Consider the following 113,941-nt stretch of genomic DNA (forward strand, 5'->3'; position numbering starts at 1 on the left):
CATTAGTGTGTAAATATTGTTAATTTATTAGTGGTATTAGCGCTAAGGTGTCAGAGGTTAAATGCCTCTTAAATGCCCAAATTAGATTCATTTTCTGTGCTACAGTGGATACTGAGGTTACCACATGGACAAAAACAGCTTTTCCAGTGTTTTTTGAATTACATGTAATTCAGGGATTGAAATATGACGAGGAGAAGCGATCAGTCGCTATAGGACATGTTCTTAGTTTGGAAAAAGGAAAAGTTATTTTGAGTGGAATTTAAAAAAAAAGGGTCTTTATGTTCAGTGTTTCTCACCGAATGTCGGGAGAGATTGGATTCTATCTTGTGGGAAGATTACATAATTCTGCTTTTCTGTATCGCCACAATGTGTAGTTTATGAATGGTCCTATTGACAGGCGCCCACAATCTACTACTAAAGGTCGCCATCTAATATCCAGACTGTGACTGGAGCACATCTACACTCCCAGGGCCCTGCGCTCCATCAGTGTAGCCTATTTTATGTTATTTATTTATTATCTCCACCAGGAGGAACACCATGGGCAGAGATATTGTTTTCACCTCTGTGTATGTGCATGTGTGTGTGTGTGGGTGTGGGTGTGTGTCTGTCCATGGCTGTTCTTGAAAACTGCAGGGCCTATGAGCCTAAAATCTTTTATGCCTGTACCATGAAGAACCCCTTGCGGTTACTTGAGTCAAACCTTTGCAAAATGTTTGGTGTTCACTGAAAGGCTGCTTCCAAAGATATTCTTATTCAAACACACACTCAAACACGTTTCAGGTATTATTTAATGAAAATGCACTGTCATTATGTATTTTTGTTGCCAGAGGTATGGATATTATTCTTATTTTCATGTTGAGGGAACAAAGGATAGGGGGATATGGGACTGTTTTCCGATACAGGCTCTGTTTTCTTCTGCATAATTCGTAGTAGATCTAGTGTTGTTATTTCTATATATATTCTTTATAATAGCCTCATCATTTATGGCAAGAGTATTTGGACTTATCTTAGCTTAAAACCATTTGTCTTCCCCTACAGACCAGTCTCCAAACTTCTGTGTTAGAGCGTAGGCTGATGCGACGCTGTATTTTCTCTCCAAACGAGACTCATTGTGAGGACACGGGGTCGGCCAGAGGAGCACCTGCTGAACGCTGGAGCCAAACCAGCTCTTTTATCAGCCGGGGCCCAGACTCTGTGTGTGATGTCTGGAAACTAAGTGTATCGCAGCAGCACCCTCCTGTTTTGTGAACAAGGTGGAAAAGGAAATAAGCAACTGCACCTAAAAAAAAAAAAAAAAGGAGGCACTTTGGGACTCGAAAGATGATAAAAAGTTTATGTCAGTGTCTGAAACTGAAGTGAGACTAAATTGTGTGCAGAAGTCCTGTCCTCAGCCACGTCTATTTTTTTTTTTTTTTTATCAGGGTATCAAAAACTTTCTGCTTTTGCCCTAGCTGGTTATTTAACAGTTTTCCACAAAGTCCAAGAACTCTTATAAAATACCTGAGCAGGTTATGAAGATGGATATATTCTATGTTATTTTCATTAGGGAAGTATCGCTGTGAAACAGACATCAAGTCTTAAGAGAGCAGGAGCCACATCTTCACCTCTCTGGATGCACTGATGGAGGTCATTATTCCTGTTTTATAGTATGAATGAAAAAAAAAAATCATAATGCCCATTTACCTTGTTTCCAAACCTGGTTCTACCCGGATTTGATGGATGTGTTTTGAAATGACTGTATGCAGATCTGATGTATAGCTAATGAGGTAAGGAAGGCAAATTTATTTCTATATCACATAATCATACAAATGAAGGTAGTTCAAAGTGCTTTACACACAAAAAAGAATAAAATAGAGATAAAATAGAGTAAATAAAATACAGTTACTACATTAAAGGCAGAATAAACATATATAAAAACATATATAAAATAAAATAAAATCAGGAGACCATGATGATTCGTAAACCTGCTAAAGTGGACCTGTATGTCTGAACTGTATGTCATAGATATGGATATGATTCTCAAGCAGTGACCTCTGACCCCAGTGAGGTGACACTGACCAGGTCAGTCTCTTGGGCAAAGGGAGGTTGGTTGAGGTTGGTGACTGGTCAGATTGATCAGTCTGTTGGAGTTTTGTGCAGCAGCAGATTGAAACTTCAGTTCATCCCAACAAGAACTCAGAGCAGACCAGCCGGAGGTGAAGGCAGAAGTTAGTGTGTTTATTCTTAGAGAAATTTGGGTAGTTTTTGTTTAAAGTCAGTATACTCAGACATGGTATGTTGGCAGTTATTTTATAATCTAACCCAGAGGCTCGATCTCATGTTAGTTGGACACAAAAAATGTGATTAACCTGCCAAATGGGGACGCTACAGTAACAACAATCCTCATAGCTCAGCTCTCTTGTGGCTCCCACTTAAAGTGGACTTTGGTACTGATCTGGATATGATTCCCAGCATTGCCTCCAGGATCAGTCATGCTTGCCAACAACAATTTCCAGTTGTTTTGAATTTCTTGAAAAATGTTTTTAAAAAAATCTACTTATGACCATTAAGATCAAATGACTCTGAAACTGGCGTGCAGTCACTCAGCTTGCCGTAAGGAATGTGACTTGTTAAGGGAGGGGTCAAAACATTACAGTTGCTGATTTGGAAAATTTTCAAGTTGAATCCATGAGGTTCAATTCAAAGTGAACATGAAATTCATCGATGGTGTCAGAAAACATATTTTGAAGACATGCAAAAAAAAATCACGTGATCACACATTTCAAATGTTGTGGTAATAAAATACCTAAAAATTTGACTGGCTAAGATTGATTCCAGTTTAATTACACAAGTGGAGTTCTTGATTTGGGGCTATGTACAGTGTGTTATCATCATTAAATATAACTAATGTGGAAAATTATGCTTGCATTGTCTGCTTGAAAAATATTCTAATTCTCCAGCTGGTAAAAATACATTAAATATCACTATTTCATTGCATCTTTTATCTAGAGTGAATATTATCACAACATATTATCACTACTTCATCAATCTTAGGTCTGACTGTTTGCTTGGTATTTGCACTAAATCAGCTGTGTCTATTGTGAAACTGACTCGCATTTAATTTAATATGAATATTTAGATGTGCACAAACACTCACAGATGATATTTACAGCATGAAGTCAGAAGTTGTACAAAAAGTTCCCTGCAGCGTCACGGGGCAGTGCGCTCTCATCACCAGCAGGGGGAGCCATGCCCCTGTATGACCTCAGTCACGTCACAGTTTTGAGTCTGTTTACACTGCGGTCAGCTCAGTCTGCATGATCACATAAAAGGAACTTCATGAACAAACTGTACCACTCCAGCAGCTGCTTTGATGCTTTTCAAAAAGTTGAAAATGGAGGTTACGGTTTCCAAAATAAAACAACCCAATGGGATTCAAATATGTCATCAGGACATTGTGAGAAACATCCAGATGATATTATACTGTCCTGACTAAACTCCCAACTTATTCGCTCGGGTACAACAGATCATTCAAACAAATGGTCATTTAAACGGTGTTCTGTGTGTTTCTCATGGACAGGAAAAGGCTATCGGGTAGGAAGTGGAAGCAGGAGCGTCCCCCTCCCTCTTTCACACACACACACACACACACACACACTCCTCCCACAGCCGTCCAGTTGCCTGCCCATCCTGTGGCTGTGAGCAGTGCAAGCCAGGAACACCCCCTCTCTCCAGGGCTATGGCTGCCTGCTAGTATTTTGGTAATCGTCATCCTCCCTGACCTGCTGGCCCGATCCTGGCGCCAGGAGTCTCCTCGCCTCCCCTCGGCCTCCCCCAGCCGCCCCCTCCAACTACCCCCGACCCCACGGATAATTCAGACCAGCTGTTGCAAGGTGCCTTGCCTACTCCCACCCACTACACTCACACTTGCCTTTGCTATAGCCTTGGGTTCGTCACGGAAAAAGCCGGCTGTGGGCTTTTTGGAAGGCCTCTTAAGCTTTGCATGGGGTCTCACTGGTGCATAAAATAAATCCAAGTCAATCACAGGCCTAGTTCCTCCTCTGTAACAAATCAGCCCTGTGTCTGGATTTGATGTTGCAGTATGGAAACACACATTCTGTGGGTCTCGTGGTGGCAGGCAGTCAAATGCTATATTTGCCAATTGCTTTCCTGGTATTACCCTCCGCGAGTGTCAGTGACCTGAATTGCACTCATTCCACTGGCTGTTTAGACCTAAATGATATGGAATGTGTGCCACTATGAAATGAGAGTCCCGGACATAATCGAGTCTTTCTCCTATATGCCTCTTTAGAGCCATCTCTTCATTGGAGTCACATGGAGAGCATGTGCACCCTCGATGATCAAGTGATACTGTGAGGGCATTGAGAATTACTGCCAAGGAATGCTCGACAAGGAGGATAAGACTGCGAGAGAGAAAGGCTTCAATGTGCCACAGATAGATTTCCTCCTGCAACGAATTTGTGCAGCAGGACAGGAAGTTTGTGCGTCTCTGTGTGTGTATGTGTGTGTGTAAATGCGTGTGGGTGCTTTTACTGTACTTTTCTCTCTTAAACTAGAGTGTTTTTGGCATCTCGGGCCTTTGTGTAAAAGAGGTGCCTCTCTGTCTATGGGCCTAACCACACTGGGACTTTCGACTGAGATGTAGGGGAACCCTGAGTGTTTGATCCATCAGCCCACCCTCCCCTTCCCCCTGCACCCCCTCCCCATCACTGCTGAGTAACGTCCCATGAGTGAACTGCTGGGGTTTAGTGTGGTGTGTGTGTGTGTGTGTGAGAGACAGGGAGAGAAAAGAGAGAAAGGTTTTGATTGTGTTTTTTCTCGGCGGTGGTGGTGGTGGTGGTGGTAGTGGTGTGGTTGCTTCACAGAAGTGCAGTGTATGGTCGTTGGAGACAGGAGCAGGATGGAGGGGGCGGGGGGACTGGTACAAAGAGCTGCTCTGGTGGAACTATGGAGGGAAAAAAGTTCATGCTGCACTGGGATTTCCTGCCTTTGCCCTGGCCCACCTCCCTCCCTCTCCTATCTCCCCTCTCCGCTCTTGACGCCCTTCGCAGTATATGGAAGCGGCTCGGACACTGTCTCAGCTAATTTTGATGAAGCAGACGACTCCGCACATTACGAACACTGGCGCAGTGGGGAAACTCGTTGTGGATCCAGACTTTTGCAATCAACTTTCCATAATTCCATTTCCTCTCATGACCTATCCACCCAGGGGCTTAAGGGCAGATGAATAAAGTTTTGACTGTGCCGGCGCTGATGCATATCTCGTTCACGTCTTGTGCCTCTCACACTGACATGCGACCGAGCCGGACGGTGCTATCTGATCTCTTATCGGCCACAGCTGGAATACACATCAGTTTGCCCCCGCTCTGTCCCTGTGAACAGAAGCGCCCACAGCGACACCCCTTCGTATTGCTGCTCACATAAAGTGTAGCCAGAGGACAGGTGCTTCCCCATTTGGCCGCCCCTTAAACGTATCGTGTGGGTGTCAAAGAGGAGGTGGATGAGAGGAGGAAAGGGTGGGGGTAGTGGGAGCGAGGGGTCCGGGTTTAAATCAGTCCCCTTCGCTTCCAGAGCTTTGATCTTAGGTGTCAGTGGCGGAGCTAGGGGACATGTGTCACTCATTAGCAGTGTGGTGAGAGTGGTGTACTCGGCGGCGGCTCGCAGGTCTCTCCCAGTGTGGAGCGGAGCAGAGAGGATGCTGTGAAAATGCCTTCTTATAGTGTTCCTGCTAATAAACCCCTTGCTCAGTCCAGGGGAAGGAAGGGGGAGTTTGGGCCGTCTGGGGGCGGTGGGATGGCAAAAACGTTGGGAAAAGGCGTCGCGGCCCCGCTCGATGTTATTTAAGACGGGCTCTTTTTAATAAGTCTAGATGTGTTGAGCACAGCTTTCATTATCCTTTTCTGGTGCTGACACTTATGCTAAACTGATAGCGCAGGAAGTCGAAGAGACGATTTCATTGAAAAGACCCGCTGCCAGCACGCACGGTCTTGGGAGAAGAGGGAAATGGAAACCAGATGTCTGAGATCCACCATGAATATGTCAAAGCTCTCGGACTATGTCAGTTTCTCCATGTCCCATTGGTGGACTGGAGTTATTCTGCACTGTCATCAGTAATGTCTATAATACACCCTCCCGGTGGACATCTCACACAGCCCTGGCTGCAGTTACAACCCGGGAGACTTGGGGAAATAGGTTTCAGTGTTCCAGAAGATGACTTTTTTCTCTGTTCCTTAGGTTTCAGGCCTCACCACATTCCTCAAATTTCAGGGTAACTTCCCATATCCCAAGGCCCAGTCGGGTGGCAAATCTCTCAGCACTCCTTTGTGGATAGATTGCTTTCTCTTGCTTGAGAAAATAACAAGCTACAGAGTAATGACTTAACAAGCAACAGGATAATGGCTTCAACATGTGCAAGATTGTGTGTGTGTGTGTGTATGTGTCTGTGTGCGTGTGTGCATACATCTGTGAATGTGCGAGTGCTTGCTTACTTGCTTGTGCCTGTGTGTGTGTGTGTGTGTGTGTGTGTGTGTGTGTCTATTGTTTGGGATCCAACTGTGCAGAATCAACCGTCCCTCTGTTTGGTTGGAGTTTGTTTGAAAGCCGAACCGCTGATGAATAGATGGTTCTCCTCCAGGTCTGTAGGCTTCAAGTCTTTGGGGAATCGGCGGTGATGGGTGCGTCACAGTGACAGGGACAGCCTGTGGGGTGTCAGTGGGGGTGCCGGGTGTTTTCCATCATAACCAGCTGCCGCGTAGGCCTCCCACACCGAGGAACACTCCTTAGTCTATGTGTACGTGTTCATGGGCGTCCCTGTGTTTGTATCTGGGGACGTGAGAGAAAGCGTGTCAGCGTGTGTGGCAATTAATGACACAATATGACAGCTGTATGCACGGCACTGTGTGAGTGTCTGTGTACGAGAAGGGTTGTTAGTGTTTTCGCTCGTTTGACTATCTCGAGGAGTGTTTTGATACCGTGCATCTGTTCCGGAGGCGCGGTGCCTCAGCTGTTTCCTGGGTCTTAACGTTCTTTGATCTCCATTGGAGCAAATGGAGGAGGTAGTCGACACCTCAGCCATAACTGTGACAAACTGATCTCCTATCAGTGCAAACAAACATGTCAGCATCTCGAATTTGTTTTTTGTTTTTTTTTTTGGATCCACACAAAAAACTTTCCATGCACTTGTGATGTTCTTCATGGGAGTAAGAAACTGCCAGCATATGGGCACTTTGCACGAGCCAATTAGCTCCCCATGCGAGTGTTGTTTCTCAGTGTGACACATTTTGCCACGACATGATGCAGCTTGCCCTTGTGGGTGTTTCTTCCCTGCAACCAGCATTCTAAAGTTCAACAAATCAAAACCTGGAAAACTAGCCAAATAGGTGCGAGAAGGTGAGAGGGATCCAAAACAGTCTGATGCTGTTTAGACAATCCAGCTGCATGTCCCGACACGCGGGCAAAAAAATTTACATTACCTCTTTCATAACACTCTTGTCATGGCCGCGGGCAATAGCTCAACGTCCCCTTACACCTTGTCTGGGAAAATATGCAAGGTGCACTGCTGTGGCATGACAAACAGGTGATCTTCCCTCTGCTGTCAGGTGGAGAAGAGTCTGTATACTCAGCCCGCTGTTCTCTGCTCTCTGATGTTTGTTTGAACTGAGCCACAATATTATAATTTTGATAATCCTATGTTTTTTTTTTTATTTTGTTGTTGTGTCTCATGTGATGTTTTCATTCTGCTGCGGGACGGTCCGTGTTTTGGTTGCTTTGCATGTGGCATACATCCTGTTCCCCCCTTCTAGCTGAGATGCCACACAAGAATTTGGGAGTAATGATAGTTAAGAAGGCTGGGTCAAGATACTCTCTGAGAATCTCTTGTTTCCTGTCTCAGGGTAGAAGCTGGGTTTATTTTCTCCCTCCTCCTCCACCTCCTCCTCCTCCTCCTCCTCCCCAAGTCCTCTCCAATCCCATCAGCCTTAGTGTGAGGCAATGCCCAGAAGGAGAGAGCGAGAGGAAAAGCATGGAGTTGAGGCGCCATCCATCCTCCTAGTTCTCCCCCTCTCCCTCTCTCTCTCTCCCTCTCTCCCTATGCTTCTCACTGGCATCGAGTCCGCAGCAACACATGTCTCTGATCAAGTCCAGCCTGCGTCATCAGTTAGTAAACTCCAGGCTCCAGGAAAACCAACAGAGAGCACATTCATAGCCGGCGACCCTGTGACTGAGTGTGTGATTCATTACTCTTTAATATGTAACCCCCCCCCTCCCCCCAGCCCCTCCAACCCCACACCCGCTCGACCACCTCTCCAATCCAGCCCCGGGGCGGCTCCACAGCCTGATCGAATCCATCATTAAGCATACTTGTGGTGTTACCGCTGCTGGCCTCTTTATTTACCAGATGCAGCGGTTGTGTCCCTGGCCTGTTTGCTGCTCAGGGGAGTAGAATTAGTGCTGGATTTTCACATTTAGATTAGCTCAGCGCTCTCGGCTTCCACTTGACAATGGTGAGAGAAAGAGGACGACTCTGGGAACGATCGTTCCGAGGTTCCCAGCAATGTTAGGAACACATTGGAGAGCCACGAAGGGGCTGTTTAGAAATGTGATAGACATTCGGAGGTAATTTGAAATTGTTTGAGCCGGTGCTGTAATCTTAGCAGGGGAGGCTGCGGGAGTAATGCATGAGGTGAGAGGTGCTTGGGGAGTAGATCTCAGGATTGGATGATGGTTTTAATGCTATCAAAACCCTGTCCAGCCTTTCTTTCCTTAGCTTAAAACATGAGGATGGCTCTCTTTCCATTCCCCCAGACAACTGCCACTATTTGTTTTCACATCAGTCCCACTGTTGAGGTCATATATTGCGCATTGCAACACTGGAAAAATAACTCAAGGTTTCACTGTAGATATAAGAAGTTGTATTTTTTCTTGACGGACAACCGATAAGTCACTGATAAGCACCTGAAGGAAGCGCAGTCTGAAACACATCTGGAGTTGAGGTAGGTGTCTGAAGCCTTTGCAGAGGGCTGTTCCTGGGAGAGTCCAGGTCCCGTATGTCATGGGTGCAGGATGAGTTGTGTTTATGGGATGCTGTCAGCTCCTTCCTGTCTCCCAGGCCATGAGTGCTCCCTGAGCCCTGACTGCTGCTTCACTGTAGGCCACTCTTCAGTTGCTCGCCACCCCACCCTAACCCTGAAAAGTTGGCCTGAGCGCAGCCGTGGGTGGGACAGCTGATGGGGGATGGGATATGGTGTTGGCAGTGGAGGTGCAGAGAGAAAGTTAGCAGTAAGTGCAGCAGCAACAGCAGAAACAGCACTTGAGCTCTGCAGCTCCCCGGCCTAGGCTGCTTTTTTGGGTAAAGTAGGCCAATGTAAACTCCCACTTCCTGTCGGCCTTGTCTCAGAGGGGGAGAGACAATCCTTCTGTGAAGAGGGAAAGGGCTGCTGCTCTGTAGGGACCGTTTCCACTCACTACACACACACACACACACACACACACACACACACACACATACATAAATAGAAATACAGCCGTAGAGGCAGGCCGAGAGTGAGTGGGAGAGAGAGCGAGTGAGAGAGCGAGGAATACACAAACACAGTGGGGTTCAGGAATGTTAAACACATGCTTTATGGCATAAATAGCAGCCACTTTTGGTAAATTACAGTGAGTGCTCTGGCACTGTAAAGCGCACAGCAGGAAAAGGCTCTCAGATTTCAGATCCAGGCCCTCTACTCTCCCCAAGGAACAAGAAGGGGAGCATGTTGTGTTTTCATTTCTCTATAAAAAGGCATAAAAACATACAGTAATTTGTGATGCAGCAAAGAATGTACAGTTGAAACGCATGTGAAGTGTAGGTTTACTGTTGAAATGAAAATGCGGGGCTTCTCTGGAAAATCATGAGCTGGTAAGACAATGATGTGAAATGTCACTAGAAAACGTATTAGTCATATGGTGAGGAAACAGCTTTCTGACAAATTAGAGATCATGAACAGTGATTGGGTGTCAGTTCTCAGGTAGCGGCTTCTTTACCCACACAGCCAACACCCTCACCTCAAGACACGTTACAAGTCAGCATCATCTGTAGCTACAGCCTTGACTTAACTTCCGCCAGCTGAGATTTAATAATAGGCCTTTTACCCAAGAACATTCCAGGTTAAAAGTGTATGACTAAGTGAACCACAGTCAAGACTTCTTATACTAATGCTATAGTTGACTTGGTTGGTGTTCATACACAGATGTGTGATAAAAGCACCAAAGGGCGACCTTGTGCAGTGAATCACTGCTGCATGCTACAACAGTCGCCCCAGTTAGTGCCTGTGTGCACATTTTCCTGACTCAGAAGGAAATGTGGAGCTGCTCCGTGGAACAGCTTACCTCACTCTGCGCTGGCCTGGCTGGGCCTCAGCCCACGCACAACCACTGCTGACTGACTGACTGACTTACCGAGTGGCTGCTTGACTTACTGACTGGGAGCTGTGTTGCACAGTCAAGCAGCCATGGGAACCGAGAGCTCCAGTCTGGGTAGAGTCTGACTCACCGTCTAGGAGAAGGAAGACGAGAACGTTATACTCTCCCTGAGGAGGAAAAAGCACACACACACACACACACACACTGGAGCCATGTTGGACTGGATGGATGTCAGGTTATTCGAATCCCACTGTAAGATTACTTCAAGACCTGTGGCAGGCACGTATGAATTTATGCTACATCTTGGAACTGATTGGAAACAGAAATGGAGGCACTGCATAAGTCACTGCTTGAGTCGAGTTCTTTTTAATGTACACACATGCACACACACACACACCCACTGGTGTTTGCACAGTGACGGTGAGGAGTAGATGGCAGGTGGAAACTAGAAGCAGGTGCACTCAGTTGTCCCCGTCCATCATGCACCTGCACATCTGTAACTCACCTTTACACAATGGTCAATTCACTCCCCAGATTCCATATCTTGACTTATTACATCAGTTAAACAGAAGTTTCCCACTTAATGATTAAGCGGGACATTTATCACCAACGGCTCCACTACACTCATTCCAACTCATGTATAAAAAAAGTCAAGTAAAAGATTTTCCCTCATCCATAATATTTTCTATAACAAGACAGATCTTTCAGTTGTATTGTTTTTTTAGTGACTGGTTTCCACAAGAGATACTGCCCTTCAAGCATGTTTTTTCCTCTGTTAAAACAAATGACCACCAAGTTTTTAATAAACATAAATTACTTTATTGAATGCAAATTTATCAGTTATGAAATACGAGAAAGAAGTGAACACACAAGCATGGTACAAAATTGAAATAAGACATATCTGAACATTGCACTATAAAACACCACCATAAAATGTTTAGGGAAGTTCAAAAATTAATCTTCGTACAGTCCATTTACACGGATCTGATCACATATTAGGCAACCATGTCTCCATGGTGTAAACGTTGAAATAAAACATGTCCTTTGGTCCCAGCCTTTTTCCACTTCCAACTGTTTGGTGCTAATTTCTACTAATACTGCAAATTACATTTTTTTTTAAAACCACATCTACCGACTGAGGTAAAAAAAAAAAAAAAAAAAAGCATCTTTTTGGTTTCAAAAGTAATACAGTTTCAAGACGCAAATTCATATATAACTTAATAAAAAAAATGGCTTTGGCTGGCATTATTAACACTGTGTTAACCTTGAGTGCAGAGCTTGCATTGTCATCCACATTGCAGGAGTGCAGTCTCCTTGGAAATAACAGAGACAGACCGGCTTTTCCTATCTCTGAAACCCATCAGATTAGAAAGAAGGTTTGAATGTGGTCAAAATAGAGGCTTAACGTCATCCCCACGGGTGAAAAAAAAAAAAAAAAACAACAACAAAACAAAACACAAAGCGACTAACTGATGCCATTCTTGCATGATGACATACTTCCTCTATTTTCCAAAGCGAACCAAGGGCAGTGGAAGTCACCTGCTATCAACCGGCGAAGGTCATGGCTGTAGCACCTGTTAGCACCTCGTCTATCTACACCACAGTACCAGGGACAGCTGTGTGTGCATATGTATTTGTGTGTGTGTGTGTGTGTGTGTTTGAGGCATGCTGAGAGATTTATCCCACCCACACACCCCTACCTCTCAGCAGCTGTGTCTAGGCCATGATCCTGAGCTGGTCGGCACCAGGACAGAGACAGAGACAGGACAGAAAGCCGGCACCTCTAACCCCCATGAGTCCACTACAGATTTGGTCTTTGGAATGGGAAAAATTAGTTATAAGGGGGTTGATATATTGGGTGAATGTCATTATTGCTCAGTTCAGTTTCAGTCCAACCCAGAGACATCAAATCAAGGTTTGCCTGAAATGGAAGGAAGCAAAAAAAAAAAAAAAAAAAAATTCTGGCTCTTCCCTCTGATTTTTCATGAAAGCAGAGACGCAAAGAGCTTGTGAAATTCACATCCGTAATGAGGCTCGATTCCCCTCCAGGTCTCTTGAAGCAGGCCATTTCATGCTCTGTGTAGTGTTGCAGGTCGTCAACAGGCCGGCCGGGCTTGTATAGACCCCCATCCACCCCCACCCCCTGCAACCACTAGCCCTCCACTGCCCTGAGGTCTGAGCGGCTTCCTCTCTCACGCTGGCTCTCACACTGCTGTGGAGCAGCACCCTGAGGAGCTGTGTTTCTGCAGCAGGGACATGCGGCTGAAGGTGCGAGAGCAGACGCTACATTGGTACTTCTTCACTTCGGCGTGGGTTTGCAGGTGAGCCCGCAGGTTAGAGCGGTCGGCGAAGGCCCGATTGCAGTGGGGGCAGGAGAACGGGCGCTCACCTGGGTTGGTTGGAGAGGGAGGGAGGGAGGGAGAGAGAGAGAGAGAGAGAGAGAGAGACAAAAGGTCAGACACACGTCATATGACTTCAAGATGTGGCTGTAGCCTTTGGCAGGTGGTGCTAACGATAGTCCTCACACAATGACAACAGTCAGGCGTCTCCGAATTCACAAGAGCCTTCCATTAACACCTCACAGACCCCCACTCCACCACACACACACACACACACACACACACACACACACGCATCACATCACATTCTGAAGATAATGAAAAGCCACATGGCAGGCTGGTGGGATCAGGGCTTGACTGAATTAGCATGATTCAATCAAAGCCAAATGAGATTAGTACACTAACAAGTTGCTGCAGGTAGTAAGTGTTTGGTGATAGCAGAAGCATTTTGCAGGCGTTCTTTGTACTCTTTGTGTCCCCGTTCTGTTGTCTTCCCCAGCAGCCATGATAAGATGATAAGTACCCAGCGAGTCATTGTTGTATGGACATTAAACACAATGAGAGATCAGTGAGCAAAGGGTCTATGGAAGGTTTCCCTATGTGATCACATCTACTGCTTCAAGTGTTGAGCTCATCAAACTGACTGAAATGAATATCCACCGCCCCCACCCCCACTTTGGTGATCACTGAGGGAGTGACCTGTTGACTCACAATGACAGCAACTGAAATGCAGAGATTTGCAGTTTTGAGCAGAGCCGTGGATGGTAATGATTTCTTAATCACTTACAACTCATCCGTCGACTGTTGGCTTGCAGGGGAAGGATGTGTAATGATCGTTTCATGGTTTAGGAATCGTTTACTGGTAAAAGTGGAGCTTACCTGTGTGTGTGCGGATGTGGCCGCGCAGCAGCCAGGGCCTGGAGAAGGCCTTTCCGCAAGTGGTGCACACACAGGGCAGGGTGTGTGAGCGGATGTGCATCTTCAGAGCCCCCAGGCTGGTGTATTCTTTAGGACAGTGTTTGCAGAGGAAGGCTGGCCTGGCTGCCGTAACTGGGGCCTCTCTCTCCTCCTCCTCCTCCTCTCTGGGAATAGCGTGGGCCTTGGAGCCAGTGCACTTCATTCGCTGACGAGGGGCGTACGTGTGTGTGGGTTCGGGGCTGGGAGGGTCTGAGGTGCGCCCTTCGTCCTCCTCTCCACTACTGCTGGCATTGCTGCTGAGGCTGGACGGGGAGCTGAGGTCCAGGGGTCCCGGGGTGGCAGAGGGCTCTGAGGGGGAGGTGGACAGGTAGAGGGCTGGCAGGACACTCAGGTCCCACACGAGGCCTGTTGTGAAGCAGGTGGCAGGTGAGTTGTCCCCTGACGGTAGCTCAGCAAGAGGATACCTCTCCAGTGAAGTGTCTGAGGGAGAAATTAGAGAAGTTTGGTTCAAACTTATAGCCGGTATTAGTCATACAATCAATGAGCAAGCAAAGTAAATAAATTCAGATAAGGGTTAACAGAGTACAAAACAAATCCCATCATCTGGAATATGCTATAAAGACTTTTCCCAACTATATCATATCCTGTCTAAAGAGATTTTGGTGGTAACTTCTTGTTTTTGTCTCCATCTATTTAGCAGGAAGGCTGGAGCCATGCACAAGTTTCATGGGCCGTTTCCTCCCACGTATTCACAAGGGCTTGTAACATGAATGGAGCTCTGTCTAGTTGCAGAAAGGGGGGAAAGTGCATCTAACGGGCCCCAACTTGATCGAGGAGCTCCTGGCTTTGTGGTTAAAGCAGTTACAGACAGTATAAATTCAATAATCTAAAACCCAGCCGTGACACATGATCAGAAAGCAGCAGCTACAACACAGAAAACAGGTGGTTGTCAGTAATAGTTTGACGCACTTATGTAAGGATGCTTCCATAATTCATACAAGGAATCGGGAGTTTTGTAACTCACCATTCTGACATTCCAGTTCACTGTAGTTTGGCTTTTGTTTGGCGAAATACTTTTTGACCAAGAAGGACCTAGGCATTTTCCTTTTTGAGGGGAATTCACAATAATTTCCCGTAAAAGTGGGATCCTGCGGTCACGGCGTACAATTTCACAAAAATAAGATTGAAAACGTGGCGGTCCTGTGATCCTTTCGAAAACAAGGAGAGAAATACCATCCAATAGTCCAGCAGTTTGAGTCTACCCATAAAACTTCAGACAAATGCGTGTGCAGCGTTCATGCAGAATGACTAAATGCTGGCCTCTGTGCTGAAATACTCTGACACAGGCGCTAGGGGTGTGCTCGCCCCGAGGGCCCACCCCACCTCCTATATCACAGCTCAAGTGCGCAGGAAGTGGTCTTCATCCTCACGCTACACAAAAAAACACGGCCCACTAAGCGTTAATGGATCACCATCAAGTCGTATTGGCCTGTAAACTAACTAGGCGAGAGGAGTGAAATGCAGTTGTAGCAGTTCTTCTTAATTACTTTATGTAAATATCCACTTGGACGCGGTCAAAAGGAAAACAGACGCACAAGCGCACGCGATTATGCAGAAATATGCCAAAAAAAGTGCAAATGATGAGACGTGAACAGGTCTGGCAGATCTAACGCAATTCTGAAACTTGCCGCGTATACAAATTTCTGTAGTTGATCGTCTGCTGCCACTGATATTAAACTTCTTCAGCTGACTGAGGGAAAAACAACCATACTGACAACACGGCTGGAAGGAAATCAGTGCTGTTGGCAGTGGTCACTGATTGTTTTTCTGTGTCGACATTGGCCACATTGATTATTAGGTCAAATTTAACCAAGTAGTGGCTTCCAGACTGGAATGAGGAACAGTTTGATTGCACCATTCTTTGATGTAATGGGAGTTTGAATGGAGGGGGAATAACATTAAAATGTGTTTTGAGTCATTTCACGTCTGTGCCTACAGGATTATACCTAATAAGGAAATCTGTTCACATGCTGGGTTGTGTATTTGTGCATGTGGTGGTGGTGTGTGTGTGTGTGTGTGTGTGTGTGTGTGTGCGTGTGTGTGTACAGTGAATTTACACTGCTTTCAAACACTGATCCTGATTACCTGAGGGTCGTATCTCCACCTTGCAGTGCAGTTCACCTGTCCCATGCTCAGGGTCTCTGATGTGTCCTAACTTCAGCAGAGTGACTGCGCCATCTTGTGGAAGAAAGAAGCACTGACCTGTGAGTTCTCCCTCAACCACTTACAACAGCTGCACACTGGGGGACGCTATGGGTTCGAGTTATAATCTGAGCTTTGAGAGGGTCTGTACAATAAATACCCTAAGGTGGAGATAAATTAATGAATGATAGCCTGAGAGGTGCGCTTTCCGTGTGTGTGTGTGTGTGTGTGTGTGTGTGTGAGAGAGAGAGAGAGAGAGAGAGAGAGGCTTCACCGTTCATTACATGATCCACTTGCAACATTTGTATCCACTACAGTGTTGGGGAGTAACTACTTACATGCAATTAAAATGAAAAATAAATGAAATTTAACTTTATTACAGTTACTGAAAACAAAATGTAATTAAATTACAGTTACTACTCAAAATGTTGGTTATTAAAATGGGTTGCATTTGAATATATTATTTTCTCCTAAAAACCTTATATGTGGAACATTCATTCTGTTGCTTTGCATCTTTTCACAGCAATGTCTGCTTTTGGCATATTTCCAAATAATGCGGGTCAGCAAAGCCACAGGGACCAGAGTGTGGATACCTGCCCCGTGCCTGTCTGGACCCAGGCCCAGGCCCAACAGGCATGGATTTAGGTGTGTTTGGGTTCAGTTATGTCAGTGTTACTTCAGTGAAAAAGTCTATTCTGGACAACTTCCTTGGGAGTGCTGGAGTTTGTGTGATGACACTGAAGGCAGCATGTAGGCTATTTCAGGGGGTAAATGTAGCCTAGTGATGGAGGACAAGCAAAATCTCAGGCTCAGGTCAGGTTTGGACAAAAATATGTAAATGGGACAAATGTGAGTGCAGCACCATCAAGAATATGATGGCTAACAAGGAGCTGTCTCTGTCTAGACAGCCTCTATGCATTTGGCTTTATTTCAGATTGGTTATTTGGTTTGACTTTGTTCTCATCTGCCAGACAAATCAACGTGTATGTCGTCAGATAAGAACACCTTTCAGTGCTGGAAAATGAACAAAGTTATTCTTAATAAAGCAGAAAAGGGCTCTAACATCACTGTACAGTGTAAAGCTTGCTTTAATAACAAATTTTGTTATTAAAGCAATTAAATGAAGTAATTAAACAGGTTTCCTTACTGGCAGGTGAATCCCGGTTGTTTAAAGCAGTTTTTTGTTTAATTCTTTGTATAATGTATTGTCTATTCAATACATTATAAATATAATGTTGGCTCATGCAACATTTTTGCATGTGGCAGCTTCTTGCAAATGGGTTCAAACCTTTGTCGCCTGTGAGACCATCTCAGTCAGAATGAGCCCAGCGCTGCCTTGCTTTATATGTGACCATAATAAATATTGCATCAGAAAACTGAAGACTGACTCCGGTCTGTTCTTGGGCTTTCAACAAAAGAATCGGGAGCTAACACCTGCATGCTTTCAAAAGACAAAGTTGACAGTTGTTGCAAGTGGCAGACTGCTGTATGTGTGTGTGTGTGTGTGTGTGTGTATTCGCCTAAATGAGGACAGTAGAGACACCTGTGATCGGATCACCAAGATGCATTTTAATGCCAGGTGGAGACAATTGAGTGAAAATGAATGCTCGTCGTTTATAAGCTGTACTGACGGGACTTTTGGACCAGGCCTGCGCGATTTTTGAATTTCTGATCCCGCCCTGCAGTAAAGCGAACCGTTACCGACCCAGAAAAATCCCTCCCACAGCAAAGGCTGAGTTATGGTACATCTGCAGACTGGAAATTTAAACAGTGCATCAACAGCCATACGTTTCACTAAGATGAAAATGACCTGAGCCACAATATGCAAATGATAACATCTAAAAAGCCATGCAAAACATTTTCAAAAATTTGAAAACATGACCGCCTAACAGTTCAGGTATCTTGACTTTTGGCTTTGTGGCTCGATATTCTCCAGTTTGACTTCCCCCTAAACACTTGAGCATGCAGTCGGATCCCAAAAGCTATAAAATGTATGTTTATTTCCTCAGCATTAATTTCAGCACCCTGCAGACTTTCGATGAACAGGAGAGTTGATACGCCTTCGTACGAAACTAAACACACAATAAACACCAACGGAAGCGAGAGTTTTCACTCTTAACCACTTCCGCCTTTGCTTAAGCAAACTAGACTAGCTCTAAACTTTCTCTCTATACAAACACTTGAAACCTTTTTGTAATTAATGTATTTATCCATCTCTCGTTCGTTCTTCTGTTTGCTGGCCAAATCCAAACTGGAGAAAAAGTTAGCCGCTGGTCTGTCGAGCAGGAATGACCGCACAGCGACACAGGAGGGGAACCATCTTGGTCCCGCAGTTTATCATCTTTGACCGAATCGAAGAGTGCGTCGTGCGCTGCTCGCTGATTGGCTGCTTCACTCGGAGTGGGCGGGGCAGCGGGAGGGACGTCCAGTGCTGAGGGAGCAGTTGTTATATTTCAAAAACACTGGCAAAGATATCGGTCTCTCTGCGCTCAATCGATTAGTTTTCAATAAGTTATAGTCTTTGGAAGAAACTTGTTATTTATAAATTGACAGTCCACAATGGTCTGCAAATCAACTTGAGAAACACTCCACTCAGGTAAGAATATTGTGTATACAGCGTTACAGGCTGTTTAATTGTATTCATTATACCGTATAGACACATTTTGAAAGCTTAATCAAAATTACAGAGTGGATATTTTTCTGACTTTTGGGGGTTTTGGAATAATGGACCAATGGGCAGCCCTCAGACTAGTGCAGTAAATGCACCATGGGATACAGCCAGCCAGCTCAGTATGGGTGTTGTTTTGTTTTTGGGAGCCACTCCCACGGGGCCACCAGTAAACCAGTGTTTGGAAACCAGCATGTAAACCAGTGTTTCATGGCCTCCAGGGGCCTGTGGCAGAGTCAGAGCTGTGTCCCTGCTCTCTGATATGGTTGGGCTGGTATTCCTGCTTTGATGAAACATGAAATTTCAAATATTTTGTTGATGGGATTGTGAAATTAAGTTTTAAGCCTGTGAAATGATGATGTCACCTACCCTCATTTTCCATTTCAACTTTGTTTACTGCACAGGTCAGGTCAAACTGCTCGCTGCAGAGCTGGGAATAAAGTTTTGTCACAAACAGCCAAGACGGCAAAAACATCGCCACAGTGTATCTTAGTACAAAAGAGTAAAGCTGCAATGTGCACACTATGCAGTTCAGCTTGTTTTATATTGCATAGTGCAAACTTGCAGAGTAGGCTGTAGTTGAATATCACCTGCAAGTGCTGCAGAGCGGGTGGATGGAGAGTCCCAGACTTGCTGAAAAGGACAAACGAGCCCTGATATTGACATGTTGTCTTGAGGTGATAAATGCAGCAGCAGTGTTTTAGGAAGCCCCTCCCCCATGTCTCAAAGCAGATGGACCCTAACAATGAAACAGTGGGGTGAGAGGGGGGGTGATTATTCAAACCACTGTATTACAAGAAGCCTCATTGGCCAGTCATGGGCACTCCAGTCAGCTGACTCATGGTTGCTTGAATTTTGAATGAAATAGCGTCTGAATGAGTGGATCTGCTGGCATCATCCGCTGCCAAACAATCACCAGGGGGATTAGAGTTACCGTTACGCTGGAAAAGAAGCAAGGAGAGACAGGGCCAACAGATCTCATCCTTTTTTTTTTTTTTAAATTGCCTTTTTTTCCCTTCTTTTCATCAGGCAAAGACTCTCTTGCTGCGCCTCCTGCTGAACAAAGGAAAGGAAGAAGGACAGAGGGAATAGGGCAAAAACATCACCAATACAAAGAGACACTAAACATGTTCAAGACAATCACCCGTTTGCTTTTCGGGGGAGAGGAGGAGACCCCGGAAGATGTCAAGCCTGCAGAGGTTGTTGAAGAGGGCTGGCTTCTTGTTAACCATCAAGGTAGGTATTGTAGCAATGCTAGAATTTCTTTTACACTTTTATTTGATTGTTTTTGTTTTGTTTTTGATGCAGTTATAATTTATACATCAATCTGGTATTTGATTTTCTCTCAGCATTAGAAGTTTGATTTTGATCTGGCATTCCTTATCATGTGAGTTCATATTAGTGCCTCGGCTTCTTTTTGACACTATTCCACTTTGTCCTCACAGAAGCAGTCAGTGCAGTGAGTGCAGCAGAGGACCAGGATGCAGAGCTGGCCGACTGCACGCCATCAAACCCCACTGCTCACAAAGTCGACGATATAAACCAAACTGGTAGCAAGTGAGTATGGAAAATATTTCTGGCCATGTTAAGCTGGCATGTGTAGCATCACAGCATTAGTAAATCATTACCACACACAGTTTTGGAGTGTGAGTTTCTTTGGTATAACAGAAATTCAGCAGGTTTATTTGTACACCTTTCAAAAACAAACTGCGTGTAAGAATCCTTTTTTTTTTTGGAATGATTTCAGCCTATTCCAGTTTGTTAACCATGCTTTGAGTCAGAGATTCTATACAGTACGTTTATTCAACAATTAAGACAACAATTAACATGCAAAATTCTGAAATGTAAAAAAAAAGAGTTCATTTATATCATTAGATCACCACATTGTTTTTTGTTTTTTTTTGTTTGTTTTTGTTTTTTTTTTTACTCAAAGCATTGATTCAGGCCAGAGTCAAAATGGTTCATAGATTTTTTCCTGGATTGAAGTAGTTATTGATGTAGTTAACTCAGTAGAATTCATAATCAGATAATCATTACACCACCTATTGAGACGTTTGCACAATGACCGTAAAAGGACAAGACAAATGCCAAGAGCTGACAGCCTCTTTTGACCTCTACACCACATTTTATGTTGTGTGTCACTCAGTAACAGTCACACAGGGACTCTGCAGGATGGCTTGACGGCACAAAACAGGAGCTGTTTTACTTCTTAATTTCAGTTCCACTATTCTAACTGCATTGTTTCGCCTTCACGTGAGCTCACCTGATCACAATGCATTTCAGCATTATCACAGTTATCAGCTCTTATCGTCTTTATCTTCTAAACACGCACGCAAAGCAACACCAGAGAGGAAGAGGGAGGGGAGATGAGCAGCGACATGCTTGTTATCACAAGAGGGGGAATTATCTAGAATTTGGGTGTGCAGAGACATATTTCGCATCGATGGTAGATTGTTTCCATTAACGTGCTTATGTTTCTCTTCAGGATGTCAGAGCCCGAGCCGTCGGTTCAAAGCAGCAGCAGCAGCCAGGTCATCAGGAACTCTTTGTCCCAGGCTGAAGCCCTTGCAAAGGTGACACAAGTAACCCGCGTCCAGAGGGCTCAGGCCTGGGCGGAGCGCCACCACCTCTCCCGTAGTGCCATTCAGCGCCACAACTGTGGCCGCCAGCGAGGCCAGCGCCACCACTCCCTCACACACAGCACCTACCTCCACCAGCCGGGGCACCGCAACCTCAGCCACTGAGGCTCTGGCAGCACAACGCTAAGATTTTTTACCAGGAAATAATCTCAACACAGTCCGACCATACATTTAATAGCACCTCACACATACAAACACACACACACACACACAAGCACACACACACAAACATGCAGTTCACCCTAATTGGTGACAAGAGCATGATTTCAACTCATTTTATACATTCCAGTCTTTTCTTGTGCAGATTTAAGCTACACACCAAATCTCTGTGCACCTCTTTTGATACAACACTTGACAACTTATACCAGTTAATAGGCAGCTGAAATGGTATTTTAACCTGTACTGTATATGACTTTGGAATGAAGATGTACATCTCATGAAATGAGATACAGTATGTTTGTGTGCACGTGAATTTCTACACATGATCAGAGGGGTATTCAACAAAGCAGGATTAGCAAGTTGGCCAGATGACTTTAAAAGTGCCACGGAATATCTTCTGCCTTTCTTTCTAACTTTCTAATCCTGGTTTGTGGAATGCGCCCCTGCTAAGTGGTGAACTTGTTTATGTGGATAGTCTAGCCTATGCAAAATGTACTCCTCAAACATTTAGGACAAAGTGATGTGAGTTTTGTACCTACATGTGTTACTTGTATGCACTAATGATGGATTCTTGGTTTAAATTTTTTCACACAGCAATAAAATGAAGGTGCTTGAAGTCGACGTAATTTTCTTGATCAATACAAAACAGTATGAGGACTGTTCAAAATTTGTGTCCTAATGACAGATTGGATGCATATGTTGATGAGAAGATCTCATTGGTTGGGAGTTAATTGTAACTGCTGTGTCCTGTCATTGGCGTGTTTTGGTGCTTGTGGAGTGCTGTTAGTGGAGAGCTGGTGAAATAAGGAGCCCCACTACATCGTTGGATGGGTTTAATCTGGGCCCTTGTTTTTTTTTTTTTTTTTTTTCTTTCATTTCAAATGCTTGGCTTTTTTTTTTTTTTTCCTGAAATCACATGGTTCGTTCTGAGTAAAGATAATGAGAGCAGATGTTTCCCCTGAAACGAAACTTAACAACAATCAATCATCATGCAATTACAAGAGTTTTGGAGGTTCACCTCAGCTGACCGATAACACGCCACCCGAGGACTTCACGTGTGACTGGCAGAGAGAGCATGATGAGGATACAGGTATGGTGTAAAGCATCAAGTGATAACTGATTAGAGCTCAGTCCAGGACAGCACTGTCTCCTCGTGGTTATGATCTAAAATCAGGTCCCTTGCTCCCGCTGCAGACCTCTGCCACCCTCCAAATGAGATTCCTTTGAGGCAGATGGCCTCTGGTAGCCACAAAGTGTCTGACAAAAGCCACCACTTCAACAAAGAGACAGACAAAGAGTCGTTTCCCGGAGGACCCAGGGCTGGCTGTCTGTGGCAGGACACACTCATTCCAGTCTATGTGGCATCTGTCACCTTTGCCATAGGAGTTGCCCTTGTTTTGATCCTGCAGATTCACTTGAGGGAAAGTCCGGTAGGCCATGTGTTATAGAACTGGTTCCTGCTCCAGTACTCAGGACCTGACGCACTGCTGGTTTTCACTCTAACCATCTAATGGACAGGAAACCAGCAGAGCTCCTAAAAGGTCCTAAAAAAAAAAGCAGAATTGCAAACTATTGCCATTTAAAGTGCCATTTAAGGCTGGCTTCACACAATGCAACTTTCCTGCAGCTAGTTGCACATTGCAAATGAAACAAGTATTGCTGCTATGTCAGCAAACCCATATGAAACATTCTCTGAATGATGATTAAAAACACATTTTATGGTTTTCTTGTATGGTTCAGATATGGAATTTCAACACAACCAAGTTGCAGGCAGAACTGAAACTGCATTTTAGTTGCATTCAGCCGAACACATGCAAGCATACTCACAACTGTAGTCACTTTATTCCTCATAATTTCAGTGGCTTCTCAGGTCTTTATAAAAGGTGTGCTGCTGTCGGACCACGAGCGCTGCACAGCTCTTGGTCAGAAGGTTCTTCGCGATGGCGGTTCCAGTGTAGATGCAGCCGTTGTTGCCACCCTCTGTTTAGGTGTTGTGAATCCACATGTGTCAGGTATTGGTGGGTATGTGACTCAGGTATCATGGTATGTTTACTGTTAATTATGAAATATAGATACTTGGGCATAAAATCATCCACCTTTTCATTCTTTTTATTTAGAGGAGGGCTGATGCTGGTTCATGATATCCATAAAAAGGAAACCAGGGTGATAAATTTTCAGGAAACTGCACCTTATGCACTCAAAGAGGAGATGCTCCACAGTGACTTGGAGCTAAAGGTAATGTGAATGTGGGACACTTGCAAGCATATAACATGTTTTAATTTTATTGTTTAAGATGTGTTGTCTTTCATCATCCATTAGCCAGGTCTGCAAGTTGGAGTGCCAGGTATGTTCAGAGGGTTACACCAAGCACACAAGCTCTACGGGAGGTAAAGTATTCATCAAGCTTTAAATCAGGCTTTTAGACTTTTCCACTATTTAAAAAAAAGTAGATATATCTTAAAAATAAAGTCACTTGATCCTAGAATGTCATGGGAGGATGTGGTCACAAGAGCAGCTGATGTAGCCAGAGAGGGTTTCAATGTGTCTCGTGGTCTCGGTGAGTCAAACCGTCCCTCATTAAATGTCTCACTGCTTTCACCTCAAACTCACAACACAGCCTAATGATGTCACTTCGGTTTATGATGTGACCAATTTGTCCAATTCCACAGCTGAGGCCATAGTGACGGTAAAAGATGAGAAGCTATCAGGACATTTCAGGAGCATGTTCTTCCCAGGCGGTCGAGCTCTGCTTCCTGGATCATTTGTGAAGATACCCCGCCTTGCAGAAGTCATGGAGGCGGGCCTTTCTGACTTCTACAATGGGAGTCTATCACAAGAGATAGTGGATGAGGTGAATGACTAAAGAGGCCTGTTTTTTCTTGAATAAAATATGGTGTGAAAATTGCTATCTGTCAGTCAGGACACCTCACTTATTGAAATATATTTATAAATGGATTTTAATTTTAAGTTATTTGATGGGGACCAATACATTGTACATAGACAAACTGAAAACAGCAAGCAAGCAGCACCCTTCCATAGAAGGGCTTTAGTGAAAATAAGAGATTAAAACTATATAGAAAAAAATTAATCAAAAAAAAAAAATGTAAACTGAATACAGAAAGATAAAATACAACACATTTAGAAGGAACATAACTACAGAAAATTAGAAGAGGACATGGTAAATAAACAGAGCGGGGAAAAACTAGACATGGATGTGGCAATTCAAAGTGTGGCTTAGTTGTATTAGATCTGCTTTTATTATTTGCTGCACATACATTTGAATAGATTTTATAGGGATATACATAATCCCCTCATATCAGAGATACAAACTGATCTAAGCAGGTGGAGCAGGGGAAGGAGGTTGGTTAAAAAAAAAAAAAAGCAGACAAATTATAGCAGCATAGAGAAGTGGCGGGAGGGCGTCCAGGGGCAAGGGTAAGCTGACATGTCGTTTAAAAGGCTTCGACTAAGGAAGTGAGATGATGATTGGTTCATTTGGAATAAACATACCAGTGCAATGACCTATCAGCTTAGAGTGCCTGAGGAGTTTCCTGGCTGAACATGCATTGCTCATTTAATTAACAAATGTGGGAGAAAAAAAAAAAAAAGAGACTCACTCAAGCGTTGCTGTGGTCTCACACACAGGTGCGAGCTCATGGAGGGGTCCTGAGCAGAGAGGACATCAGTAACTACAGTGCAGAAGTCGGGCCACCTCTGGAAGGCCTTTATCGCGGTACAGACTCGACATTTGCATTTACCCCAGACTGGAAAAGTGTGACTGAGTTCATGACACTACAGTCTGTATCTTCACTTTTCTTTTAGAATTTAAAGTCCAAGTTCCTCCTCCTCCATCTGTTGGTGCAGCCTTGATATCAGCCCTCAACATTTTGGAGGGCCGCCATGTCACTGAGAGCAATCGCACGGCCGATGACGCATACCACTGGATTGCTGAGGTGCTGGATCTCTGAGCTCAAATGTCACGAGGTTTATTCATGCTCTGACAGTAATTATGATTGTGAAATCCTTATTCTGCCTAATAAAACTGATTGTTGTTCTCCTTCAAGTCTCTGAAAGCAGCTCTAGCCATGGCCAGTGGTTTGGGTGACCCCGTGTATGACTCCTCAGTCACTCAGTTGGTCTCTGAGATGCTGAGGTAACCGATGCTTTTTTGGACTATCCTTGGACTGCTGCACTTGTTTTCATAGCTATTTATCACACGCTGGAGGGTGACTAAGTACATTTACTCAAGGCCTGTATTCAAGTGCAGTTTTAAGGCATTTTGCTTGAGTATTTCCAATTTTGTTAGGCCTATACTTTTACTGCACTGCACTTAAATATTGCATTTTTAGTGCACTACATTTATCTGATGGCTGCCGTTAATACTTACTTTGCAGAATAAGCGTTTACGTGCAAAACATAAAATGTGATACACTGTTAAAACTCAGTGCCCGGTGGTTTGTCTCTGTTTTTTTGTTAAAGTAAGAGTCATGCTAATGTGCTGCGCCAGATGATGAGCGACTCCCATGCAGCTCCACCCGAGCACTACTCCACTCTGCACTCCCTCCAGGGGGAAAAAGTAGCCGGCCAGGTGGTGGTCATGGGACCTGATGACCTCACCGTGTCAGTGGCAAGGTGATTGGTGTGTTGTTTTTGCCTGGAGTCTCACAGAAACGACCACACCAGGTGGATATTTGTGGTATGAACTGTGTTGGGTACATTCTTTGCTTTTATCTGCTGTCTTTTGATGTTGCAGCTCCTTGAGCAGGCCATTTGGGAGCAGAATCATAACTCCCTCGGGCGTTCTCCTCAACAGCCACATCCTTGGCTTCTCCTGGCCAAACAAAACCCAAGGGCCGCTCCAAACCAACCGGGTACATTACTGTTGTAAATCTCACTCGGCATAATCAGTCATGGTTTACAAAAACTGGAACCACATGAAGTCTCTTTGCCTCAAAGTAGTTCTCTTGGTTCATTTTGGTGTCACATTTACTGCTTTTGGCAGGCATATCACTGTGTGGATTCATAAATAGCTATAACTATTATTTGTCCCATCACTTGTTACCTCTGCAATTTATCCACTGTGTTCTTATAATTTGCCTGTATTGCAGTTAATAGCGGCCTCTTTTTGATGGCCTCACTTTTTAGGACTCCTCCGAAAGTGTGTCAAAACGTCTTTAATTATTTTATCTCTGGTTGCCTTTTTGGTCTGTAGAGGAACAGCGTCCAGCCAGGGAAAAGGCCGCTGTCATGTCTCATGCCTGTGCTAGTGGTGCCAGCCTGGCATACATGTGGCACCTTTATGGCACTAAGCAATTCAGATGGAGACCACAGTTTGAGTGGGATTGCTCAGGTTTGGCTCACTTTGTAGCACAGATGTTTGTATTTTCATGTAGAAACAGCAATAATTCAAAGGTGATGTCATGCAAAAGACTTGACCTTTTTTTTTTTGTCATTTGTTTGCCATTTGCTGTAGGTATTGATAAAAGCATTGCCCTTCCATACAAAGATAAACAGCAGCCTCTTCCCTGGAAGACTCCATCCCTGGCTTCAACCCAACACTCTTCTCGTTGACTGTAAGTGTATGACACAATACTCCTCCTTGACTCAGTGCCCTTTTATTTTTGCAGCATGAATCATTTTGCATAGTAGTAATTTCCTGTTGGACCAAATGTCTCCGTCAACAGCTGCCTTCCCGCAGGAGGACGTGCAGGCGCTACATGTGAAGGGTCACATTGTTCAAAGGGTGACGACGCTCTCTGTGGTCCACGCTATCCAGAGGGAGAATGATATAATTAAGGCCATCGAGGATCTTCACTCATCAGATAGTTTTATATAATAATTCTATTGCTGGCATAAATTTTGTTTTCCATGTTTTTTTTGTTGCCCTCCATAGTTGAATGCCTCAGTGGTATTAATGACTGGCCAGCAGAGGGCACTCCCTAGACAAGTAATTCTGCTTGAGAGAAGGTGCATGTGATCCATGGGATGTTTAAAAAGACTGATTTAAAGAGTAAACTCATTCTGCTTGAATTCCTTGCTTGATATTCTGTAGATGGACTTGTCGGTGCAGCAAGACTGTTTCTCACACACGACTTTGGTTCTGGTTGAGGGGAAATGGCCATTATGCTTGAGTCATACAAAAACACCGCCACGGCTGCTGTTACCATAAACTGTAGAAAGTGAGGGCTGTTACATAAAGCTGATGGGAAGGCAAGATACTGTAAGACTTGCATACCAGCTGTGTCACAAGGTAGGGTATGTCACATGTATTAAATCTGCATGCAAACAAACATGCCACTCAAAAGGACACAATGTCTACTGACACTGTTTCTTCACAACTACTGCCTAAGGGGGGAAATACTGTGTACACAAGTGTAATTTCTGCAGTTAATGGCATTGGGACGTGGTGGTGTGCCTTGTTGTTCTGCAGAGGAAAATGAAGCTTTGTTATACCAAAACATGACTCATTTTCTGTCTTTATCAAATGCTGTCCTGACAAATAAAGCTGCACCGAATCTTTTAGTATTAAGTGAATGGCAGATTTAATGATGCGGCCAAACTCAACAGAAAACATGGGAGAGGAAGACATTCAGCAAGACTTATGAGGTGGAATTAGGCCTTGATGTTTGGCGATCATAGTGCAGCAACACCTCCAGGACTTAAATAAGTTCAGAAATGAAGATCCTTGTTTTGTCCCATAATTTATATGTAAGTGCTAATATAAAAGACTGACAGCCTTGGAGGGGAATAAAAAAAGCTACTGGGGGGCCCTCAGAAGACCACAACACCCAGTATAAAATTGTGTAAACAAATATCCACTATGAAAATAATTTGTAAATACCTTTTGTACATATACATCAGTTTTTTTCTGAATAAACTCATAGGCCTACTGGGAAAAAATGCATTCACTCTAACTGATAATTTAGTGATGTCTCATCTTACATTAAAACATACACATAGACACATGCATATTGTTAACACTGAACATATGAGCTACTGAAATAATGTAATCTACATGTTAAAATACACAGGCCAGGTGTTAACACTGAATATGTATGAGTCCTTATGCCTTCTTCTTTTTTTTTTTTTTTTTTTTTTGCACAGGTATGATAATGAACAAAATAATAGTCAGTGTCGTAAGTGCGGAGCTCGTTTGTGGCTGCAGGCCCTCACTTCGCTTATCTAGTCTGCAGTGTTAATTACATCTTGCAGAAATCTAGCTGAGAGATAAAAAGCCTAACAGGAGGAGAGACTGAGCGCTGCCAAGTGGGCGTTGTCGGTCACAGCCAGGTCACTATATGAGCCTGCTGGGCTCCCACACTTCCTCATTCAGAAAAACACTGCTGAGAAGTCAGACCTGCAACTCTGCGGACTGCAGAATGATAACACCGGAGTAATTGATTTTTCGTTTTGACAAAGAAAAATTGTAAGTATGCAAGCGTTTCTGCATTTGCACAGGCTAATCCGGCTCTCTAATGAATGCAGCGGAGGAGAAGGCAGAGGTTAGAGCGGCCCAGATAGTGCCAAGTGCCGCTGGTTGCTACTTTAAAGATAAACCCCTAGAATATAGTTTACATTTTAATTTTCCTGTAGACACCTCTGGTGTGCTTGTGTTTCTTAGTCGTGAGTTTAAGATATCTGTATTCTTGTAGGGAGTTATCACACTAACACTATTGTGGTTCTGCTAGTATAAGTTTATATTATCCTTAAATCAGGCTACATTAGGATTGCTGCTGTACTTTTTTGTAATTGGCACAGTGTGTCCTTTTGTGTGGCATGATGTCAGTGACAAAACGAGTGCCAGTGAACTAGTCAGTTATTCATTAATTTGACATTCACTGTCCCATGCCAAATGAATGAGTGACCGACCAGTTCATTAGCGCTCATTTTGTCAGACAAAAGAACACATTGTGGCAATCACCAAAAAGCACACAAGACAGTATGACTCAGTTTCTCACAAATTTGTGTTTTGTACTGGATGAACTAGGGACTGTTGATTACATGACAGTGCATTGCTCTGAAATATAAAAATAATTAAATCATGGTGTTTATCAGTGTAGATAATACAATGTACTCTTACTGTATTTTTGCAGGTTGCCTGCTGCTACACAGACAGTCTGTGCCCCCAAAACTGTTTGTAAGAGTCTATTGGTGTAAAATACAGGGGTTCAATGGAGACCAGAGCCGCTGTAAAGGAGAAGTTCTTCATCGTGACACGAGGAAAGGCGAGGAAGGGCTTCTCCAGAGGATGTATTGGCCGTGTTGAGGCAGAGACGCAGCAAGGGGAACTGATGGGACTGGTGTACAGCAGCGGCAGCAATGCGGGCAGTCCCAAGAGCGGGGGCATGGTGAGGAGGGAGGACACGTACCCCCTGACCCGCCACCAGGCCCAGCTGCTTCTGTTTGTGTCACCGTCGAGCAAACGCCTGGAGCTGCTGTGTAACCCGCAGCTGTTCTCTGCCATCTGCGAGCTCTCTCAGGATGACCTGGTGGTGGTGAAGCACAAGAAGGGACACCTGCCAGGACTGGTGAAGAACCTGATGCAGATCGGGAGGAAGGAGAAGCAAGAGGATCTGCATATGCTCGGCTTTGAGGTGGAATTTGTGGTGAGTAGCAGCCCAGAGTGTGTTAGTGCCTTGGACTGATGGATAAACAGCAAGAGGACAGTCAGGGCTGTAACTGTAATCTTTCTCTGATATTAATTAATCCTTGCACTGACCTAGCGCTGTAACTCCCAGAAATGTATCGAGATAAGTTTGTACAGGTACATTCATCTGATCTGTGTGTCTCGAGAAAACGACCCAAGTAACTTTTACATAACTAATGCTGAAAAGCATTAGTGGAGCATGTCGAGAGGCACAGGAGCGTTATCTGTTTACCTATGTGCGGTGATGCCGCCCTCACTATTCAGCGCTTGTATTTGCTTTTCACTGGATTTTTTTTTTTCTCTTGCAGGACAATGATCACAATTTGTCATCCAAGAAACCTGCTCCTCTACCTCTGTTCAGTGCAGCTGACATCATCCAGGTGGTCCCATCTTACTCCGTCCCGTTTGGACGCAGCTGGAGAGACAGTCCCTCTGAGGGTCAGTACTGTGTCAAGGACAGTCCAAGTCAAATATGATTCTTTGAAAATCTCAACTATGTGACGCTTGGCCACAATGGCATCAGTTTTAATTTTCAAGCCATGATGGTGCGTTTCAGTTCCTCAAGGTAGCTCTTTGGGGCTTGCAGTTGGTTCACAAAACAAAAAGAGAGTCCTCCTCTTCTATCAGCAAATCATTCAGGGTTATGAGCGAGCACCTGTGACTGCAGTGGGGACACGGAGCAAGCGGTCCTCATACAGAACTGGAAAAACTGGCCTCTGTTGCTCTGGAATGCAGAGCTGTAGATGCATCACATGGCCTGGCATTTGTGCACATTGCGTGCTCTGAGCTGTCTACATACCTCATATGTAGACCTGTGGCGTGTTTACCAGAGGTCAATCTGATGACATGCAGCATGTGACAAACCCAAAAAAATGTCATGACTTCCTAACCCCCGCACCCCCCACCCTCCTCCTCTCCTTACCTGTCTTCAGGACTAAACAGAAAGGCGGTGTCACGCATCAACTCCATGCCGAATATGGGCTCTCGCAGCCTCCACTTGAGGGACAGCCATGTGGAGCACAGCATCACCCCAAGCCAAAGCGCCAACACCTCCCAGATGCACCTGGAGGTGGGGTCCATGGTGGAGGTGGTCTCCAACACAGGGGTCACGGTGTACGGGGTCGTCCGCTGGTTGGGAGTCCCTGCAGGGAAAACAAGCGAATGGGCTGGGATTGAACTGGTGAGTGACTCAAATTTGGTGCGGCAAAGTTTTCAGAAGGCTTTAAATCAATGAGATAACACTTTTTATCTATCTTGTTTGTCATTCTTTCAGGACTATGAAGTGAACAGCTGCTCTGATGGTACATGTGGAGGCCAGAGGTATTTCTCCTGCAAACAGAGTCGGGCTTTGTTCGTTCCAGTCTCAAAGTGCAGCCCCGACAGCAGGTTTCTCTGCTCCTCTTCTGGAAATGAGACCCTCAAACCCACCAAACCTCCCCTAGGTTACTCACTTATCCTAGCTTGTGTGGTGTGGCTCACACACACATATACAAATTATATTTATAATAGAAAAAAAGAATATAAACACCTAACTGTATTGTTTGTTTGCTTCAGTCCCCCCATTAGAGGACTCTGAAGAGGATGCACCCCCAATCCCGGAGTCGGAGGCCTTGTCTTTGTTAGTGGGAACAATGAAAGGGATTCAGGGTCACTTCAACTCCTGTTACCTCGATGCCACACTCTTCAGGTAAAACCAGTTCACTACCACTCAGGATATTTGATTCTCCAGGAGCACACTGTGCCAATCTCAGCTCAGATTTACTTTCATCTCACAATTCTAGACGTTATTATTATTTTTTTTTTTAGAGGTGATCGTGTTTTGCAGAAATGAGCATTGTGAACTGCGTCTGCATGAGCACCGAGTTGATTAAGCAAATGTGTTTTGTGTTTTTCTTCCTCTGTGTTCAGTTTGTTCAGCTCATCCATGACCCTGGATAATATCTGCCACAACCCTGCTGACACAGAACAACCCATAGCTCACACTCTCCGAAAAGAGATTGTCAACCGTTTACGCAGGTAAAAAAAAAAAAAAAAGGTCTGAAGGACTATTTTTTATTTCATGAGACCTTCTCGTATTATCATGTAGTTTGCAAAATAAGGGCGTTGTGACATTTTACATGATTTCATCCGGTAAACGAGTTCCTTCTGTTTGTTGTGCCGGCTGGATTCATTCGCAAACACAAAATGTACATGTTTAAACCTAACCACGTAAGAAGGCGAGTCTTTTTGTTTGTACTCTTGTTTGTTTTGGTGTATGCAGGCTATTACAGCATGTGAGTTCTTGTGTTTGCTCACTGATAGCTAATGTGTTCTCTGCAGATATGGGTTTGTGCCTGCTGAGAGTGTCATGAACTTCCGTAAACAGCTTGGCTGTGACACTTTCCTAACAGAGGAAAAAGGTACCCACGCCCATAGCTTGTTTTTAATTTATTGCATTCTAAAAGATAAATGTAATGGATTAAAGCAAAAAATAGAAAACAGTGAGTGCTAATGGATTTTGTCATTTTAACGAGGCTTAGTAAAACCTGCTGTGACATTTATATGTATTTTAATTACCTTGCCTCTCTGCAGACCCTGAAGAGTTCATCACAATCCTCCTTCAGAAAGTGCTCTGCATGGAACCGCTGCTTAAGCTCAGGTACAAACCCGAGCCGCCCAGCATTAAAGATAACCCGTCCTGTTTTTGCTGCAAAGCTGAGTTGTTGATTTGCTGTTTCTCTCAGATCGAAAGGAGAGATCACTCAAGGGGCCTACACCTTCCAGATCATTTTGGAAAAAGAGCAAGTGGGGCAGATGCCCACTGTCCAGCAGCTGCTGGACACCTCCTTCCTGTCATGTGACCTCAAGTTTGAGGAGGTGGGTGCTGCTCTGTGTTATTTTTTAATAAAAGTAGATTTAAAGCCTTGTGCAGTGGTATTCAAACTACACCCCAAGTTGACTCTCTTTAAGCTGCAAACCCCCATTTGAAGCGACTTTTGCCATCGGGACTTGGCATGGAGAGATATGTTGATTTGTTACAAGGATTAAGTTATTTAAATGTGAACATGAACACTGACAAATAGACTCTACGTTGTGACATTAAAACATAACATTAAAATAGTTACTCATATGTTTATTTTGTAAATTTCTGGTGGATTAAATTAGAGTGAAATGAAACAATTTCTCATTTTCCTGAGGACCCCCCTGGAGGTCCCTTAAGGACCCAGAATCAAGATCAGAATCAGAGTTAACCTCACTCACCAAATGTACAGCGTACACAGGAATGGGTGGTGCCGGACTTCCAAGCTGGCAGCCTCGGTGTTTCAGCACTCCAGATTCAAGAACCCACTTTGAAAAGCACTGCCTTAGTGGGATGCTTATATCCATTCCTGCCCTGTTATTTGATGCCTTTGTTTTGTCCACCATCTGCCCCTCAGGTCCCATCCTGTCTCATCGTACAGATGCCAAGATTTGGAAAGAAGTATAAGATGTTTCCACACATCATCCCCTCCACAGAGCTGGACATCACAGATCTCCTATACAGCTGTTAGTAATCAAAATGTCATAATCTGCATTGTTTACACTCCATAACACATGAAGGACATATTTTTCTATGATACACTGTGTTTGGAAACAGCTCGAGTCATAGCATGCCTATGGGTCACCTTCTCCCCCTAACAGCTCCTAGGGAATGTTTTGTCTGTGGGCATTTGGCAGAGCATGAATGCCTCCAGTGTCTGCCAGATCGGAAACTTCAGCCAGGCAAAATTAAACAGTACTGCGCCATCTGCAACACGCAGGTAAGCCAAATGGCCATTTTAGATGCAAAGTGCCCCATTTGCCCCACTTCCATTGTAAACCTTTGTACGTTTTCCCCTTTTCCAAAGGTGCACACCCATCCCTCACGGCAAGGCCATTCCCCCAGAGCTCTGGTGGTGCCAGCCGGGATGTCCGCCGATGCCCCTGTGCCCAGGCATATGATGCACCTGTTTGCCGTGCTTTGTATTCACACCAGCCACTATGTGTCCTTTGTAAAATATGGCCCCGACCCTCGCTCTTGGATCTTCTTTGACAGCATGGCAGACAGATGTGGTAAGATACACTTCAACATGTTTTTGTAGATTTATTCCAGTTCTCTCAAGCTATCTCTTGAGTGAAACAAGTGCCCTTTTTTATTTTGGGGGATTCATCAGTGAACAAGCAGTTTCTGTCTCAACAAGACGTGGTCATGTCTGTGCAGTTGCCGACTTGTTTTGGTTTTTCTGTGAAGTGGTTACCCGTGACTGCCTCGTTTTCTGATAGCGCAACCTCGATAGGGAGATAAGACTGCGCTCTGACGTTTATGGCTGGTTTTTATCTTGTCTCAGGCTCATGTCTAATCTTAAGTCCACCCCTTTGCCAGGTGATGACCAAAGTGGATACAACATTCCAGAGATCAGGGCTTGTCCGGAGCTGGGTGACTTCCTGTCCCAGTCAGAGGAGGATCTAGCTCGGGCCAACCCCTCCCAGGCTGGTGAACTAGTGCGCAGGCTGCTGTGTGACTCCTACATGTTTTTATACCAGAAACCATCCACGGCGCCCTAAAAATAAAACCACCAGGAGCCTAAAACACACAGGAGGACGAGGACACGGCGTTCCCAAAACAGTGCCTTAGTAACTTTGTGGCTGTGCATCCCCACAACAAGGTTTTCTGCTGATGATTAACTGCAACCAACAGGAACTGAAATGGATGTGTTTACCATTACAAAAAACAAACAAACAAAAAAAAAAAACACAATATCATAGCTCAACAAATTTTTCTTTCACCTAGAATGACCTCAGTCAAAATGCACATGTTTATGTGAAGAGGTGTCATTGTCCCTTGTCTTTTGTCATCATTTGTGTTATATTTTATTTATACTGTAGATTTATGAAGGAAATGGTAGGATGCTAATGATTTTATAACTTTGCACTGAATTTTTTTTTTTTGTTTTTTGATAAATTAAAGTGAAACTTCATTCAAGCAATTGCACATCTTTCTGTGGTGTTAAGCAGTTTTAAGTCTAGATATTATCAGCAAGATACAAGCCTATCAAAGACTGTACACCTAAATGAGGCTCATTTATATGTAAAAGTAAAAATCTGAATCTCCAAAACCATTCATTGCCAGTAAAATAATGACAGAGATCATACAAATTATGTGCATTTTGTTGACTTTCCCTGGAAAGACAGACAGAAAACATGATAAGAAATGACATATGTAGTCCACTTAGTGTGATAACATTTGTGATTGGTAAATATATCTCAATAATTCATATTCCTGTCAGAGCAACCATGCATATTTTTATTGATAAAATGTGGAGAAAAAATCTGTTAGAGGTAGACATGAATTTTTCACTGATGCTTTTGAAATATGAATATTGATGTTACAATGACAAAGAGGTTAAGAAGGTGGCTTATGTTTACACCTCCAGTTGAAAACAGACATAACAGTGACATTTTGAAAAAGGCACCAGAGTTATGCCGCATTAAAACAAACCTATGAGATAAGCTAATATTTAATGATACCTGATTCCTTTGACAGTTTTCCTGCCTCTCCAAGCATCACAGATTAACATCAAACATCTGTCACAATACACACAGTCAAAGCTGCAAAATCCAAATTTGATTCACATTGTTTGCCTGCAGGAATCCAATATACTCTGTACGTGTTTGTACCATAGACATAAAACACGTGGCCATAACACAGAACCTACTATGCACATAACTCACTGGGTTCTTATATTTTAACAGCGATGCAGAAAGATCACATAGTTAAGTCTGCTGAGGCTATAGTAGCCTAAGGAGGCCTATTTAGGGTGTGCTCTTCATGCAGCACATGGAACAGAGCAGAAGCTAAAATGTATTTAAACAAATCCTGCTGAGTCTGGATAGAAAGTGGTTGAGCTGAGCAGTGACATTAAATAATTACAATGATTTAAAATAAGCCCTGAGTCCACATTTGTTTGAGGTTAATTTAAGGACCGAGTCGCCCTCTTGTGGACAAAAACGAAACAAAATCGTCAGTGTCCTTTGTTCAGATGCACCATGTGGAATGGATGACAGGAAGTTCACACAAGTGGATAGAGACCACAAAATGAGATATTTGCCTGATGAAAACGTGACATTACTTTAATGAGCTTAATGGATAGCAAGCAATTATGGCATTTGGTATATCAGGCAACATGTTCAAACGTGACAACACTGGATTCTCTGTAGCTGAAAGATACTGAATGAGGATGATAAGGTCACGATTCCCTCTGACATGGATATAAAGCAGTTTGACATGGAGCTCCTCATATTATATATCCACAGGTTGGTGCCTGCCCATCAGCCCACACAAATGTGTACATTCCCACTCACTCTGAGGGAGCGGTATGGAGGATAAGCAATGTTAACTAAAAAATTTTTGCAAATCTAGCACTGCCGGGTCCTCTGAACACAGGAGCCTGAAATATTTACAAAATATTTGCAAAACTGGACTATTTGCAAGATTTGCAACACAGTGTTGTGTCAAGAATACTACACTTGAAGTTCATGTGAAAGATCATTTCCTGTGAGTTCTCCCATTAACCAGTTTGTGTATTGCCATAATAACAATACACGTATTTGTCTTAGAGTCTAGGGGGTGTGTTTTTTCAGTATTATTGTATTGTAGTGTTTTGCTGTTATTATTATTATAATAATCCATGACCTAAACAATCGTAAAATGACAGCCCGCACCACTGTAGGGGCTGATACCATCAGAGGTGTAAGACCTACTTTTTGAGAAATGTCAGGTGGAGTTTCTCTTATTCCATGCCACACCTCTAGCTTTCAATTCACCATGGCACATGAGCTGGAACAATTTGCCATTGAGTTGATATGGGATAGGCCCGATGGCTCTCCTGTTACAAGGTTATTCACAGGAGACGGTAGGATAGACTACTGTCATACCAGTTACATGCCATAGATTCTGCAATCACAAAAAGCACACCATTCGTGGGCATGCAGCCAGAGGTATTAGCAGCTTGTTAAACAACTCTTAAGGCCAGCCATTTTCGCTGAACTCCAGTTGATTTGCATTGCCCCATTTAGATTTGCTCATGACGTCAGCAATTTGTGTTTTGATAGATCATGCCATTAAACCAAGAGGTATAATTTGATATGCTATTAGGGCTCACTCAATGACATGAGGGTAGTGAGGTGAAAAGAGCCAGAAAGTCAATATGAGTTCCACCGATTAGTGAGAACCAAAAGAAAAGTGTCTTTCTTAAGATGTTTAGACATAACTTTGCTCGGTAAATGTGGTGATGTGGGGTTAATTTGTGATCAGTAAAGCACATCTATATATGAATCCATGTCTCCTGTGTCCAAACAGTGGCATCTTTCATTTTTCAAACCTAATTCCCTGCAATTAAGAAGGAATTATATAACAGATGAGCAAATCACTCAGGGTTAGATGGAAGAAGGCCACAGCCAGTAGTAGGTCTGACATTCCCTCCATTTAAAAAAAGAAAAAAAAAACGGGACGATCAGCCTGGAGATAGGTTGTACCCACTGAAATATAATATAGGGCTGGTTGTACCTCTGTGTGTCCAACGTGGGCTGAGGAGCCAACACGTTTTGCAGGGAGGAGCTTCATCTCTTTTCACCAGCACATTTAAATCACTTGCGCATGCGCACTGGTATGTATTTAGGACTTCATCGCTTGCACAACTGTTTCTTTCTTCATTCTGCCTGCATTTCCTCGCCGGTGTTTTAACCTTACACGTTTCTCACTTTTTTTTAAACCCCCAATAAGACAAAGATAAAGAAATGAGTGGGGATCATTCCCACAACGACGACCGGGTAAAGTAAACCTCTTCCCTAGTGTCAACGCGAGTGGGCTTGAAATGAATTTTACACATTTATCCTTTACAAATGTTACTGTTGTATTTGCTTGGCTTGACAGGTTAGCTAACTGTTACTAGTGCTTGCTAGTGCGCGTTAGCCGAAGATGTTTGTTGCCTAATTACACATTTTTTATCATTAAAGACGACCTGACAAGTATAGTCGTATTTTTACTCTTAATGTTACGGATATGTGGCGCCTAGTTTCTAGGTTTACATGGCCACGCGTGTGCCCAATGACACAATGAAGTACATTTAAATTAGCCTTAGCTGTAGCCGACGTTAGCATTTAGCGTTAGCCGCTAAGCCATTTTGCCAGCCAGCGTAGCATCTATGCTAACCCACTTAGCCAGCAAGCTAAACTGTCGCCTTGCCATCCAGCAAGTTCAAAGTTACTTAGCCGGCTAGTTAGCTACTATAAAATCTAACATGCATCTCTCTTTGAATTTCCAGATTGACTGCGGCTCTCGGGTCAATGGTAAGTTGATGACACAGGGATCATACGCCAAAAAAGAGAACAATCTCAACCAAATTTCTGACGATGTCTTCACTATTCCATATTTAACGTTAGTTTTCAGTAGAGGACAGAAATGGCGTCCAGAGACTAAGTCCTCTGCCTCACTCACAAGCGCCTATTGTTCAAAAGGGAGGTCTCTAAAGAGCTTTTTCGCAATTTATTATCTCTATCCGACCGAATATTTACACACATCTGGAGGTGTTTTATCAGTTTATCAGATTGGATTTTCTGCTCGATTGGTTTTAACTGCCACATTTCCCGTCTGAAAGTGAGGGTTTGGGGGTTGAGGACTTAGTCTCTGCGCCATTTTCTTTTTCGGTCTAGCGGCCTGACTGTACTGAGGCAGGCTGAACACAGGCTATGAAGTGCAGATGGCTGTATGGAGGCGAAACACGGATCGACGGTGCTTTACCAAGATCCCATATGGTGACCATGAAGATAGTACATTTATATGCGATGTCTCAAACTGTAGTGTCCTTTTATTAAGCTTATTCTATCTTTGTTTGCCGGTGTTGCTTAAATACATTATCTTGTCTACATGATTGAGTGCAATATGTTGGATACTTAACATAGCTACAGGGAGTTTACATTCCTTCTTACTAGGGGAAAGGTTTGATTCAGGGGGCATGGTAGTCTTTTAGGTTTAATCCACATTTCTACACACCAGAAACACCACGTTTTTTTTTTTTTATTATTGATTTGCAAGTTATAAGTTAAATAGGGGGTGATGGATAAATGGGCCTTGGAGTAAAAGACGTGTTTCCCTTGTTATAGCCAGGATGTTTTAAGCTCTAGGCCTAACCTTGTTAATCACTATAAACATACAATACATTGCCCACACAAACAAAATTGCTTTGTTCTTTCTTTATATCTATTAAGTAGCTATTTGTTTATGACGTTAGGTCTTATTGTTTAGACCTTGTATGATGTCCAGCTGTAGACGTCTGCTCTTGGCTAGAGGAAGATGTGTAGTCCTCTCACAGGATAGTCGAGCATCCGGATATAGAGAACTATTGATTTGTGTTGTATTTACTTTTGTACCCATGTTCCTGTAAAATCATCATAGGAACTGTCAGCATCAAGGAAGCTGGTCTCCCGTTCAGTGTCAGAGTATATATAAGATTTGTCTTGTAGTATTAAAATGATGTTCATTTCCATAAGCCTGATAGGGGACTGTGCAGCATCATAGAAGTGCCAGAAGTTAAGCTGGACAATTTAGAAGAAAAAAAGAGAGAAAACAGCAGCTTCGCACAAGCACACTTGAATTAATTGCACCTTCCTGGGTTAAAATGCTGCTATTCCTTTTAGGGTTCAGTAATTTGAATCCTCACAATAAAGCATATTTGGCACATCATGTTGGCAAGCAATAATTAAACATCGAGCACAACTCAGTCTAAGTCACCTATGTTGTGTATCACACTCGTAGATGACACATTTGATCTGTTAGTGCTGAGTGATTCAGGGTAAAGGCCTAAATCCAACTTGGTTAGATTGATATGTTCACTGTTTTGTCTGTAGCATTATGATGGGGCAGAAAAAGGCCCCTGCAGTGAAATGTGTCTGGCAGTGATTTAGCCCAGATCTTGGAGAGTAGTGATGAACTGCTAGTGTTCAGCCCTGAAATGATTTAACCAAGGAGGATTTGTTCTTACTGTGATAAATATAATAATCAAGGAAAAGCTCCCAGTCTGGGGTTTTAGATTTTTTGTTGAACGGTGCTCACTGACCTATTTTTTTTTCCTATTCTGAATTAACATGTCTTTAAATTCTTACCGAGAAGTCATGGCAGGGGAGATTTTTTCCAGATTTTCAAAAAACTGGTTTTAATCAACCTTTGACCCTTCTTACTGTTAACTTGTACCCTGGGTGAAAAACCTCTAGCCTTCTGAAACATTTGAGATGACATGGGGCCGCAGTTCTTCGATGGTACAGTTTCTTTGGCTGTCAGCTCTGAGTTTAAAAGTACTTGTTCTGTTCCTCAGTTGCAAGAAACAACAGAGGCTTTGAAATGGCTGTGGTTAATGGCAGAGGGTGAAACTCTATTTTGTTCACTTGCATGTTACAACCTGTATACCATTTCATACACCCAAACAATGACTTACATGCCCATTTGGGCAATAGGGGGTGCTGTCCTACTATGCAATTGATGATCACCCTATACATGGCAGACGTAGGTTGTACTGCACACTTTTAACTTGACTTTTGTGTACTACTGCATAGTTTGACTTTTGAATAGGTGGATTTTATGAATCTCTCATTTTTCAGCAGAAGTCAGAGTATTGTCTTTATTTTGTTTCCTCCAAGTGGGCATCTTTACCATGGCTATGCCCAGACCACATTCACATCCAGTTGTGTGGAGTGCACTTTGTCCATCTTTAATCGGTAGTCGCTTGTTAATAGAATTCAATCTAGTGTCGCTTTACTTTTGTTTTTAAGCTGGGCTTTTTAAGAGGTAGATGATGATTGTGGAAAAGGGTTAATGCTGACATACCAATTTTTAACCTTTTGTTTAGTTGACTATCAAATTTTGTTCCTCCAAAGTTATATTTTTTCACATTTTTGAAGAATGTATAGCAGATTTTTTTTGTTTTTCTCCTAAGATTCTCACAAGCATAAGGACAAGTACAAGGACAAGGAACACAAACACAAGGACCACAAGAAGGATAAGGAACGAGAGAAATCAAAGCATGGCAGCAGGTATGACCAGGAGAGATGCCAGCTACTTCTTCATAGCTAGTTTCTGTTGTAATATACTGAGAAATACTTCATAAATCGCTGAGATTTTCCATATAGAAGGCAGAGACTGGTTTTATGACCGTAAATTTTGTTTGTTCCTCAATTGTGTGGTTTCTGACCAGAGTGCACAAGACTTGCCTCTTAAGTGTTGAGGTTACGTATTTCTGCATTGTACAGTTGAAGCTGAAACCTGAAACCTGTCTTGCTTTTTTATATTCCTCTTATCCACAGTGACCACAAGGACTCCTCTGACAAAAAACACAGAGACAAGGAGAGGGAAAAGATGAAGCACAAAGATGGCAGCACAGACAAACACAAGCACAAGGACAAAGAGAAGAGGAAGGAGGAGAAGGTGAATTACCATAAAGATACTACATAATAGACTACACTAAGCCAGTTCCTGTTGGTGTATAAAGCTTGATTGTTCATTGGAATTTAGTATACTAATACAGATAAATGACAGAGATGCTCAAGCAGCTGAAGCTTCAATACCACAGGTGACTGTTTTTAATATGGCCAAAATAGTGCCGAAAGGCAATAAAATAACTTGAATTCCAATTCCTCATCACAATAAATCGTGATCACAATATTTCAGTCAGCCATAACAGTGTAGCTCCACTATATTTTACAAAGAGCACAGCTATGAAGAATTATCATTTACAATTCCAGTTTTTCCATTCACAACACAATTCTTCTTTGACATTTTCAGATGAAGTCTATAGATGGCAAGATCAAAAAAGAAAAAGAGAATGGTTTTGCCAGGTAAGTCTGTATACCGACTGGACCCTATTTGAGCACTAGATTTAATAAACCAGCACATTTCAAATGAAGCCATGCCTGACTTGTGCTTGTTTTCTTTTGCAGTCCTCCACATATGAAGTCTGAGCCTGAGGATGACTTTTACCACTCTCCTAAACATGAGAAGTCTCTGAAGAGAGAACGCGATGATGATAATGAGTCAGTCACAAAATGATCCCATTAATTCTTCTTGCATTCTTGTGTTGTATTTGACCCGTATGAAGCACAGATAAAGCTGGATGTTAGTTTTCCTTTAAGCAAAAGAATACCTCAAGCAAAATTACTTGGCCACAAATGTCATTATTGTTTGATTATTTTAACTTATGTTTATTAAGACTAAAAAAATATGTGATAACAAATATTTAAGTTTTAATTTGACAAACCAGTCCAAATATCGGCATCATCATGTAATGTTCTTCAGTTTTCTGTCTAATGGGTAGTCTTGCTTCTTTAAATGGCCCCCTGACATTTTGGAACACTTCTATTTTTAACAGGAAGTGATTTTCAGCTGTCGACCGCACAAAATCTTCCAGTTTACCAAATGCTGTTGCAGAATCTTGTTTTAGGAGAGAGATTGAAAATGACCATTGCCTTAGGTAACACAGGGTGTTGTCTTTCAGCTCTGAATTCAAGCCTAAGAAAATAAAGACCGAGAATGATAAGAAGGCCAAAAAAAGGAAACAACAAGATGATGATGATGAGGTAAGGCCCAGAGCAGAATGTAAAGTTGGTCTTGGTTTTCATGTCTGCCTTCACTAAACACAACGAAAAAAGGTCTCTTGATTCTGTTCTCCTTTGTGTTGGGAAAAGCTCAAGAAGCGGGCACCTGAGGAATTGTGGAGGCTTGAGTTTCACCCCTTGTGTTGATACAGAACACATTTTGCCAGCCCAGTAGTGAAAGAGGTCCCATGTAGTTTCTCTTCTCTTTTTTTTTTTTTTTTTTTTTTTTAAAGGATATTAAGCCCAAAAAGACGAAAAACAAGAAAGGAGAAGTCACTGATGGAAAAAAGAAAGGAAAGAAAGAACCCGAAGAGAAGTGGAAATGGTGAGCACCAGTGTCCCCCAGCGCTATCATATCTACATGATGTGTAGAATATGGAAATAGTGTGTTACTTGGGGATCAAGTAATATCTTATTTCTTCAATCTGTTCCTTCTCACTCAACGGTTTTATGTGGCTGATTTCAGGTGGGAGGAGGAGAGATACACAGATGGCTCCAAATGGAGGTTTTTGGAGCACAAGGGGCCAGTGTTTGCACCACCTTATGAGCCCGTTCCCAGCAATGTCAAGTTCTACTATGATGGTGAGTTTATCTACTAATGGCCTGCTCCTACAGGATTATTTAGCTTGTGCTGCTCCCTTGCCTTTACAACAGTTAAAAATGCAAATGACTATGTGATGGCAGCATGAGATGTTCATGGTTGACTATTTTCAATTTTTAGGTAAGCATATGAGGCTCAGCCCACAAGCTGAAGAGGTTGCCACCTTCTTTGCCAAAATGTTGGACCATGACTACACCACCAAGGACATCTTCCGGAAAAACTTTTTCAAAGACTGGAGGAAGGTAGGGATGAATCGTTGGCCATGTTCACATCTGGCATTATCGTGTGACTCGAATGATTCAATCACAAGTGGACAGCTGAAAGTACGTCAGCTCACACCTGACCCGTCTGGTTCAACAGGAAATGACTTCAGAAGAAAAGGCCACGATCACAGACCTGAAGAAGTGTAACTTCGCTGAGATGAACGAATACTTCAAGGCACAGTCTGAGGCCAGGAAGGCTATGTCAAAGGAAGAAAAACTGGTGAGCCACACTGATCAGAGTGGGATGCTGATTCTGATCCTCGACTTATGTTGAACCAATACATTGGTTTGTCAAAACCGGGTTGTTAAGCCACACATTGGCCAGTTGGTGTTTTCCTCAGTTAATATTGTTGCAAATGTTTATTTCTGTGTTTATTGTGTAGTGGTTCAATTTTAAACTGCTATGTGTAGGCCCTTCTAATGTAGTGTTGTGATCAAAGATTTTTTTTAATATTCTGACAAAACATTTGCATTAAAACACCTGTACTGTCCTTAAAACTCACAAGTCAGATCCTGCCCCTAACAAGATTTGACACTTTTGTTTTTTTTTACCTCTGTAGAAAATCAAAGAAGAGAATGAGCGAATCCTACAGGAGTATGGCTTCTGCATCATGGACAACCACAAAGAGCGTATTGCTAACTTCCGCATTGAGCCCCCTGGCCTGTTCCGTGGCCGTGGCGACCATCCCAAAATGGGAATGCTGAAACGTCGTATCAGGCCTGAGGACATCATCATAAACTGCAGCAAGTGAGTGAAAGATTGTCAACATTGATGCACTGATGATTTTTATGACAATAATGCATGAGGATTACATGAGGATTTTTTTTTTATAAATGTGCCTCACAGAGACTCCAAGCACCCCAAGCCTCCCCCAGGTACCAAATGGAAGGAGGTTCGTCATGACAACAAGGTGACTTGGCTGGTGTCGTGGACGGAGAACATCCAAGGCTCTATCAAATACATCATGCTGAACCCCAGCTCTAGGATCAAGGTAGGTGGATGGAACTCATACTGCACTGTTGTAGGGTTTGTCCTCATTTAAAGTGGGTCTTTGGTCAAGACTTTCAAGATCAGCTGGAATGACATGAGACCTGTTCTGTCACTGAAATGAAGGTGAAAATAAAACAATATTTAGGTCTGTGTTCAGCATGACAACACTCATTTCTCACTTAAAAAATAGTTTATCAAGAAAAATCAGCCTTGGAAAATGAATTAAATGCTGTATCCAGTAATATGCATTAACTTTTTAAGGCCTTGAAGGTTGGTAAACCATTTCAAGAAATGCTTTGATAGTCAAAGCATTTCTTCCATGATACAAAAAGTGTCTAAATTTGATCCTGTTTACTTTAAAAATGAAACTGCAGCCCAGAGGAAAATACTAAATCTAGCCACTAATACCAGCAGTTTCCATTTTTAGCCAGGCAAGCAGCACAATGGGAAGTCCTGCCTACACCTACACACCAGTGAGGATACACTCACTGCTGTTAATTCTGCTGGGCGATTTTAGGCTTGCTTTATTTACTTGTACCCTCTTGCACATTGTACCAAAAAATTGTTTTATTTTCCACTTCAGTGATTAAGGAAATGACTCTTGTGCTCGACGGTTTCTCATATGCCAGGAAAACCATGCACCGTGCCACTGTCTAGTATTCGTAATCAGTGTGCACATATTTCACATAAATAAAACACACTCTTAGTAGCTAGTTATCCCCGTCTCATCTTCATTTGTGATGTTTGCCTTCGTAGGGAGAGAAGGATTGGCAGAAGTATGAGACAGCCCGCAGACTAAAGTCTTGTGTGGATCGTCTGAGGGCCCAGTACCGTGACGACTGGAAGTCCAAAGAGATGAGGATCCGACAGAGGGCTGTGGCACTCTACTTCATTGACAAGGTGAGGTGGACACTGCAGTCGTCATTGGCACTTTCCTTACACTTGATGGCCCGACCTTTGGGTGTTTTTTAATGTAGTGTAATTGCTTTTTAACAATGACTAGCTTGCCATTGAGGTTTAGAGGGTGCTGAAGCGTTGCTTCCTGCGTGGGTAATGTTCCTCTAAGCCGGTTTTAATCCAGCTGTCCTGATGTGCACTAGCTGGCTCTGAGAGCGGGTAATGAAAAGGAGGAAGGAGAGACTGCGGACACCGTGGGCTGCTGCTCGCTCAGAGTTGAACACATCAAGCTCTACCCAGAGAAGGATGGTCAGGAGTATGTGGTGGAGTTTGACTTCCTGGGTAAAGACTCAATCCGCTACTACAACAAAGTCCCTGTGGAGAAGAGGGTAAGGGCACCTACGTCACCATAAAGCAGTGTTATTAGTCACTGCCACTGTTGTTTTTGAGCACTTCTCAGTTTCCTGTCTCTCTCTTGCAGGTATACAAGAATCTTCAGTTGTTCATGGAGAACAAAGAGCCTGATGATGACCTGTTTGACCGTCTGAATGTAAGCACCGTATATCCCATCAACAGTCTTGTTTCCATCAGGGCTTTTCTCTGTGTTTTGCCGTATCGAATAAAAAATGCTTGATGGAAATAATGAGTCAAGCAAAATGTGCAAAATTCACAGTGGAAACACATTTGTCAAATGTAGAAAATGAGCATAGGATTGAATCACATTTGTTTCTTAATGTTAGTTGTGATATGTACAAAAAGCGTGGCAGTAGCAGATGGGAAACAGCATTGCAGTTTAAATAGCAGAGTATTTTTGGGTGAATAGAGACTCAGCAAATACTCGTAACATTCACTTTTCTTGTTTAATGACCATCTTCATTGGTTCTCCAGACCTCCATTCTGAACAAGCATCTTCAGGAGCTGATGGACGGTCTGACGGCCAAAGTTTTCCGTACCTATAATGCCTCGATCACCCTGCAGCAGCAGCTGAAGGAGCTCACCAGTCGTAAGTCTCTGCTTTTCTTAACCTCGAGCAGATGCAGGCTCTAACACAGCTATCTCCCAAGCAAGAGGGTTTCATTATGAAACGAGAGCTGCAGGATGTTACAATTTGTCTTTGTACTTTTTTTGTATTTATAGTAGATCTTTCCCTATTGTGTGGAAGTCTAAGTTGTGTTATCTGCCCTTTTTTTTCCCAAAAAGAGCGAGAGAATGGCATGCATAAAACTAATCATACACAACTCCTGTTTTGCAGCGGATGAAAACATTCCAGCCAAGATCTTGTCCTACAACAGGGCTAACAGAGCTGTGGCCATCCTGTGCAACCATCAGAGGGCTCCACCCAAAACCTTTGAGAAGTCTATGCAGAACCTGCAGACTAAGGTGAGTGTTCAAAGCTGTTCAAAAGGTTTCAGTAAAATGCTGTCTAGAAAGAAGTAGGCAAAATGGCTGCCATGCTGGAGAGGGTAAATTGTTTCCCATTTTTGTTTGCAATGACAACTTGAGATATTTATGATCCTCTTTTTTTTGTCACTGCAGATGCAAAATAATTTAATTATATATCAAACATTGTTAAATAATACAATTCAACTGACATATCCAGTGTTTCAAGAGTATTGATTGGAAATGTATTAGAAAAGGTTGTACTGGCCTCGGTGTTAAACAAGATTCCTCTAGGCTCTTCAAGATAGTATAGAAACAAGGCCTTGAAAGATTTTATAATAAATGGCCTTAAAGTACTATTTTAAATGTATAGCAGCAGAATTAATCAAGCCTCTGTGGACATCTGTGTACCCTGTTTATTTCATATTGCTATATCAGTATAATTATAAATAAATCTTTACATCCTCAAGACTAACACCATCATTTCTCTCAGATTGATGCTAAAAAGGACCAGCTTTCTGATGCCAGAAGAGAACTGAAGAGCGCCAAGGCTGATGCCAAAGTACGGAGAGATGAGAAATCCAAAAAGTAAGTTGCTGTGAAGATTTGGTGTGAGTGTGTTGTGATTTCCCTGGTTCCCTGCAAAGAGCTGGTTTAATAACCCTGTATTGCTGTCTTCCTTAGAGCTGTGGAGACCAAGAAGAAGGCCGTTCAGAGGATAGAGGAGCAGCTGATGAAGCTGGAGGTGCAGGCGACTGATCGTGAGGAGAACAAGCAAATTGCCCTCGGCACTTCCAAGCTCAACTACCTGGACCCTCGCATCTCTGTGGCTTGGTAAGAAGATATTAACACTCCTAACACTTAGGTTTACCTTCATAGTAGCGCTGTTGCTGTAGCACTCACGCTTTTTTGTTCTGTCTGGTTCTGTGTCCTAGGTGTAAGAAGTGGGGGATTCCCATCGAGAAGATCTATAACAAAACCCAGCGTGAAAAGTTTGCTTGGGCTATTGACATGGCAGACGAAGACTTTGAATTCTAAATCCAAGTTTGTGGTTTTAACTATGATACTTTTCATTTTAACGGATACTTGTTTTTAGCTTAACTGAATTTCACCCGATCGCCAGACCTGACAAGGAATTGTGGAGAGTTTGAGCTGAAAAAAGAATGGCAACGACAGGGTAAGGTGAGATGTTGAAGCCATTATGAAGTGGCAGGAGGGCATTGTGGTTAGTCTGAGCATCTGATCTGAGATCAGGCAACACGGCTGAACTATATACCCACAACTTGAGCGTCAAGGCGTTAGTCCCAGTAATTGGAAGACCTTTTCACCTTTGGCTCTCCCTCCTTAGGGGACAAGACCTGGCGATGCCTGAACTTTGAACTCTGTGGTCCTATAGCTACTGTATTCAGCAAAAAAAATGCTTTGTGTATCATTTTATTATTGTTCACTCACTCTGTATTTTAGCCCTCCCATGTATTATTAATGAATTCTATATTTTGATAGAGAAAGTTAAATCAAAAGAATTCCTTAAATACACCCACGCGCCTTTTGATGAAATGTGAGTTGTGTGTGCGTGTGTGTTCGGGGGGTCGGGGAGGGGGGCATTGAAGCTGTGTGTTTGGGTGAAAATTTTAAACTGGACTGTGTTGAATTGTATAACATGAAAGAGGATGATGCTTGGACAGGCAAGGGGAGGAAATACTGCAACCATGTCAATATTTACAACCAAGCAGAATGTGAATATGTTATTTTACAGCCTCTATCAGGGACTTCTTTTTCAGTGTAAATGTGAACCAATCATTTTTTTACCCTTTGGGTTGCCAGCATCCTCTGCCTCTTTCTGCATAGCCCTGTCTACATCTGATTTTAACTTAATTATTTTAACAATTGTTCCAAAAGAAAAACTCCCTTATCTGTTACTTGAAGATAATGCTGTTTTAATGTATTTTAAGTCAGTAAATGGAAAAGTGTTTTTCTTCCCCGAAGGGGTATGTGAGGGATATCAACTTTGCCAAAAAAAATCACCAATCTGTTACAATTTTGGGCAGGTTTTTAATCGTGTATAGGTTGAGGACAAAGACGCATAACATTTAATGTGAATTATGAATTAATCTTATTCCACTTTGTTCCACTTGTATGACAGGAGAGTTGATGTAAGTAGCTGTAAAATCAACGTCCTATTCCTGTTTTACAGCCTTTTGTCATAGCCTTCGATCATGTTTCATTTTTTGTTTTGAGTTTTATGCTCATTGTAGGTTGAAAATGAATAAAACCCTACAACTCAACATAATGGATATCTGTTTTTGTACACATTGTAATTCATTGTTCATATTAGAGCTTGTGTGTTTTGTTTTGTTTTTTCATAATCATGGTTGGAGAACTAATTATGCAGTAGACTGGTGTGTTCCTGAGGTTAAAAACACAGCCCCTCTGCCTGAGCGGAGGCCCCTGAGAAACACAGCTGCCTGTTGGTTTTGGACCAATAGCTGTATGAGAGATCTGCCACAGTTATGGGCATCCTCATTGGCTTTCTCAAACACATTAGATCTCCTCATAATGTCAAGAAGAGCTGCTTTCTCCGTGGAAGTGGTCTGAGCCTGAAGCAAATTATGTGCAAGGTGTAAGACAAATCAAAAAAGAAAATGAAAAAGCCGAGGCTGTACTGAACACACAAAAAGTGTAACCCATTACATGACTGCAGCCCTCAATTAAGATAACGCATTTGTGTTTGTGGGACTTCTCCCCTCCCCAGCTGGAGTATATTTAGCGTGAACTGTGCTGGCGTGCTTGACTGGGCCCATTACAGCCTCGTGCGTTTTTCTGTTTAGTAATCTGTCTAGTCTTCTTGTGCCCTGCCCAAGAATAATTTAATTTTTTCATTTCTCTGGCAACATCTGTCAAGCCTGTATTCCTGAGTAGCCCTACATGCATACTTGGTATATTCAGTATAGATGCTCTGATCACAGTTTGCATGCACATTTAAATATGGAGAAGTCACAATAGGGCTTGCAGATATAATGAATCGTTTTTTGAATGATTAACTGCCATGATAGCAGACAAAAAAATCCATAATTCAGTCCCTGTCATGGTTAAATGCATCAGCATCTCATCACCAGCAGATGGGGCTATGTATTTGTTTAACAGGCTTATTCAATACCTATGTCTGGCATGCAACTTTAATATTCATCATCATCACCACAGTAAATAATTTAAGCAGACTCCATAAAATTCATATTCATTGCATTGTCGTCTGTAGGCTATACGTGCAGGAAGTAAGATCGGATCAGTAGTTGCTGAAGAAATGAACGAGCCATTGATGCTTGGTGAGTATTCTGTTTATTCTGTAAAGATTCAGAAGTGTAGAAAGGATGATACAACAGTGCTTTATGATCAGACTATTTCATAAAAGTTTTAAGTGATCATAACACCGTAAGTCCAGATTCCATTTATCTCAAACCAAAATAAATTTGTAACATTCGACACAAGTGCATACACTGCTGGTAGGAGATCAACCTCCAATTTCACTTTGGATGGTATAGCACCGTTCTTAGCTATTAGCAGCTTGACAAAGATGCAGCTTAATAGGATTCATGTAGTGACTGTATGTTTATATGAACACAAGAAAATTCAGAGGAGAGGAAAGGTCTCCTCATTTGGCTCTCTAGCTAGCACAATATCTCACTCTGTCAGTGTCTAGGGATCAAATTGATAATTTTGCCTTGAACAACATTTTGCCAGTAACAATATTTGATACAATTACAGCTTAAAAGTTAAACATTTCCAAGTGTACAGAAAGCAGCACAAGATTTTTTTTTAATTTTATTATTATTTTTTTTTCACAGATATAGACCAACAGTGACCATCGATGCACTGGCAATTTATTTTTTTTTTGGACAGCACAGTAGCTGGAAAGCAAGGTGATGGGCTGACAGGTCATATCAACACATGGACAGAGCTGAGTAAGGCAACGTTAGCGTGACAGGCTTCTCTCTGTTCAGTTTGCAGGGCAGTGTAGTGTATTGATCTTGACAGAGCTGTCAATATCTTTACTGTGGGGCAGTGTGATTTTAGCATTGCTGTCTTCATTAGTGCATTGTATATAGTCTCTTGCGTGTAGCTGAATTGCTAAGTGATCACCAACATTTATACAGATCTAAATAAAACATGTTTGATTGCATCTGGACTTACAGTGACTATAGAAGAGTAAATAGAATTGAAAAACCAAATAACGGAAAAAGTAAAATTCAAGGCAGTGCTGAAGTACTGGTTGCTAAAAAAGTAAAAAATATCACAAAGCCAACAATAACATTTCCTTGACACATCGTTTGTTTGTCCAGTCAGTACAAACCCTCCTTTATAGTGCAGTTTCAATCATATATATATATTTCTCCCTCTGCCCAAAAACAATATCTCTCGGCCCTCGTCTATCTTCCCTCATTCAAGTCAGTTTTCCAGTCAGTGTGCGTCTTTTCTCTTTCTTATCTTTTTGTCTAATCTCTCGTACTGACCTCATTGTGCACCCTCCCCACACAACCACAAAGAAGCATGAAAGGCTTAAACATCACAGGACTCAAAGGTGAGAAGTTCTTTCTTTTGACGATGGCAGATGGAAGAGAAGTAGGAGGAGGAGGAGGAAGAGGAGGAGGAGGAGGAGGAAGAGGAGGAGGGGTGGGGGGTATTCACAGTTACAGTCAGAGTCCAACGGTCCAGCTACAATCACATCTGCTGTCATAATGAACACTCTAGACCACGGCCAGGGAGCGAGCCAGCCTTAACCATCCTGTTCCTCTGGCGAGATCGGGCCTGCTTCATCACACCTCCAGCAGCTCCATCCTCATGCGATCCCTTGCATCAAAACACACACAAACACACGCAGGAACACAAACAGGCAAACACATGAATACAAATTGTGTCGATGTCATTGGAAAGTTCTTGTTGTATATTAAGTGAGGCTTTTTTTTGTCAAGGAGCATTGCAAAAAAAAAAAAAAAAAAGATGCCTGACAATGAGAAACTTGCCTCTTGCAAACCCATCTCACCAAAGACAATTGTCATGATTTATTCACGTATATTAGCATGCTCTCACAATCTATAATTCAACAGCCCAGACTCCTACTTATCTAAAAATATCTTCTTAAACACAGACCTTTGATTGCCTGAATAAGCTACCCAGCATGAGTACCTGTACACCTTTCTTCTGACTCCTTTTTTACTGTACATCATGCAGTAATAACTACAAACAGCAAGCTGACACACTTTCATCACTTCACCTGGCTTACTTTTTTTTATTTTCTTGACTGATACAAGGCACTAGTTTAGCAAAGCATTGTGAGGCAATGTGAATGAGTCATATACGCTTACTTCAGTGGCGTTTTAAGACGAGTGTTATGACTTACCTGGCCTGATTGGCCTCAGTCTGTTGCTCCATGAAGGACTGACTGGTCATTGGCTGCTGTTGGTCGTCCACTCTCTCTGACCAGGGATCCTGCAAAGCTCCCGGTTGCACTGACTCCTCAGCTTTCCCTCGCTCTCCGGTCTCCTCTGACCCCACTGGACCAAGTAGCGGCGAGTATGAATCCTGCCATACAACACGCTGTTCTGAGTTCAGTCCTGCTTCTCCCTCAGGCTGCTTGTTCATGTCTTGCTCCAAGGGTTTCCTCTGAGCCATCAGAGGGTCCTTCAGTGCCTCAGCTTCAGTGTCTCCATGAACCTTCACTTCCTCTGAATCCGCAGGCAGACGCTGATAGCTCTCCAGCCACTGAAGGTGTCCATTCTTGTGGCTGTAACGGCTGTCACTGAACCAGCGCACCACCTCTGACTTGGGCAGGCCTGTGCGGACACTCAACTCCTCGTACTGCTGGCTGCTGGGCCAGCGGGTGCTGGAGAAGACCTGCCGGAGGATGTGCACCTGCTGGGTGGTCTTCTTGCCCCAGGGGGGTGAGAAGGATGGCTGAGAAGTAGGCACCTCCGCCATCTCTGGCTTAAGCTCTGAAGGAACCATCTCAGAGCCGGACCTTGTCTCTGGTTCGGTCATCTTCAGCCTTTTCAGGTTGATCTTGATGGGGTCAACTTTCATCTCTGGACTGTTTTGGTCGCCCACAATGGGGTCCTCTTCCTTAATGAGTTGCTGTAAGATTGACATGCCTTTTATGGGAAAGTCCTTGTTGCATTTACCCTCATCCAAAATGGATGAGTTGCTGCTGCTGCTTTTGGTAATGACAGTGGTGCTGGTGCTTTCATTTGGAGATTTGCTGGCATGATTCAGGTTAGGGACATTGTCGTTACATGTAGTGCTGGGGCAGTCGCTAATACTGCTGTTGTTGGTTTTGTGAATATAGTTGTTGCGATCGTCATCGGCCTTTGTGGCCTGGGATTGCTCTTGTGGACTGATGGCGCTGTTGTTATGATTGTTACAGGTGATGTCGGATTTGCTGGTGTTGGAGTTATTGATGATCACTTTACTCTTGTTATGGTTGGAACCCTCCAGTCCTATCGGTATACTGTTGCTTTTGACATTTGGTTTGCCATTGTTGTTAGCAATGCAGTGCTCATCATTATTGCTAATGTTGGTAGAGCAAGTGGCAATGCTGTTGATGCTGTTGGTTGGGCTGCTGTTATGCACAGGTCTCCGGGTGACAGTTTCACCACCATTACTACTACTGGAATAACTGCTGATGCTGCTGCTACTACTGCAACTACTGCTGCTACTGCTGCTTCGACTGCTGCTGGTGCTACTGACACAACCACTGCTTCCAGCCATGTCGAGGCCGAGGCCATTGCTCTTGTCTGGCTCAATGGTGGGTTGAATACTCTTGGTCAGTACCTGTGTTGTTCTGACTACAGATGGAAACTTTGGAGGGATTACCGGGGTAGAATATGAGACCCTAGTGACCTGGGGGTTGGTTGACATGTTAGCCTGTGTGACCATAATCCCAGTAGGCCTACCTTTCAAACTGCCATAGGGAACTTTGGCCATCTGGTAATTTGGTCCCATTGGGCCTGATTGGGCAGGATGGGCAGTGACAGTGTGGTGGGTTACAATATGATTGACGTGCCTTTGTGCAGAGGCCTGTTTTTGGGGTGCTCCACCCTGGAAGACGGTGTTAAACATCTTCCTCCTGGCCTCTTCAATCTCCTCGGGAGACCAGCTTATGCCCTGCTTGAGCCTCTGGGCAGTAAACCACAGTTTGATCTGCTCTTCAGGGAACTCAGATACCACTGTTAGATAGCAGAGTTCGGCTTTGGTAGGGTAGGGGAACTTGCCAAAGGAAGTCTTGAGAAAGCTGCTGGTGTCCATGGCGGCATCATAGGTGGGGATGCTGCTAAGGGGGATCATCACCTTTGGAAGGTCCTTATTGGAATCAGAGGAGGGGGAGGAGTAAAGGGAGGGAGTGTGCTGGTGAAAGACTTGATTGGACACTGTCGTCGTAATCATGTGAGAGACAGTGGTCCTCGGCATAGCTGGGGCACCAGAAACACTGAGAGCCCCGTTTTGGAGTTCAGGCACATTTGTCAGCATGCTGGGGTCTACATCCTTTCCAGTGTCTATCCTCCGTACCTCTACAGTGTGGGAAACCACTATTTTTTTGTGCTCCCCCTTGGCTTTCATCATCTTTGCGATTGGTGTTTTAGTGAGGGAGATCCCAGATTCTGTGTAGTCCTCTCCACTGTCTGTGAAGAGACTTTGCTCCACAGTGGTCAACCCATCCCTCTTGTTGACATGTAGGGAGGCAGTGATCAAGCCCTCCATGATGCCAGGATGGGCTTTAGCATTATGCAGAGCCAGGGCCTCAAAGCGGACGACTGACACCCCACAGTTCAGGCAGTAAAAGGTGGGCTGGGCCCTGAAGTCTAAGTGGCAGTTGTGCATGTGATCCAAAAAGTAGTTCAGGTCTCTGGACTCAAAATGGCAGGTGGCACAGCTGTATGTGCCCCCTTTCTGCTTCTCATTGCCACCCTCTGATTTGGAGGAGTTTTGGGAGAAATGGCCAGAGTCTTCTCCAGAGATACTGAGTATGCTGTCCTCCGGGATGGTTGGTAGGAGTTCTGGTAGACAGCCCAGTATAATTTCCTCACGCACATGTTTGGATTTGGATGGTATCATGCATGGTACAGTGGATTTCCTCTTGCTGGCCATTGTGCAGTTTTGTGTAGATGGGAGAGTGAGTGATTGGTTTTCCGGTCTGATGAGAGCAGAGGGCGGGTGGATAGTGGAGAGGGCTGAAAGAAGTTTAGTGTCATGGACCAGCCGCTATGATATCACAGTGTTGCTTCATTTTTGTCTTCTGTTACTTTAGGACTCCTGTCACATGGACAACTGTGCTTTAACACCCCACTGGGAACCTGTGACATAAAGAGCAAAAATAAGGAGATTGAAAATAAATGACCATATCTGATTTATCAGCCTTGCTCCACCCAGAGTGCAATGCCTGTTTTTTTTTTTGTTTTTTTTTTTCATGACAAAGCTGGATAAAATAAAGGACAAAACACAGTGTTATACATAGAGTGGGTCTCACTAACTAGCCCCTTTAACTGGCATGGAAGACCACTGACAAAAAATGATTCATGTTTTAAAATTAACTTCCAGCTGATTCTCAAAACATTCCAAGTGGTGCTAGTTGAATTATTGATAACATAAATTATGTCAAAAAATGTGCAGGGCATAAGGCTTTCCAAAATATAATTCAGTGCATCACACACACACACACACACACACACACACACACACACCCTCAAGCTAGTGTTACAGTTATTTGCTTGTATTTCCATTTTTCAGTCAATTTAATATACATTTTGAGAAAAAATCCATAAAAATAACAAAGGGAGGAGTGATATTGTTAATTATTAACTGTTGTTTAACTGTTATTGTTAACTGTTAATTTCTGATGTATTTATATATACACACATATTTTTTGGCACGGCTTTGGCAACAGTGTAACCTCGACATTCATGTCAGTAAAGCTTATTTGAACATCTGATACTCTAAAGCAGGTGAATTTGTTTGCTGTTCTTGCTCATTACACAGGTGTTCATTCGACAAAATATGTACTTAATAAGCATGCAATTCATGCTAAGATAAGGTGAGACCAGCTTTGTGTATTTTGGGAGAAACCAGCATACATGAAAAACACCAGTTGTAATTGACTCATTTGTTATTAAAAACCCTGGACGATGCCACGAAAATGAGAAATAGCTGGTCTGAATCCAGTGTAGGACCTTTCTCTCTCTCTCACCGCCCATGTTTGCTTATCTCTCTACTGTCGACTGCCCAATACAACTGAATGCCAAAATAAAAAAATAAATAACTTAATAAATAAATAATGACAATTTAAAAATCACCACCAAGAATGTTTGAGGCGATAGTTAATTGGAAAAGAAATTAAATGTTGGAAACAAAATGTGTCCATTGAGTGGGACTCACTTCACCACTTCATTGTGCTGGTACTAGATCCAGTGTCTAACCTTACCAGCTGTTTCACATTGTCTTGAGTAAACAAAAATATGCAAAAATATGCGTGCCAGTTTTCAGGTTTGTGTTCACTAATGCAATCTACAAAAAAGTCCTTAGTACCTATCTTGTCAGTGTACAGAAAGCAGTATTGGTATGAGTGCCATGGGGTTTTGTTCTGTTTGTGAAATGTGAATTTTGTTGATTTGATCATTGAACATGCAAAAATGAAAATCTTGGCAAAGATGCCGGGAATCAAAGCGGAATTAATATTTATGGGGGTAAAAAAAAAAAAAAAAGGTCTTGTTCAGTTTATTCTTAACAGGCACTGGGTTGCACTGACCTGTTCCTCATTAGTTTGATATTGCAAACGCAAACATGTAAGGGTTAAAAATACATGGTTAAGCTGTTGGTCAAGTGCATGTCGTTATATATTCAACTTCCCCCTTAGTGAGAGTGAGCCTTTGTTGGGAATTCTGGTCATGTGCCTCACATTAAGGCCAGACATTATGCTGCCAAGCTTGGACTGGAGCCATGGTTCACATTTGATAGGTTATACTGTACCATCCCTGCATATTGTAGTGTGTCAAGAACCTACTGGGGCAATCAGGTGACGTGTGTGTGTGTGTGTCCCAGCAGTGAGCCAACAACAGTGATGTTGGTGACATGAAACATTCTGATAAGGTCTGATGAGGTTATTGCTAACACATATGGGGCCATTTACAAGCCGGGGGCTCAAACCGTCGCATCGTTTGTCTATTCAAACATGACACCACATGGGTGCACAAAAAACACAATACGCTGGTCTTTGTGTGTCTAAATCCACTGCCAAACCATATGTTCAGATTCTCTCTTCCTTTACTCTTCCTGCTATACAGATGGATGTGGATTGTATCTGCAGTGTTCGAACTTTCCTCTTCGTCTCGTGAAATAAAAGGACACTTTGTGCGAGCGTGCATGTATGCGCACACCCTCACAAATCATATGTTTACATTTCGCGGAGTTTGGGGGGATTTTGTGTAGACAATGGACACACCTGGTCAACGTTTTTACAGTTATATAACTAACCTTTACAGTCTTTTGACACTGGATGCTGCAGAATGTGCAAAGAAAAATCATAAGGAGAAAATATATGAAAGTGAAGAAATTTCCCTGCCTTTCTTTGCCCTCTAAATGAACTCTTGACACACACACAGTTGATACACATGCACGCACAGCCTCTTTTCATACCTCTCCCCTCTTCCTTTCTGTGAGACGGGAGAGGTGTTGATGTGTGACATGCTGCTGCAAACTGCTCTCATTCTATCATTATTTATCCATATCACTCAGCGCGTGCAGCACCTTCTCCTCTGGCAAGCTGATTTTCTTAAGGAACCAACATAGCACCTGTAAAAATTAATTACCATACCTTCCCAATAGCTTGTCTATGTTGAGATTCAGTGCAGCACAACACCTTGCACTGTGTTGCGCAGGCTACATTTAACATGTTACACATTTCTGACAAATTTTGTGTCACGCCGCATTTGTACAGCCCCGAAAAGCACTTTCAAGACATTCATTTTGCAGCCTCCACGTGTATGTTCACCATGGCCGGCTGGCTGGTAAATAAAAGATGAGCCTGTTCCAGAATTAAAAACCTCAAATGACTGCCCAACAGTACACAATGATCTCAGACAGACTGTGACGTCCTCTTTGTAACTGCCTCTTTTTCATTTCTAATGACGGCTGCCTTCTGACAGAAAAAAGAGGGGGAAAAAATACCCGAAACAAAACAAAACAAAACAAACAAAAAAAAACTAGGTCACCAGCATCTTATGCAGTAATCCTGGTTCACTGCATCCAGACGTGAGCATGTGCTGTATGTTTCGCCGCCGGAGAGGTCATGATACCCTCTGACGGCACACTCGATTAACCCCTGGTGAGGACAAGAGGTTCAGCGAGTTTGTTCCACTAAACTAGGGATTTAGAAGTCAGCTCCCACGCAACAGAGGGATCTAGTCATGCACATCCAAAACATCTGGGTGAGAGACCTTATTATGCTATATAATTTTAGAGTCATGTTTGGTAAAAATCAGTGTTGGCTGCGTCTAGCTGTGCTCTCTGTATACCATTTTCTAGTGATTTATTTTGTTTGCCAAAACATTGCACAACGCGTGCCAGGATATTTCAGAAACAGCATATGATGGAAAATAAAGCGGTGCAGAAGGTAATTTGGCCACGGGAGTTGTGCTGTGTGTGGTGTAGTGGCCGACAGCGGCCCCCAGAGTGGACGCCGCTGTGTGACGAGACAGACGCTGAGCCCGGCACAGAGGCTCCCCTCCCCAAAACACTCCACTTCCTGCATGAGAAAACCCAAGACAAGCCAAAAGTTGAGAGAGGTTACATAAAGAATCAGGTCACCTATCAAAAGAATGGTCTGCTTTATCTAGCGAATGAGACGTGCGATCAGACACAAGACAAGGGCTTCCCAGACAGGGAGCCAGTGAATGGTTCCCTCTGAAAAGCCAGGCCTCGTGTTTCAGCGGCGAGGTAGACAACGCTCAGACGATCACTGTCCCCAGTGTGTCGTATGTCCTCGCACTGGCACTGGCTCTGTGGCACAGAGGGAGGAAGCTCTTTTTCATCTCGGCGGACCTGGGGAGTAGTATCGGAGCTGAGCGAGTGACTGAGCTCTCAGACCAGCTTTCTGAACACCCACGCTCACCGTAAGCAAAGGGCCTTGTGTGTGCACTGAGCTAAAACCACATTTGAACCATTCAACTTTTCCAAAACAAGCGTTTCAAAACAAATGGGATTAAACTGGATTAAAATCAGCTAAGGTTTTATATGTTCCGCCTTATTTAAAAGGAGGTTCCTGATTTACACAAGGCCTCCTTTATGTGCCCTTACACTGTCATTTCCATAACAATATCATATTTACATCTCATTAATATTCAATCATGTGCGCTATACTTTTAGATGACAAACAGCAAAGTGTGCAGCTCCAATTTCGACAAATCAATTTTCAAAAAAAAAAAAAAAAAAAAAAAAAAACAATTCCCTTTTCATTACCTCAGAAATTGCTGCAGTAATTACAATATTATTACACACACAAAAAAAAACCCTGCCCAATCTAAAGTGCACTGCTACCAGCGGAGGGGAGGCAAGGCTGCAAAGTGGTTGCTCAACATTAAAATTTAATTCAAAACAGTCCACTGATTCAGACACTCCCAGATTGTCACCTACAGCTGACATTAACAAACAGAGATTGGTGTTTTGTTGTGCTGCTTGTCACATGAATGAGAATGTGAAGGCTGCAGGAGGAAGAAGGACAAAGGAAGACAAAACTCAGACATTTGGGAGTGAAGTGAGAGGGTGACTGATGATGATGACAGACTGTGCCGTTTCAATATTCCACCCTCCCGACACATCACACGCGCACACACACACACACACCTTCCCTGCTCACCTCCACAGTATCTAACACCTGCACCATTCTGAAATCTTTCTCTTTGAACTGAATAACTAGCAAGGAGTCTCTTGATGAGGCAGTCACACAAGAGCTGGAAAAAAAAAAAAAAAAAAAAAACAAACAGTCAAAAAAAAAAAAAAAAAAAAAAAAAAAACATCCCGGCATGTATTCTCTTGCTCGTGACAATATTTGTTTTCCGTGTAATTTGTCTTGACAGTGATCCACGGCTGTCTTGAGAGTCTGCTTCAAAAAATCAGCCAAAAATCACCTGGCGTCCTCTGGGGGGTTGGGGGGCAGAGAGGGGAACTCCTGACAGTTACATTTGAATGATCAAAAAATCTGTTTAGGGGAGGACATTTTCTGCCAAATGTCCATTAAATAGATTAACGTCATGTGAGTGGATCAGCTGGACACCCAAATATAAGCCAGAGACAGAGAGCAATTACTGCCTTGCACAGAGAAGAGATTGGGAACAATGGCGCCTCATTTATAAGGGAAACGTGATCCAGTGCTGGGAGCCTTTAGACGGCTGACTGTCGAATTGCGATTGTTCCATTTCCTGCACGTCTGGGTGTCTCCTGTGTCCATCGTGCTGTCAGCGTGGACTAATGTGTTATTTTCTGACAGTGGGGATGGACATGATTCAGTTAGGGGGCTCATCTTTGCGCGTGAGTGGTCCTGTATGCTCGCCAGCATGAATAGGTGGTGGGCTCCGGTATTACGTGTGCTGAAAAACAATTCAGAGTCATCAGGGTCATTAGCACAGTGCTAATACAGCACATCGGTCCACGGCGTCTCCCGTGCATGTCCAGCCCTCCACTGAAAGCGTACTGTAGCGGCAGTGTGTAGGCTCCGTCTGCACCGCAGGCTCTGTACGTGGGTGTGTTTGCGTGTGCGTGTTAGTGTCTGAATGTCTGCTGAGACGCAGGTGTTGTCAGCCGTCTCCTCCTACTCCTCACCCCCCTTACCTCCATGACTGCAGCCCCGTCCGCTGGGAGACCAGTCGGTGGTGCCACTCATGTGTTAACATTGCCATGGCAACCCCTCTCTTCCCCTTGCCCACCACACCACACACAGCGGAGTCACTCGCCCACACCCACCAACCTCAAGACACACAGTCACATACACACACACACACACTGACACACACACACACACACACGCGGGCACGCTGAATTCCTTGGACTGCATCCGGTGCAGGACAAACTTAATCCACATGCCCTGCCAGCCATCTTTGAAAGTCCAAGTCATGGTTTAGTCTGTTTTAGCTAACTTGGGTGAGGTTAGTAATAAAGACCGGAGGTTTTTCTTTTTCAATTACGCTGCAGCGGCAAAAAAAAATTCCTGCCCCACTGTTCTTATAATATTTATGACAGAGGACAGACAAAGGAAAAATCAGAGCTGTATACACAGCAAATGACCTCCTGCCAATGTTATTGTGTTGTTAAATCGGCAAGTAGGCCCGAGGACTGTGGCTGTACAGAATATAGAGCCGCACTCTGTCTGTCTGAGCATCTCTGTTGAATGGTGCTGTTTTCTGTTATAGTGAGTGCTCACTCTTGAAATCTTACATTGTTCTCCAAACCCTCTATCTGTGGCCCAGATGAATGACAGACAAATAAACCATGGTGTGCAGGGAAAAAAATCTGAGTCATGCATCCTTTTTCATCACTTTTGCTGAATAACTCCTTCAGTTCTGTAGCCAAGACTACAGGCATTGATTTGGCAACTTAAGAAGAAAAGGAAGAAAGATGGCGGCGTACCGCACATTGTACTGTCCATCCTAAAATGGCTGACATCACAGCCTCTTGCAACTGCCAAAGCTTGGCAAATGCCAACTCCTGCTGATCAAACCTTTCTTGTATGGGACAGACAAAGTGGCAGGGGCTCTTTCCCCACTAGCCCCAAGGTTTTTTCCCTCCATGAGTGCAAAGAAGTTTCTTTTGGTTGGAACTGTGCAAACATGCTGTTTCAGTGAGGCTTTTGAGTGCTCTGGGCTTCGATACGGCATTGGTCTCTATGACAAAAGCAATACGAAAGAATGAAAGCCCCGAATAACAGTGAATCTGTATAGAATGCCATCCTTTCTGACGGGAAAAATAGGGCTCGGTACTGTGCTGCGGAGAGTATTCTGCGAGGACCATGAGGTATGCCGTTATCATGAATGCTTGTTTGTACAAAAATGGCTGTGAAATAGATCTGGTTGGCATTAGATAGTTGATTTTCTTCTCTGAACTCAAGGAATGTTATATACTCCATGTCAGCTAAAACTGAAAATCATGACCATATGACCTTACTCAGTATTCTCTGGCAGGAGATCCACAGTGAACTGTGGGCGGCACACATGAACATATTATCTAACTGCTGCTCGAAATCAGAACATCAAATCCTACAAGTACAGTATTCCAGGTAAATAAGGAGTGGCATGTGCAGAAGCCTTTTTGTGGAGGGGAGTGGGCACTCTCGCTCCATTACATTGTGTCTGTGTATACAAACACTCCACTACGGCCATAACGAAAAAACTGCGAGCTGTGCCTAATTGCGAGGAGTGAGGGATGAAAGGCAATATGCCTGGCCTCATTAGAGCAGTTCCGAGAAGGAAGATGGAAGACCGTTCCCAGGCATCCACAAAGGGAATTGACATTCCCCCAGTGTAACCTTCCTGCAGGAGTGAAACCCTCCGCACACACACACACACACCAACTCTCCAGAGCAGGCTGAACTCAGTCCACTGGAGCCGCACAGTGAGAGCTCATCTACCTTTGTTTTGTCTGTCATCACAGATGCCTGCAAATTAAGTATCCGAGAGCAGAAATACGCACTGAAGGCTGATCTGTGGACTCCACACTTGGTGCTCCACTCCATAATCTATGCACCCACTCTTTTGGGGAAATACTAATGTGAGTGTTGCACGGCGGGTTGAATAACTGAAAATTGTACAGCATGTAACAACCGTAAAATGAAGTCATATCGATATAGATATACAGATATATAGATAAAGACGCAGATATAGATACGCTTGTTGACCTGCCGGGACAAATTTGGATTGTCCCTGATGTTTTGGACACTGGACACACATGACATACTGAGACAACATTAGTCAGTCGAGGTCCCTCCCCTCAAGCAGAGTGAGACACATGGCATTCAAAGCTGGCTCAAGATTAATTTACAGACAGAAAAAAAATGTGAAAGTACAGGACCTGATGTTTTAAATATGACTCGCTGGGATAATCCACAGTTTGCAAAATATCAGTCTGCTCGGAAAAGCAGCAGTTCCTCGGAATCCTGTATGTTTCAATGTGTGTGTGGAGTGAGGCAGCAGCACATGTTGGTAAGAGGAAGACGAGGAAATGAAAGAAAGAGTCCTGTGCATAGAGATACAGGCCTACCTTTTTGCTCTGGTAGGAGGAAGGGATTTGTTGGGAGTTAGCGATCAATAGATGAAAATTGACACTTCGCATGCAGTTTGAACACCTATGGACACTGAGCCTTCAAAGATCATTCGATAACCCTGCTGTAGCCCTGTTTTGAAAAGTCTTTCTCAACTAAAAAGCCTCACAGTTGGACCACAGTGGGGAAATACAGCGCGTTGTGCAATAAAATAAGCAGATACGCCACATTGTATAGCGACAGGAGCGCTAAAGCAGACGGACGGAGGATACATTGCTGTAACTGTAACAAACTGACGAGTTAACCCGTTTCACTCCATTCACAAGGCTGGGAGGCAAAACACTGCCTCGGAGCTTACTTGCCAAAGGCGATCTGCCACTCTCTGAGGGATATATAACCTTATGAATATTCCCAAAAAAATCCTCCACTCCCCCTCCACCTACTGTCGCCATTTTATACATTGGCGACTTCATATAAACTGCCTTGACTACGGCACCAGATGAAAATTCAATATTCAACAGCGAGCCATAATTTCAGTAAACAACTTGGGGATCGCGCCACGCCAATAAGAAGAGCTATTCGGTTTTTGTAAGAGTAGATGTAAGCTTACCTTAACAGTCGGCCGGGAAAAATGGGATCCGACATTAATATATAAATGAATAATATTGGATTAGCTCCGATCGTTGCGCTTTGAGAAGAAGAGGAGGAGAGGAGGGGGTGGGAGCTCTCCTCAAGTGAACCCGGTGAACTGGCGTGAACCCGTCAGTGACCACGGCAAGGTACATTACATTACATTACCTCTCCACCCCTCAACCACACTGTATGGAGACGGCAAAACAACTATGGTCGGCGGCGCAGGACGAGGCAGCTCCAAAAAAAATATAGCGAGTGTATTTCCTATGAACACGTGATTCAGAGCGTCACCCAAAATCCAAAAGCCCTTTCATCTAAAATTTTGGAGAGGGGCGGGGAGGGGATGGGGATGTGTGTGTGTGTGTATGTGTGTGTGTGTGTGTGTGTGTGTGTGTGTGTGTGTGTGCGTGTGTGCGTGTGTGTATGTGTGTGAGTGTGTGTGTGTGCGAGTGTGGAAGGGAGGAGGAGGAGGGTACGTATACTGAGCCCAGTGCATATTTGGGTATGTCGTTATAGGAGCAGGCTAAGGCAATGGAGGAAGAGAATGGGCCATACATAACTGCAGTGGTGCCACGAGTAGAGGCTAAACAGATGGATTTTATTTGGGATTTATGAGGGGTTCAGGGAGCTCCCATTTCAGTAAGCACTATTACCCTAAAGGACTTTTTAATTAGGTCACATGGCTTTTCAATAGATGGCTGCCATCTTTAAAAATATCTCTTGATGGGCTACTATGAATATTAATCGTTGTGGGAATTGTCATTTCAAGCACAGGCCTATTAGCCTACCAGCTTAAAATAGACTTACGCACACGCGTATGGTGACAATCAAATTACGCAGTCGCACACTTGCACAGAAACTAATTGTTTCAGTGTAGTAATGGAATAATAATAATAATAATAATAATAATAACAACAAAATAAATAAGATGGTATTAGGCTACATTAATGAAATGACCAAGGCAAGGTGTTGTATTGTTCTGTTTAACGTGGAAATTACGGCCGTAACCCTCATGACCTTGTTGGTCCTCAGTGCGTAAAGGCGCACTAAGCCCACACTGAGAAAAGAAATAAATAAACAAATACACAAATAAATAAATAAATAAATAAATAAATAAATAATGCTTCATTCTAAACACATTGTATTTAGAATGAAGACCCATAGGAAAAGAGGTCATCGATAGAAGCCTGAGAAAGAAATAGAGTTATAATAAGTCTGCAGTGAATTGTAGAGGCATATTGTACAAACATTATGTCAATACTATAAATCCATGTAGTAAAGGAATATTACATAAACACTACAGTGACACCACAGGCAGTCGTACAATAGTGCGACTGCCTGGGTAGGACAAGGTCACGATTACACTACAGAGTACCATAAACAGATTGTAAGTCCCTTTAGGGATAACATAGCAACACTATAGATTTTTTTTTCATGAGCGTTCCTTCTGTAAATCCTGTGCAGTGCAACATAAAAATGCATGTCTTACTGACTCGCTGAAATGGACATGTAGGTTTTACACAGGCCTGCTGCATTTAGACAAATGTGTTTTTGGTCTCCCTTCGCAGTTTGTGCTGATTGAGTTCAGACATTGCCTTTAGCTGTAGTTGTGTACGGTCAGGGTAACCAAAGATTGTCTATTAGGAAGATGATTCACTCGGAAGTTAAACAAACCAAACACATTCCTCTCCATCTGCCTTGATGAATCTTCCCCGTTTCCATGGACTTCCTTGTTTACTGGACAGGGAAAATGTGGGGGGTTCTTCCTGCTTCCAGTTTCGCTGTGGGATATTTTTCACCAGTCAATGCGAAAAATGAACTGTCAGCAAAATATGGAGCTCTTGGAGGCAACATTTAACCAAGCTGTTTCAAATACTTGTACAAATCACTGGGCCCAATAATAAGTTGCATATTATGTTCAAACTCGGATGGACAACTGGAGAGACCAATGATAGCACAGTGGGTGGGTCTTATTAGATAATCCCTTTTTTCTACAATGATCAAGAATCTTCTTCCAGGCTTTCTGCTCTGTGTGGAGCCTGGGAACGAGGTTAATCTGAACTGCAGAAGTGTGGCTTAAGATTAACACTCATGTCTATGTTCTCCTTTCACACATTTGCCTCAAGCCAGAGATGGTGCGTCTGTGCATAATGCTGTCATCATTCCAAGCGGGTGAAGTATTTTTCTCCCTTAAAAACCATCACACAATTGAATAATTTTTCTAATAACGTCAATAAATTGGGTGTACCCATCTACTGATAGCATGTCCAACAAGACACGACTCTAGCCAGGGCAGAGTGTAGTGCTCTAACTACACATCTGCAGCGTATTTACCGTGTGTGTCTGCTCTCCACCATGTGGGCCAGACTGGGAGCTTGTTACATAAATAAATCATTATCACAGTCATTTTGCAGGCAGTGTAATTATTGTTAAAAAAAAAAAAAAAAAAAAATGAGACCATCACGACGACAGGCAGCCTCTACATTATATTTGACTTTGTGTACTTTTTGATTAAGTTTGGAGGAAAATCTACAGGATTGCTTCAGAGGACAAACAGGAAGAGGGCACTGTTTTTGGAAGTGTTTAGATCACAAGTTTATTGCTGCTGACGACATAAAAGTTATATAAAGAAGCTGTTCTTTTTCATTTTTTGCATCTTGCATGCCCTTGACAGAAGCCTTCATTTCATTTTGCCAGCCAGTTGGTTGGTCCTGATGATGCACATGTCACAAAAGGCCACCAGCCCTCCCCCATTATAGCAGGCTGACATACTACAATTCCCCATTCAAAATTATCCCCCACTTCACAGAAGTCAGATACCCACAACGGAACAGCTACTCTGAAGTTGTAGCTTAACTGTTAAACAGATAAAGACAACCCAACATAGTCGCTGGACACTTTGCCTGGTTTGGCACAACATCACTGTTTCCCTGTGCGAGTAACAGGAAAGGACAGAAGAAGAGAAGAAAAAGAGGAAGAAGTGTGAGAGCCAGAGGGTCAAGCATGATAGCCATGTACTCTACTGATGTTAGCTGTCGCTGTACAAAATTGTTTAACAGTTAGTTTGTCTCCTGTGATTCACTCGCCAACACGACAAAGGGCCTGCCCGTGTGGCAATAAAATATCACAAAGGGACTCTCACCGAGGATGTGCAACCTGTCTGGAGCACCAACACACTCAAGCAGGCCTCACCTAGGGAATGAATCCACTGTGCCTGGTTCTCCCTCAAGGTGCTCCGTTGATGGTTCGCTCACCAGGCTAACCTGTCGGGAATGGATACTGTTTTTGGAGCAACAGTAGTCCACCTCTAAGGAACATGAGCTGTGGCAACCAGCTGGATGCTCATCACCAGCGATGACGAGGCTTGGGCTGCAAAGTCCTCATCCTCAGCAATGGGCAAAGAAGATGAGGAAATTTTGTCCTCCGCAGTACTGGATATAGTCATGTAGGACATGTGTATATGCCCCGCTGTGAAGCTCAGTATACCAAGGCCCACCACTCAAGCAGAGACTCGTCACTATGAGAGGAAAAAGCTGCCTAAAGTGAAGAAGACTGGAAAAGAACACCTCCCCATCTTCATGGGACTCTTGGATAAGCTTGCCTCTACATAGGGAGTAAAGCCATGCAGAGAGAAACTTCCCATCCCCAGTGGCTCCCTGTTTGACTGTGAAGGCATGGAGGCACACAGATTACACATAATGCCACAGGTGGAACCAACTGTGGTGTCTCATCTTCACCCCAAAACTCCTATGTTGGCGACGAGGTCATCTCTGCCTTCCAAAACTGACCGTATTCAAGTTTGACAGACAAAAGCTACAAGGCAGCTGTGCTCACTGTCTAGGCCTTGAACACATCTTTCCTCTCAATGGTCTATCAGGCAGGACAACATGCCTGTTGTCCTGCAAGGCCTCTTTGGCTCAGATGTAGCCTCCATGCAGAAGAGGTGAGAGGACAAGAAGAGGGAGGATGAAGCCCTTAAACTTCCCCAGGAAGATTCAACCAAGCACCACAGGACTCCCACAGCAGACATTTGCACAAGCAGTAGCACATCCTTACGCCAGGATTCAAGATCCCTAAAATTTCCAGGGTGCAGATGGTACTGCAGACTGCACTCAGAGCCCCATAGACCAAAGAGCCTGGTTCCAGAAGCCAGCAAATCAGGCCAAACCCCAGGACGGTCAGCAAATCCTCTGCACCCTGAGGGAGCAGGAAGGGTGGAGGAAGAAGAGGGCTTTTCTATCCCCTCACCTGCCCCCTTCACAAAGTCCATTCAGGAACATGTTTTGTGGGACCAGTTCAGCACTGCGTGCACAGTGGGGACTATCTTGAGGAGCGGTAGACCTCCTAGGAAGAAGAAGAGACAGAATTTGGTTAGTGGTTCTTTATAGAGGGCCACATATGTCTCACAAGCGGTTCTCTTTCTGACACTGCAATAAAGTTGTCCCAACTGTGGCATCCAGGCAAAATGCTGAGGGCGGAGTTCATATTAAACAGAGAAAGAGTGGCACAGGCGTTATCTTCCCATGGTGAGAGAAAGTGCATGAAGGCAAGCCCCACTTGCGCATGCACAGTGGGGAGAAGACCACACAAGATGCATTGCTGGGTGTGCCTGCAAGAGGGTGCTGCTACACCAGTCCCTATTCAATCAGAAAAGATGAATGGATGGTGCGTACAAAGTCAGAATGAAGTCAGAATGGGTGTTAAAAACTATAAATGTAAGTTACAGTCTGCAATTTACTGTTGTTCCCCCTCAGTTCAAGGAAATAATTTATTCTCAGGCTTGAGGAGAGTTAGCTCTCCTCAAGGAGATTCATTCTTTGTTGGAGAAAGGGGCCATAAGAGGGCCATTAGTCCTCGTAAAAGAGAGAGATGTGCGTTTAGCCACATATATAGACGACTGGCTCATAGTGGCCTCTGTTGCACAAGAGATGGCAACCCATGCAGTTGTTTGCAGAGCATATAGATAAGCTGGGATTCAGGGAAAATGTGTGAAAGAGCATTATGTCCTAGACTCAGAAAATTTCATTCATAGGGCTGTTTCTGCACTCATGCCTGTTGCAAACATCAGAGAGAGTGACATCACTTGCAGCATGTTTGAAACGTTTCCACAGCAGGAAGCTGGTCTCACTCAAGCTGAGTCAGAGGCTACTGGGATCGATGGCATCGGCTCTAGTTGATGTCCCACTGGGCCACCTATTTGTATATGAGGGGAATTCAGTGTTGGGTGGTCTCACACAATCTGGATCCACAGTGAAACAGGCACTGCAAGGTGAGGCTTAATGCATCTAGCACAACAGCATGTATTACTGCAAGGAGTGCCGCTGAGACTGACACTACGCAGGAAAGTGGTCACAATGGACGCATCTCTGACGTGATGGGAGGAACTTATGAAGGGCAGGTCAGTGGGCACTTGTCTCTTGCGACATATGCATCATCAGGGCCAGCCAAATGGCTGGTGTAATGCAATTAAGGTCCCTGTCAAGGGCATGGAAGAGGCATTACCCATAGTGAGACACTCACTCATGCAACATAGAGAACTGGGTTTATCTTAATAAACTAAAGTTTGACTGGCTAGTGGGTGGCTGTCATCATATTGATTGACTAGTATAGGTTGTATGCTTCTTTTTCTTCTTTTTTATCAGCTGAGAGTTTAGCTATGGAGCCTGTAGATATTTTGAGCCAAAAAAGACTACTGTGCAGCTAGGCTGTTTATTTGATTGTGATGTGCTACATTTAGTGTTTTTCCACTGATTTACCCTACAGTATTTTTACAACAACAACAACAATAATGGTTGGCACCTAACGTAAAGGTTTTCAATCTTTTTCATGTTCTGGACACCCAGGTTGACTTCCTTTTAGCCGTGGACCCCCATTTGAAGTATTTTTGCTTTAGGGAGCCTGATATGAGAACATTTTTTGGTCTGTGTATTTATTTGTCGAGATGTCATAAACTGCCTGAACACAGACAAACACATTCAACATGGTGAGATTAAAACGCAATGTTAAAATAATCACTCATACATTGTTTTGTGCGATAACAAAAGTTCTACCAAATTCAATGATAGTGAAATTAAACCATTCATCATTTTGCTGAGGACCTCCTGGAAGCTCCTAAGGACTCCTGGGGGGCCCGGGCCCATTTGGAAAAACACTGACCCAGTCCACTTACAGAGAAGTGGTAACATTATGAATGAATGAATGAATTACAGTTGCATAGTAATAGCATACATAATACAGCTCAATGATATGTCCATGAAAGGAACCCATGACTCCTAAATGTTAACTAATGTTAATGCTTATAGCTAAAAAACTGTCTGTAATCAGCTCAATAAATCTGATTTGGGCTTTGGCATGTTTTAATAATTATATCCAGCAGTTCTACCAGTGTATCATACATGGCTGACAGTGATGTTTTGTGTAGCTTTGACTACACAGATGAAACAGCAATGCGGCCCAGCTTGACCTGACTTGATCTTAAACATGTGACACGTTGCACCTTTGACGGAGCGCTCTGGTGACGTTTATCTTACAGAATGGGGACAGAGTGAGAGCTCTTTGCTTTTCCTGCCTCTCGGGTGTAACAGGATCTCGGGAGAGCAGAGGGGTGTGTACCGGAGGTTTGTTTTCCTCCAAACGAGCCAATGAGGCTGCGTTTGCGGCAGAGTGACAGGCTTCAGCGGCGAGCCCGGAGACGCCATTCTGGTTTGACGACCGTCCCGCAGCCAATGCCGAGCAGGGACAGGCTGGAGCACTGGGAAACGTCAAAATACGAATTTCCCCTCCTGCACCTTTAGTTGGAAACGTTACCTGCAACCTGTGCTACTTTGAAACCTGGTTGGAAAAAGGCGGGCGAGCCAGGAGCCGAAGGCATGGCCCTGTCCCAGAGCTTAGGCGACTCTCCTTGGAAGTGGGGTTCAAAAAAGCCCGGCACCGGGGCCGACCTGAACCTGCAGGAAGTGTACAACGAGAAGCACCGGCTGGCCCTGGAGGAGCTGCTCTCCGGAGGGATCGACAACTTTTTGGACTTCCTCAAGAAAGAGAGGATCCCAAACTTTCTGTCCGACGATGAGATCCGACGGATCCGGGCTGGCGCGGTGCTCCCCCGGTGTGTGTCGGTGGAGCACATGCTGGAGCAGTCGGTCAGCAGCTCCGTCGACTGCTCCTCCGTCACTTATTTCCCCGAGGCTTCGGACGTGGAGCCCCCGGTGCTGGAGATCGGCTGGCCCGCCTTCACCTCCGGCTCGTACCGGGGAGTCACCCGGGCCGTCGCACACTTCCAGCCCAGCTACGGTGAATGCATTTACAGCTGCAAAGAGGCTGCGAGGCGCATGATTAAAAGTGCCAAAGAGGTAGGAAAGTATCATTAATTTGCACAATAATTGTCTTTGAAGTTTATTTGTAATTTAGATAACTGATAAACAAAATTTCCTGAAACGACAAAAATGAATGAATGAATGAATGAATGAATAAATAAAAATCATAATATTCAGGATTATAGTGTCTGGTAATCAAAAGTATAACACGCTGCTATCGCTGGCCACTGGTATTTTTGTTCTGACTGTCAGAGCACAGTGACCACATTATAATATTATAATAGTAGTATGCATTTCTATATTAGGCCTATCATTCTATGATTTCTTACAAGGCTACTGAGGATATTTTCCCAGAAGGATTTTTTTTTTTTTTTTTTTTTTTTTTTTTGAGCAATTACGACCCAGCTACAAAAATAAATAAGGACATTTAATGTGGCCAAGTATTATAAAAAAAATATTTTTGGGGGAAAAAAACAAGTCACAAATGTGAATCTGTTTCTTTGTGCCATCCTGAAAATAGCCCAGAGGCATTTTCAACCACAGACAAGATATTCCCCATGGTATCTGGTTTCCTTGATCAGCCTCCCCATTTTAGAGATCTAGTTTCAGTCCTCATAAAACACCCATAACTAGATACAGTGACTGAAAGTTTTTTTTTTTTTTTTTTTTTCCGTAATAAATAAATAAATAAATAAATAAATTATCTGTGCTTATTTATGGTAGCCTTCATGTTAGGAGCTGTCAATCTGGCCTCTCCAGTTTTCAGAGGGAACATTCCAGTATGAGGAGAATCTGTGGCTCAGAGCAACACATCAGGCCTGGCTTCCAGATGTGCTTCAACTTGCTTTGGTTTCCAGCATGAATGTTTGCATTCCCTTTCTCATCAAAACGTTTTAAGCTCTGGAAATCCTCTCTGCGGGTGTAGATGGGTCTAGAGGCAAAGAATTTTACATCAGGTCAATAATATTTAAAATAATCTCTTTGCACCTGTTTCAAACCATAGAAACACGCCTGGATGAAATTTTAACTGCAATATTGTCCGATTGTCGTATTGAAATATAAAACCACTGCGCACAGTCCTTGGCAGTACAAAGAAGCCACTGTGAACGCCCTGCAGCCTGCCTGTACATTTGTTACTGGACAGCTCATACAAGCAGCCCGGTTTCTTTACCTCTGTGTGTGAGGCGGGAAGCAAATTTTACTGACTCTCTTCAAAATGAACACGGACACAGAAAAATTTGCATATCATCAGCCAAACAAAACCACTGACTAAGCTGCATGTGGATAACACCAGCTCGAGGCAAAATATCTGAGATATCTAATCCACCACACGCTACACAACCTTTACAACAGGATGTAAAATTCCAGCCCTCCTCGTGAAAAAGGAAATCTCCGTCTCAAACTGCAGCTCAGAAAAATGCAGAAGAGCCCTACAGTATACCTACTTGTCTCCTGTATAAATGTCATTTGTTTGCTGAGCAAGCGTTACAGCGATTGCCATGGTAACAGACCACAGTCGATAGAAAGCTCATTAGTGCACACATTACATGGAGTGTGTCTGACAGAGATGCCCAGCTCTGTGTTTGAACAAGGCCCTGCATTTGATAATAATGAAAACACAATCATGCGCCATGTCTGAGAGAGCAAGGCTGCAGCCTCAAATGAATTGTATTATATTACCTCTGTAATTTTCCATTGCAGGTGATTGCCATAGTTACAGACTCTCTTACAGACCTGGATATCTTTAAGGATCTTCAGGAGGCGTGCACGCGCCGCAAAGTCCCCGTTTACATCCTCCTTGACCAATCATGTGCTCCTGCTTTCCTCAAGATGTGCGGCAATATCAGTGTTCGGTTGGATGACCTTCGGGTATGTGGTTGTTTTAGTAATGCTGGGTGTGGCTCTGTGTGCATCACAAAACAACATTCAGATGCCATCAGACTGATAGGTATTGTGCCTTTTGAGATTTATTGATTTGAACTTGAACTGGCTTGAACGCCCAACCCCACCCCACAATTTTGATTGTTATAATTTTATTGTATTTTATTTTATTTTCCCTTAAAGCAAATGAGAGTCCGAACGATAACAGGCACCACTTATTACATGAGGTCCGGAGCGAGGGTTACCGGGAAAGTTCACGAGCGGTTCATGCTGATCGATGGAAACAGAGTGGCTACAGGCTCCTACAGGTAACAACCCGCTTACCCGCTTCTTTAAAGTCAAAATAGACGACCTGCAAGACTAAAGTGATGCGTTTTTCCTCTGGGGTTTTAGTAAATGGTCTGTTAACTGGCAGTCATGCGTATTGCTAAATCTCATTCCTGTGTGCAGGTTCAACTGGACCGATGGCAAACTGAACAGCAGCAACCTGATTGAGCTTTCAGGCCAAATCGCGGAGAACTTTGACGAGGAGTTCCGCATCCTCTATGCCCAGTCTATGCCTATCAATACTCGATGTGCTGCAAGTGACCATAACAGCGCTCTACATCCAGTGTCCTCCTCCCCTCATATGACCAAAGAGAGGCTGTTGGAGTCTGTGTGTCTGACCAGCACTCCCAGCCGCAAACCCCAGATCCCAGCGGTGCAGCCCCCCTGTGAGCCCCCGACCGGGGACACGGCCGGTAACAGCAGCCCCGCATCCAACTCCTCCACCATAGGCGAGGATTGGATGGAGCAGCAGCACATACACGAGGAGATCTTGGCTGGTAGTGCCACCCAGTGTCTCTCTGCAGATGCCCCAGCAGTGGTAGAGCTGGTGACGACCGCGACCCTGTCCTGCCACGTCTCAACTCAGACTAGCTGGCCCACAGCAGACAGTGGCGCCCAGGCCGACCTAGAAACGGTCTCTCACCACCCCAGCCTTATCACATCCGTCTCTACTGCTGAGGATGCAACAAGCAGCAGCCAGGGCGAAGCCGCTTCTCCCTCTTCTGGTTCTTGTTCTGCAGCCCCCGAGCGGAGCTCCCCGCACCACACGGTGGACCGCGGGCACGCCATCCGCCACGGTTCAGCAGCTCCGGACAGAAACCTGAGGGACTCCTTCCACAAGTTGACCAAAGAGCGCCACTGCCACTATTCCACGATTCGCACCAAGCTAGAGCACATGGTCACCATGCTGTCCCAAAGACAGGAGCTGGCGGACATCAGCAACATGACTGTGGGACCTGGCGCTCACACGAGACACAAGGCACAGAGAGAGTGTGGGCAGAGGCCAAACCCCAGGCTGCTTGATGACAGTGTGGGCATGGGAACATGGCCAAGAGCCAGATGTGTACACTAGTTTGTCTTTGGCTGCAGGGACTTGGGGATGGAGGGTACTGGGTGAAAGAGCTGTTGCAAGCTTTCATAGAGATCTACTGTTTCAAATGAGTGGGTTTTGTTTTTTGCAAGAACATTTCAGTGCTCCTCTTTAAACTTTCTCCAGAGTGCCTACTTTTTCTTAATTTGTCCCTCTTGTCCATTTCAAAGCAAATGTTGGTGTTATAGCAACACAAGGTTATAGGGAATCATCAGCAATATTACTGTAAACACTTATTTTAAGCATAGACAGTGCAATAATTGTTTTTTGACCAAGTCAATTTAATAAATGTTGTCTACTGAGAGAGGAGAAACATCCAGTGTGAATGAAAATAGATTATGTATGGAAAAAAAAATGTGTCTTTGTGGAATGGTAATTATGGTTATTTGAATTAAATTTGGCTGCTGTAGCTGCATCTGAACATGATTCCAGAGAGCAGCTGGCTCTCCATGTGCCTTGCTTAATGAATAAAGTAGTATTTGTTTCGATGAGTGAGATTTTTGTCTTTTCTTACACTTAAACCAGTAATCTAGCCATTGTGTACACTTTTAGCCCTGATGTAGTTTCATTTGCAATCACATTCTTGTGATGAACAGCTTACAGAATATTTGCTATGAAAGTCCAGGATACACAAGCAAAGTAAAACATGCCAAAGTGACTTAACAAAGTGAATGAACACCTGCGCTTTATGCACCACAGTGCCTTCATGCAATTCAATTAGTTGAGAGACAGCATCTGTGATACTGGCACCTCCGCTGATTACTTAGCCAATCAGAGTTGCTGTCCAGGGTGAATTTGGAGAAAGAAACTCTGTCACAGATTACTAGCATAGATTAGGCTGAATGCTAAATGAATGCTTGTACACACACACACACAGATGGGATTTTGATGATTTCTTACTCTGCAGCCATGCTCTTGTATTAAGTTTTATATTAAGTTTCCACAGGACTACAGATTCCTATCAACATTTCCTCTGAGAGCGTATTTAATTCAGACAGCCCAATAGCCAAAATCATCAGCAGGAGTAAAGCAGAAGGTTGATATTTGTGCCATATCATGATAATGTGAACGGAGCATCATCGTATCAACACTCGTCTGTAAGTCATTCTGAATTTCCATGTAATTGAGCTTGGCGAGAACAAAGTGTACCTTTTGGTGCCTTTATACCTTTCACTTGAGCACAAAGGTCCCACTGTGTGTAATGAAGACAAGCCAATGGCGTTGCTCCATCGAGCGTTCAGATTGCCATGAGTTAACTACATTTTTTTATGTGAGTAATGTTTAACCACACTGAGGAGATGAGGTGTAACTATTCAATCCCAAGATGTAAGAAAAGTTTTGAACACAGATGGAGTCCTTTTGAATGTTTCCTCAGTGGATGACAGTGTAGGAACCAGTAGCTGATGAAAAGGTTATACTTTGAGAAGAAGAAGAGGACGGCATATTAAAGCATCAGCATATTAAAGCATCAAGTATTTTAACTAAATTGTTGAGACGCTTGCAATTCCATATTCAGGAAGGAAGCATTTTTCAAAGCAAGTTTGCTATCTGCAGCTGATGTGCTGTTTCTGACTAATTAAAGAAAATACGGAGCTGCAAATCATGTGATTGCTTCATGACAAAGCTGCACTTTCAGTTTCCATTTATCTATCACATGCAATCAAAGCAAGTATAAATGGATTACTGACCCCTTGTGTCAAAATATTGTGGATGAATGAAGATGGAAGGTGGAAAACAAAACATTTTTATCAAACATGTATTTTAACTTTTGATGCTTAACTGCATCTAATATATTTTATACTTTAGACTTTTTCCTTTGGATTTTTTAAATGGAGGACATTCATTATGATTTATTCAAATTATTTGTACAAAAAATAATAACTGTAATTATCCCATTGTTGCATTCTGCAGAGTTTTGTGTGATGGCTTGCTCTTTCATTCCTTCCTTCATTCATTCATTCATTGACTTTACCCACATTCCTACTGAAAGTCACAGGGTGGGGTATTCGTTATTGACTGATTAATTAACTGACTGACCACAATATCACTGACCTCAAAACTGATTGATGTATTAAGCTTAATTCCTGGATAGCTGTAACGAAAACTTTACAATCAGAATAAAACATTAGTTTTCACTAACTGTACACTCTTGAGTACAACTTTAATAATGAAAAAACAAAGTCTGTTACAAATGTTTTTAATTTACAGCATGTCATATTACCATCCAGACTAAATACAGTGTGCAAATTATTATCTGGCAATAACGCAAGAACAGCGGGAATTTCAACAACTCTTCCTGCAGCGTGTGAATCTCCTGCCAGGCAAACATATCAAATCCCTCTGCATTCATTATGTAAAATGGTGCAGCTTAAGGGAATTGATCTACAAGTAAATGCAGTGGTGGTAATATGTGAGAGAATGGTATTTGATTTTAATTGGCTGTTGCAATGCAACCACTGTGGTTGTAATCAAGGAAGCAGTGGGGGATCCACAACACAACAGTCTGCACCTATTAGGTTCAGCTCATTGGTAAACAGAGAGTTTGCGTATTCTGCTTCACAAAGTGACAATTAACAAAATATGTCCATCATTTACTGTTTAATCGTTATCTTTTTTCCCTCTACAGGGTTTCACAGAGTGCATATCCACTCGAGGGTGTTCCGTTCCTTATGGAGAATCAGCAGAAATAGTACCGGTGCTCAGCCACCAGAGAGAGCCCTAACCATGCCTATGAACTGCTTACTGAGCGTTTTGGTTTATTGTCCTGCTTCACTCCCATTTCACACGTTAATGTTAGGGGATACACTCAGTGGTTATATCATCATATCAATGATTTTTATTTTTTTTTCTCTTTAAAACAATATATAAAAAATAGCACTAACTCAAGTTGTTTAAAAATTGAAAGACTGGAGAAACATTATTTAATTCTACCCATTTGATTTGAAGACGAGAGATTTATGTTCATCAGGTAAAGATGGGCTTGTTGTGTGTCGTGAGTTCAGGCAGGTACCACACACCTCAAGAGTGCGGACACGGTTCGCCATCCTTGTTGCATGTCAACTTCTCTCTCCGTTTGGTGCCTCAAACAGCAGAAATGCCATGAAAATCTCAAAAATTAGTTTTAAAAATGGGGATAGTAGACAAACAGCCACTGACTGATGTCCTCTTCAGGTCACTTATAATCCCTGGAGAACTGTAGTGGCAGAACCTCTCCTGCTGCATGCTGGGTAAAATCCTCCTGGCTGTCAGTGTGTAACATTATATCCTACCAAATATTGCATTAAAACCTAATCCAATTAGTCAACACACATATCCTATTGTGTGCCGTCACAGATCACAATTATGCAGATGTGAATTAACCTTGTATGTTCTGGTGCATATAGATTCAAGAGTAGTAATGACAATTATTTTTCCTCAGGAGGTTATTGTGCATGCAGGACGGCAGAGTAACAGCTTACTGTGGAGTGTCTGTTTGTGTGCAGATATATATTCATTTAACATGCATGCATAATGTGTGTGGATGTGTGTGTGTGGATGTGTGTGTCTGTATGTGTGTGCGCATTATGTATTTATTCCAAAAAATGATATGTGGGGAAAAAAATGAGAGTTGGTGTGAGCAAAGTAAGGGGGCAAGGGGCGGTCTGTTATTTTGGTATTACACTGCCCCAGCACTTTTTCTGCTTCTTCTGCTTCTGTCTCTGACTTCCACTCATTTTTTTTTTTTTTTTTTTTTTTTTACACAGTTTTCTACAGCCTTTCCCTAATCATAACTATAACCAACACCTGCCTAACCTAAACCCTTACCCTAACCTTAAACAAAATCTAATTCTAACCTTAACCTATAAGCCCCAATTTGCCTTTGTGTCTGTGAGGATGGGCCAAAATATCCTCACTTCACAAATATGTCCACACCCTGTGAGGTAAAAACGTGCTCTGGTCTTTACTATGTAGCATTTTACGTACACACACGCGCACACACACACACACACACACACACACACACTTACTTGTCCTATATCGGCCAAAATAGATCAGGATGACGCAGACAGACAGCAACAGCCGTCCGATTGATTATTGGATTTATATCCATCACCCTGTGCATTTATACAGGCTTCCTTGGTGCCTGGGTGTGAAGGTATTGATGGGTTTCTGACTGTAGCACAATCATAACAATGTGTTTGTAATGACGTTTATTATGGCATAACTGAATAAATAAAGGGGAGTAGTGGAACTCATGTAAATGCACATTTAAAACTCATGTTTTAAATTTTCAGCCATTGGTCAGTAGTGGTGACAAAAGGTAACACTTGCCCACCGGTGCTGATTGACAGGGGGAAATGGCTCTCCTGATACTAAACATAAACCTTTTAATTACTCCAAACATGGCTGATGAGGTTGAGGCTTGATTACTTGGCCTTCATTAGTCAGATTGTGAGCTACAGTCGGTCCCAGAGGCACCGTTTGACATCACTAAAAATTGTCAACCTCTTACTGTATGTTTAGCAATTACATCTACCCTACACCGAAACAGGTGTACACCGCCATACGCAAGCACACACACACACATACACACACACACACACACACACACTGACATGCCCTTTATTATCAGCTCGAACAAGCAGGGCTGGATCTAAAAATTTCAGTCCCTTCTTATAATTTGGAGAACAACGTGACTGAAAGAAAACACTGATAAAAGATGCTCAGTGTGCTGAGTCTGACTTTGTTGAACCGTCCCTGTCATAATGATTCGTGTTTGCCGTGCCATCTTGGCTTTGTTTTCCATGAGGGCAGCCAGCGGTTGTCACTATACCAGGGAGGGAGCGTTCTGCCTCGGGCTACAAAACACTGATAATGAATGTTCAACTCATTGGAAAATAGAGTGTGGCTAAAACATGTGGTCAGGATTGGTCGTTGTTTGGGTGGGTGAGTCAGATGCAGTGACATGTACGGACATTCAGTTTGCACAAAAGTCACTCACTTCCTGGCCATTAAAATGCTGATGCCATGCCACGGTTAGGCTGATGCAGGTGGAAGGTATTGTTGATAGGCTCTTTGTGCTAACTGCATGGCGAGCTTTTACACACTGTCCAACAGCAGTGTTGCTGCTATTTTTAGACGGGTACAGCTGCTCCTTAGCACCCACCCTTAAACCAGCCATTCACAAGAGATTTATGGCACGAGCCCCTGTGAAACAGCTGTAGCGTCTTGCCACTTCCTTGTCCGAGAAGTGCAAGCTGAGGTCTCTCGGGTGGACGTGCTAAATTATCATATTTATTAATGTCTATTATTATGTTTATTAGCAAGAGCAGACACGGTCGCTCAAATAGCAAACGCACTTATCAGTCAGTGTGTAGCCTAATGCTGTTAAGATGTTTAAACAGCCAAGTTTGGGACCTCTGGTGCTGCAGTGATGAGTCAGCCGTGCCCACAACACCACCTGAGTCCAGCACAAGTTCAACACTTGTGGCGAACTGCTCCCCCCAACCCAACCATGTGTTCCAGGATGTTAGGTCAGCGTGCTTTCTTACACTGAAAAATGATCCTAGTTTGTTTATCTGAAGAATATCCTCTCTGTTCCTGATGAAAGTGTGGCCCCATGTTTGTTCGTGTGCCCTTGTGTTGATGAAGACACAGTGAGAAGATACCGGAGCTGTTTGCTTTGCCTGTCCTGGAACCTTTTGTGTTTTGTAACCCGCGGACTTGTTTCTTTGTTCCTTAACTCTCTCGGCTTCATTGTTCCCTTGATATTGTATCTGCAGTGGCGTCCGCTGTCCAATTCACAACAGCCTCAGACTGACCAGGATTATCACATGCTCCTATTAATGTAAATTGGCAGGGAAACTGCTGTGGAGCTACAACAAGGAGCGAAATGAACCTGTGCGTGTGCGTGTGCATGTGTGTGCGTGTGTGTGTTGGGGCTGTCAGCCACACTACAGCAGCTAATCTTAAGTTTAGCTTATCACTGTCGTATTATTCAAAAGGACACCTTATCAGCCCAGGCAACTATTAGCCCTCTGCACTGTGCGCTCCACACAGTGATGCTCCACACGGCTCCACATTAACTCTGGTGTCTATTTCAGCAGCTCTCTATCCATTTATTGATGCATGTCTTCCATTGATTTGAGCATTGATTTAACATGTAATCCATTACCCATCTGTCTGTTTCAGCAGACTTTTAAATGATCCGTCAGATTGAGCTATTAAGGGGAGTGGTGGTGGAGTCCAAAGGTTGGAGAGGCGTTCAGGGAGAGAGGGGTGCTGGAGGAGGAGGGGAGGCGGCACGCGATGAGGATGTCTAGAAGTTTATCTCACACAATAGAGCCATCCCGGTGTCCTCAGGCATCTATCACAAGTGTAATTCACAAGAAAGATGTGGTCAGGGTGTTTTTCTGTCATATTACGTGCAGCCATGTCATTGTAGCAGATTATAAACCCGCAAAGAGCCGGACATCCCAATCCTCCATGACAGATATGGGGCGGAACTGAAAATACCATTGTTGTCAGGTGAAAATGCTGTGAGTCGCAGTTTTGGTGTTTTTCATATTTTAACTTGAGTTGATATTAAATGCCCCCTTATGGATCTGAGAAACTTCCATGACTCTTGGGCTTAATTTAAACCAATGAAAACTCAAAACTGCGTGGTCATCAACCTACAAACAAGGCTGTTTCTCTTAGTTCCCATAAAGTTTTTTTTTTTTTTTTTTTTTTTTTTTTTTGGGAGGTTTTTACCTGACAACAGTGAGGTGTGTAAATTTATTTAGTCACGTTTTGGGGTTTTAATAAATGTACATACTTTTGCAGTGGAGCGCAGTGTATGAAGACTGCTTGGTGGTATTTTGTGTTATTGTCTCGGGTAACCCTGTAATCTTGCCATTAGGACCATGAAGAAACAAAGAAAATGCCACCAGCAAAACATGGATGAGGGGGCTAAGAAGGGGCTTTCAGATTGAGATGCAAGATGGATTCATATATATTCATGAATTCACACAGAAAAGTCAAAGGGAAGCAGTATGATAATCTTGCAGTAATTGCATTTTTTCCCTCCAACTGTTTTTGGCAGTGCTGAGAGCCACGCGGCTGTGAGTTCAGTCTCTAGGAGTGTCACAGCGGTGAACAGTGGATACACTCTGACCCGGCATCCGAGGCCAGTCAATCCACTGCGGGGTCAAGTGATGGGTACGCCAAATCCAGTGGATTCATGGGCAATGAGAAGGGCTATCATTAGTCCTTCGATGGTCAATTATATGTTTAATTAACTAAGACGGACATCAGATAATTGAACTATTGACTGGCCTCTCCTGCTCACATTTGTCTTCTGATTCAAGACTGTGGCTTTCCATTAAGCGTCAAGATTCATACCACTTTTGTTTGGGGGGGGCATGCGATCCTTAAATAAAAATAAGGGATTTGGTTGACAGATTCCTCGGCCTGAAGAGGAACTTTTTTGTTTTATGCTCTCATTGCTCTTTTCTTTGCCAGCCCCAGGAGATGCTATCACATGCTTGGGTATTTTATATATATATATATATATAAAAAAAAGAAAACATAGCATCCAAACAACTGCATTTCAAACTATCACCCGTTTTTTCCCCCCGCATACATGTCAGTCTGCTGGATACATGTCAGCAGCCGTCTGAAAAGTGCTGACACGGCTGGCCTCCTGTCCAGTAGCCCAGTGCCTCTGTGTGTGAACTTGGATTTAGCTCAAGGGTATAGCCACCCTGCTAATGTGATGTAGCTCCGAGAAGGAAACAAATTGGCCTGACGTCTCATACACTGCCTTGTCTTGATTGTGTGATGGCTTCTGCTGCTAATGTGTTACGATGGGTAGACCTGCACTGGGAGGGAGAAGGGTGTGTGTGTGTGTGTGTGTGTGTGTGTGTGTGTGAGAGAGAGAGAGAGAGGGAGAGAGAGACAGAGAGAGGATGGGGGAAGGGCCTCAGTCTGCAAGATCAGCACAAGTGGAATTGCATTGATTCAGTTAACTGCAGAGTTGGAGCGTGATGTGGAATTCTGTTTATCAAGGGTGGAGTTTACACGATCGGCTCCATTTTGATTTCATTTTCTGCATCGTATTTATAATCATTCCCTGCTCTCTTGCTTACAACAATGAAATATTAGCCCTGCTTCGTACGCGGGGGCTCCACCCGGAGTTTCACACGCTCGGCGTTTCATAAACGTCTTTGTGGCGCATGAGACGGCCACCTAATGTATTTACCCCGGTGTCTTTTTATAAGTAGAAACGCTCCCCGTGCTCAGAGACGATGGTGCAGGCAGATAGGCTCGGTAAACACCGCTGTAATCTGAATCAATCTACATCATCATATACAAACAACTGACATCATGTTCTGTTAATCACCGAGAAACGTGTCCAAGTAAATATTACATCCTAGTTCCTGTATAAAAAAAAAAAGAGCACACAGCCTTTTGCCCAGAAAGACATCTGCTGAAGCTAAACAAATTGCAAAATAAATCTCAAACATGGCATTAATTAAAGGGAATAAAACCAGTGAATTTTAGCTATGAAACATGGTATCCCCCCTCCTATATTTCTAGACTGCTGCCTCTGAAATGCACACATACAATACCGTCTGCCACGGCCAGAAATGAGAGGAGTTTGTCCTCTCCCTGTGATCTATGATGTCGTATCGATGTATAGCGAAAGTTGCTTATGTTCACAAATACTTAATGTACTTCTCCATACTGCGGGTAAAAATATAATGAAGAGAGTACATTTCTAAACTGATAGTCCCTTATAATGTATCTGTATCAGGTCATATCTGATTAGTTAATATTCTTGGAAAAAAAAACTGTGTCCTCACATGAATGTTTTGTGTTTTAATAATTTAAGAAGCCATTTATTTTTAGCCCGTCTGTATTTTTAGGCATTCAGGGAGGGGAATACACACACTGTCCGTTACCGACTCCTTCTCTTAAACATACATTCACGTGGGACATGATGGAAATATACATTTTCTTTATTCCTTTCTCTCACTGTCTCCCATTTTCCTCTCCTCATTTCTCCATCTAGCTGCAGGGAATTTGTCTCTAAGGGTTTATCATGACTGCCTCATATTTCCACCCTAGTTTGTCATTTTGCTGATCCAGACGCTTTTTCATATTTCAGTATTCTTATCATCCACCGGCAGTAAGATGATCCATTTCACTTATTTCTTAGAAGTGTGACTGTAGCCTAAGTCAATATCTACAAAATGAATTCAGCAAATGGAAGGCTAGCTGAGGAGGGGCAGCTAGTTAGCGGTGGTAGTGGTACTCGTGGTGCAGGACACTTTTTTTTATTTTTTTATTTTTTTTTATCCAGAGTCAGCAAGGGTAAAATGTCAAGCATTTCTTAGGGAAGCGGCTCCATAGGATTCCATTCGAAGCTTTAATCTTAATTGAGAGCATCGCACATTGATATTCCATAGGCCTCTTTGCCCTTCGCCTCTCAGCTACTTTCATTTAGAGGACAGCCGTACTGCACTAGAGCATGGGGAGTGCTTTGTCAGACAGCCAGGAGGCCAAAGGCAAGGTCAACCTCTCTTTGTAATGGTGGCTCACTATGGAGCGAAGGCATCACCTCTTTGATGCTGGTGGTGCCTCCACTCAACTCTTGGAAGGCTTCCTGAAGTAAAAATGAATGAAATGTTATCACTCTCTCGCCCCGCGCTGCCATGTGGCATTACGCAGGCGTCATATCTCGGTGTATATTACTGTAGTAAAGTTATACAATATAGTTTCTCTCCTTCTTGACATGTTCACCTAAACAAGCTGCTCCTTCCCCCCACAGCTCAGGGCTAAACAGAATGATGATTTAATGCAGGGCTGAGTGAAAGAGGAGATATTTGCATATTTGGCAGTCAGAGGGATTTCATCATGGCAGTCACAGAGATGATTCAATGACACAGATTTACTCTGTGTCGCGATCATCCCCGTGCACGCTTTAGATTATCTGTAATGATCACTTTCCTTTAAATCGGGCACTTCTATTCTTTCAAAGTGTTGTGTCATTGCCTGAAAAAAAAGAAAAAAAGAAAAGGAAAACACATAACATTAGGCAGACTTGTAAGACATCTGTGCCTTGTTGATGTCAGAGAGCTCCCCAAGTGTTGTGTTTAAGTGTTTTATAGCCCACAATAAGAGCAGGAGCATCTCTCTAATCCCCAAACAAAGGGGAATGACAAACCGGCCCGGCAGATGCGGTGATAAGGCCCCTGTCATCAGGTGGGGCGAGGGTGGGATGAAGGTGTGGGACTGCAACGCTCTCTCCACTCCTGTGGGAAGACTCGTCATTCCACCTTTCCAGAGGTGACGAAAACAGATAGATAGAGAAATGGAAATGAAGAGTCACACACACACACACACACACACACACACACAGACGCTGTTTACAGCTGAGTGCACAACCCCTATCTGTGGGACTGAGGACCGGGCTCGACTCTATTTCTCATGCTCCTGCCTCAGCCCACTGCTGACACAGATATACTGTAAAGAGATAGCAGCACAGATAGGTATGCATGTGCATGTCAAAAACAGCCCTGGGGACGGGTGAGTTTGAAAACACAAAGAGTGAGAGGGGGGCCACACAGGAGCCACGCAACTGCTGCACCTCTGTCATTAATCTCAATCAAAATGACCCGACGTTTGCGTGGCGTTTCCTATTTTAAACCGCAGAGATATTTTGGAAGCGTAATTCGAAATAATGGAGGTTTAGATCACTGCGGCGAACACAATAGCGAAGTCTTTCTTCCGCTGATGAAGCACTAAAGCTAGGATCAGGATTAAAGGATTAGCTCTTCAGTTAGGGTCCTTCAAAGATTTGTTTTACCAGTTCCTATGGAGGGAGTGTTGCAAAGATGGCTTCTGACAGGTTTATCAGGTGATCGGGCTTGATAAAGCCTCACAGAGGCTGCTCTTATTTCAAAGTGTCTCCCCCTGGTTCTGTGGGAAAGCCCGTTGCTCCTGCTTTCCACTGTTTCCACCAACCAGACATAGCAGCCCCTCCAACCACTGAGGAAATAAAAACAGTTAGTTTGTAGAGCAAAAGGATTCCTGGACAGGATATTGGGAAAGAATCCTTAAGGAAAGGGCTCACATTATCCCAGGAATCAATAAAATCTATTCTAACCAGGTAGTGATGCAAGACTGTTGTCAATAACACGTAACCTACTTTGTAACTAACGAGGGCACCTGGACATGAGATATTCACCCTGGAAAACATTCTCCTTAACATTTTTGCATTTTTTGTTTCAGGCTGTCACATGAAGTCGCATCTTGAAATAACATAAAAAAATGAAACATCAGCCCCAAATTTCCATATATATGTGCAATGTGTCAACTATGCTTTATTTTCAAGTTGCAAGTTAACAATATTCGACGATCCAGCAATAAGTTACACAATCAGTGTCTTAATATAACCACTCTCAATAGTGATCAGCGTGCCTGCAGCTTTATTTAAAGCAACTTGACCGAAACAGTTCTTTCATTTTTCTGAGCGGAAAGAGGATGCTTTAGGTCTGCATATGAGTCAAGGCTGTTCCTCTCTCCTGGACTTAAATATAGCCCCACTTGCCCTTACCCCTGTCACCGAGAGAGTTATAATGACCTTTTGAACCCCCGTGTACCGAAGAGACTCGGAGTCGACATATTTACTCCAAATGTTTTTCACCAGTGCGGCCAAACAATGACAGACATTTGAGGGCAGTTTTTTTTTCTTAAGACAAGGGGGAGGTTTGATGTTGGCAACCTGCAGTCTGACGGTTTGTCATTTTTTATTTTTTTTTTTTCGCTTGTCCTGGCGTGTGACATGTCTGTGGGGTTGAATTACTGATATTCCTGAATGTTCCTCTGTGGTCCTCTGTGAACGTACGGGAGGCAGAACGATGGGAGTTTCCCACAACAATCGAGCAGTTGAACATTCATCAGCACCTGATGTCGAGGTGGAGGTCAGAGTTGGCGGGGTTAAAAGTCAGAGGCCAGCCGCCTGTGTTGTTGTGCAGTTTGACTGTGTTAGTCCTGCAGGCCGCCGCTCAGCCACGTGTGGGCGGTGTGTTTCCTCGCAGACCTCCCTCTCTCTTCTCCCAGGGTGGGTTGCCACTCCACCATTTGCTGCTTTATATCAGTGTCAAGCAAATTAATTGTCCTGTAGAAACTGCCAATTAGTGTCTCTTGTTAAGTCATAATAAGTACCATGTGGCCTTTTCAGGCTGTCATTGCTCAAACATTTTATTTTGGAAAATAATTTTACTTGAACATATTTTGTTTAATCTTTGGAATGGTGCAAATTATGTTACTTTTTTTTTTTTTTTTTTTTAAACAAAATATTACAGATCAAATGGAAAAAAGGCACATGGAAATGAGTGAATTTAGCATTTCTCGTTTATTTTATCACCTACGCCTGGCAGACTGCAAAATATAACTACTTGTTGTTATATGTTGTTTTATTTCAAGCAGTGGCTCCTTATAAAATGTGATTTTGTCTAAGGTTTTACATTACGATATGTACAATATATAGTAGCATATGGCATATACAACAGTTGTCCAGCTGATTTTTTACATTTTTTTTTTCCACTCCTGTTTGTGATTATCACCAGACAATAAGCAGATCCTTGGGGCCCAGCGCCATGTCTCTGCTCACTGTTTGTTTTGCAATTCAACACTTTTCCTTACATTTTGGGACAATCCTTGAAGAAAAAAAAACACACACACACACAATAAAATTTGTTGTTTACTTGTAACCTCTCATTTAATTTTCTTCTCTGAGAAATAACAGGCTGACCATGGTTTCTCTTTTTTCTGCCGTTAAAATCCCAGAACAAAGTACTTCCTGTATCTTGACCACAAAAAGAGCAAACAAGTACATGGGTTCACTGTAGTATAAAGGCCTGCATCCCCTTAAATAGATTCCTTAGAAGCTCTATGTTGGCTAATGGCAAGCTCGTCCACATGACGTCCAACCACAGTTGGTTGTTCCTCAGTTGCCTCGACTAGTTTCTTTTTTTTTCTTTTTTTTTTCTTTTTTTGCAAAGGCCCAACATTGAACATAATGACAAATGTGGTTTCGAATCAAAGAACAGGCGTGTGAATGAGGTCCTGCTAAGTCCTCTAGCTGTTCATGAATGTGTCAACAGCCGAAAAAAAAGAAAAAAAAAAAAAGAAAATACAGCTGAAAACCCTGCAGAGCGCCTCCGAGAAAAACAGAAGAAGAGTTATGACACAAGGGAGATGTTAACATGACACATTAGTGGGAGAAAGACACACCCAATTCCAAGGAGGGCTGTTACAGTTCAACATACTGCATGACACCGCTGCCATATTCTCATGTCAGCGACACCCGCAGAAGCCCAGACTGGCCTTTCAGGGTGTCGACTCGTATATGTGTGCTGACATTAACAGGGGTTTTCAAAAGTGTGCCCTATTATAATAACAATTGCCTCGATCATCTGTTCATTTCCACATACTTTGTGCTCTCTTTTTCTGGTAAATCTATATTTTACCTAAGTCAGATGGTACCGAGAATTGTGTAACCTCTTTTATTTTAAGGAAGTTTTCCTTAAATCTGGAGAGTCTCATTCAAATGGCTGTTCTGCAAATACTTTTTCTTGGTGCAGCACAAGATGTGTTTAGATTTTTGAGGCCACCATCCACTCAGAGGCACTTTTTTTTTTTTTTTTAATATCCCTGTCTTCTCCCTGTCTTGAATTTTTATCATTATCTGCAGTCATAACGGCTTATTTTGTCATTCCCCAAAACCAAAGTTGCTCTCCATTGCTCTTCCCGGATTTCAGTCTATTATATACCAAACAGTCAGAATATATTCCCCAGGGGCTGGACCTGCTTTCCAGTTTGCACTGAACTCCACAGGGTGCGCAGGCTGGTGTCTGAGCAGGAGCTGACCCCTAATCAGCACAGCTTTGCCAACAGCAACTGAGAGCCACAATTATCTGCCCTATAGATAGTTAGGCAGCGCTCGGGGCCAGGGGCGCTGGAAAGGGAAGAAGCTGTCGAGAGGGGGAAGAGCCTGAGTTAACCTCCGTGGCTCGTGTTTCTACTGTGCACTAATGGACGGCTGTCATCATTACGGACAGAAACAGGAGGGCGCCTGCCAGCTGCATGACCCCCATAAAACAGAACAGGAAATCCTAGCAAGGAATGAAAGGGAGAGAGAACAGCCGCTCGTTTCTGCTCACTTCTCCTCTCCTCTCTGTCAAACGATTCCTCCTCCAGTCGCTGACCACCAGGTTATGCTGCGATTGTCAGTGAAAAAGTGACAAAAAAAACTTTCCTCTGCCTCTCTGCGCCACACTAAAAACTGACTGTGCTGTCACCTGAGCGGGATCAAATTATTCTTTGTTTATGCATGAGCTGTTGTGCCGGTGTATGTCGCTGTTAATGATGTCTTATGTGTTTTAGTCTGTACTGAGGTTGCTGTGTTTCTTACCATGGGATCTGCATGCAGTGTCCATGATAGATTAACTAACAAAAAAAAAAAGTATATCAAATCACATTGTATTGTATCATACTGTCTGGTACCATATCGTGTTGTACTGTATCGAATCATATCACATCGCATCACATTGTATCATCTTGTATTGTATCGTGTCATACTGTGTCATATTGTGTTGTAGTGTATCCTATTGTGTCGAATCACATCATGTGTCATATTGTATCAAATTGCATTCTATGTCATATCATCTTGTATCATATTGTACTGTATTGCATCGTTTTTTATCATATCGTACCGTACCGTATCATATCGCATTGTGCCTTATCACACTGTATTGTAACCCTACCTGAGAGAAAAACACTCCTGTTTTTCGCAGGTTTCTCTTGTATTTCAAGGCGATCTCCCGGTGCCTTCCCACTTTGCTGTTTCTCCTGGGAAACTCATGTAATTTTTCCATGGCCCTCAAATTTTATATGAATAATCGTCATACACAGATCCATAAGTTATGTATGTTTGTCTGACATTACCCAAGTTGCCAGATTGGCTATGAAACAACAATGAAAAACCAATGTGGGCAGGTATGTGTATCTTACCGTAACATGCAGTGTGTTCATCACAGAGATCACAGGCAAGGGGTTGTGGGCACAGTTATGCAGGTCAGGCTGTGTTTTATGGAGGCCTTTTAACACGGAGAGACATCAGTGTAATTATTACATACGGAGGATAACCCTGTGTTCTGTTACCAAAGTCCAGGGTCTGTAATGTGACAGGACTTTGTCACACTCCTCTCGATGGTGTCCATTGAAACGTGACAGGGAGTTTATCAAAGGGCCTCCATATCAGATCCGCAGGAGCTCATGCACAAACACGCTGATTCCCAGGAAGCTAGGTCCCTTATTACAGCCAATAAGATAGCAGACAAGTTTTATTGTAGTGCTGCGGCTACACATTAATCCACTCTGCTGGGTCCTGTGGAGCCCATCATGTGACAACTCCAGTCATTTACAGTAGTGCCATCGTAATTACTGAGGAACCCTTCAGGATGTGGCAACAAAGGAAATGCCTTTATGGTACATTCAGCAGTCAAGGTAATCTGGCGAGGGACAGCCAGACCCCGTGACATTTAAATTTCAGAATCCAAAAATTCATTCCAAAATGTTGAGACTCGGGGAAAAAAAAAATGTGTGTGTGTGTCAGTCTGTGTGTTTGAGAGATTGTGCACACACAAGCCCGCATTCATATGTGTGTGTGCGTGTTTGTGTGTGCCATGTCCATGTCTGTGTGCGTGTGTGATCACTGCATGATTCAGAGTGTCACAACTCTGCGCAGAAACGACTGGACATCCTGAGCGGAAACCACAGCCGGCAAAGCTGTGTTTTCCTGCGACACACAACCTAACGCTCTCACAAAGAGTCACTTGACTGGATCCTCATATAGGAAGTGAAAGAGGAAGCCCCCCGTCCATCCTGTCCTCCATCCCACTCTCTGCTCTGTGCTTCACGTGAAATCACTCATATAGACCGACGATCAGTTACATGCCTCAGCCCTTGCACAAGAACAGCGGTAAAAGAACCGGCTGGGGCTGGTAATGCCCTGCTGCAAGGGTCAAATGTCTGGCCGGTTGACACTTAGCCACAGAAGATTACTGACAGTCATCATTGTAAACGCAGAATTCATTGATTGATCAGCAGTGTTTGTCTGAAACAGGGCACTGATTGAAACATAAGCTGTGTTTACTCAGCTGATAAACCGATTCTGATTCGCAAGTCCTATCAGTGATAGACCAAAACAACCATTCTGCAATTATTTACTTGACACTAACTTGAAATGTAATCTCGGGCGAGTAAAGAGATGTCTAGTTTCTTTGGGACAGCCGGTCAGGAACTCGTAAACAAGATAGCTTTGTTTAGATAGGCTAGCTGGGTAACTCGAACACTAAACACCGAAGATGGGTACAATATCACAGATGGAAGCAGTGAGTAATGTTAGAGCGTGGCCAGCCAGCCCTCCCTCATGGCCTGAGGCCTCTGGCTGTGTTCATTGGTGTCAGTGTAGCCTGGCAGCCTGCATTCCTCTGCCTCTCTCCACACAATGGTGAATATCTCCAGCGTTCCTCTGTCTGTGTCCACTGTCTGAGATACAGCCAGGCCTTGGAAAACCATCTGCCTAGAAACGGGCACCGTGTCCTCACCACTCCTCTCTCCCTGGCCTAACCAAAATTCGACTCATTTTTAAGACTCTGACATTCAAGTGTTTTCAAAAAGGGCTAGAGCAAAGCAATATTTTTCATACGTAATGTTCCTCTTTCGGGAGTACATCATAATTACATCTTGAGTGAAGATGTACTCTTAGGAATCAGCAGGTAATGAAAAAGGCCTCTGCAGTAGGGATTTTGAAATGATGAAGGGGGGGCGGGCGGGCGGGGGGGTGACAGAGCTCGCTCTTCATCCTGCCTCGTTCTGAGTGTCGCTCTTTTCCCTGCAATCACCCCTCCTATCGATCTGGATTTCATTTTTGTTGATGTTTTTCAATGACTTTCCTCTTTTTACGTGTGCCTACATTCAACCGTTTCCTCCATTTTCGCCACTCTTTATCTCCCTCTAACTATCTCACTTTCTCTCTTGTTCTGATGCCACAGCCGTGCAGACACCTTTCCCTCCTGCTGACTCAGTAGCCAGCCTCAGGCGCTGTGGGCTCGGGGTGTTGGTGGCAGGGAGGAGGGAGAAGTGCAAGACTCCCACATCAGACCCACCAGCCTATCACATGCGAGGGAAAAGAGCTGGCTAATCGTTTCTACAATGGCACCCTGCACGCTGTTATACTAGACCACAAACCGCTGTCTTCTCCAACATTCGCACTTAATAACGCCACTGTTGCATGTGAATCTACACATGATGCAGGCATGTTTGCAAACGCACAAGCACGCACGTACACATGCAATGTCTCGACGGCTGCACCTACTAAAATGCATGCAAATACATAAGGAAGTGAGCACAGAAATGCATCGAAACCTTGCACACACACTCACAAATATACTCAAATATAGATGCACAAATATATGCACAAATATATGTGTGAAGGGCTCAATTTAAAATGCTATGTGCATTTGGGAAAATGTTATGATGTGATGTTCAGAATTTTTCATTGTCATTATTTCAAACTGCAACTGATTGTGTCCTCTAATATTTTATTGTTTTCTAAGTAAAGGTCTAATAAACACTTTAACATAGTGAGTCCTGCTCTCATAACCGCAATAATTTTGTCAGATTATGTACATTTTTTTTAAGAACATTTAACTAATTCATTTTCACAGTGGTGGATAACTCATTTTAAAATTAAAGTCTACCTGTAAAGGTATTCTCACGTCATAACTGACAATCTTTTACCAGTCACATCATAATATAGAGAAGAATTTTTCGTTGTCATTTAGTGTGTTTTCTGCTACTGTACATCCTTGATGAGCACAAACGCAATTATCTACGTCACAACACTCCCAGGGCAGCAGGCCGAGCCTCTGGGATTGGGCCTGCTTTCAGTAGGAAAGTACTTTTGCACCTGTGGTGTGATTTTAGAGCGCCTTTCACTGAACAGAGGGTGAGGTCAAAACTGTCAGAGGTCACGCATGAAAGGGAGGCTGGTTTCCAGGCTAAAGGATGGTGCCGTTAGAGCCACCTGCCCGGTTGAACACGTCCACAGGGATCAGTGAGACAGTCTTCGGGGAAACAACGTATGATACGCCCAGTGCAAAACTCTAGCACTGTCAGTACACAAGCCATCACAGAGGTTATAAACTCAATTTACAATGTGACCACTTATCACACATTATCACGCTGGCCCTTGGAACTATTACGGTCATCCAAATATTATTGTAGTCTTGCACTGAGAATGATCTGTGTACAGGAAATTAGCTTGAGGATTTCAAAATGGTACCGGGGAGAAAAAAAAAAAAAACACATATCAAGTGAAAAAATTCCTCTGGAGCCGGCTGGAGGAGTGCGGAGCAATGTGCTGTGGTTGTTGTTTCTCTTTTCCTCTGTTAATGAATGCAGAGGTGACCTGTTTGTCTGAGGAAGAGAGCAGAGGGGAAGCCTGATTTCCACTCCATTTTATCTGTGCCCCACAGCCCCTGCCAGTCAGCCCTCTGTGCTTTCACATGCCGGGGTCCCTCAGGAAGCAGCACTCCATGAAGGGCAAAGGTCAGGGAAGAAGAGAAAGCCACTCGTCCTTTCATTTACCACCAAACCAACAAATACGTGGCATGTGCATGTTTTTTCCCTTGGCCTTGTGATATTTAAATTGAAGCCTCACTGAGCCCTGAATTCAGAAAGGAAGCCCAGTTTCGCTGTTTATCTTCAAATTAAATTGCTTCAGAATATACTGTATGATTATATTAAAGTAATTTAAAAACTTGAAACTCTTTAAACTTGGGTTGTTGGGCTTAAAATTTGTAGGATGATTTCAGATTGGCAATTTACAGCGGACATGATGAGTGTTACTTTCATTTCATTTACATTTTGTTTCATTTCAGTAGTTTGCTTTCATATATATACAGATATTGTGTCAGTCGTAGCTCAATTTATACACTTGAGAACAATTTTAGATATTTACAAAATGTGAGAATGATGACTCAAAAGGTTTATATAGCCTCTGTCAGTGTAATGAATTACACTACCATGAGTGTGAAAAATTTTTGCATTTCAAGAAAATATTTTACTGCAAAGACACTTTACGCAGGAAAGTAAATGCCAACTGAAGACACACAATCTTAAAAAGTCACAATGGCTTTATTGATCCATAGTAGATGAAAAACAATTTAAATACAAAACAATGCCAGTCAATATTGAGAAAAAAAATACAAGTTTTTTTTTTCTTGCACAATTGTGTATTATCTTAGAAAGAAAACAAAATGAGGAACAAATCTGACCAGCAGAATTAGCTTCATAAAAATAATGGAAATTTGATATTTAGTATAGCATTCTTTGGGGTATGGTATCTATATTCGGGAAGTGTGAACATAAAATATGGACAACATGTGAGCAAATAAAACTGAGCAAAGCATAATCACCATCAGCCATGTAAAATGAGTGGCAACTGAAACAGAAGATGGCTAAAAACCAGATACATTATATAATAGGAAAGTGGATATTCTCTGATTTCAAGTATTTCCTGTCAGACAAAATATAGATAGGCCTATATATATATATTTAAAAAAAAACAGAAAGAGAGAGAGAGAGAGAGAGAGAGAGAGAGAGAGAAAGATATTTCACACATGTCCTGCATGCATGTTTCAGTGTAAGTTTCCATTCATGACTTGTTGCCTATCAGTTACAATTATTTGAGTGATAACCTTGGTATTTTATACATTAATTATGGCCTGTAGGTCTGATGAATCAATAGGATTATTTGAGAAACAGGTGCAAGATCAGCTGTCAACATATATGCCTCCCTAAGGAAAATAACATCTTAGTTTTGCAGAAAACAAAAATAATAAAAAAAAATCACTCACATTAAATATTCAGGTGAGGAAGGGTTGTCACTGGTGGACCCAGTTTCATGGTAACAGTTTGCACCAGTCAGTTTCTCACATTTAAGTTTATATGCGTCCCTCTCCCGGGCCAGTCTGTTGAGTTCATGTTTCAGCTGCTCCACTTGAGAGACCAGGCTGGTCTTCTCGTGCTCCAAAACGTGTTTCTGCTGGACGCGCTTGAAGCGGCAGGACTGTGCGTAACCTCTGTTTTTCAGGGTCCGGCGTTTCTGCTTGAGACGCATCACCTCGTCCTTGCTTAGGCCTCTCAGATGCCGATTCAGCTCCCTGACGGACATGGAAACCAGCTGGTCGTCGCTGAAGTGCATCTCCGCGTTGCTTCGCCTGTCGTGGCGAATGTGCTGCTGCTGCTGCTGGAGATGATGGTGCGCACCGAGGACCTGTTGGGCCTCTGGTGACTGAGGAGACGCACTCCCCAGGTCATCTTTGTGATACTGATCTTGGCAGTGACTGGTTGGAATGCCTTGCATGTCGGGGTGACTTGGGAGTCCGGGGTAGTGCTGGACAGGGTCGTTTAGGTGCCCATACCCATCAAATTCAGCTTGGAAAGCTTGCGCATGGTGGCCATGGGGCACAGACGGGTGCCCCTGCTGCGCCGTAGCGCCGATGAGAACCTCCACTGCGTCCTCGGGTGTCAGACCAAAAGCTTGAGGGAACATTTGCTGAGGGTAACCTCCGTTGTTGGAGATCCAGAACTGGTCGCCGCCAGGGTTATTTCTCTGCTCGTTTGGATTGAGGTTTGGAGATGAGGGTACCGAGTTGCAAGGTGTGCTGCCAGGGGTGGACGAAACAGAGTCTGGTCTTTGAAGCTGACTGCACGGCCCGATGAAGGAGCGGTCCATCCCCTGCATCGCCTCTTTCTTGACGCCGAACTTCATCAAGTCGAAGTCACTGACGAAATCCATGGGGGGTTTCTGCAGTCCCAAATGTAAATGCGGCTCAGCGGTCATATTCATCGGCAAGCTGGTCTCTTACAAGAGCTCCAAATGCTCACAGCTATTTCATGCAGTCAAAGAAATGATCGCAGTCACTTTGAAAATGGCAGTAACTCCAAAAACTGACCAGGGCACAAGCCTAGTAGGAAAAAACATGCGTGCGTAAAAGGCTCACCTTAATATGCTCTAAGGCGAACGAGCTCTGTACCGCGCAGACTATATGGCTTCGGGGGCCACAAAACTAAGTCCGCTGAGATGCCAGAGGACTAGATCCACCTCTGCCTGTTCAGGAGAAGCGCACTTTCTTCATAAAGCTGCATTGGCATGATGTCACGCCTTGCAGACTACACCTCCATGCTCCTCTCCAATGAAAAGACGCTGAGGAGGACGATTTGCATAGAAGCTGATATGCGAGTGCGTCCTCAGAAGCTGTTGGTGATAATCATTGCGTCCAAATCCTGGGCGAAATCATGCGCAGTGACACACTCGCCTCTGTTTTCAATAGATTTTTTTTTCACGTTTGACTTATCGTACCCTGCCAAATAGTTTACGCCTATTACTGTCTCCTTTATCTGTCTCACTTTAGGCTTGTTTAGTCTACGGTGTAAATCTGGCCCGGCCGACCAACAACACACACAGACTTGAGTAGGCATTACTTGAATAATTTTTCAATAAGATTAAACCTTCATTAAACTTAAAGCATTGACTTTGCCTGCTTCAAATCATCATTGAAAAAGTTTAATTACGATTCACAATTTAAATTCATCATAATTTCCAGTATTCAGGCGATTAATATGCCTCTGGGCTCTAGTGTTTTAAACATGTTCCCAAACCTGTCAAATTTTCTTCTTACAACCATAAAAATGGAACTTGCCAGACAATTCATTGTCACTATTGTGGCTGCTGTGTTTTTCCTTTGGTCTTAGTGCACGGATCCATACTGACACCTTGTGGCCACCGGCCTTCACTGCTGGAGCACAGTTCATGAATTCTTGTCTCCACAACTGGAAGCAGCAGGGATGGGTTTCTTCAAATATAATACAGTGTCTCCATTATGTTAGGAAGAACCCCTTTCCTGATCTCTGAATAAGCTAGGTCATAAAACTGTGACTTGAGACAGGGTCACCAGATGCAAACAGGCCAGAAACTGTGCGAGGTGTTTGTAACCTCCTAAAGATACCCAGAATCATCTTGTGAATGTGAATATGGGCTCTGAGATTACACATCACACTTCCACTTTTTTTTCCACATTTGATTATTGAAAATCACATTGTGCCATGTCATATTGTCAGAATACAGGAAAAAGACAAGTTCAGGAAATAATAGAGACAGAAAACCTGAACTAATATGTGCATTAATGGGCAAAGTCCTTATATAATGACTTAAGTAAATGCAGTAGCTATAGGTATAGTAGCCTAATGAAGGGCGTGTTTTAGTCTCTAACTTGTCTGTCTCTGCCTCTCTTTGTCTCTGTATACACAACATCGATCCCACATGGCAATACGGTTCTGGGTGTCATTGGATATTTGGTAAACATTAAAGACCATAAAGAGGAGTCAACTTTGCTAACTTACCAGTCAAATGGCAGACTGCAAGAATGGAACGAACAAGCAGCTGTAGGAGGAAAACCATGGCCAGACAACATAAAGCTGAAGTTATGATTGCTGGAGAGCAACTCAGGTATCGAGAGAGGGAGGACAGGGGCTGGGCTGAGGTGGGCAAGGATGGATTTCACAATAGATGATGAATCTATAGAGTCACCAGGTTTACAAAATGTACTCTGTTAAGGTTGGCTCAAGACATCTCATATAAGACACAGAAAGATGAAATATGGTTAAACTAATGTTCTGCTTTAAAGTTAGGTTAGGTCAGGATTAGGTTAGATTTAAAGTTTCCATTTTCACTTCACTCCAGGCTGAGGCTTCACGATGGGAAGTTGATCAAGGAGCGACGGTACCACTTGCGCACATATCCTAACTGCTTCGTGGCCCAAGAGTTGATAGACTGGCTCGTGAGCCACAAGGAAGCTCCTGATCGGCCCACGGCTATCTGCCTCATGCAGCACCTCATGGACCATGACATCGTTCACCACGGTAAGTAGGAGGCACCAAAGCAGCCCCAACTGAGGGCAAAGATGACTTACAAGATCTTTAAAAGGTACATGGTACAATGAAAAGGGTATTTTATCTTTGACACGAGTCTCACCATATTTAACACTTTTTGAAACTGTACCTTACCTTTTCTTAGTCTGCGACAAGCGCCCCGTGTTCAAAGATGCAAAACTGCTGTACCGTTTCCGCAAGGATGATGGCACATTCCCCTTTAACACAGAGGTGAAAATCTTCATGCGAGGGCAGCGACTGTATGAACAGTAAGAGACACTTTGTTTGCCCTGGGATCCTCTTGGTGGAGTGGGAACACTTCACCTTGAGGCATTGTGTCCAGACATTTCAAGGGAATGGCAGTCATAGTCACACAATATGCTGCATACTACATGTGCAGATACAAGAACATGATTAATAGCCTGGGCTTACAATTTCCCGCCCTGCAATTTGGTGTACTAAAACTCCTCTCATACAGATACTGGTACTTTTGTTGAATGAAATGCTCTTTCCAGGTAATTTGCATGCCTTGACACAAGCACGTCTGATATTATTTTTTTTCTGGGTGTCTGTTTCTTTAGTCTCATAGCAGGCAAGGACTCCATTCTGCAGCTAAGAGAGGAGCATGGTGTTGCATATCAGCGCTCCTTTCCCGGCTGCCAGTTGATTGACTGGCTCCTTCAGAACGGCGAGGCAGAGAGCCGCCGCCAGGGACTGGAGCTGTGCCGTGCATTGCAGGAACATGGCATCATTCAACATGGTGACAGGAATCATCACTTCACCTTTTATAATACGGTATTAGGAATGAGCTGGCAGTCAGTGACCTCTAGAAAACGGTGGCCAGCTGGGAATTTGACTGCAAGAAATCACCTCCACTAAAAAAATAAATTAAACAAGTCTAGCCATTCTAATGTTTCCCAATTCTTCTTTGTGCTTTCACATTCCTATCATCAGTGTCAAAGAAGCACAACTTCTTTGACAGTGGGCTTCTGTATCAGTTCTGCATCAATTTTCGCCGCCGGCGTCGCCTGTCTGAGTTGATAGATGAAAGTGAGCGAGACAACAAGGAAGGGGTGACAGTGCAGACACACGAGGACAGCCATCCCGAGAGTCCTTTCATCCTGCGCAAGAACCCACCGCAGGAGGGCAACAGTGGATTCCAGTCTGGTAAAAAATAAATAAAAAGTTTCTCTGCCTTCTTTGCGCTTAAGGAAATGTGTATGTTTATGTATTACCGTGTTGCAATTCATTTTTATCACAGTGGGCTCGAGTAAAAACGTGAAACAGGTTGCCAGTGGGCGACGAGGCAGCTTGAATTCCCTTCAGCTTCACTCTGCAGCATTTACGCCCCTTGTCCAGCTGTCATCATCATCCCCACCGGTGAGATGCAATCCTAAATCAGGCAAGTGGGCAGCGTACTGTATAGTCTCTTCACAAATGTTTCAAAATGCCTGAGGCTGATTTGGAACATAACCTTCAAATACGATGAATAAAATATTTTTTATTGACTTTGCAGTGCTCACAAGAAGTTTTACATGTGAGGAGCTATTGGCACCTGGGGCACCCTTCATCAAAAAAGTGTTGACGGTGAGCTGTAATGATTCAGCCTGGTCTCTTTCAGATTATAACAAACAGCACATACAGAATTAACAGTCAGCAGCATTTTAGAGCATGAATTAAAGAACTGAACATGATCAATAAATCAGTTTTCAAAAATCAGAGAGTAAAGGCCTTAATCCTTGATGCTGTCAAGAGACAAAACTAGGAGCTGCTCCTTCAACAATGAATTGGTGTTTAGCTTGTGTCTACTTTTTTGTCATATACACAAGAAGCAATTTTCATTCATTAAGATTTAACTTTTTCATGAGGATTTAACCAAAATCACCCTGGGTTTTGTCACAACTTCCAACTCACTGTTTGCATCAGTAAGAAAGCCCACGCTCTCTTGTGTCTAGCTCGTGGAGGGACCTTTTCATAAGTGAACTGCTCAAGACCAAAACAATAGACATTCTGTTTAAGGGCGGATTTTCCCGCTCATTTTTCCTGAGCATGCAGCAGCGGCGGGACTAGAAAGTTGTTCATGGGGTGGCAAAGGGGTGGCATGGAGCTTTGGCAGGGTGGCTTAAGGGGGTGGTGGATCGATCAGGCAACCATAATATAAATTAGCTCAATTTACTTAGATTGGAGGTGCAATAATTATAATTACCGACAGCTCCTTACAAGAAATCCCTTCAATGAAAGAGACAGACTCCTCAGAAAACCTGGAGAGCTCAAAGCCTTGGACTCAAAAAAGTTCAAACCAGGACCAAGAGTTGCTGCTGTGCTTGTCTTAATTAATGGTAACAATTTCTTTGGATAGTCCTCTATAGATATTCAACAGAATGACAATTGATATGTGTAAATATCAACAAGAGTTCAGTAGAATATAAATAAGCCATGAATTCCATTTCAACAAAATGTCTGTAAAAAATATTATGGATCTCACCAGACTTGTAGGCAAGATACGCTGGCGCTGTGATTGGCCATAACTCCGGTGGGTTTCATAATAACGCAGCGAGGGTCCGGCAGTAATGTCAGCTGGGCCAGCATGTTTGTTAAAATTCAGCAAACACATACAGCAGAATGTCAATAGATAAGAGAATATGGATTGAAAAATAATTTATGACTGCTGACCTCTTCTTGATATTTAACTTGTGCATGATGGAATCACTTAGGGTTTCCCAAAGAATGCTGTTAACATCATTATTTTCATTATGTATACGGAGCTGTGTGACAATATCAATTATAGTCCCGTTTCTGGTAAATATTTGGAATCAAAAGTAGTGATCGTTTTATATTATTTAGCTTTACTGATCATCATATATTCTGCTCTGTTTGGCAACTGCTCAGCACTGCCCCCGATGTCCAAAAGGCTGCACTGCACTCTTTTTCTCTGTCTCAGCAGTCAGTGGCCTTGGCTGGGCTTTCTCTCTCTGTAAGCTTTGCATGAACTCAGCTGATTGTATGTAGAGCGTAGGAGTTCATGTGTGTCCTGTTTCCATTCTTATGACCTGGTATCTCAGTTCATGAAGTCCCACGAAATCTCATCCCTCTTGAATTTGTTCACAGGTTTCCAAACATCATGCTGCGTTCCCTTGAATTCAGACATCTGAGTTTTGATATTACAAAAACCCAACCAGAAACACAGATTTTAATTTAAACTGGTCAAAACTGGGGTGGCAAGGTCTTTTTTTTTTTTTTTTTTTTTTTTAGGATGGTGGCTGCTACCCCATACCACCCCTTAGATCCACCATTGGTGTGTAAAAGCAATAAATCAAATAGAGTTCTCACCTGCCCCTCTTCTGTGACCTGTCACAGGTGATGGGGGACGCCTTGGGCTGGGGCTTCGTCGTCAGAGGCATGGCTCCCTGCTACGTCCAGGCTGTGGACCCTGGGAGCCCTGCAGCAGCAGCTGGAGTCAAAGTAACTCACTACATCAGCCATATTAACACTGTGTACACTCAAGGACATAAATGTTATTAACTGAAAATTATATTAAAAAAAATAAATAAATAAGATGAACCTATCCTCCTGTTATTACACCGTCAAGGTTCGTCAGTTTGTGTGCCAGGTGAACGGCCAGTGTGTCCTCTACCTGGACTACCGCACCGTCTCCAGGCTGGTGATGACAGGACCGCGCATCGTTGTCTTAGAAGTCATGGAGCCACTGGAAAGACCACGCCTGCATTAAAAGTGTCCCCATGTCTTAACTTGAGTTTTATTTATTTATTTACTGTCAATGTAATATCACCATTATGTCAGATGAGACATAAATAAATGTCTTCATAGGGCACGGGCACAGGACGTCAAGTCTTGCAAGAAAATATTTATCAACGTTGCAGCAGCAATAAAATCTGTATTGTTTGGGAGTGGGGCAGCTCTGTGTGGCCTGTCGTGGGCTATAATCTATTGTAACAGAAGAGAAAATATTTTTATTGTCCACCAGGATGGAAATGAGCGGGTGTTTGGCTCACTAAATCCATAAACAACAACATAAGAGACAGACAAGCGATTAGTAAAACAGCCACAAAGACAGGGTCACATCACACATTTAAAAAACAGTTCATGTCAGTGCAGGGGCGCTGCACTTTGCCTTGCCTGACAGGGGCCCCCAAAAATAGGTAAAAACTAACATAAAATTATTAAACCATCATCGAATATATATATATACATACATATATATATATATATATATATATATGTATATAAAATCATTATTATTATTATTATCATTATTATAATCATTATTATTATTATTATATATATATAATCATCAGTCATTAAAAAAAAAAAAAAAGAATTTAAGAATAAGGTTAACACTTGGGATAAAAAAGACTTACAAAAATACATTATCACAACAACATCAAATGATAATAATAATACATATATTTTTTAAAAAACTTGAAACTTCAGTCACCCAGCCACCCCCCTTCCCGGCTGGCTGTCTGTCTGACTTCCGTCTTTTTGTCGTCGCCATTTTGGATCGAGTGTTGACTTAACGTTACTTGTGATAGATATCGTTAGCTAGCAGGGTGGCTGTGCTCACCAGTACAAGTGCGGGAACCACCGCAAGGACACAGAGGCTCATGTTGCCGGGTATAACACCGCATCACTGATGGACTACACGCTGTTCTGGTGAAATGTGCACCACTCTGTCCCGCCTCTCGTCCCTGCAGTTAGCTAGGAGAGCTGCAGCGCCGCAACTGTGATTAGCCTGCTACTTTGCTAGCCGTGCAGCTGAACATCACCGCCGGCTCCGAGGAAGAGTGCACATCATCATCATCATCATCATCATCGTCCAGCTCGGCTCCATCCCGACTGGCTAGCTAGCGCGTTTGTTAGCCATTTATCTAGCTAGGCGACCTATTTAAGTCTTCAGACGTGTGCTGCGAGGTGAGTGAAATCTGTGCATCATGCTAGTGAAGGTGGAGATGTAACCCGGCAATGCAGCGCTAGCCTCCATGCTAGGTGAAGTTAGTGGCCACAGCAACACTAACCACATTTAGCCGGTGCAGCTAACCGCACTGCTCGCCAGATTTCGCACTCCCCTCATTCTCAAGGTAGCAGGCCTGATTCATTTATTTTAATCCCAAATCAGGACCTGGCAATAAAGTTCAGCTCATTTTTAAAAGCAATTACCACCTCAGGGTTTAAGATGTGGGGCCCATGTGACAATCAGAGCCTAGAGCCGAGCTGTAATGTAAACTTTTAACCCTCCTAGTCTCTTTGGGGGTCAGTTTCACCCCATTCAGTGTTTACCCCCACACACCCCCAAAAAAACATGATTAACATGTTTTTGCTTTGCTTCATATTTTCATGACTTTTGATAATGTAATGGAGACAAGTGAGTAATCATAAAATGAACATGGTATGTTTTCAATGTCCTGCATACATTTTGTACACATCCATTTTTCTTTGGGGTCAGTTTGAGCCAGGCTTTTATTTATTTATTTATTTATTTATTTATGGCTGTGTAAAACATATAAGCAATATCAACATTTTGCATATATTTGTTTTGTTTTGGATGACACTGAGGAACTATAGCATGCTAATTATAGCCTAACAGTCCAGAAACTTTCCTCTGCTTTAGGGTCCTCAGCTGACATAACCACACCTGTAGTTGTGCCAGGATCACTGATAGTTGATGTGACATTTGGGAGGAAAAAAACATAATTTGATGTATAAGAGCGGGTGGGAATAGGTGGTTATGTTTTATTTGAGGCAGGCAACAAGACATGTCAAGTACATGACATAAACTTGGGTAACAGTTTTTATTATAATCACTCTCTGGTGGTTTAAATTGACCGCAGTTGATAAAAAATGATAGTAAGTTTGAAGGTAACGAGGGTAACAACAGTGATTTGCTGCAAGGAGGGAACTGCTGAAGTGCGCCTTTGTCCTTAATTGTATTTAATGTGGATGCAGATGATTGTGTGCAATATCAATTTAAAAACATCAGTTATGTTATAGCACGATTTATCCTTTTATGATGCAAGTTCTGACAAGTTGAAATTGAATGAACAAGCAATGATATATATTTTTTTGTGGTTGTGCTGCTTTTCAGGAGAGATGTATCAACTCCCAGTGAACAACCTTACACGGATAAGGAGAGCGAGGAAGCAGGTGAAGAAAGCACTTGGAGACATTGGGCTGGAATTCTGCAAGGAGGCAGTGGAGGTACAGTCATTTACATGTTCCTTATGTTGTAGAAGCAGCAGTTCAGTTTAACTCAGGGCTGCGATTTTATAAGTAAACCTAAGGAAGATTATTATGACTCTGTTAAAACATAGCAGTGAGCAAAGTATAGTGTTGATTTACTGTCAGTTCTTTTTCCCCCCAGTTATGTGAGGCTTTATTGATATGACAGTACACAGTCCTATCTAATAGTCAGAGCAAATAGAAAATGATAATGTAAAGTTAACCCAATCCAAAAATAAAAACAATATGCTGTTCCACTGGTCACTATAAAAGGTTCATACTGGTGCTCATTCATATTTCAGCCCATTTATTATACATAACATAGTCTTTACAATACTATCAACAGTTTCTCATCCAACGCTGATGTTTGGATGGCATTTGCTTACTGTCCATTTCTACATTTCAGCAAGCTACAAAAATCAGTTTGTAGATACATGAAATTTGCTTGAGACAGGCAATCCATCACAGTGAACAAGGCACTGGAGTTCATTTTTGTCCAGGTTACATCATCATTGTGGTAACTTAGTTTAATCTCCACGCTGATTTGAAGCGTCTGCGCTGTTTTCTTGTGTGTTCACGTGATGCAGGGAAGCTCTCGTGTCCAAGACTTCAAAGTCAGCTGACTGACAGGATTGCATTCACATGCTGCATGGTTGGAGAATCAATCCTTTAAGATAAACACTAAGCAAACATGGATGTTGTGGAAAAAGATGACATGGATTTGGCTCCTTGCTTTAGAAACAAACAAGAAAAACAAGTCATGATACTCCAAGTCAGAAATGCGTTTTCTGATCCAATACCACATGAACACACCCCTTTAAATTTGGACCTGCTCCCCATGCAGAGACACTACCACAACAGAAATTATATCTTCGCCATGAAGTAGGTCATTCCCTGAAGACAGGATTGTTTTATGAACAGTAAATTCAAACGTCCATGTCTTTTTAAACCTGTGCACAAATTTTAGGTGGAACAGCAGAAGATTTTAAGGTTGTATTATCATTTGAACACTTAAGTTTGAGCTTTGAAAAATGTGTCATGTATTCATGCAGTGTAGTAGATTATTTATTCTGTGATAGTGTTGAAATTAATGAGATGACCTGCTCTAGGGAAAGACCGCATGACTAATACTCACAAAGACAGGTAGATGTCAAAAATGTTAAAGTGGATGTCAGTGAAGATTTATCAGAAATAACAATTTACCTTCATCCATTTTCCCCTTTATCTTACGCAGGACTTCAAAGAGTTTTGCCCCAATGAGCAATATGTAAAGGGCACGCTTTGCCTTGAGATTTGCTCATGGGATCCATCATACTCGAAGCCACAGGTAAATCACATTCCCTTTTTATATGCATCATTAAGTGTGTATGACTCAAAAATTGCCATTTCTATCTGCGTTGTCTTGTTTCATCTTTTTGTTTTTTCCTTTATGCCTTTTAGGAATATCGATCTAAGCCATTTTGCTGCACAGAGTGTCCATTTTCTTCCAAATACTACTCAGGCTACAAGAATCACTTCCGCAATGTCCACAGACAAAAATTTGAGAACAGCATCCTGCTCAACTGTCCATATTGTACCTTCACTGCAAGCAAGAGAACTATGGAGACGCATGTTAAAATATTCCATATACCCAGCTCCACACGGCAGAATTATGGGACCTTCCAGGGAGCTGCGGTGGGACAGAAGGACAAAGCGTTGCTTGATAGAGCCAGACAGGGAGATAATGTAGAAAGAGCAATGTACTTTTGCAAAAAATGCACGTACCGAGACCCTCTCTACAACGTTGTGAGAAGACACATCTACAGGGAACATTTTCAGCATGTTGTCTCGCCCTATCTCGGGATGGTGTCTGAGTCATCAGTCAAAAATGGTGCTAATTCTGTCAATGGCAACAACATCCTCTGTAAACGCTGCCAGTTTACAACACGAAGTTACGAAGCACTAGTGCAGCATGTTGTCGAGTATCACGAGCGGATTGGGGCTCAAGTAACAACCATGATTGGACATGCCAATGTTATGGTGTCCAGGTCTCAGACCTACCCAGGGGTCTCACAGAAGCCCTCTCTGATGATGAGCAGAGGCCGCACCCTTACACCCGAGCCTCTAGGCCACGCGGTGGGCGGCCACTTAAAGCAGGTGGCCACTGTGCTCAAAAACCAGTCCGCCATTCCCGGCCATCAGGTGCGTGTCACGGCTCCTGGCAGCAACACTTTGGCCGAAAGTGCATCAATGGGCGTAAACACAGCTCAAACACAGAAGTGGAAGATATGCACTGTTTGCAATGAGCTTTTTCCTGAAAACCTCTATAGTACACACTTTGAAAAGGCTCATAAGGCAAAGAAAGTATGGGCAATGGCTAAGTATATCATGAAGATTCACAATTTCACCAGCAAGTGTTTGCTTTGCAACCGCTATTTGCCCAGTGATACACTACTTAATCACATGTTAATCCATGGACTTACCTGTCCACAGTGTCACTCTGCCTTCCACAATGTAGAGAAAATGATAGAGCATGTGGGGCAAGCTCACCCAGATGACTTTGTCGGTCCTCCTGGTACGTCCCCGCTAACCTTTGATCTCACCATCAAACAAGATAAATCCAATAACATACAGCTCGTTGTTATCACCTTTAACATGAAAGAATCTGTCAATGGTCAAGATCAGTCTGCACCCGCGCACAATAGCCTCCCACCTTCGGTCAAAGTAACAGCTCCCAAAATAATCGAGAAGAAGAACGATCCACCTACTAGAAGTTTGCCCTCAGCGTCTCTGTCTGGCAAGAGTGAAGTTGGGAAAACTCTTTGTCCGCTGTGTTTCACTATCCTCAAAGGTCCCATCTCAGACGCTCTAGCTCTGCATTTAAGGGAGCGGCACCAGGTGCTCCAAACGATGCACCCCGTTGAGAAAAAGATGACATACAAGTGCATTCACTGCTTGGGGGTGTACACGAGCAACATGGTGGCCTCCACGATCACGCTGCATCTCGTGCAGTGCAGGGCTGTGGGCAGGTCCCAGGCAGGCCAAGGCATCAAGTCCGCCTTGACTCTGAACTCCTCCGGCGCCGGCTTCCTCAAGCGGCAGCTACCCACGCAGACCATGTCCAATCCCAAGAGGATGAAAATGAACAAGGAGTCAAAGATTTCATCTACCACTGTGGGGAACCAGGGTGAATCTGATCTTGCTCTGGATCCTAGAAGCTACGAGCACAAGACGTACGAGGCCCGAAAGGCGTTCCTCACCGCCTACTTCAACAAGCGGCCATACCTTTCTTCTCAGGAGGAGGAGAAGCTGTCCGCGAGTCTGTGGCTGTGGAAATCGGACATTGCCAGCCATTTTGCAAACAAGCGTAGGATTTGTGAGAGAGAATGTGAGACTAAGAAAGTCTCTGTGCTGCTTGGCTTTGACATGCAGGCTCTCAAAAAACTGAAGCATGACATGAACTTTGTGGACAGTAAGTTAACTGGTACCTCAGCGGGGAGATCCGGCACTGGTGGCCTCAAGTCTGGCACCCCAACCACAGACCAAAATAAACAATGTGAGACACTTAACTGCACGCTGAAACTCAGTACATACACAGAGACCATATCTATTGACTCAGACAGTGAAACGGAGCAAGAGGAGGGCTGTACTGAGAACGGAAATGTCGACAAACATGAGGAAGCGCGATCCCAAGAGCCGAAACTGACACAGCAGGCTTCCTCCGTGAACACGGATGGGCCGACAAGAATGGAGGAGAGCAGTTTGCAGGATGGGAAAGCAGATGGCTGGATGGCTTTCTGTTAGTGCCCCTGCTTAGCGGTGTGCCTTGGTTAAGAAATGTTCAGTTTTAAAGGAGCAATGAAATCAGAGCCTTTGAAGATCCTTATTGTTGGCAGATGGGACAGAAAGAGAGGAACAGAGTTAATGGGACTGTGGGCAATTAAAAAAAATCACAGAACATTTGGTCTAACGGCATGGTTCACTAAAATACTGTAATTCCATATATTGACCTCAATTCCAGTGTTGAAAGGGAAAAAAAAGAGAAATCAAGCTATATTATAGTGCAAAAGTGTATGGCTTCTGTAATTGATATCATTTGTGACACTGTATATACTTTAGCCATTGTACTTTGTTAGTTTACGCATACAATCTGTGTTACTTATTGGTTAACAGTCACAATGATTTGCGACATGAAGATGACAATTTCTCCACTTTCATATTGACTTTTATTCTCGACTGTGAGACGGAACTGTGTTATATAGTCATTTCACATTTAGAAAGCGTAGGATATGCTAATTGCCTATGTACACGTTGTTTTAATAAACAAGTTTGTTTAATAAAAGAGCACACTTTTATTTCCCTTCAACCTAATACCAGTCGATAGACTACTGATGATGGTGTTTGTTGTCTTTATTGGCAAGTTTCCCCCCTTTCCTGCACAGGCATGCACCATAAAATAGGAGGGCGTAAACGGGATTTAAGCTGCAATAAAATTGATAGGAGACAAACAGACAGTTTTTTAAGGGAAGTCTGTGTAATGCTCTTTATAATTAGGCACATAACTGACTAAGGGTAAATTCACAGCCTATTCTTTTGTGTAGTTGTGCAGGTCATATAAGTCTAAAAGAAAAATGCAGAAGCACATGCAAGAGTTTGTATTTGCAAAAGTGAAAGTTGCCTCAATTACAACCGCTAACTGGATGGAAAAGTTAACCCTTCCTCACTTATTATTAAATTACTCGGTCAATGCTTTGAATTTACATACATTCTACACACTAGATGATTTTACTCTCACATTTGGCAACCCGACTTCCGTCTTGCCTTCCATCCTATTGGTGCAGCTAACAAGAGGGAGGCGGGACTTCCGGTTGTACAGTAGCAAAGTTGGCCAATCGCCAGCGTGCATCACTGTCCAGGCCATGGAGTCTGCAGCTGCAAAAATGTTCATATCGTGTGTGATTGTATACACAACTACACGTCTCCCAGTCACCCCGTAGCCGCGCGCTGGAAGGACCATTCCCCCTCCTTGCAGTTGTAAGTATAACTGTCAGTGAGGATGATGATGATGATGTCAGAACGTGAGCAGGGATACAGTGTGCAGCGGTAGTTGTTTCTGATCGGCTCCTGTGTGTGTGTGTGTGTGTGTGTGTGTGAGGTTAGTGTGTAAATGAGAGCAGCTCGTTAGCATATGTCGCTGGAATAAACAGGATCCGCGGGCCACGTCGGTGTCCGGAGGGGAACAGGTGGGAACCGAGACGTGCATCACACACCTTCTGCACGATTTTTTATTTATTTATTTATTTTTTGCACCGGACTCGTGTGTGACGGTGCTGTTGAATTTAAGGCTTAGCTGGCTAGGTAGCTTGCATGCTAACGTGACTGGGTATGTGATGATGATGATGATGGTGGTGGTCAACTTGATGTGGACCAAAGTTGCAGTCGCCAGTGTGAGTGTTGGTGTAAATCATGTGTGAAGTGTTTATACGTGCGTCAGTCTGCCACATGGCTTTATACTGCTGCTGCTGCTGCTGCCTGCTGCACGACGAGCCCAGCTCATCAACACACGCCTTTCAACTTAATGATTGCATTTTTATATCATTTATATGCATGTTGCACAACTTTTCTGTAAACTCTCCTGTTGTCCTTTCTGGTCAATCAGTGTTTAACGCCTCTAAATACATTTATTTAGCTGTATAAAACATATAAGATATACAGATGTTTTACACAGGTCTATTTTAGTAGTTTTGGATGTCACTGAGGAACAATAAAACGCAATTTATAAACTTTAAGAAGCTTCATGATGATGTATAAGAGGGATGATTGGTGGAGATTTATTTAGGTCGTCAACAAGACACATAAAGCCACAGACACATAAACAATTTTTATTATAATAGTTTTCTGGAGGTTTAAATGACTGGGATTGACCCAAATTGATTGGTTTAAAAAAAAAAAAAAATGTTAGTTGCTTTTTATTTTCACCTTATGTCCCATCTGAGCTAAACTGACCCCAATTCAGACACTGCAGGTGATCATTTGTTTTTTGTTTGTTTGCTTTTTTTTTTTTTTTTTTTTTTTTTTTTTAATGTGTGTTTCAATTTGAAATGCAAATCATGGGTTAAACAGCACCGGGGGCACTGCGGTCTTCATGGCTGAAAAACCATCTGGGTGTGAAACGTCCCAGGTTAAATTATGAGCTCATTGCCGTGCTTGTTAAAATGTGTTAATATTCCCCTCAGCTGTCTTGAGCAGAATTCATGTGACTGTTTTCTTACTTGGTTTTCCAGGTTGCTATTTCCAGCTGCAAGGAAACCTCAAATGTGCCATCTGACACACCGTGGGGCGTGGCAGGAGAAACCATGAGGTCTGTCTAGGCTGGCTCTGGCTGTGTGTTGGAGGTTTACAGAGAGGGAATTATGTCATACAGTAACAGAGAACTGGTGGTTTTCTTTATAAACTATAAACTGTCTCAGAGGAACTATCCCACTTGTCAGCTGGGGCTGGAGGAGGCCAGCGAAAGGACTGAGGGAGACGACGCCGACGCCGTCATCTCTAATGGCTCACTGGCCAACAGCAGGACCGGCGCCGGCCAGCCGGGGACGCCGTCGCCTCCGTACGGCGGCATAGAGGTCGTTAAGGCTGCGCTTCAGGAATCGGCGGATGAGTTTGAACTGCGCTACACGCAGGCGTTCAGCAGCCTCTCCTCCCAGCTCCACATCACCCCCGCCACAGCCTACCACAGCTTTGAGAGCGTAATGGACGAGGTGTTTCGGAACGGAGTCAACTGGGGGCGGGTGGTGGGCCTGTTTGCCTTCGGGGGCGCCCTCTGTGTGGAGTGTGTGGAGAGGGATATGAACCAGCTGGTGCCCCGCATTGCAGACTGGATGACCACGTACCTTGATAACCACATTGAGCCATGGATCCAGAGGGAAGGAGGCTGGGTAAGCAGGCACAGGAATCAACCAAAAGATGCAGTTTTTATGGCATCATTTAGGGGTGGGGAAAAGAAATCAATTCAATTAAGTATTGCAACTCTTTTTTTTATTATTATTACTTAATCTGTGGGTACCAAACATGTCATTCTAGGTTGTCAGCAATGGGACAAAATATCGCTCTAGAGTTAGGCCTAATTTTGTTGAGGGAAAAACTAGCATGGCCACTTTTAAGAGGGTCCCTTGGCCCCTGACTTCAAGATGTCTGAATGAAAATGGGTTCCTTGGGTACTGATGGGTCTTCCCTTTGCAGACATGCCCATTGTATGCTAATCCCATGCAGTTTGGGGCACAAACCATGCAGGATTTTTTTTTTTTTTTTTTTTTTTTTTGCATGCAGCACAAATGTGTTATTTTTGCCTGCTGTAAAATGGTGTATTTATGCATACTGGGGTCTAAACAGTCCTGGACTTGCAAAAGCTGGAAAGCTGAGACTCTTGTGGATTCAATGAGTCACATTTGATTCATGTGTGATGATGTTAGCCCCCATAGAAACCATTTCATTGTAGTGAGACCATTTTTTAAAACGCAAAACTTCAGATTTGCAATACATATCAGATCGGCACCCAAGTATCGTGACAGTATCGAATCGGGTGGTAAACATGTCGTCCCAGCCTCAGTGTCAGTGTCACAAATCAGCAGTGGTGTGGATGGAGGGAGGTCTGGGCATGCACAACCAACAAAGTCCCTCTTTCTGTCTCTCACATCACAGGACCGCTTCGCTGAGATTTACGGGCGAGACGCCGCTGCAGAGGCGAGGAGAGCTCAGGAGAGTCTAAGGAGATGGCTGCTGGTTGGCGTGGTGCTGCTCACAGGCGTGCTGCTCGGCGCTCTCATCGCAAAGAAACATCCCTGAGGCGCGAGGACGGACGAAGAGCGGCATCTTGTTTACCCCCCCTGCACATCCTGTACAAACACCAATATGACTAAATAGTTAATGTTTACAAAACCCCAGTCTGCTTGTGCACTGACAGGCTCTTGATTGGCTGTGGCAGCTTGTGGGAGTATCCATATGTAGCTTGGTGAGCTGTTTTACCTCTCACCCCGCTCATCATGTGTCTTTTATTTTGTATTTGTTTTTTGTTTTTTTTACCATAGCCAATACCATATTGTCGTCTCTTTGTGTTAAGGGTGTTACACTCAAGACTGGAAGTGCTTTAAATGGACCTGATAAGCTAACAGGGAATGGGAAGGACTCAGCCTATGTTTTCTTATTTTGTTTGTATATCGTTGATTTTTGTTTGTTTGTTTGTTTGTTTGTTTGTTTCTTTGTCCCCTCCCCCCAGCCACCCTCCCCATATTATCCAAGGACCAATTTTAGTTATTTCAAAATTGACGATTGATGGATAATATGCGTTTTATTTCCTTTTAAACTCTGTAATGCTCAGCTCCTTTTTTGTTGGCTGTACTGGAGTTTCAGGCATGCTTCAAACAAAAAAAATAAATATATTTATGTTTTTCGTGTGTCTTTGCTTTGCTGTGCTTGTTGTCAAATTGATGTACAATACACAGGATATATTTAAGTCTCCACTGATCATTTTTAATACTGTAATTCTTGAGTTTATTGATACAGATAATGTGAAATGGACACACATGCATGTAGTTTGAGACTGCTGTGTGCGCAGGGATCCCACACACACTCAGCTGGATTAACACTTGTTGACTCGTGCTGCAGTCTGGTGTTTACCCATCAGGGGGTGCTTGTGTGTCGCACACTCCGGATTGTAAAGGCTTGCAATACATCAAGCAACACTAACTGCAAGTGCTATCATTTCCTGCCTGTTGTGGAGCGAGCCACACCGTATGGATGTGTTGTTTTGTTGAAGCTACTCTGTACTTCACAAACACTTCTCTTTATCCCTCAAGGACGCTGCTCTTTGAAATAGAAAATACACTGAAAACATTTTTTTGTCCTCACAAGTTGTCCCCCAAGCAGTCACAGAGGAAACAGCTGATTATCAAATGGCCCTCATAAATTAGAAGGTCTAATTCACCTAAAAGCATTTAAGACTCCTGAGAGTAATATGGCAAATGGGGAAAAAGAGAAAGAGAGAGAGAGAGAGAGAAATGAATAGGAGAAAGACGGCCACCAACGGATGGCCTTGCAACTGAGCTGGAGCAGGCCTGTGGTTGCTAATCTATCCCCGTCATTTGTCGCCATTTCCCCAGAGCATAGCTGGCAGCGGCAGCAGATAAAGCCAGTCAAGGAAAAGAGAATAAATTATGGAGTCACACTGCTCAAGCAATCTTAACAAAAATTACATCACATGGTGTTTTCAAATATTTATATCTCACGCCTCTTTTTCTGGGTCCCCTCTGTCTTTGAAGAGAGCAAAGCATGACCTTATTTTTTTGGGGTTTCTCTGCTTTAGTGTGACTTAGGGTAAACATGCAACAGATATGGTAAACGCATTGTGCAAGAAAACCCCTAATCTCATTCTGTGATTTCACACGGCATTTCACATTAAATTCCCGGGGCCTTGGGGAATCAGATGGATGAGCATAACATTTGCTGACTACTAATGAAATTGCTGCGCTACGAAAGGAATTATAAAAACATTTTCGTATTTTTTTTTTTTTTCGGTGTTGGATCAGAGGATATTGTAGTCAGCATCTGTGCTTCACAGTTGGTTTGTCACTCAGAAGTGTGAGAGCGAGTTTCTGTGTGTGTTGTGCCATGTCATGAGTGGGTGGCGTGCCCAGATGTTCACAGGGCTGTGCTCACTAAGCTGAAACTAAATATTGCATAAATGAAAGTGCTGTTTCTCCCTGAACTCCTCATTCATGCGTATGAAAACACTCTGCAGAACATGTGATTATTTACAGAGGTCTGCTCGGGTGAGTCCACCTGTGAGCATCCGGACGTTATGAAGCTTCACAGAATTTGACCCAAACTTTGCAAAATCTGCCTGAAAAACAAATAGACCCGGCGCTTTATTTGCCTCCAAAAGATGATAATGTTACGTTTATTAGTTTAACGTATCTCTCGCAAGAGTTACAAGACCTTGAAGTGTAGCGTGTAAAGTCTAAGTACCTGAACTGTACATGGTGCCCCTCAGTCAGTAACTGACAGGGAGTGTGAGAGTGGCGATGCCAGCAGCAGGTGGATGGTTTGGGGTCTGTGGCCTCCGTGATAACTTATCAGTCATCCCACAGTCCTAAGTGAGCAACCCCAGCCCTGCTCCTCAACATTAACACACATACACACACACACACACAAAACTGCTTTATAGCGTCACAGTTTGCAATCAAAAGAAATGGCATTGGCTGTAAAATAGTGTATTCCTTTGCTTTCATGTCAGTCATTAAAACGTCAGCTGAAACAAACGTTAAGAGTTCAGTTTTGGATTTTGCTGATTATTAGTGACTAAAAGATCACCAGGGGTTTGATTCTGATTTAGTCCAGCCTGATTCAAGCCGCCTTGAAAAATG

At 43.3% G+C, this 113,941-nt stretch overlaps 11 protein-coding genes across 21 annotated transcripts; 8 read left to right on the forward strand and 3 right to left on the reverse strand.

The window, feature by feature from the left end:
* Window positions 1-11,204: 11,204 nt before the first annotated feature.
* Window positions 11,205-15,003, reverse strand: snai1a (snail family zinc finger 1a). Its single transcript, XM_030050597.1, has 3 exons — window positions 14,680-15,003; window positions 13,617-14,135; window positions 11,205-12,787 (listed from the first exon to the last, which is right to left on the reverse strand). Exons 1-3 carry the CDS (start codon window positions 14,753-14,755, stop codon window positions 12,603-12,605), a joined length of 780 nt encoding a protein of 259 aa, XP_029906457.1. The 5' UTR covers window positions 14,756-15,003; the 3' UTR covers window positions 11,205-12,602.
* A 1,474-nt stretch (window positions 15,004-16,477) lies between these two features.
* tp53inp2a (tumor protein p53 inducible nuclear protein 2a) lies at window positions 16,478-21,944 on the forward strand. Of its 3 annotated transcripts, none has more exons than XM_030050824.1 (4): window positions 16,478-16,502; window positions 19,555-19,761; window positions 19,971-20,082; window positions 21,011-21,944. In XM_030050824.1, the coding sequence occupies exons 1-4, from the start codon at window positions 16,493-16,495 to the stop codon at window positions 21,267-21,269; spliced, it is 588 nt and encodes a 195-aa protein (XP_029906684.1). In that variant the 5' UTR covers window positions 16,478-16,492; the 3' UTR covers window positions 21,270-21,944. The 3 variants fall into 3 exon arrangements, with proteins under 3 accessions (XP_029906684.1, XP_029906685.1, XP_029906683.1); XM_030050825.1 differs by lacking the exon at window positions 16,478-16,502 and adding an exon at window positions 18,301-18,453; XM_030050823.1 differs by lacking the exon at window positions 16,478-16,502 and having other exon boundaries at window positions 19,294-19,761.
* A 161-nt stretch (window positions 21,945-22,105) lies between these two features.
* LOC115358789 (glutathione hydrolase 7-like) lies at window positions 22,106-27,353 on the forward strand. Of its 4 annotated transcripts, XM_030050803.1 has the most exons (15): window positions 22,106-22,413; window positions 22,518-22,753; window positions 23,194-23,345; window positions 23,441-23,558; window positions 23,643-23,710; window positions 23,807-23,880; window positions 23,993-24,174; window positions 24,969-25,056; window positions 25,146-25,276; window positions 25,388-25,476; window positions 25,803-25,955; window positions 26,077-26,194; window positions 26,536-26,673; window positions 26,797-26,896; window positions 27,008-27,353. In XM_030050803.1, the coding sequence occupies exons 1-15, from the start codon at window positions 22,263-22,265 to the stop codon at window positions 27,157-27,159; spliced, it is 1,950 nt and encodes a 649-aa protein (XP_029906663.1). In that variant the 5' UTR covers window positions 22,106-22,262; the 3' UTR covers window positions 27,160-27,353. The 4 variants fall into 4 exon arrangements, with proteins under 4 accessions (XP_029906663.1, XP_029906664.1, XP_029906665.1 ...); XM_030050804.1 differs by lacking the exon at window positions 22,518-22,753 and having other exon boundaries at window positions 23,183-23,345; XM_030050805.1 differs by lacking the exon at window positions 22,518-22,753 and having other exon boundaries at window positions 23,194-23,335.
* A 1,240-nt stretch (window positions 27,354-28,593) lies between these two features.
* On the forward strand, window positions 28,594-34,776 carry cyld2 (cylindromatosis (turban tumor syndrome) 2). Its single transcript, XM_030052569.1, has 14 exons — window positions 28,594-28,749; window positions 29,417-29,929; window positions 30,279-30,408; window positions 30,903-31,150; window positions 31,244-31,412; window positions 31,525-31,657; window positions 31,879-31,986; window positions 32,290-32,369; window positions 32,542-32,608; window positions 32,694-32,826; window positions 33,387-33,495; window positions 33,631-33,749; window positions 33,837-34,041; window positions 34,352-34,776. Exons 2-14 carry the CDS (start codon window positions 29,495-29,497, stop codon window positions 34,531-34,533), a joined length of 2,118 nt encoding a protein of 705 aa, XP_029908429.1. The 5' UTR covers window positions 28,594-28,749; window positions 29,417-29,494; the 3' UTR covers window positions 34,534-34,776.
* A 2,884-nt stretch (window positions 34,777-37,660) lies between these two features.
* Window positions 37,661-49,030, forward strand: top1a (DNA topoisomerase Ia). Its single transcript, XM_030051827.1, has 21 exons — window positions 37,661-37,797; window positions 38,292-38,316; window positions 40,956-41,052; window positions 41,323-41,443; window positions 41,801-41,853; window positions 41,956-42,048; window positions 42,510-42,591; window positions 42,843-42,934; window positions 43,076-43,191; window positions 43,331-43,452; window positions 43,571-43,693; window positions 44,034-44,221; window positions 44,321-44,465; window positions 45,221-45,364; window positions 45,565-45,750; window positions 45,843-45,911; window positions 46,250-46,364; window positions 46,614-46,741; window positions 47,235-47,329; window positions 47,426-47,575; window positions 47,677-49,030. The coding sequence occupies exons 1-21, from the start codon at window positions 37,765-37,767 to the stop codon at window positions 47,777-47,779; spliced, it is 2,280 nt and encodes a 759-aa protein (XP_029907687.1). The 5' UTR covers window positions 37,661-37,764; the 3' UTR covers window positions 47,780-49,030.
* A 1,028-nt stretch (window positions 49,031-50,058) lies between these two features.
* zhx3a (zinc fingers and homeoboxes 3a) lies at window positions 50,059-65,215 on the reverse strand. 5 transcript variants are annotated; one of them, XM_030051606.1, is made up of 3 exons: window positions 65,156-65,215; window positions 52,137-55,083; window positions 50,059-51,586 (listed from the first exon to the last, which is right to left on the reverse strand). In XM_030051606.1, the coding sequence occupies exons 2-3, from the start codon at window positions 54,875-54,877 to the stop codon at window positions 51,553-51,555; spliced, it is 2,775 nt and encodes a 924-aa protein (XP_029907466.1). In that variant the 5' UTR covers window positions 54,878-55,083; window positions 65,156-65,215; the 3' UTR covers window positions 50,059-51,552. The 5 variants fall into 5 exon arrangements, with proteins under 5 accessions (XP_029907466.1, XP_029907465.1, XP_029907467.1 ...); XM_030051605.1 differs by lacking the exon at window positions 65,156-65,215 and adding an exon at window positions 63,640-63,952; XM_030051607.1 differs by lacking the exon at window positions 65,156-65,215 and adding an exon at window positions 63,029-63,381.
* Window positions 65,216-70,340: 5,125 nt separating this feature from the next.
* Window positions 70,341-74,764, forward strand: fam83d (family with sequence similarity 83 member D). Its single transcript, XM_030052616.1, has 4 exons — window positions 70,341-71,011; window positions 72,677-72,844; window positions 73,040-73,164; window positions 73,307-74,764. The coding sequence occupies exons 1-4, from the start codon at window positions 70,532-70,534 to the stop codon at window positions 74,253-74,255; spliced, it is 1,722 nt and encodes a 573-aa protein (XP_029908476.1). The 5' UTR covers window positions 70,341-70,531; the 3' UTR covers window positions 74,256-74,764.
* An 18,726-nt stretch (window positions 74,765-93,490) lies between these two features.
* On the reverse strand, window positions 93,491-95,482 carry mafbb (v-maf avian musculoaponeurotic fibrosarcoma oncogene homolog Bb). Its single transcript, XM_030052673.1, has 2 exons — window positions 95,378-95,482; window positions 93,491-95,181 (listed from the first exon to the last, which is right to left on the reverse strand). The coding sequence occupies exon 2, from the start codon at window positions 95,170-95,172 to the stop codon at window positions 94,225-94,227; it is 948 nt and encodes a 315-aa protein (XP_029908533.1). The 5' UTR covers window positions 95,173-95,181; window positions 95,378-95,482; the 3' UTR covers window positions 93,491-94,224.
* A 1,281-nt stretch (window positions 95,483-96,763) lies between these two features.
* Window positions 96,764-101,034, forward strand: LOC115359818 (DEP domain-containing mTOR-interacting protein). The gene is made up of 9 exons (XM_030052462.1): window positions 96,764-96,882; window positions 97,117-97,295; window positions 97,450-97,573; window positions 97,886-98,064; window positions 98,259-98,471; window positions 98,566-98,706; window positions 98,821-98,891; window positions 100,662-100,766; window positions 100,894-101,034. The coding sequence occupies exons 1-9, from the start codon at window positions 96,800-96,802 to the stop codon at window positions 101,032-101,034; spliced, it is 1,236 nt and encodes a 411-aa protein (XP_029908322.1). The 5' UTR covers window positions 96,764-96,799.
* Window positions 101,035-101,817: 783 nt separating this feature from the next.
* Window positions 101,818-107,886, forward strand: adnpa (activity-dependent neuroprotector homeobox a). The gene is made up of 4 exons (XM_030051877.1): window positions 101,818-102,236; window positions 103,408-103,520; window positions 104,776-104,868; window positions 104,982-107,886. Exons 2-4 carry the CDS (start codon window positions 103,413-103,415, stop codon window positions 107,322-107,324), a joined length of 2,544 nt encoding a protein of 847 aa, XP_029907737.1. The 5' UTR covers window positions 101,818-102,236; window positions 103,408-103,412; the 3' UTR covers window positions 107,325-107,886.
* A 517-nt stretch (window positions 107,887-108,403) lies between these two features.
* LOC115359749 (bcl-2-like protein 1) lies at window positions 108,404-111,973 on the forward strand. Of its 2 annotated transcripts, none has more exons than XM_030052370.1 (3): window positions 108,404-108,554; window positions 109,805-110,458; window positions 111,222-111,973. In XM_030052370.1, the coding sequence occupies exons 2-3, from the start codon at window positions 109,934-109,936 to the stop codon at window positions 111,363-111,365; spliced, it is 669 nt and encodes a 222-aa protein (XP_029908230.1). In that variant the 5' UTR covers window positions 108,404-108,554; window positions 109,805-109,933; the 3' UTR covers window positions 111,366-111,973. The 2 variants fall into 2 exon arrangements, with proteins under 2 accessions (XP_029908230.1, XP_029908231.1); XM_030052371.1 differs by lacking the exon at window positions 108,404-108,554 and adding an exon at window positions 108,619-108,763.
* The last annotated feature ends 1,968 nt before the right edge of the window (window positions 111,974-113,941 follow it).

The sequence above is a fragment of the Myripristis murdjan genome, chromosome 5 (assembly GCF_902150065.1).
Source record: "Myripristis murdjan chromosome 5, fMyrMur1.1, whole genome shotgun sequence".
Taxonomy (NCBI): domain Eukaryota; kingdom Metazoa; phylum Chordata; class Actinopteri; order Holocentriformes; family Holocentridae; genus Myripristis; species Myripristis murdjan.

Excerpts from the sequence above, each read along its gene's own strand:
- snai1a (XM_030050597.1), bottom strand. The coding sequence starts at position 14,755 with ATGCCTAGGTCCTTCTTGGTCAAAAAGTATTTCGCCAAACAAAAGCCA. Across the intron at positions 14,136-14,679 it reads TGAACTGGAATGTCAGAATG|ACACTTCACTGGAGAGGTAT; the intron begins GTGAGTTACAAA and ends TTTCTCCCTCAG. Across the intron at positions 12,788-13,616 it reads CCACATCCGCACACACACAG|GTGAGCGCCCGTTCTCCTGC; the intron begins GTAAGCTCCACT and ends CAACCAACCCAG.
- tp53inp2a (XM_030050823.1), top strand. The coding sequence starts at position 19,401 with ATGAGTGGATCTGCTGGCATCATCCGCTGCCAAACAATCACCAGGGGG. Across the intron at positions 19,762-19,970 it reads GCTTCTTGTTAACCATCAAG|AAGCAGTCAGTGCAGTGAGT; the intron begins GTAGGTATTGTA and ends TTGTCCTCACAG. Across the intron at positions 20,083-21,010 it reads ATAAACCAAACTGGTAGCAA|GATGTCAGAGCCCGAGCCGT; the intron begins GTGAGTATGGAA and ends GTTTCTCTTCAG.
- LOC115358789 (XM_030050803.1), top strand. The coding sequence starts at position 22,263 with ATGAGAGCAGATGTTTCCCCTGAAACGAAACTTAACAACAATCAATCA. Across the intron at positions 26,195-26,535 it reads GGCCGCTCCAAACCAACCGG|AGGAACAGCGTCCAGCCAGG; the intron begins GTACATTACTGT and ends TTTGGTCTGTAG. Across the intron at positions 26,897-27,007 it reads CAACACTCTTCTCGTTGACT|CTGCCTTCCCGCAGGAGGAC; the intron begins GTAAGTGTATGA and ends CTCCGTCAACAG.
- cyld2 (XM_030052569.1), top strand. The coding sequence starts at position 29,495 with ATGGAGACCAGAGCCGCTGTAAAGGAGAAGTTCTTCATCGTGACACGA. Across the intron at positions 32,609-32,693 it reads GAACCGCTGCTTAAGCTCAG|ATCGAAAGGAGAGATCACTC; the intron begins GTACAAACCCGA and ends TGTTTCTCTCAG. Across the intron at positions 33,750-33,836 it reads GCGCCATCTGCAACACGCAG|GTGCACACCCATCCCTCACG; the intron begins GTAAGCCAAATG and ends CCTTTTCCAAAG.
- top1a (XM_030051827.1), top strand. The coding sequence starts at position 37,765 with ATGAGTGGGGATCATTCCCACAACGACGACCGG. Across the intron at positions 37,798-38,291 it reads ATTCCCACAACGACGACCGG|ATTGACTGCGGCTCTCGGGT; the intron begins GTAAAGTAAACC and ends TTGAATTTCCAG. Across the intron at positions 41,854-41,955 it reads AAAGAGAATGGTTTTGCCAG|TCCTCCACATATGAAGTCTG; the intron begins GTAAGTCTGTAT and ends TTTCTTTTGCAG.
- zhx3a (XM_030051606.1), bottom strand. The coding sequence starts at position 54,877 with ATGGCCAGCAAGAGGAAATCCACTGTACCATGCATGATACCATCCAAA. Across the intron at positions 51,587-52,136 it reads ACTGAGGCCAATCAGGCCAG|GGATCGCATGAGGATGGAGC; the intron begins GTAAGTCATAAC and ends TTTTGATGCAAG.
- fam83d (XM_030052616.1), top strand. The coding sequence starts at position 70,532 with ATGGCCCTGTCCCAGAGCTTAGGCGACTCTCCTTGGAAGTGGGGTTCA. Across the intron at positions 71,012-72,676 it reads TGATTAAAAGTGCCAAAGAG|GTGATTGCCATAGTTACAGA; the intron begins GTAGGAAAGTAT and ends TTTCCATTGCAG. Across the intron at positions 72,845-73,039 it reads TTCGGTTGGATGACCTTCGG|CAAATGAGAGTCCGAACGAT; the intron begins GTATGTGGTTGT and ends TTTCCCTTAAAG.
- mafbb (XM_030052673.1), bottom strand. The coding sequence starts at position 95,172 with ATGGATTTCGTCAGTGACTTCGACTTGATGAAGTTCGGCGTCAAGAAA.
- LOC115359818 (XM_030052462.1), top strand. The coding sequence starts at position 96,800 with ATGGAACGAACAAGCAGCTGTAGGAGGAAAACCATGGCCAGACAACAT. Across the intron at positions 96,883-97,116 it reads ATTGCTGGAGAGCAACTCAG|GCTGAGGCTTCACGATGGGA; the intron begins GTATCGAGAGAG and ends ACTTCACTCCAG. Across the intron at positions 98,892-100,661 it reads TCATCAAAAAAGTGTTGACG|GTGATGGGGGACGCCTTGGG; the intron begins GTGAGCTGTAAT and ends GACCTGTCACAG.
- adnpa (XM_030051877.1), top strand. The coding sequence starts at position 103,413 with ATGTATCAACTCCCAGTGAACAACCTTACACGGATAAGGAGAGCGAGG. Across the intron at positions 103,521-104,775 it reads TCTGCAAGGAGGCAGTGGAG|GACTTCAAAGAGTTTTGCCC; the intron begins GTACAGTCATTT and ends TATCTTACGCAG. Across the intron at positions 104,869-104,981 it reads CATCATACTCGAAGCCACAG|GAATATCGATCTAAGCCATT; the intron begins GTAAATCACATT and ends TATGCCTTTTAG.
- LOC115359749 (XM_030052370.1), top strand. The coding sequence starts at position 109,934 with ATGTCATACAGTAACAGAGAACTGGTGGTTTTCTTTATAAACTATAAA. Across the intron at positions 110,459-111,221 it reads TCCAGAGGGAAGGAGGCTGG|GACCGCTTCGCTGAGATTTA; the intron begins GTAAGCAGGCAC and ends CTCACATCACAG.